The sequence below is a fragment of the Antennarius striatus genome, chromosome 6, assembly GCF_040054535.1.
Source record: "Antennarius striatus isolate MH-2024 chromosome 6, ASM4005453v1, whole genome shotgun sequence".
Taxonomy (NCBI): Eukaryota; Metazoa; Chordata; class Actinopteri; order Lophiiformes; family Antennariidae; genus Antennarius; species Antennarius striatus.
Window position 1 is genome coordinate 16683548 of NC_090781.1, and position 144179 is coordinate 16827726.

The following is a 144179-nucleotide window of genomic DNA, read 5'->3' on the forward strand; positions in this document are numbered from 1 at the left end:
TTTGTTATTCCATTATTTCATTTAATTTTAATTTTATTAACTCTATTAATCCCCGAAGGGAAATTAAGACTCCACTCTACACACAGGTTAGTAGTTACATGCATCTGTATAGTGTGTACAGGCCTGTAACACACACACAAGGGGCTTGTAGGCATGCAGGTGAGGGGGAGGTAGAGTGGCGGGCAGCTCTGTCGTGGTGCGCCTCGAATGAGCAACTTGTAAAGGGGACGTCGCCTTGTTCAAGGGCGCCTCCGCAGTCCTCCAGAGTGTTTTTTGGACGGGAGCGGGAATCGAACCGCAGATCTCAGAACATTGGATGACCCGCTCTACCGCCTGCTTTACCACTGAGCCAGTGCCGCCCATCTGTTATCTCCACCAACCTGCCTTCTTTGATCGAAGTTAAAACTGAACATTATTCTGAAGCAGTCACCTTGTATCTCTTTGTACTGAAATGAGACCAAAACAGAGATGCATGCATGTATGTGTTATCTATAGAAAGAAAAAATACAAAAGCATTCATTATCTTGTCACTGTGTAGTCTAATCACTGTCATCATATCTGTCAGTGAATTTGCCAAATCTGGTATCATTTTGTTTCATGCCACTGTGGGGAAATGATGTAATGAAGTCATACATATTTTAAGTGGGCATATTTTGTTTTTGCACTGGAATTAAGGATTCACCAACTTTCCAAATCCTGCCTTGGCCCCTAGTAATAGCATCTATCGCTGTCTTGCTGGATTTTTGATATGCATTTGCCAAATATGAATGAAAACAAAGACACATATTTCCTTTTAAATCCTGTCAAGAGCCTCTTAACTTTCATAGAAATGTGAAGGTGCTCACATGATTTTGTTCAACCTAATGGTTGAACAAAATCATGTGAGCTCTTTCACGCTCTCTTTTTTTTTTCTATACTAAATGTCTGAAAAACTTGTGGACAATGTGTGTATTTTTTTCAAACATACTCAACATTACATTTTGTACAAATTTTGTCTATTTTTGTGTTAAATTCAGGAAATAACTATCATGGTTCATGATTAATAATAATTACTGATTTATGAATGTAAGAATCTTAGCAATTTACTTAGAAGGTGTTCATAGGGTCCCTAGTGAGGGAATAAAGCTGTAACTATAGAGGAAAATTTGCCAAGCACACTCGTATTCAGAAAGATATGGGATAAAAAGTGAAGACAAGAGAATGAATGTGGAATATTTCAGACATTATTAAAAAGCAATGAAACGGCATTTTAAGTATTATACTATAGGCAATGCACAGCATTACACAATATCTCAAATTAAAATCGTATATAATTTCACTTTAAAAACCACAGAAACACTCAAGCAGTGATTATAATAAAAAGAACATTCATACTACGCTCATTAAATGTGACCTATTATATACCAATTAAAGTTCACTTGTACTGAGGACAAAAGTATGCTGACAAAATAAAATCTGAATGTCAAATCCAGTAAATCCTATGTCCCATGCAGGAATCAGCATTTCTGAGACTAAAACTTTTGAAAAGTGGTTTTGATTATGTTCAAGTATTTACACATGCATGAGTAATTTGTTTTCACAAAAATACTAACACTATCCATCTAATGATTATTGTAGCTGACAAAGCTCAATGCTGTCAAGCTCGTTTTTTAAAGATTTAAACAGATACTGTGCTCTTCTTCAATACTCTCAGTAGAGTGTTCCGCACTTCACTTGTATACAGACCATATACAAGTGGATTCATAAGAGGGGGTATAAGAAATATCAGCATACCCATTATCTTTTGCAATTCAGCTGACACATTTTCAAACCTGTGAGATAAAATTGTGAAAGTTCCCACAAACTCAAATATGATTAGTATAACCAGCTGTGCAACACAAGTGTTGACAGCCTTCATCTTTGTTTCAGACCTCCTTGAAATCACACATGTGATCAATATCTTCACATAGGAAAATGCCTGAACAGACACACTTACAAGTTGCATGACAGTTGTATTAAATAATCCTATGATGTTATTGATAGCAGTGCTTCCGCATGTAAGCTTCAAGAGAGATGGGTTATCACAGAACACATTCATAATGACAGATTTGCAAATGGGAAGCTTTATCTGCAAAGAGAACAATGATACAATTAAGACAAAATCGAGACCCCAAGCTAGAGAGATGATACAGATGACAACCCTGGGCGTCATGATAGCGCTGTAGCGTAATGGCATGCATATTGCAGCATAGCGATCGAAGGACATTGCTGCAAGAATAAACAAAACTCCACCCCCGTACATGTGGAGGAAGAATGCTTGTAAAACACAGAGAGGATAGTAAACCACATGTGTTTCTGTCACTATGTCTGATAGTACTTTTGGCAACATTGCAGTTATGCCTATCAAGTCATTGAGGGGGAGACTAAACAGGATAAAATACATGGGTTTGTGAAGGTTCCTCTTCAGAATGATCAAAGTCAACAAAGTCAGATTAAAAAAAATGCCACAAAAATAAATGACTATACCAAGAAAAAATATGGGATACTTTCCTCCTGGTGGAATAATAAATGGATCCAGAGTTAACTTAGAGCTGAACCCAAAAGATATATTTTCCATAGTTTTACAGACTTTAAGAAGAATACAGGCTGAAATGAAAACATACACGTTTTTTACATGACACTTACATACAATATGTATACCACCATGAAGTGGTGAGAGGTGTTGGACCACATTGGATTATTTATTGCTGCCACGACTGTAAACATGTCTCAATTAGAATACGTCACCTTCTGCCCCTGGAATTATCAAGAGCTTTGAAAATATGATCAGGGATACTATTACTGCAAAGACCACAGATTAGTGTTAAAGAAAAATAAACACTCCATATACATACATATTTTTTTCCAGATAAATAAATCCAATGGCCATTTATAACAACAGTGTGTCCTCATGTTACTTAATCAAATAGGTTAAGCAGAATGAACAAAAACTAAGGTGTAATCAGTGTTTCTTTTTAATATTTATTGCAGAATTAAATTGCTAATTTTTTAAAAAATGTAAAAAAAAAAATCTAACCTCAGGAAGGGGTTAAACAGTTGTGATTCTAAATTGTGGGGGAACAGGCCTTAACTGTTTTATCTTCAAGAGGATGGATAATTATAGCATTGGAGATTATGTTAAATGAGATGAATTTACATACACTATGCAATACATGCAGTAGCTGTCATTAACACATTGGCAGGCAGAGTGTATAATGCAAAATCTGGGGTGCACTGGCGTCACGTCAGGAGTGTACGCCGCCTCTCGCCCCAAGTCCGCTAGGAAAGGCTCCAGCGGAAGAAGCGGGTAGTGAAGATGTATGGATGTATGGAGTAGTTTGTCAGTGAAAATTTGATCTCAAATTTAGACTCATCAAATTAGCCACCTTTTGCAGATATCACACCCAACGTGTTGGTACCATTCTTTCACCAACGGAAATTAAATATTCTTCAGACAGTTCTTCCCCACACTGTTTCAAGTTCTCCATAAATGCAGGCGGCGTTGCTCTCACCCTTCTGTCCAAGTTGTCCCAATCAGCTCAAAAAGGTTTAAGTCAGGAGACTGCGCTGGCCTTCCCATGATTTGAAGCTTGCTATTTTGTTCCTTTCGTCTAAGGTAGGCTAGAGGTATATTTTTGGTTATTATTCACCCAACACACTAAATGTATACTAGAGGGTACTGCATGGTGTTGTAAAATACCACGGAAGCTATTTTTCTTGAGGGTTCTTTTCACTTTATCTTAGGTAACGACTCTGGATCTGATGTTTCAGTCTCAAACCCTCACATTTCCTCCACGAATATCACATACTGAAGGACCTTCCTTTCCCTTATCTGATGGTATAAAATATATACTGCATGATGAACCGAAGACTTCATATTTTGATTCAGCGGACCACAAGACTTTCTTTCACTCTTTAGTAGCAACCTGCACATCGAAGTCTCTTCTACACAGTTGAAACTGGGACTTTCTTACTTTGACCAGTATTAAGCTGTGCTTGAAGTTGCTGCCATGTTGCTGTTGGCTGTCAGAAAAGTATCTTTTGATACTCTTGTGGCTTTGGCTCTATAAGGCTTCTTTCTATCAGTTTCCTCCAGTTTTCAAGTGTTTTGACAGGGCAAAAAACTGTACTCACTACTCATTTACTTGTGACTTTCTTTGAAGGAAGTTTGAAGAAAAAGTAATTTATGAAGAGGAAAGACCTATGGTTTTAAGAATTAAAATGGTCTGCTTCTCTTCCTTTCTTAACTAACTTTTCCACATTTCCACTGTAATGATAGCAACACACAACTTCCTGCAGTACAATACTGTCCAAATAATTTTAGATGGTTACCAAGTGTGTTCCAAAAGTGCTTTTATGGCAGACAGAGCTTGTTAGAAATCAACATTTGTGACACCTATAGTAAATGTTAGATCAATGACGAAGGTTGATATAATAATTGCGGTAAAACCGCTGTGACTTGTGAACCCAGTTCTTCTTCCATGTAAAAAGCTTTTTTTGTAGTTTAAATGTACATTATGTTTTTAGTTTTTGTGACTGAAGCACATCTGGCAGCTAATCACTTACCTCACACATAGTAATATATACATTATTTTATTATTATTTACCTTATCTGGTGCTATTGCATTGATACAATATACGTAGATACACTACAAACCGATCAAGTTACGTCAGCTGGATCCATCTTGCTTTGTCAAAACACGACTTCTAACGAGTCCCTTTGAGAGATAATTAAATGATATGTTTACTGTGTCATATTGTAATTAATCCCTGGACAATTAAGTCTCTAGTTGATAATGAGACTCCTTGTTATGTTCTCATGAAGAACATTGTTTAATAGCGCCCAAGGGGGGTGTAAATGTGACATTGCAAATTGTCGTCTAAACACTTTATTCTTTATCTTTAGTCATTGTTTATTTCATCATGTTTCACATTTTTAAAGATCAATTTCACAGTTGGTACTAGTCTTAAACAGTTTTTACTTTGTCTAATTTAGTTTTATTTTCTATAATAACCTTAACCTGTAATGTCTTTTAAAACATTTAGCATTAATGACTTTCTCACATAGTTTCATCTATCAAAAGCTACATTAGAATAGTATTTCTTTTTTATTGAATTTTTTTTTAAAACAGTGAAGAAAATACTAATTGAAATAGAGCACAAATCAGTGGTCACATCAGGCCTATGGAGACCAGACCTTGTTTGTGTCCCCAAAAGAGCAGTTAGGACATCAGGAAAGAGGAATCATCTCCCTCAGCAGAAACGAACATGATTGACCCTTGAGTGGCTTTCATAATTGATTGAACCTTCTAATTGCTTTTTGTGGTCTTTCTCTTTTACAACTATTAAAGTATGATCATGCATAACATCTTTAAAAAGCTTTCTGGCTGAAGTTAAAACTTGATTTGTTTCGAATGTCCTCAACATCAGTGAAAGCAAAAGTGAGTGTTTATTCAGTTCCTCTCCTCATCCACCATATTTCCAGAAAATATTGCAGAGGACCTCATGTCAAGAACAGATAAGTTCAGTTGTAAGACAACTTTTTAGAGTTTTAGCTGAAGACAGAACCTTGCCTTTTATAGTGAAGGTCACTCATATTTTACCTTAATGCAGCTGCTAAAATTCTGTCTGTCAAAAATGATATGAGCAAATTGTCCATCCTAGTATCCTTACATTTGCCACTTGGTCATTCATTAATTTTTTTAAAAACAGTTTTATTCATTTCAAATGTTTGAATCAACTTGGCCCAGATTTATTGTATACTTTTGCTCATGCTGTTTTCTCAGGTCAGGTGACCAGAGTTTTTACTAGTACCATCAATTAGACTGGCAATTGGGACCAACTGCGTCCTCTCAGTTGCGGCCCTTAAACTATGGAATACTCTTCCTATCCAGATCAGTTCAACGATGCCACTGCCACTGTTCACATCTCAATTAAACAGACCAACATACAGGATCGCATGAAAGACCCGAATGTAAAAACATACATAGGAACTGTCTTCTGATTTGGAACACAAAAAGTTTTGAACACAAATGCTTTATTTAATATTAAGTAGATTCACATTCAAAGTTCCTTCTGTATGGACCAGTGGTGTAATGGATAATGTGTTTAACTACAGATGAGGACATTCTATGTTCAAATCCTGGTTGGCTCCTCATAGTTTTCTCTCTACAGTTCACTGACAACACATCCACGATATATCTCGCCCGTAGCCAGCTGGGATAGGCTCTAGCAGACCAGCATTTTCAAAGAACAGTGTTCTTACAAAATGTGAAGAAAAAACATTGTCACAACTGTTTTTTCTGCAAGTACGTACTGTACCTGTGTGGGATGTAATTACATCCCGCGAAGGGGTTATGTAATTGTCGGTGTTTGTTTGTGTGATCGTCCGCCCGTTGTCCACCAAATATTTTCACAACCGTTGCAGATAGAAAGATGAAACACAACGGATCTTAACATTCTTGTATGAAAATGACCTCTTACCCCTCCTCATACTGTCATGTTTAATCACCTATTTGTTACACAACAAAATGAATGGCATAAAATAGAGCCACTATGTACGATACTGTACCTCTATATAGCAATAGAAGCCTTTCATTGTTTCATTAGAAAGACACCAGTATGGTAAGTAAAATGACGAATCGGTTTCTAGGCTGTGTACCCTCATGTATATTTGTAAAAGATCAAAAACATAATATTACATTTGTCACTTCTTTCTTTTGCAAACCATTTGATTTTTTATTATGAAAAAATTGGAAATACTGTGCAGAAGCTGTTATATTAAATGAAAATTCAGAAATACAGTATATTGATTTATCAACAGAGGAACGTTTCTTGTCTAAAGTTTTCACAGCATGAGAAGAAAGATGAGGGAATGTACTGTATATTGTGAAAGACAAAGCCTAAAAATGAAAATGTTTATGAAAAAAAAAGAATTCTACTCATGTCTCAAGACAGAACATGGACTATTTCTAAGGAGGTGGGAATTTGGAAAACGTGAATGTCCATTAAATGATCTGATAAAATGTAGTTTTTAATTAATCCTCTATAAACAACTATAAAATGAACAGTAGTAATCTCTCTTTTATGTTATGTTGTGTTAATACTTATTACATCCCACTTCAAAGCGGTGATGTATTGTAATTGTCAGTGTTTTTATGTTTGTGCGTTCGTTTGTCAACCAAATATCTTCGCAACCGTTGCAGAAAGAAAGATGAAACAAACAACCCATTACTCAGGCGGCAAAGGGAATGAAAGTGAGATGATGACTTTGACCTTGAGAAAACTAGGTCTTGGTCAAATTTACACTCAGAACCAGATAAGACAGAAAGACGAGGAAGGGCCAGTGTAAGACCCTAGATCAAAACTAGCGCTTTGAACAAAGCTAGCGCTTTGATCTACCTATGCACTTGCTTTGATCTATGGTCTTACTCACAAAGGCCTTCTCCATATGCACTAGTCAGGTAATACTTTCAGGGTACCCTGACCTTCCCTGAAAGTAGGTCAGGGTAAGTTGCAGGATTTTGAAATCTCCGACCACCTTGTCGAGAAATGAACATTTATCCTGCATTTATACGGCTTTTCCCATGATGAGGAGGTTCATGAAAAACACCATAATGAAAAATATCCACATGAAGAAGCGGTCTAAAACCTTGGCTACTTTTTTCCATTCCCCGGTCCTTTTCTGTGTGGCCCTCTGGTCTCTGTAATAGTTGGCTATGAACTCGATGTTACACAGCAGCTGCCTCTCATTGCACTGGGCGCTGCAGGACACCTCACTGTTTTTCCTCTCTACATCACTCACTCCACCCCTACTGATCCTCTTAGGATCCACCACATCTTCACAGTCTATGCTCGTGAACAAGCCAGCATTAGAAGTGTTATAATGGTTGATAGTGTTCTTTTCTATTTTTTCACTCTGTTGTGCACTTGTGGTGTCTCTTGTCTCTTGTCTTTTCTCAATTTTAAAGTCATAGTCTTCTATCCATTGTTCTGTCTGACCATTCATGGTGTATTTGTTGGTCTTGACAGATGGAGGTTCCTGTTTCTCCAACTGTGGTGACATACAATTCTCCCCAACTTCATAAACAAAACACACTCTGGCCATGTACTGCAAAATGACCTTCTTGGCCCACTTAGGAACAGGCTTAGCATCAGGACCACAGTGGTGAATGTTCATGACAAAGATGGTTAGGGCGGTGGAGGCAGTGATCATTGTCATCGTTGCTATATAATATTTACCTGTGGAAGAAAAAATGAAAAAAAAAAAAATGTCAGCATGGAGTTGTAACACAGTTACTACACATTACACTTGACCCCATTGTATTGCCATTACCAATGAGAGGCACATTCTCAGATGGTGGCATGATTTCTGCAACCAACAACTGAAACACAGTTAGTGCCAGCATCACGGTGACACCCAAAGACACCTTCTCTCCAGAGTCAGCAGGCAGATAGAAGCCAAGCGGAGCCAGAAAAGAGATCATTACACATGGAATGAGTAAGTTGAAAACATAAAAGGATGCTCTTCTCTTCAGTTTCAGTGTGTAGGTCACATCGGGGTAAGGGTCAGAGCAGCAGCCATACAAAATGACATTCTTATTAGCTGGCATGCCAAGCACTTCCCACTCAACATTCTCCACCAGGTCAGCCAGGTCAGCGCTCTCCATGGTGTTCAGGATGTCCAGCTGGTTACCGTTGTAGGTCCAAGAGCCATAGGTGAACCTGCACTCCTGAACATCAAAGGGGAAAAAAGACACGTCCACTTTACAGGAACTCTTGGTGATAGCAGGGGAATCCCACATTATCTGGCCGTCATGCTGAATCACCACATTGGTATCCATAGGGCCAGTGAAATGGTCATCGGCACTGAAAGAGAAAAAGGTTAGAACCATGGTGATCATGCTCAAGATTGAACTGATGTTTCAGATAACTAAGAAAATATATCGAAGAGAGAATAAAAGGAGTCACAGAGGGAACATGATCAGAATGCAAAAGCACAAGTACGCCTACTGAGAGTAGAGTCAGCACAGTCAGATGAGTTGTTCTCTTTGCTCAGTATAAAGTCTTGCATTTCATACATCAATCCAGCATGTGTTTGTGTTTAAAGGTGTTTGAATATGATAAGTATGAGCTTGGGCGGCACAGTGGCTCAGTGGGTAGCGCTGTCGCCGCACAACAAGGCTGGTCTGGGTTCGAGTCTTGCTCTGTGCGGAATTTGCATGTTCTCCCCGTGTCTGCGTGGGTTCTCTCCGGGTTCTCTGGCTTCCTCCCACGTCCAGAAACATGTGGTTCAGGCTAACTGGCCATTCCAAATTGCCTGTAGGAGTGAGTGTGTGTCCATTGTTGTATGTGTCTGTGTAGCTCCGCTTTGGCGCCCGAAGTTTGCCCCACCTCACGCCCTATGACAGCCGGGATAAGCTCCAGCTGCCCGTGACCAGCGCAAGCGGATGAGGCAGTCAGAAAATGAATGAATGAAAAGTATGAGCTGTTATCTGGTCGTCATTACTCTCTAATGCATTCACTAATGCATTCACTGCCGAGGCGCCCTTGAGCAAGGCGCCGTCCCCCCTACAAGCTGCTCAATTTGGGGCACGTTCCAGAAGCCGCTGCCCGTCACTCTGCCTCCTAATGTATGTAGTTTCATGTGTACCTGTATGTACTAACTGCATGCTTACAGGCCCCCTTGTGTGCTGTGTTCAGGGGGCCTGTATACTATACTAATCTGAGTGACTATGTAATTTCCCTTGCGGACAAATAAAGTATACTTCTTCTTCTAATATCTGTTGGAATTCTTACTCCCTCAGGCCATGTTTTCCTCCTTCCTCCTCCTGTCTGACCAGAAAGTGATTCTACTGACTGTGCTGCTGTGGAAAATGAATACGATGTGTGATACTAATATAACTATGTTACAGATATTCTTTACTGTAAAACTTAGTCCATCCAAGGTTTGCATAAACTCTCAATTCCAGCAGTGTATTTTCAACATGTGTTATTCTGTCATACATGACCGGTGTATGAAATGCAGACAGGGGCCCGAACACTCCGATAAATAATGGCCTAAAGGAATGTTCAGCTTGTACCATTCATGCTGACCAACATGACACATGATATCTAACTCAATACCAATCCGACCTACCTGTTATATAGGACTATGTCAGGTCTCCATACATAACTACTAGGTATGCGGATGGTATCAAGTCCATCGTAATCATCTTTTTCCCACTTGAGGTATGCATCAACCCACACTCGCCGTATCCATAGATATGCTGTCAAAATTTGGTTTCGCTCATCCTGTAAAACATTGAAGAGTATAAAATATAACTGAAAAACAACAGGGAACAGGCAAGGGAAATTAATTCTGGTGATCTGTTTTCAAAGCATTGAGTATCATTATTTGTCCCTGTTGAATGATGAATGAATTTAATGAATTCAGAAAATGTAAGAGCGTTTAAAGATCATCCGTATAGATATAGATAGATAGATAGACAGACGGGCGGATGGACGGACAGACAGACAGATAGACAGATAGATAGACAGATAGATAGATTCAAGTCATGCAACACTCTTCCTTTTTCAGCTTCCACCATTTCGTCCTCTGCTCTGCCTTTCTCTTCATCTTCCTCACCACCAGAGCCATCCTACACACCACCATCCTATGCCACTACTTTACAGTCACTGATCTCTTTCAGATTACACCATCTACACAAGATGTAGTCCCCCTGTGTGCTCCTACCTCCACTCTTATACTGTAGGTCACCCTGTGTTCCTGCCTCCTCTGGAAGAAAGTATTTACTAAAGCTGTTTCTATCCCTTTTGCAGTCAACAACCATCTGTCCTTATGCGTTCCTCTCCGAAAGGAAAACAAGAAGGAGTCTAAGATAATCTGCCATTATTGTCGGTTGCTGATTCTAATTAAAAATGCATTAAATGACAATGATGTTACATGAAAGAGGGAAGTTATACTAAAAAAGAGTTATTGAACAGATCACCAGTTTCGTAATGTTTCCTCACTTGTCCCTATAAGCTTCTGAATACTAATGTATGATCAAACATAATGATGTCATAAGATCTAATCATTGTGTGGGTTTTCGCACAGACCCGTTTCACACTCATCTGGTGACTTAAACACACTGTGTTGTTTTACCATGTCAATTATTTGTGATAGCGTAACCTGCAGTGTCACATTCATTATGTTCTTGGTATCCTCCACAGGCCTCAGTGCACTAGTGTAGTTGGTGAACAAATCATTCAAGAGCTTCTGTGCGTATTTCCCATGAGCACACCAGCAGGCTACAACAGGAAGAGAAAAGATTTTGAGTAAAGTCACATATGGTCACATATTTTCATCATAATATGCAATAAATGTACATGCAGAGATGGACAAACTGATTATTTGGATCAAATATTTTTTTTCATACATGTATAGATCAAATGCCTCAGTGTGGATTTGAGCTAGGCAGGAAGAGAGATCATGAGAGAAATGTAAGAGTATGACAGATGGTGGAAGGGGACAGAGGGAACATCGGCATAGATTACCCTACGATAAAGCTCTTGATTGAATCCAGACAAATCTGTCATTATGTACCAGCCATGATTCTCTCTTCCAAGACTGCATGTGTATTTCAACATGTGTCCATTTAATGCTTAATCTTCTGACATAAAACATGTGAGTATTAACATAAGCACAGAACAGGCTGATAACACATTTCCACACTTTTGCGGGGGGCTTTTGCTTCAAAGAGAACATTTGTAGATGTAATTTTTGTGTATTTTTTGTGCATTATAAGGAAATTATTCGTGCTACATCTAATATCACCTCAAAAATTATGTATGAGTAGTTTTAAAGCACCGTTTTTTTCTTTTATTATTTTTCTTTTTTTTTTTTTTAAAAAAGAGATGGTCTATGAAATTATGTTGATAACAAATCCCTCAACAACAAGCTCAAAATGCCTGCATTCTAGAAAACAGCTTACACAATACCGAGAATCTGAGACGAGATGATCCACTAAAAATAAAGCAATGACGTGATTACAACAAAACACAACAAATAAAACTATACTTTTTGCCAATATACTTTAAAATGATCTTTTCGGAAAAGCACGTGTCACGTCACCACTAAAGATTAAAATAATAATAATTAAAAAAAAAACCCATTTACACTTACTTGACCAACCACTGACAAACAGAAGCATGAAGAATGAAGTTTGGACTCTCCGACCATTCATCTTTCTGAAAAAGATTATTTCTGTCCGAATGCCTCTGTAGTTACTCTGTCACTGACAAACGGTCCAACTGCTTTGACGACCCGAACGAGCAAACAAACGAACAAACAAACCCCGAACGAAGGAGCAAACAAACAAATAAACAAACAAACAAACAGAAACATAAATCGGACACCAAACGCTGCTGACTCTGAGGCTTACATTCCCCTCAGGCGGAGCGGTAACTCAGATGAAGGACAGAAAGGCGGAGCGAAACCACTTTATTTTTTATAGTTAAAAACTAATACTGACATTAAAAACACGCGTTGTTGTTGTTTTTTTTTTTTTTTTTTTTTTTGTGGAGCCCCACTGACAGCTCCGGGTATCACCCTCCATACCAAATCTTATTTTGCCCAGTGTTTTTTTTTTTTTTCTTTCCTTTTTTCTTCCGTCTAACTGAAGCTGTTGTAGCCGACCGTGCGGTCCCTGCCCGTCGGACGGGCTGCTGTCCGCGGCCGCAGCAACCTCTCCTCCGCTTTCTCTTCCGGGTGCTGATGCTATTCATACCGTCACACAAGGAAGATGTCGTTCACAAACTACCGTTGTCATCGTGTGGAAAGGAATGCAGACATGTCGCAGCGATCTGAACTGGCTTTGTGATCCCAGGAGCGTTACACGCTTTTTTTTTTTTACTTTTGAAGGCTGATATGATGAATATTATCGTAATAGCCTTGTTATTAAAAGTGGCAAACCTAGTGTGTATGTGGGGTACACAGCATATCTAGTGGAGGTAGGTTTGCTTTATTTCTCAAACTTTAAATGCTGTATAAATGAACAGATGTGTCAGAATGCATGTGTGTTTATATTAGGACGTAGCTATGCATCTTGGTTTTGCAGGAAATCTCTCATAACACATGCATTAGCCTACATTGCAGTCCATTATTTTTAGATCAGACTCCTTCGCTGTTTCAGACCAAGATGCTTCATGGCTCAAACATCCTGGGGCATGAGAGGCCCCTGGTCATTAGGATGTCATTCACCTCCTGTGTGCAGGGTACTGTGTGTCTGCCTCTGTTCGGACTGATAACTTGTGTCTTCATATCCTCCGTTTTTCATTTTGATGACTCCACTGGTACACATTGCCAGGTAACATCTTTTTGTTTTGATTATTTGAATGTCACATACATTTATATGCTGAATTCTAGATCATTACCTTGTGCTTCCAGGTCCCCAATTACCTGCCATCTATCAGTGCCTCCATAAGTTTAAGTCCTGAGTGCTACATCTGGCGATTCTGCATCGGATTGCACTCAGCGCCGAGATTCCTGGTGGCCTTTACGTACTTCAGATTTTACAAGATGCGCTTTGCCTCGAAATTCCCAGAGAGTCTGCTCAGCTGCTTAAACCTGGCTTTTTCTATTGCTGAGAACCTCGGCCTCCTGCTGCTCACATATGTATCATCCACTGAAACATATTGTGAGTAATTCATAGTTTAGTAAACCTCTATTGTGCCAAGTGGAAATGTTGCGGATTTTCTAAAATCATTTATCAAAAAATGCAAATAAAGCATATTTTCTTTTCTTTTTTTTAAATGTTGATCTACTCTATAACATAACAAAAGTATGTGATCACTGAACAGTCATGATATTTATATTTTTGTTACATAGTTAATCAACTTTAGATGCAGTTATATTTTAAAGTGTGGCTTTCAGCTGAAAACTAATTGTCCTTTACACCCTAAATTCCCCTCCTCTTTGCTTTTGATCTTCAGTTGTGCATAAGGAAGGATTTGTCCTCTTCATTATTAGTTCCCTCATCTACATGATGATAACCTGCCGTTTATGGAAGGCTATTAAGAAGTATTCTTTAAATCCTGATGTAAGAAATGCCAAAACACACACAGACTGAAATCCCTTGGGATATCTACAACCATTCTTTATAATTCATTAATGCTGGTTTTTCTCCTTTATACTTCAGGATGCCAAATCCCACCACTGGAAAGTTCGCCTCTTACTTCTCAACTTATCTTTCTGTGCTTTTGCCGGATTCTTTTACTGGAAACACAACATGTACTGTGAATCAGGAAGTAAGTAAATCAGCTTCATCTTATTTTGTTGAACCTCTAGATGGTGATAATTGTGCTTGACCAGCATAACATTTCCTAATTTCTTATTTTCTCAGGTTATACATTTTTTGCCCTGTTTGAATATCTAGTTGTCTTCTCCAACATGGCATTCCATCTCACAGCAGTGTGGGACTTCAAGAGCCAGGAAGTCATGGTCATTTCCTCCTCTGAAGACAAAGACTTCTGACTAGAAACTCAAGGACTAAATGCAGAATGCATAAACACTACTGAACCTAACAGCCTTCATCTTGTTCAAGAGAAAGTGTGGGGTGAAGACCTTTTTCATATATGCCGGTGATAATAACTTTAGAGTAGGTAGAGCCGACGTCAGACATGTGAAAAAAATACACACTGTATGTGCTACTGTATGATCCGTTCATTTCTTTATGTTCATTATTTGTCTCATGCATGGACACCTTCACGTAAATATAATCCTAATTTCCAAAGAGTTTTGTTAATGGATAAAATATAAATGAAGTCAGTGTTTGGTAAAGTTTTGAAAGTGAATTTTTGAACAATTCTGGCTCAAAATACGTCTTCAGTTGACCAGTAGTCTGGGGTCTCAGATGTGGAATCTGTGATTCGCATGAGCCACTCAGTTTCAAAGGGAGATTGTACCGGGCAGACCAAGTGTTTTTATTTGTGTGGTTATTAGTTCTCATCATTGTGCCATCATCAAGTAAAACTGTATTGCTTGCAAAATCACTGTGTTTACAAAATTTATGAAGTTCTTAACAGTAAACTTTTAAATGTAGTCTTTGTGCTTTTTTCAGTTGAGTATACTTTATATTTAAAATGACTGACAAATGATTTTAAAAAAAATTTTTTTTACACAGTACAATAACTGTTGGACTCAATTACATTATGTAGGAAATACAATTAGTAGGAATACTGTACACATATTATTGTAATTTTGCTTTCATTTTGACACAGAGGGTGGTAACAAACTATTCTTTAAGGTGTGAAATTATACTTTTAAAGCTTTGGTCATGTCCACAAACAGAAATGACACCTCTCAAGATTGCAGTAGTGGTATTTGACATAATTTAGATTCTGTCCAAAATTACAACAATTCTAGGTGACTGTTGTGAAAATCCTTAATCATTTGATTGATTTTTTTTTGTGTCTGGCCTCAAGTATTTTCTACAAACCTTATGTTTTAAATGTGAAATATCACTACCGTATTTGACAGTAAGGGTCCTCTGTTGATTAATTAAAAATGCAGTGCCCCAAACGGATTTGTTGTCCTGAATTTCAGATGTTTTCAGCGTGTTTGGGCACCGTTTCACGGGTTTGCGGGCTGTATAGTCAATGCCATCAGGGGGAACTGGAGCCTATCACAGCTGACTGAGGCCGCGAGGCGGGGGGAACTCTGGGCGCGATGCCAGTGCGTTGCGGAGCCAGACAAGCACATACACACACAGGAGCAATTTTAATGGCCAATTAAACTGAAGCACATGTTTTTGGAGGTGGGAGGAGGGAGCCCACACAGACATGGGGTGAACATGCAAACTCCAAACAGATCGGGATGCGAACCTGTAACCGCCTTGCTGTGCCGTGACAGCGTAACCCAGCACCACCGTTAAGAGTTAATTAAGTGACCCCACGCGACCTGACCTTAACGCGGATTTTTAAGTAGGTAGTCACGTGATACCGTACGCGCATTCTATTGGCTGACGGCATCTGGAGGTGCGCGTACGTTGAGTCTCGGAACGTAGCGTACTACCGTGAGTCACAAAAGTGCTTTAAACAGTCGATAAGAGTCTGGGAAAAGGGTAAAATAGATAGAAGTTGGTTTAATATAAGTATGGGGAGGGTTAATAAAATTTAAATGAACGTAAAGAATAAGATAAATAGTTCGTCGCTATATTTGTTATTCACTTGTGGTTCCTGGAACGCATTAACTGCGAGGGCGCACTGTAGTCCTCCAACCCTCTCTGTGGAGGCTTTAACAATCCAGAAGATGGCAAACTTGCAAGCAATTTCTTGAAGTTTCTTTAACGCGCTATCACTCCTAACTCTAGGGGGAGACACTTGCTTGACGATAAAAAAGAACCGTAGAGGAAGACAAGAACACTGTCCACATTCTGCGGTTTTTGTTCAGTCGGTCGGGGGAGACCTTTAACGGGAGGTGGAACTCGTCGAGCCTCAACTCCGGGTGGTTTGGCAGCTGCTGCAATGTTAACACAAGGCCGAAACTAACTATCTCCTGCCTCAGATACATGACGGGTAACTTCATTTGTTATTTAACATTGGTGTTCCTGTAACATTACGATGTAGCCTAGCTAAAACTACAGTTAACGCCCCCTGTGTTACTTGCGGTGTCTTGCGGTTAGCTAACGTAATGGTATGAATGTTCATCTGCGTAAAATTCTGTCAGTCGACCTAAATGTAGATTTAAAAATGATGAATAGTTGTTAATGAGAAGGGCATAAAACGATACACCTCCTTTGTTGGATATCTCACTCCATTTCCTTGTTAGCGGAGCTGTTTTGCTAGCTAATCTCGGTTTGTCTGACTTCACTAGACGTACGCTGACCAGACTGCTCTTACTTTTCGTAATCTTATTATTTTTGTCCTTTTTAAGTGGGCTGTGCTTACTAATATGTCACAAAGAAACCCAAAGCACAGCTAAGCTGAAAGAAGAAGGATTTGAGGGATTTCTTAGCTATTGTCTAGTAATTGAAAGCTAGCGTGTGTGGAACCGTACGTTCATTCATTCAGCGAGAGGAGACCCTGAAGTATTGATAGCAAGTGTCTGCAGTTGATGTATTTATGCAGCCACCTGTATTTCCAGATGTTCTCTAAGTTTATTAGCTCATGCCTTTTATTCACCTTGTTAATTTGTCATATTCTTTAAGAGATTGAAGAAAATACATCGTTATAAAAATGAAAGATTTTTCTTACTTTACTTCAGGCAAGAATACACTACTTTAAAATCATGCAACTATTAAAATACAATCTTCTAAAATTCTTCTTTCAGTATACATCCATCATGGAGTTCAATAAATTTGTGACCCTGTGGATATTTTGCTCATGTCTACTTGGAGAAAGTTGGACAGAAAAAACAAGTCCACTGACACCAGAGAATCAAATAGTTGAAAATGGGTTATCAGGTGAGTGATTTATCATTGTCTTGTTTCTCTAGCATTGCTGTTGCTTAAGACATATGCGTGTGAAGCTATTTCCTGGATATGTTTGGAGTTTTCTTGATCCCAGGTTTTTTTTGTTTTGTTTGGGCAGACTGTAGGTGTAGCTATGCTGAGAATAGTCCATCTGGCATTCTTTATTTTAGCCTGATATCCAAACACTAGATCCAGCTATCCATTTAAGCATGAGGTGCTTGATTACAGTAAGGGGGTAATGATGCAAATGAGGAGGGGTTTAAATAGTCTAGGAATCAATTTAAACAGTCAAAATGCCTAAGATGCTTTCCAGTGAACCCCACGCACCTTTGTGACCCCTTTTCTTAACACTTAAATTGCTCAGAAAGGTAAAAATGCAGGGCTTCCAGTGATTCATCTGATATGTAGAATCACACTCGAAAGACGGCACAGGCCTTCTGTAACCTACTGCACTAAGTTACACAATGCACATTGTATATGGATAGAGTCCTTTATCTCTGTAATAGTCTTCTGTTCATGAAGTCATGTCACATTGATATTGACAGGGATTGCATTTTTAGACATATTCTGTGACATCAAGATAGTTTGGAAAGCAATATTTAAACATTATTGAAAGCAAATGAACTGTGCTGCTGTTGTCAGTGCCCCTGAGCCCTTGTAGGAGTATCCTTTATGTAATCACGTGTTGCAAAAAGTTGTGAACCACTGAGCCCTTGCAAGGATTCCCTACTCATCTAATCTTGGCATTATCACATGTTACCCATTAACCTATTTACCTGTGGAGTCTTCCAAGTATATATTGACTATTTTGAATCTGTAACCACAGGTTTTAAATGTAGACTTTCATGAAAACATGTCATCAATTTATGAAGAAGTGAGAAGAATCTCATACTTCATTGGGCTTTTTTGAAAAATTGAGGGCAATCCTAATATTGTACCAGTTTTAAAATGGAACATCTAGAGATTGCTTGAAGGGAAAGTGGCCTCCTTAAGCAGTCTCTTTTTGCTCTCTCTTTTTTTTTTTAACCAACTGAGGATCTGTCCTTCAGGGCACATTTTTGTTGTTGGCTGATGTTGCTCATTTAGCCCCTTTCTTTTGTGGGGAGGAGTAAAGATGATTGATACCTGTCTTTGCTTTTCTCATTTCTCCTCTGTGTGTGTGGCAACTTGCATCAGATGGGCAGTCAAGAAGCACTGGAAATTCTATCTTTTTTAAGAAAACCAATACAGTAATAAGCAGATGTTGATGGAATGATAGTTGTTAAATTTTATGCCTTAGACGGTGAAACCGGTAACCTCTAGAATCCAATGTTCTCACCCGAGAAATACATTTGCACCACAGTATCAATAACTAAATGGCAAACAACAGCTTTTGCACTTCCACGTTATTTATTTCCCCACAGACTTCCGAATAGGCTAATAGACACTTGTCAGGTTTAACTGATTTGTACAGGTCACATTATATTTATGATGAACACACACATTATTTGCTTTTTCCTGATTTTTCTACTGACAAAAGTTTATAGGGAAGATTACGTGCTTGCTATTGATTAAGGCTAAGTTATTTTTTTGCGAGATGTTTTAAGAAATTTTAATAATTAATAATCTATATTTTTAAACTTCATTAACCTTACTTTTAGCACCTACTTATCAAACAGCTAACACATGAAACTGGCTTTATTTTGTACAATTTAACAGTCTGGTTGAACAGGAACTGTTATGACATTGTTAATTGGTTACGCTTTGCGTTTGACGTACATTTTTATTTTTATGTGAAACGTGTCCCAACAGTACCCAGCTATTACTGCAAAAAAAAAAAAAGAATTTATCTTCAACAGTGATTGTCGAAGCTTCACTTGCTTTCTGAATGGCTGGAGTCCATACTAACTGATGCAGTTCTGAAATGGCATGCAGTAGTTATGGAGTGTGCACAGTGACTTGCATAACATGAGCTTTTAAAAAGACTGGCTGACTGGTATGTAAATATCTTGTGCAGTGGTTTGGAAGTCAAATGAGAATGAGGGCCAGGTTGTGTATGTGAAAGTGTTGCAAGTTTGAAGGCTCTCACTTGGGTAACTGTCATCCTGTGCTTAAAATGCTAGAGGTGAATAAGTGTCTGTAAGTTGTTGCTTCTATGGTATGTGGTTTTGCAGGTTGTGCACTCCTACAACCTATTGTTGTGTGGATGACAAAGTGAGTTTTGAAATTCATTTAATGTGTATGTAAAACTAAAATAACTCTAAGCCAAAAAGGACAATGAAATACTTCATTAAATAAATACTCGTATGTGAAAACCATACAAGGAAGTGCAGGCATTTTTCTTTGTGGATGAGCAAGCTGGCCTCTCACTCACTGTCTCCTTCCTCTTTTGTGGTTAAATGCAATGAAATAAAGCAAGCTGGGTTTGACACACTGTTCTTACATAGCTTATTTCAGCCAGAAGCATGTTATCAAGGCTGAAAATTACACATTTACACATTTATAGCTAAGATAGTGGCAGCACATGTAACTTGGATGTTTATGAAGACTAACCTAAAATAAATTGAACAATTGTCCAAACATTTCAATGGCAGCATTATTTTAAATTCATCTCAACCATCCTGCTTTGTGTGAAAAATCCACCGTTTTAGTAGAATATTGTAGTTTGCATGGCGTACCCTGCCTGCATTTCTGCCGTACATGCCAAGCAAGGCTTCCTCTTGTAGGAGTGGTAGTATTATCTGTGATCTGTGGCAGAAGCTTTCTAATCCCTCAGGAAGGAGAGGGTTACCAGAGGGCAGGCAGGCGTCACTAGATAACTTCAGGAATACTGAATTACTGTACATAATCATTTATTAGGAAAAATGGACTTCTGATTGACTATTAGCAATTAATTGTTTAGTTCCTTGTACCATATTATTGTTTATTATTGAGGCCATTTTTGGAGGTGAACGTCATTGAAATGAAAAAGATAATATTTTCTGACATTACAGCAGAAGTGTCCAATTGAAAGAAAGATTTTTATAAATGTGTAATCCTTTGTTTTTAACGGATTACACAATTTGTGACATGAGCTGTTTTCAATTTGTGACATGAGCTGTTTTCAATTTGTGACATGAGCTGTTTTTGGTCAACTCAGGAGGTTTGACATTCAAGATTGTGGCTTCTTGGTAACTACTATGTAAACAAGACTTTTTTCTCAAATGTGCACTGTAAAACCCCTTACCTGAATACAAGGCAAATTAAAATCCCTAGTAAGCCAGTGTTTGTTTTATGCAAGAAACACAAACTGTTACATGAACACATTGTCACATTTATGACATCACGATTAGACGGAATCAAGAGAGCTATTTAAACTAAAATGAACCCAGCATTAGTCAATGAGTAACCACATTTCTGATATTAACCTTAACTTTGTGGTGACTCATGAGTTTGACTCTTTCCATTTCTTGACTTTACTCTGTTTTGCCTCCAGATTTTTGTCGCATTGATGAGAGACTATGCAAGGACGAGAATGGCATTCTCAGCTATGAGGCTATCCGGAATATCCACAAGCAGATGGATGATGACGCAAACGGCAATGTGGACGTGGTAGAGACAGACGGTGTAAGTACTAGCCTAAAAAAAGTCATCAACCACAGGAGTTTTTGCAGTGTTGGAAGTGCGTTCTGCTTCGTACTGTCACAAATGTGGTCTTCAGTCGGTCACATGGAGCTGTTTGATGTTACTTTTGTTAACCTCTCCACTGACAGTCCCTCAGGTGGTATACTAAGATCTAGTAATCGTTGATCTAGATGCAGCTCAGGTCAGGTTACAGCTGTAACATACAAATCAAAAGTTGGGTTTGTTGCTTATCAGACACTGTACTCTTTACACTTCCTTTAACACATCTAGCGTTCATCCTTACCATACCAAAACTACATGCTATGGCCTTGAGAAGGCCTCCTGAAGTCTCATTTTAGTTTGATTTAGTGTAGGTCACCACAAAGCAAGGACATTTTCATCACTGCTGCTGTGATGTTAGATTAGGTACTTAGCATGCAAATATCTCCTAAGGCAAAGACGCAGGTGAATATGGTGGGTACTGATATCTGTAAGGGCATTGGTCTGGCCTACAAAGCACAAAAAGTTAAAGAGCACTTGGAGGCAGTAGTGAGGCTTTCAGTTATCATGCACTGATTAAATAATACCGGTAGCTGTTTTTTAAATGCTCTTATAAAAACATTAGGCTTTCAAGCATTTATGCCAGAGTCTTGGTCATGTTTCATTGATTCTCCTAATTTTCAAATGGATGCATTTTTAAAAGTCTCCTTCACCTGAAGCACAGACTGTCTCAGTTGTGAAATCCACCTCCACAAATTTGTCAAGAAGAGATGAATCGTCACTTATTACTGTGCTCTAACCAAGCATGATTTGGGGTTTAGGAAGGGAAGGTTTTTTTTCAAAACCTGTTGACTAAAATAGGCCTCATTGTTCTGCTGTGCTTAACTTCAGTGAAGCATGACTTGTGGTATTTTGTGGCATTTACTGTGTGATATGGTATGTCTACACAGGGTACCTGCTTTTTTTTAATAGATATTTCACTGGTACCAACTAGCACCTGTAAAACTAAACAATGTGTTACTTTTTTATTTATTTATTTTAGTAAGTTTGCACTTACTTAATAACAAATTAAGAAAGTTGCAGTTTCAGGGGGCGTTAGGTGGTTGCATTTCTCTCATTGCTGCCTTGACCAAGCGGGTAAAAATGTGTTTAAAAAGTCAGTTTCCTTTTAAAAGACAATTTGTTTGAGGTCTTTGTGAGTAAACAAACATGAAAGACGGATTCTATATAACAATGGAAATATGTAACCTGACAGTTCCTGAGAGAAGATCTGAACTACCATGACCCAAAGGCCAAGCACAACAGCTTCCACGGTGACGACCAGTTCATTAGTGTGGAAGACTTGTGGAATGCATGGAAGGGCTCTGAAGGTACTACATCATTCTTTTCCTTGACGGTGCCTTATAAAACATCTTTTTTTCTGATATATTTGTGTATTTATAAGAAGTTCAGTGTGAATGTTATTCTCTACACTCTGGTCCAAACTGTTGTCCGGTGTTCACACTGACTCTTTACTTTTGGGTGCTGGTGTTGTGGGTATTGCTTTCGCCTCACACCAAGAAGGTCCTGGGTTTGAGTCTTTACTGTGCGGAGTTTGTGTATTCTCCAAGTACGGGTTTTCTGACTTCCACTCAACTCCAAAAACTTGCAATTTAGGTGGATTGATCAGTTCTGAATTGTCCTTAGGTGTGAGTGTGTACATGAGTGTTTGTTTATCTGTCTTTTGGCTTTGCGATGCACCTGCGACGAGGCCAAAGCAAACAACAACTCTCACCCGTAGTCAGCTGGAATAGGCTGCAGTGCACCCGTGACCCCTAAAGCAGAAAAAGCTGTTGTAGATGAGTGGATTATGGTCACTTCGTTGATAAGAAAAAAGATGGTATTGTTTTTATAGCAAGCCATACATTTGGACTTTTCCTCTATGGACAGTAGTTTCTAAATAACAGATATATAAAGATGATGTGATTTCCATGTGACTGTGAACCCCACATCACACATGCTTGACCTAGTCAGTTGTCCAGTAAAGAGGAAGGCAGTTGATTAGATTACTCAAGCAAAGTGCAGCCCAGTTATCAGCTCCTGCCAGTTGCAGAGCGGACATCATTGAACCTGTCAGCACAAAGTTAACATCCATTCTCTCACCTCATTCTGTTGGACTGGGCTATCATGTATTCTAAGAGAACTACTCAGGAAATGCATCTGGCTCTCACGTCTTCTTACACCCAGTCATCGAGCTACCTTTTTCATTTACATAAAATAATTTACATTGCGGATCCTTAACGGTGCTTTGGAGGTTCTGAGCCAGGAAACTTGAAGCATCAAAGGAAACAGACACCCTACGAAGTTGATGGTCAGCCAGCAACTTGAGAGAAAATCTTCCTTTCTGTTACTATCATGGACAAGCTGGTGTAATTTTTGTGATAAGATATCTCACAGATCACAGATTAATGTTGCACATGGTTATGTGGATAGTACAGTTAATAGTAGTGACAGTAACGCTACTTGTGTTTTGGCTTTGTGCATGAGACGTTTACAGTCAAACTTCCAGCTCCCTTTTAGGTTAGTTCTCTTTTATGTTCATTTTAGGTTAAACCTGTTGGTAGTGAATTTTGTTTAAGGAGCACACAAGTCAGCCTTTACCCCAGTCATTTTTTAATTTAATAAATTCTATGTAATCTATGACTCATAGATGTCAGCAGACTGTTGGACTCTTCCCTGGTGATATTCTGCTTAACTGTCACTGCAACCATGTGCAGCTCTTATTGTTTTTGTGTGTTTTTTGCACAGGCTATTCTTTTTCTCGTGAAACTTATGATCAGTTGCCCTGAGGTCAGCTGACTGAATTCTTGGGCCCCACTAACTACTTCTTACCTTGCATTCCTACTGCCTTTAATGTTATGTAGGTTGTCTGTGCTCCTATCGCGTCCATAAAAGTACAGATTTCTTTGGATATTCTTTCCTCAACAAAGATAAGCACACAATTATTGTTTAATTTCAAATAAAACATTGAAAGTACATGAAACCATGGCAGACATTAGTTATACTCTGACCTTACCCGCCAGTGATGCATTGTTATCCCTACTGAATTCTGCAGGCCTTCGATGATTGAGAATTGATGAGTTTAATGGTATGTTTTCTCCTTTCCTTACAGTGTATAACTGGACTGTGGATGAGGTGGTTGAATGGCTCATCACTTATGTGGAATTGCCGCAGTATGTGGATGCATTTCGCAAAATGTCTTTTAATGGAAGTGCCATGCCAAGGTAAAAGATTTCATGAACTTTAATAAATGATTTTTAAAAGCCTGTGTCTCTTGAATTTGAGCAAAACATCGGTTGAGATTTATGTAAGGATAGTAATACTCTCAGGAATAAAGTTGAAAGTTTCAATGAAAGAAGTAAAATGTGAGTTAAATCATTATTTGTAAAAATAACAGTGCATCAACTGACCATTGCTGTTGTAAATGTACAGTAATTAATGGATTGTGTAGATTGCTATGGAGTCACGTTATATGGCTCAGAATGGATTACACCTATTCCTCTTCCTTCCTTGTTCTTGCAAAATGAATGTCTGTTCTTTTTCAGGCTTGCCGTAAAGAACACCACTCTGACACTCTCTATACTGAAGATTCTGGATCGCAGCCATGCGCAAAAGTTGCAGCTCAAATCTTTGGACACTGTTCTGTTTGGAGCACCACTGAGTATGTGACGTTCTTTCATGAAACACCCTGATGAGAGATGAGAAAAAAAATTCTGTTTCATTACCCTTCAGTGAAGTTTTAGATTTGAGTCCCAGTTTTATTCCATGTAACAAAAAAGAGATTTCAGAACTGATCCATCACTAATAGTTTAGTGATGGGCCAAGGATTTTTGAAAGAGTTTCTGATTAATGTTAACCGACTGGAAAAAAATAAGGAAATAGAATTGGATGATTCAAATCTATTTCATAATTTAGTTTCCTGTTACTAGTATTTCATGTAAATGCTGAACTAGCTGCAAGGTTTTAAAAGCAGATTTGGAGATAGTTGTTCTTTCAAGGGAAAAGTTTTTTTCTTTCTCTGTATATCATTTACTCTGGACTTTTTGTCTAACCAGTTTAAACTGGACATCCCAACCAAGAGAGGAATTAAAAGTCTAAATGACAAAAACTCTCAGAAACATTATTTGAAATAGTTATACAACACGTTATTCTGGTGAAATGTTGTCAGGTGTCATTTGCATAATTTATAGCTAAACTTGATCATGTATTTGCTGCTTTTTTCACTTGTGTATGTCTGTCTTTTGTATGTTATGAAGCCCTGTGTCAGTATCACACTGTGCTCTGTTCCAGACACACCACTTTAACACACAAAATGTCAGTTATCTCCTTCTCATCTTTTCTCCTTTTCTTGGATTGTATAACGTCACAATTGATAGGGTGTGTCTCAGTTGCTTTATTATTATATTCTGGGCGTGTTTGTCCTTTAAAGCTTAGTTGGGGACATCCGTACACAGTTTAGACTAATTGTTGGTCATAGGTTGTATACTTTGAAAAGGGCTGCTTTTCATAGCATATTTATCTGATCATTAATGAATGAAGAACAGATAATGTGATGCGCCATTTGCAGCAGATGTGTGTGCATTGAACACAAGTGTCTGTGTCTGGCATGTTTCATTGTGGATGTGTTTTGTTTGAGTCACACCTGAAGGAAGCCATGAGTGAGCTTTGGCAGTTGGCATTGACAGCCTCTCAAAGGGGGAGGCCCATTAGTGGTCACACAGCAGCAGCATTTTCAGACACATCTCACAGTGGGTGGCTGCTAAGACAGTCTTGTAATAATTAACCCAAACACATTTTGGTCCAGTGTTTTTGGTTAATATGCCATTTTATGCTGTGTTGTTGGTATTTCTGAAAGACAATGAATGTGCTGTTTAAACAAGTTTGTTACATACAACCTGCACATTGTAATGACAGAAGGCAGCCAGGATTTCCTGTTTAAGACAGGTGGTGCTGCAAAGCAATAAATGGAAACGGCAGCGCATCGGCATTACGTAATAATTTTGTCAAAGATAAAGCACTGGATTTGATTCGAAGCATATTTGCCCAGACACAGTGGAGACCCAAGACCAGTTTAGTACTCATGAATCTTAATTGACAATTGTGGCCTAATGTTGAGTTCTGTTCATGGTGGTTAAGGGGTACTGATCTGAGTTTATCAGAACTGTCTAATGTATTTCAAGTGTTATGTATTCCTACATCCATTATGACTGAGAGAGTCTGGCAAGTCATCTCCTCCTTGGTTCTGGTACGCTTTGACACGAAAGCAGGCACAGATAATCCAGGATTCCAGATGCTTATCAACCTGTATATCCTCTGGACTTTATAAGCCAGTGTACTTGAATGTACACAACCTCCTGAAATATCATGTAACACAAGCTAGACTGTTTACCATTGTGTGAAATGAAGTGTGCCTTGGGGTGAAATTGTTTGGATTCATGGTGGTATTTGCCTTGGCTGTGTTTCAATAGCAGTCAGTGGCACAGGAATGTGCTTGCAGAGAACAATGATCTAGGTGTACTGTACTTGATTATATCTCAACAGAGACAGCTTGTATTTTCTTTCCTTCTAATTTCACATCCTTTTTGTCTCATTCCAAAAAGTAGAAGTCAAGGATTTGACATCTCTTTTCCCACACCCCTTTTCAGGTTTTGCAAGAAAAACTTGACTTATTGTGCATCATGCAAGGCTGATTTACAGGCCGTTTGTCAATTGCTGCATGCAATGCTCGTATGGCTCGTTAAATGACACATTTTTTTTATCATACCTAACTTTAGTCCTGCATTTGAAGGTAAGATGGTGTTTTTTGAGTCAAAGTGAAGCCCAGGGGCTTTAGACAAATGAAAAGCTGTCTTGTAGCTGTGACTCCATGTGCGCTTGGGTTACTATCATCTGATATATAGCTCCCTATGTCCACCAACTTGTTATATTTGTCATTGTTTGGTTTATCGGTGCATCTTTATCAGCTTTGGTTACCAGACTGAAATAGGCTGTATTAAGCTGGCTTTATTACAGTCTTTTGTGCTAGGCCCCTTTAACCCCAATCTGAGCTTGTGCTGCTGACTTCTATTTGTGTCAAACCACAACACTTGCAACAGAACAAGTCTACTGTACATTCAAGCACAGGCTTTGTATTGCGAGCTCATCGTAACACTTCCCCATGTCATGATCTTGGTATTTATCCTCTAGTAAAAGTACTTAAATGTTTGTCGGCTTGCAAAAAATGTAACCTGTTGTCATTGTTTTTCTGTCTCCATCAGTGAATAGACATAACCACTTGAAGGACTTCATGCTGGTAGTTTCAATAGTCATAGGCATGGGTGGCTGCTGGTTTGCCTACATCCAGAACCGCTACTCTAAGGACCACATGAAGAAGATGATGAAGGACCTGGAGGGACTGCAGAGAGCTGAACAGAGTCTGCATGATCTTCAACAGAAGTGAGGGTTTCTCTCATGCTCTTGCTCTTTCTTTGCAAGTGCTGCATTATTCACATTGCTTTTTTCCTGATACCTCTTCAAACATTTCATATTACAATTTTTGGATATCAAATAAAAAAAATTAGTGTTCATTGTTCAGTTTGACAATGTGGACTCTAAAGATGTAATCAGTTCAACTCATTTGATTTTAAGATGGGTGATTACATTTAAATGAGTTGAATAATGATTTATCTTTTCTCAAATAATTCAGCATAGGAATGTGTTTAAAAGCAGAACACATTAATGTCGCCTAAATTGATAAGCAATAAAAGCTAGCCTTCTTTGCATTGAAATTGCACAAGAGCACAACAACAAAACCCCTGCTTGACAATGCCCTTGTTAGTTTACACTGTACAACAGAAGTGTAGAACAAGGTCACACAATGTAGCACCTGGTTCTAATGTGTTGTCTAACATGTGTCGAGCAGTGTTTTGTAAATTATGATTTTACAGGGTGAAGAAATTCCCTGCCACAAGATGTTAGATCTTGTCCTCTGATGAGCTCACAGTGCACCTTCTCCTAACGATGACATTTGTGGCTCATTTTCTTCTGAGTTGGCTGCTGTCTGCTGTGGGCTGCTTATCAAGATTCATGGTGCAGGCCACAGGTGTAAGACTTCAAAACATCCCAGCAGCCTTTTGTCCATAATGGAGTTGAAATAAGTTGACACCTTATTATTCCTTAATTGAATTCACACACAATATCTGTATAAAGGTGCACATGTCACACTTTAAAATGTGTAAATGGGGTTCGTGAGCTATATAACTCTCACTGTCCACAGTATAACCAGGGAATGACATCTGTCATGGAAGTAAAGGGGTCTCAATTAATGTCTTTTATTGTTCTCATCAAGTGCTGATCCGGGAGTTACTGCTCGCTGTGTTTTGAGAGATGGCAGTAGAGTTTTAGCTGTTGATCATTATGCATCATCAGCCAATGAAGATTTATTAGTGTTCGGACATAGGGCTGCGTTGTTGATGGTATTTGCATCTGTTTATACTAAGCAATATCCGCCAGGAAAAAAATGTTAGAAATGACCACTTGGTTGAGTTTGTTAATGAGATTCTGACCAGATCCTAAGTATTTTGTAGTAGTTTGTAGTCAGCACTTGCCTGTGCGATGGCATGCATTATCACAGCAATGGGGAGAAGAAGGGATGAAAGGGTTAAGCAGTTGGTATAGGCTACAAGTGACCAAGTGCTGTGATCAGCTCTGTTCAGCACAGGTCAGCTCTGACATCATCTATATGTGTACCCACACATCAATCCTCCACTTGTCAAAACACCACTACTACTCAAACAAACTTTTATCAGCTTGAAAAATGTGATCACAGAAAGGCATTTAATTTTTCCTCTTGTGGTCCTTCTTGATCTTTAAATTATTGTGTGTGCTGTATCACATTCTGTCCTCAGATGGGACTCTTCATGCTGATATCTACTATGTTCTGGTCTAAAGACATCATGTAATTGCTCCTTTTATGATTTCATGTTCAGACATTACATTTTTATTAGTAAATGACCCATAAATCTGGTGAAATCACTGTAAGCTATTTGCAGTATCACAAGAAATAATAAGTTATAAATAAAATCTCACTCTTTTTGTCCTGTTAATACTTAAAAGAATGCACAGAATGTGCTTTGAAGAAAATCTTTTCTCATCTTATTCCTTTAAAGGATACTAAAACACATTAATCTCAGGTTTGTTTAAAAACACATTGAACAGGATAATGTGCTCTAGTGCACAGATGGTACAATAAAATTGTCTTGTGTCAGATGACTTTTGATATTTATGACCTCTAATTTTGAAGTGCTGCTGATTAAACCATGTAATTTAGTCTGGACTAGAAAAAGTGTTGTCTAAAAGTTGACTGTATAAATAGTAGTTACTTTAGTCAAGGTCACACACATAGAAATCCCAGTAACTTTTAAATTAAATATCTGATCATGAAGCCGTGTGGCAGTAACAGAATGAAGATTAGTTAATGTGAACAGTTATGTTCAGTTTTTGAAGTTACGGTCAGAGCTGTCTTTGACCGGAGGTTGTTGGTGAAAGAAAGCTAATGGAGTGACTAAAGTGGAAAGTGCTTAGCCTCTGGGGAGGCAGTGTTTTGTTGGACTTAAAACAGAGAATAACTCGGCCTCATTCAAAGACCAGAGTTCGGAGACAGTGGCAGTCAATGACGTATGACTGCGTAACATTCCTGTCTTATGCTCTGGGACATTAACCAAGGGAGATGAGTTGTTTGTTAAAATCTTAGCACTATTCTTCTTGCCCACACAAGATGCTTTTGTATCTGCTGGCTGTTTAGGAAACACAGTTTGAAACATGAGACAGTTGTCTCCCATTAACATCAGACAGATGGAAAAAGAGCAGACTAAGGGGGTGACTTGGAGTTTCTGTCATCGTAATTCATTTTAGTATCCCTGTTGGGGCTGTTGGGTATTTGTAATTAATATAATATGTATGAGGTGCAGTTGTTCAGTGGACAAGTTCAATCAGGGAATGGAAGGTATTCTTCCAGGATTTGCCTGTTGAATACCAAACAAAAGAGCCTTTGACTGCTCCTACAGGGACAAACCAATGAGGTCAAACTCTGGTGATGGACAACAACGCCATTGTGCATACTTGTTTTGATTGTTGCGATGCACATCTCCCGCTCCCAAATGTGGATTTACTGCCGATTTGTATTTTTTATTTGCTGACCGCAATCCTGTTTTAAAGGCTTCTTTTGGTCGGTTGGGTGCTGCTGTGACTTGACTAGACCAGACAATGCCTCACTTCTCGTGATCCTCCATGGATTATAGTACTTTAACACAATACTAAAATTGATGTGCTCCAAATAGTGTTGTTCATCCATACCTCGGTGTAATCTGAAATCATATTGGTTGCCATGAAAGAGAATGACAGTATGCTTCATAAATCACGATCATGTCATAAGAGTATTTGCTGTCCTGTGTATGTTGAGGTTGTACAGTATATGCATAATCAAACAATGTCAAGTAGAAATCAGGCCAAGAGCCGAATGCCAAAAGCAGATTTGGATTTGCACTCTGAACTGTTCCATATTAGATTCCTTTAAACGTGTTGACACTAAGAACTGTGGCCGTGGGAATGCAGATCAAATTATATTATATTGTCTGAGACAGGCACATGTTTTTGAAGCAGTTAGAAAGAGTATGTCCTCTATCTGAAGCCTTGCCTTTTCCTCCTGATGCCTGTTGCCAGCTGTTCTCTGTCCGTACCTTCAAGCAGATCCCATGATGGTATCAAGTAGCCTGGTATGGCCACGACTTCCCTGTTGGGAGACAGTGGGAGGAGACTTTGCCTGTAGCTGGATTTCCTGGTTGCCTTTTAACAGCACTTGACTCAGCCTCTGCTTCATTGTTGGGATATGGTGTCAAGCATGGCTGCTTAACATGTCAGCTCTAGTGCTAATTCGCCCACATTTGGATTGGGGTGTGGTGTCTGAACAGTGATCCTGGAAAGCTATGGGCAACAGGCACAATAAAATTGTTGGAACATAATGTTATTTCTAAGACACTTTCCTCACAAAAACATTGGTATTTAAGACAGTAACATCATGGTTATTACATATGAATCATTCATTTTTGTCTAGTATTATATACCTTTTCCCTGAATGCAGAGACAGTGTGTCTGCGACCTGTGTTCTCATCAATGCATGTCAGTCAAAGCAGCATTGGGTGTCATATCTCTGGGCACTGCAGTGCATTAGCTGCTCAGCTAGACAACAGTAGAGGTCAGGGTCGAAAGCATTAGCAGGACAGCCCACCACCCACATTTTCCATAGCTGGCTCCCAGGATCACCTTACATTTCTATGCTCATTCTGCTGCCCAGATTAGCCTAGTTGAAGGGCAGTGCTTCCCCCTACTGTTTGAACTCTGGTACTGCTTAATGCAGCTGAATTTCCTGAGTCCAAAAGCTAATTTTTTTAAATTTATTTATATATTTTTCTGGTTGTTTGTTTGTTTTACAAGCATCAGTAATTGGATATTTTAATCAAGTTTACAGCATATTATGTAATGTAAAATGGTGTGTGTCAAAGCATAAATAATCGTATCAGTTGGGATCAAAACCTGTTGAACAGATGTAGTTCGTTTAAGAGGCTGGTATAAAAATAACTGGTACAATCAAATGTGTTCTGGTTGCAACAGGAGCGCTGAGTACCACTCTACTGCTCTGAAGTTTCTCACTGGCAGCTGTTGTTCCCTGTGATGTCAGCTCATTGTAAGCTTCTGAGCAGCTGACCACGTTTCTCTACTGTTTGTGTCTTAGTCATAGCTTCCGGTTATGCTTGGCCATTAGAAGTCTTACATTCCACACACGCATGGTGCTCACATGCTTGCACGTCATTCCTGCCCTCTGAAAATCAGGGAATGGCCAACCATGGATGTCTTTGTTTTTAAGAAACAGTAACTGGTTTAAAAAAAAGAAGGAAAAAATTAACATAATTATTTCTGTGTTCATTGTTCCCAGGCTTCAGATTGCACAGGAGGAGCACCGTACAGTGGAAGTGGAGAAGGTGACCCTTGAGCAGAAGCTGAGGGATGAGATCAACACAGCCAAACAGGAGGCCCAGCGTCTGAGGGAACTCCGTGAAGGCACAGAGAACGAACTGAGTCGCCAGAAGTATGCTGAAGAAGAGCTTGAGCAGGTACCTGCAAAGTCATACACATGACATAGATGAATAGTGTCATCAAGGTGGCAACAGCACAGTATGTTTTTAGATTGATTAGATTCACACAGTATAAATACTGTATAACCACTGCAGTCATTGTCCTTTAGGAATTTGGTAGGAAAAGCACAGCGCAGCCCACACAAGTTAGCAAAAGAACATGATTATCACAGTCAGCTCATTTAAACACTTTCATCCCATTTGTTTTCTTCAAGAAACAATTTCAGGTTTAGTGTAGCAATAAGGTTTGAGTTCCATGCCTTTTGTATTCTGTATTGATTCATTAATGTTTTTGATTTCTACTTTAGTGGTGGAGTGTTTGGAATTGAGACAAAGTTCAAAGCAGTTAATGATATTAATGTGTTTTTTATGGATGTTTTTGTTTGTTGTGTTTTTAAGTGAATATACATCACAGAAAATTAGCAAGGAATCACATTGTTTAATGAATTATTTACCATGTATGTGGATTTTTTGTATTTTTTTTGTTCTGTTCATATAATAAAGGTTATTTATTTATTTTATATATTTATTTACTTATTACATTTATCTACTGTATGTTTGTCTAGGTTCGCATGGCATTGAAGAAAGCGGAAAAGGAGTTGGAGTCCCGGAGCAGCTGGTCCCCCCCGGAGTCTCTCCAGAAGTGGCTGCAGCTCACCCACGAGGTGGAAGTGCAATACTACAACATCAAAAAGCAAAACGCTGAACGGCAACTCCAGCTGGCCAAAGAAGGGGTATGTGCGTCAGAACACGAAAGGAAAAGACATGAATGATGTTTCAGTTTTTAACAAACTGTGTTTAAAGTAACTCACAAAAACATGAGACCTAAGGTTTATGTAAAATATGGAAATCTTCAAAAATATGTGTTTATTTCACTTCAATGAAAAGGTATGTAAATTAAAAATGAAGGGAGTGTCATTAAGCAACAGTTTGTTGAGATAAATGTCCTTTTCCTCACAGGCAGAGAAGATAAAGAAAAAGCGGAACACTCTTTTTGGGACTTTCCATGTGGCTCACAGCTCTTCGCTGGATGATGTTGACCACAAAATACTGGCAGCAAAGTATGTCTGAGATTATATTTTTATGATAGCATGTAATGTAAAAATGAAAAAAGATATACACTCAGTAATTACATTTAAATCATTTAATAATAGAGGGTTGTTCTCCAGAGGATGGAATTAAAATCACTGTCTAGCCCAAACTTAAAAACCATCCAGTGCTCCAAAGAGTAAAAATCTAGTCCTGTGAGGAGTTCGCACTTCAGATGTGGATTTCATTTGTTGTTTATTAGAAATTCCTCATTTTGACGTTTCCCTCTCTCCTCTCCTTTTTCATAGACAAGCACTGGGTGAGGTGACAGCCGCTTTGCGGGAGAGGCTTAATCGCTGGCAGCAAATAGAGGTCCTCACAGGTTTTACCATCGTCAATAACCCAGGCCTCCCTTCTCTGGCCTCATCCCTCAACCTTGATCCCACCTTCATGGGCGGCAGAGCGACACCTCAGCACTTCATCATGACTGATGATATGGACGACTTGGACGAGGATATCGTCCCCGGGACTCTGCAATGTAAGAGTTCGACTGAATCCATCGGCCATTCTGTTGGAATTAGCAAACGAACCCCTAAACACTCCAAGACCCAGCATGGGAAATCCAAAAATCAGTCCTCTTGAGAATTTGGACCTTTCACACTACATTTACCTGAATTTGCCCTTGCGGCCTCCCTGGTGATGTAGATAGTGAGGGGCAAACATGTTTGTATTGAATGTTTGTATTGTATTTGTACAATCTGCACTCTGTAAATTCACATTATTGTGTCTTGTTTTTTGACATACGACTACAGTTGAATGCCTCCATGTTGGTTTTGGTATCAAGTGCTTACTTGACTCTCAGTCGATTATAAAGGCTGAACACTCCTTTGTCTCATCTGGAAAATGAATTGTTAAAAAAAATATACATATTAATAAGAACACATTTTTTGTGGTTGTGTCCTCATGTGTGCTACAGACTATTCTGAATCAGTTTTGGGTCAATCTGCTGTAGACAAAGGAAACTATTGATGCTGGCAGATTCCAGTCTGAATTATCCTGTATTTTCAATGTGAGACACTAAAACACATAAAAACTGGTTATATTTTCTATGAGAATCTTTGTATAATAATCATAATTGTTTTCATTATAGAAAGCTTGGTTAACCTGTCTAAATACAACTCTCACCAGAAGTCTTTGCAGCCATGTTGTTACTTGTGGCCATAGCTTCTTTATTGACTTCCTTTGGTGAAAAATTGACCTGATAGGTTCTGGTTTGATTAAATTCTGCAGAATTGTTTTTCCAGCTGCAATAGTGAGTAAGTCTTTCAATCAACATTAATTGCACTCCCTGTCTCACTCCCCTCTCCCCGTGACCACCGCCTTTTTTGGCATTTGGCTTCCACCGCTGTTTCATTGGCTACCACAGATGGCAAATGGCTGTTGGGACGGCGAGCCAGTGTCCTGAGGTCCGTCGGTTCAAACTGTCAGCCCATGTGGAAATATCCTGGTTGGCTATTTATTCATGCCCCGGTTCAGTCCTCAGTTTGACACGCCTGTCTCCATTTGACTCAAAGCTACACCGCGCTGTAATACTTTTTAATGGGACTGTACGCTGCAGATGGTCATAGCTGAAGGGGAAACTACTTCTTGCTTCATTTAAAAACACCCCCAACATCACATTAGTTGCTTGCTTGCAGCATTTGCTCCCTCCTCTAAATCTTGTCACTACCTGATGCACCACTGCTTTGTGAGTTGTTAGTTTCTTCTCCATTGTCTGCTAAATATTTAAAAATGCAGTAGCTTGTAACACAATAAGTTGTTTTTTTTTTTTTGGTGTTTGATTAGTTATATTTCCTTAAAGGAGAGATGAAACAGGAAAGTTGGGACTTTCTCCTAATGTCATTAAAGCTGAATTGGAATGTATTCTAAATTGATAAACCAAAGAGAACTGTATCCCAGCACCTGAGAGTCTTTCTACTAAACTCCTGCTTGGTCCCTTGATGTCCGTCACACTATTGCATAAGTGGTTCTTGACTATGTTGTCGTTTTGTGCCCGCAGCTCCCAGTATGATGTCCTTACGCCAACGCCACATCGACCCCCATCTGGCCATGGGCTCTCAGAGGTTGGTAGAAGGCTGCCTGTCAGCCGGGCAGCAGGGAACGGGAACCCCACACCCAATCAGGTCTAAGGCTGCCCTCAGGCCGTCACGCAGCCACTCATTTGGGCAGCTCGACTCTCTTCCTCTGCCTCATCTTTCCTCAGCTGTATCCCACCCGTCCATCGTCTGTAGCTCCAACTTGAATCCCAAGTCCCCTTCCTCCTTTTCCTCTTCTTCCTCCTGCTTGTCCAGCTCTGTGGATGGTGCTGTAGCCCCTCATTCCTCCCACATACATCAAACCTCGTTCCAGCCCATGGATCCCATTCCTGATTTTTCCTTCTCAGATGCCTCCAAAGCGAACTCCCCATGCAGCGATAGCTTTGGGTACCTGTCTTTTTCCAATTCTCCACACATATCGCATGTACGGGTGTGTTGTTTTTTCCACCAGCTTCATTTTTTTAGATGTGTCATGTTGTAGTTAGCTCCTTTTTTCCATCATTTTCCTACGTCATGCTGTCATCATGCTTTCTGTAGTGGTTGCAGCAGATGAGACATCCCAGAATTGCGCATTTCTTTTTCTGTTTCTCCTCCCAGGTCTCTGACCACAAATGTACAGATAAAAGCAAAGCTCCTAATTTTCCTCAGATGTTTAATCTCAGATACAAACATTGTTTCAGGGTCACTGAAACACTGATGTACATATGTGTCAGAATAAATCTTAAACTAGCTGAACATTTTTATACTTTTTTTGTATCATTTTATTTACTCATTCCGTCACAGAATTAGCTTCTCTAATTTTATTATTTTTTATAAATTTAGGGGGAATTTTTTTGTGAGATAAGTCTGTATATGAATGGGCAAGGCCTCAGTGTTCTTGACATTCTTTGCCTGCTCAACTAACAAGTGTGGAGTTCCAGTATCCAGACTGCACCCAGCATGTACAGGCATAGTATAGATAACCCCCACCATGCTTTACCTTTAAAACTGTTAGTCTGTCCCTCTAACTTGTTTTTTCTCCTCCTCTCCCCTGTAGGGACCTGAATCGCTCTGATTCCGACTCCTCTCTGTCCCTCTCCCAAGTCGGTGATCGACTTGCCGCCTACAGCTCCAAGGGTCACCTAATCAAGCCCACCTCTCTCATGCATGGCCTCTCTGGTCGTGCAGAGGACTCCGTCTCCCTGCATGCGCACACCCCCAACGGTGGGAACCGAATTCATGAAGTGAGTCCCGGAGAGTCCATTCCCGACAGTCCTATTCTAATGAAGAACGTGAACAGAATGGACAAGTCGCCGGGCGCAGGAGAGATCAACAGCCTGTCGGAATCTTCCCGCTCCCTGAGCCCCAATTCCACCGAACCAGACACGCCATCACCTACAGGAGGAGTGCAGCCGGGAGCCATGGGGGCAAAGACCAGCACTCGTATCCCCCAACTGTCCACCAAGAAAAGCCCTTTGGAAGAGGACAGTGGCTCCACAGGGGAAGACACAGATTCCACTGCCAGCCGTAAGAAACACACCTTTAAGATCTTCAAGAAGCAGAAGAAATAAGGGCTACATGGACTTCAGGCTGTCAGCGCTGTTTGACTGTATTCCTCTGGTCTGTTTTAGAAAAAAAAAAAGTTAAAGGTATAATTATGGCACAAGGTTTTGCCATTGCATCTTTTCATAGGTACAGCACCTATTCTGGAAAACTGGACTGGAGGCAATTTTATCTGCTTGTTTGGTGAATGTTGAATAAGTGGGGAATGGGTAGGTTTGTATATTAGAATGTAAAGTATTATTTATTCTGCAGGAGATTGTGTTGGTCTGAAAAGGAAACTTGTCTCCCTGTTTTCTTCCTTTTTCTACAATCTATAACATTTTGCATGTCTTCACTTTTATTTGGTTAATACTCGAATGCTCTTAGTGTTTGCTTGATTCTTGTCCTGAACCTGTTTAGACAACAGTTGATATTTATTTTATGACCACCTACCCTACAAAAGTGAATGCACACTCCTTTTATTTCCATGCCGTCTTTTCAGAACCGTAGAATGTTCCGAGTGCTTTATTAGTGACTTTCACTCATGTAGGTGAAAAAGGACAGAATTTGCAACCCGAATGACATGTTGTACAAAAGGCAAACCTCCCCACAAAAAGGAGTGATCAGATTGCATCATTGGACCTTTTGCTTTGTCTTTACATTTGTATTCAGGGTTCAGCGCATGTGGCCTTCAGTGAAGTGTCCAGATTTTAAAAATGGATTTATTTAAAGATCTTAACATATGTTGGTAGAATTTTATTATGGATCATAAGTGTTACCAAATGCATCAATACCACACTGATGTGGCGTCTGGCTTTTATTTGTACCGATTTACAAGATGAGGATATACTTTTATGCTGGCTCTTTACCACAGAACAACATATTTATTCTGCTTTGTTGCCTTTCTTTTTGAAAAAAAAAAAAAAATTTCAGCATCAGATAAATAACCCCAACATTTTCTCCCGATCATGAGCCCCAGGTTGAGTGTGTATTGTGGCTGCTGCTCTACTTAAACGTTTTTCTGTTTTAAATAAAATTTAGATGGACATTCAAACATTTTTCAACTGTTTGTCAGTGAGGGATTAGTGCTGGTAAGGGCTATAGAAAACCAATAGATTTCCAACTTGTAACAACTTTATAAATCCACCTTTTCACAGATCTAGATTTAGCTCAAGTTACTGGAAGCAAAAAAACTGTCAAAATGCCAATTTACTGTTTCTGTCAGAGGCCTTTATATTCGTAGTGGGTTTGGCCTTTTTGAGCTCCTTTCACCCAAAACCACGGGATTGTTGCATACAGCATGTAAAATAAATCCTCTAACATTATCCTAAGTGTGTTCCCAGGTAATTCTTACATTTACCACGAGAACATCGCACCCTTTTTAATTTTGGCAGCTTTGTTTGAACAAAGAACTATGCATCAGTAATTGTGGGCAAAAACTGAAGTTGGAAGGATGCTTATGCAGTTCCTGACCACTGAACAACCAAAAAGTGCTGCAAAAGACACAGTGGGCCTCCCCTAGCCTCATGATGTAACAGGTGGTTTGTGTACATAGGTTCATGTGTAAATGTTTTACTTTCCAAACCAATTCAAGTATGTATCACTTTCCTACTGGTACTTTTTTAATGTGTAATTTGTATCTCTTTTGCACGAGCGAGCTGTAAATGGATTATGCCATCAGAGTGAGAGAGTTTGTGTGTGTGTGGCGTTTGCTGCCAGTATAATGCACTGTATTGTTGATGCATGTCAACTGTTACAAACAAAACCTATATTGGGTTAAAAGTGTGATTCAGCTTCTGCTCTTCAAATAAAGAGAGAAAATTCTTTTTTTTTTTGGGGGGGGGGGGATCCTATGAAAACATACAATATATTTGTACAGAGAAAAAATACTTTTGCATCTTCTGTGATGGTCTATACTTTTATGGCACTCCTGCATGATAGCAATAAACTATTTTGAATGAAACTTGAGTTACTTGTGTTTTACATGACGTGCTGCACATTTCACGCCTGGTTTATGATGTTCCATGTATTCCATTCGATCTGTTGGAAGTGTATCATCTCAACAACACGTGAACTATCTGCATTTATTTTTGGTTCTGTTGTGTGTTTGTGTTTAAGCCAGTTCTTAAAGCTCCACCTCACCTGCACTGAGCACACAGTAACTAGGTGGGTCTTTGTTCAGTTAAATATTTACCTATGAGTGAACGTAAAGGTGGAACAGGATGATGCCCGGATCTTGAATCTTATTTCTTGACATTCTAAAGATTTCCAATGGATACATTAACAGGATCACTGTGTGAACTATGGATTTGCAGAAACTACAGTTACATGTGTGTGTTGTTTTTAAGCATGCAGGTAAGAGAATGTTCCACTGTTCTCTAACACTTGAGTTTTTACTGAGATTACCAATAGTGTGTATGTTCTCTGGCTCGTGCAGACAGTCCAGGGTCTGGATCAGGTGACACTCCTGAATCCTCCAGAGGAGCCTCTGTCAGAGCATCATTTGAAAATACTTTACTCCTGTGACGAGCTTTCCACAGTACAGCTGGAATGTGTTATCTATTTCGACACTGGCATCATTTCCACCCTCCAGCTAAAACAGTGGAGCTGTGCCCCCGGCAACCCTAAAATAAGGACTGTGGAGCTGAAGCTGCCAGATTGGTTGGTGTATCAAAGCGATGGGATTCTTCCTGACTCCCAGTGGGTGCTGAGTTGTATGCTGCTGGTGTCAATCAGACACCGTGGATTTGATGACAGCAAGAGATCTGTCGCAGTGCAGGATGTGGCGACGTTGCAGCTTAAGCCTTTTTTTAGCAGACCGGTGAAACAGCATCAGCTGTGCATAGCCTGGAGCTGGAGGATGCTGCAATTAACTCCATGCTTTGCAAAGAAGCAGTGTCCTTTTGAACAAGGTAGGGTTAGAGAACTTAGTATGCGGTGATGCAAACGTTGAAGAAGGTATTTAAGACTTCAAAAATCATACATCCTGTAAGAAACTCAAGCTCATTTCAAACAACTGTTTGCATCATGCAGAAACGGTGCACTTCCTGGCTTCCATATTTGCTTCAAGTGGAAAATCTTATGGTATCACAAAGTCTCTGGACCCTTATGGCAGCGAAGCCCTGGAGTTTGCACGGACGAAAACCATCTCCTTCGCTTGGTAGGACAGGAGCAGCAGAATTCAGCTAAATTACATCCCGCGAACGGGGATGTATTGTAATTGTCAGTGATGAAAATGAGACAATGACCTTGACCTTGAGAAAACTAGGTCAAGTTCAAATTTCAACTTTTCTACTCATTGTGGATTTTTGGAAGGTAGACACGTGATACCGTACGCGCATTCTATTGGCTGACGGCGTCCGAAAGTGCGCTACGTTCTGTGACTCTCGGACTTCCATGACACAAAAGTGCTTTAAACAGTCGATAAGAGTGTGGGAAAAAGTACTAAATATAGAAGGTGGTTTAATGTCAGTATGGGGAGGGTTCATTAAAGGGACAGTAAAGTTACTTTAAGTGACATATATGTTATTCATCATTCTGAAAATAGAAGAAGGAACAGATTTTATATGTAACATGTTTTATATGTATCATGGTATCATGGTTACCTGCACGGTGAACGATTGTGCCAAAAGAACAGCAAAAAGACGCGACTTTCAAATAAATTCACACAGTCCAATAGTAATAAATGGTAACATAATATGGACAATCCCATTGACGGGCTAGCGCGTTAGCATTTTTAGCGCAATACCTTCCCAGAAGGTATTCTAAAGAACGACAGGTCCTTGTCTTCGCGTCTTTTTGCTGTTGACACAACCGTTCACCGCGCAGGTAAACATGATACTTTTGGTGTTAAGATTGCATTGTTTCTTATGGCTGCTAAGCTACGTTTGGCCCCAGTGACGTATGACGCCCACGTGACCACTGAATGTGGAAGCTGCTGCGGCGCAGATTTTAAGCTTTTTTGACCAAACGGATGATGCTACACTCATAAAATTTATTTTTTCATAATGATGAATAACATATGTGTCACTTAAAATGAACTTTACTGTCCCTTTAATGTTTAAATTACCGTAAATAATAAGGTAAATAGTTCGTCTCTCTATCGCGGAATTCGTTAATCGCGTGTGGTTCCTGGAACGCATTAACCGCGTTCCAGGAAAGCGCACTGTATACTTTTTTAGGTACACATCTGATGAGATATAATCACAAAACAAAAAGCAACATTTTCAGGAAGCCAGAGGCACAAAAATGAGTAGGTCAGGGTAAAATGTTGAATTTGGGGGTGTCGCAGGATGTTGCAGTCCCTGACTGCCTTGTTACATTTGTTAATGGCTGCGTGACGAATGCACTCTGTGGCCCTGACAGGTGTATGTTCTCCATCTGGATATTTGTGAGCCGATCCTGCCAGAAAAAGTTGTGTGGAGTGTTTCATCACATAAACTCCAAAAATAACTTTGTCACGCCGTCAGTGTTCCTCAGAAATTCGGGTAAAAAGCAGATTTTCATCACCTCTTCACATTTTCTTCACCACACGGTGACTTTGAGTGGATTTGCTTCTGTCTCTCACAGGCGAGCTTCACATCCAGGTGGACTTAAACTCTAAAGAATCCTCTGCATTCATCTCCTCATTCAAGGTGCCATTGAAGGAGTGGTGCCAAATCAGTCTGATGTTGGAAGGCCCAACTGTGAGTAGCTTGTTCTCAACTTTACTGCGTTTAAACAAGAGCAAAGAAAATGAATGGCGTCGTTCTTACTGCACCCAGGTGACGGTTTCCCTCATCTGCTTTCATAAGGATTTAAGAACAGTTCATACTGTGGACCATCAGTAAGTCTGTCTCTGACAAGGCTTTGATTGAGTTCTGTTAACATCGAAGATAAAGACCCACCCGGGTGTTCTATGTCCTACAGGCTGGAGCGTAACGCGGAGCTGGATGACACAGAGGGGACTTTTGTGATTGGTGGACGGAATTACATCCAAAGTGTTGAAGGTTATTTTGGACCAATGGTTTATTACCGTAACAGAATACCGCATTACAGCACGGTAAGGGCATTCTTTAGAGTAAAATAAGAGATGAGGATTTTTAGTGTACTGCACATTAAGCAAGCTGAAAACGCTCCAGGTGGTAAAAATGTTTTCATCGCTTTTTCCTCTCCTCCAGTCGGAAGTTGTTCTTCCAGACCTTCTCAGTACCGTCAATCTGACAGGATGGCTGCAGGCTTGTCGAACATTCCGCCTAGAGGTGACTGTGAAAGTCAGCGGCTACATCCTAAAAGCCAAAGAGGGGACAGAGTTAGGTAGTGGGCCCTTACGTCCAGCAGATGGCGTTAAAAGGATCTAAAAATGTGGCTGAGGTGTCCTCAGCAGCAGAGGGGCTGAAGGTAAAGTCAAACTGTCTACATTTTCTTTCAGGGACCTGTTTTGATGCTTTCCATGAGTGGACAGGAAAGGAACGACAGCCATCACAGAATCAGTGTCTGCTGTGGGAGGCCACAGTCCCAAAAAGAAGACAAGCTGCAAAACTTGCCAAGTTTTTGGCTTTCAAACATGGTAAACAAAATTAACCGGCATGATAAAAATAGAGTATGGAGTAGTGTTGTAATTACTAAATTGTACCTTTACAGATTAAGCGTCTTCTATTCAATAGACAAGATGTATGCAACATCTATAGCATTTGCTGATTACCAGAGGTTGTACCGGGGATTTAACATGTAGGCAGGAACTATATTTAACAATTAAATGCAGACTATTTCAATTATTTAGTATCACTAGTAGTAAATACAAGTATTACTATTTTATCAATATTTGATTACTCAAAACAAGATTTAAATGAGGGACCTTAGATTCCACAGACAGTGCTTTACGTTTTGATTTCTCAACAATTTAATTATCTCCGTTATTTGTCTATTATGTAGCTTTGATATTGAAAAAAAAAATCCAAATTAAATATAAATAATAGTTTATTATAATAGGTTCATTATTCTATGGTACTTAATATTCTATGTTCTACTTATGGCAACTTTGGAATAACTGCTAAAAATAAAAATAACATTTGTTGGTTTGAACAAAGTTTACTTGCACAGAAATAACTTGTAATGACTTTCCTACTCCTTGTTATTATTCGTGTTCTGCATCTGTGTTTTATTTGTATATAAGCACTGAAATGAGTTCATTCCTTGACTTGCAGGAGAAAGAGGAGTCAGCCTTCTCGCTGTGGGCAGAGCATTGTACTCCTTATCGCTTCATAAGCTGGACAGAGCGAGGCACACTGGAACGGTCAGCAGAATATTACCACTGCTGCTCCAAGCCGGCTGTTTAGCTGATAATCGAGCCCTGCACATGTCATCTGTGCTCTACAGCACCGGTCTGGGAATCAAGAAACAGCCTGAGAAGGTGTGTGCTGCATTGAGCTGCGATGAACCTGTCTGATTTTTTTTTCTTCTCACATGTCCTTATTTGGCTGGCACAGGTGTGGCTCCTGGCCCTGCTGGCTGCACAGAAGGATGATCGATTAGCTCTTCTACATCTGGGGCACCTACATCACCAGGGTCTCCTCGGACTCCCTGCAGACCCAGACTTGTCCTATGCTTATTATGCAAATATTGCTGAACAGACAGTTGAAGACCGTCAGAGCCCTACATCAGAGCAGGTGATTTATTTCGTACTCTGCATTTTCTTGTGTCACATTTTGCATAACTTGAATCGAAAAATGATACTTGGCATTATCATTCATTCATCTTCCGTACCGCTTCCCCTACTTTTGTGAGTCTTGGGGAGTGCTGGTGCCTATCCCAGCTGGCTACGGGCCTGAGGCAGGGAAATGCTTCGGACACATTGACATGCACATCGCAAAACCACACAAATGACAAGCAACTACTCAGGCACACATTTACACCTACGGAAAATTTGAAACCAACCAATTTATCTGAAATGTGCGTTTTTGGCGATGGGAGGAAACTGGAGAACCCAGAGGAAACACACACAGACAAGGGGCAAACATACAAATGTCACACAGAACTGGGCTCGGACCCAAATCCATGTTGCTTTGAAGCGACTACTGATTACTGATTACTATTTATTTTTGAAATTCCCATTGCTAAATCTACTTACCGCAATCCTGAAAAAAACTTTGGGGCCTTAAACACATGATTAACAAGAACAAATGGACGAACGAACGGACGAACACATAAACACTGACAATCAAATTACATCACCGCTTCAAATACAGTGTGTGATAAAAATATAACATAGAGAATCAGACAAGAGTATTTGATGTAATATAATATGAAAACATGCATTAATTTTAATGCAGATGCTACTAAGAGCTTCATGTCACTTTGGATCTATTCCCTGTGTGCTGATATTTAATATGATATTATATTAGATGCTTTGCTTGCTATTTTTTTACAAACAATATCATATTTTTTAATATCACAGTATTAAACAGTGATTTACATATTATTTTGTGGACATGAAATATCTGTACAATATGCGTTTGGAAATAAAAGAAAAGAAGCAATAATTTGTTTTCTTCTTTTCTCCTTTCTTTTTCAGACTTTTGTTGAGGCTGTTCATTTGAATCATGATCATGAGTTAAGTCTCCAGACTAATAAAGACCATCATATCTTCGAATGGCTAAAATTACAGGCACGCAGAGGAGCTGCTGAAGCTGAGGTACTCGGGATATAAAAGCTAAGAGTCTCAGATGACATGAATATGATCAAAATAAAACACACAACTGTAAAATCCAGATTTGAGTTTTGTCTCTTAAAGTACACATTTCAGGCAAAGAAAAGAAACAAAAACTCATACTGTTTTACAATGTGTTTTAATGAATGATAATTCTAACTGTCTTGCAGCAAACAGTTGCTCGCATGCTGTTTTGGGGTCAGCAGGGCGTGACTCCAAACATCCAGGAGGCTGTGAAACACTATGAAAGGGGAGCTGTTCAGTGGGAGGACCCTACGTCAATGTTTGACTATGGTATCGTCCTCCTGCAGGTCAGAGTCACACCAGACGTACAGAGAAGAACCTTCAAAAAGAGTCAATATGTGAACACATTTAATTTTAATTGTCTGTAGGGTCTTGGGGTCAAAAAAGATGTTCCAAAAGCCATCAGTTTTCTGAGGAAAGCAATGGACAAGGTTTGTGAGCTTGATTAGTAATAACACTTCATTACGCTTTTATTATCTAAACTTATTTATATTTTTGTTGCAGTTTTAACTCTTTGCCTGCTGTGACCCTTGTCCCACAGGGTTTTGTCCCTGCCATGAATGCTCTGGGCTGGTACTTTGAGCACTTTGAACGAGACTACCGGCGGGCAGTGCAGCTGTGGGAGCAGGCTGACCTTCTCAAGAGTCCAGATGCTGCTCTGAACCTTGGTGTCATACACTCACAGGGTCTGTATCCGGGAAAACCTGCTGATAAGGTTAGCCCAAGCTTGACTACCCTCTCTGATGACCTTCCGGTAGACTTTCAGACAGGTCAGTAATGTTTCTCTCTGGCAGTTTATGGCCTATCAGTACTACCTGAAGTCTGCACAGAGAGGCCACATTAGGGGGGCGGTTCTCCTCGCTAATATCTGGAACACTGGAATTCCTGGCCGCGTGAAGAGACGCCCATCAGAAGCTGTTTTGTGAGCTTTTAATGTTTTATTTAAGTCACTTGGTTTTCTTTATGTCACGACTGAACTGACTTCATAATTTGACTTTAGGAGGGCAAAGCAGGCGGCTGAGCAAAACGGGTATCTTGGCACCATCTTGAGGAAAGCCTTGAATTCATATCTCAAGAATGACATGTAAACTTTTTCCCTGTTCACATCTGACATGATCCCGATCAGTCAACCTGTTTCATGATTTTTAACACTGTCACCATTCAACAGGTTGAACTCACTGTTATATTACATGATGGCTGCAGAGTCTGGGTATGCTGCAGCACAATTCAACGCAGCCTATCTGTGTGAAAATAATGCGGTGGGTTATTGTCTGCTAGCTGCAATGGTCCTGTTTTATTTGTGCATGTCATTTTTATATGTATTCTATGCATCCATAGTTTGGTTATCTGGATCCTGATTTTGCGGCGAGCTGTATGTGGAGATATTATAACCTGACAATACAAAGTCAAAATCCCAACACTTATGGTAAATATTATATCTAGGACTTCAGCATATGGAGACTTGAGTGTAAACATTTACTCTGCACCCGTTTTATTTCCATTGCATCTACAGCCTTGGTCAGGATGGGTGACCTGCTGTATCAAGGGCAGGGCCACAAGAAGAAAGACTTGTTTTCTGCAGCAGAGAAGTACACCCAAGCAGCACTAAGAAACGAACCACAGGTCTGCTTCTTTTGAACACATGTTTAAGCTTGTGTTTATTTATAATAGTACTTGAGTATCCATGTGTGTAAGCCGTACTATTCTTCCACAGGGATGGTACAACCTTGGCCTCCTTGCAGAGGAGGGATTCAGGCTGCCACTGTCTGTAATAGTTGAACTCGGCCTGTCAGAGCTCTACATGTCAGATAACAGTACGCTTCTTAGTGCTTTGTACAGAAGGTACGTTTGTGTGTGTGTGTGTGTGTGTGTGTGTGTGTGTTGTGCGTGCGTGCGTGCGTGTGTGTGTGTGTGTGTGTGTAGCAAGTATGCACTTGCAGAATACTGTTTTTTACATGAGTTTCCAATAAAAAGTGTTCCTTATTTTCATCCTATAGATGCAGAGACTCAGAAGACTCCGACTCATACTTGCCTTGCAGCCTTGCCCTTGTCAATGTGTATCTTCGATCTTTCACAAAGGACCACGGTGCTGTTATTAAGGTCAAGGAGATAATCTCAATGTTCTTGTGCAGTGAGGTTTGATAATTGGGTGTTTAGCTGTTTGCATGTTCATTTCAATATAAAAAAGAAGTTAAGAGGAAGCCTGTTGGTTAATAAATAATTCATGACTTGCAAACTCCCACTTAACTCTTACATAACTTTATCTGCTCAACATTTAGCTGAACACATTCACTGTCATGTTTATTTTATCAGTCTAACCCAAAGAAATTATAATTACAATAATAATAATTATTATTATTATTGTTATTATTACTACTAATAATAATAACAATAATAATAATAAGAATTACTGGAGAAGGAAAGCTAACTAATCCTGAGATTGGGAAAGAAGCTAACGTTAAAGGAAAAGAAATTTTAGAGAAGTGATAGCTCAGTTAGCTGACTACATGAACAGAACTGTATGTAGTTACTTAAAGAGCGTTTTTGTCAGATGCCCAAGGAGCATTTTGGATACTACATTAATTGTCCCATTCCAAACGGAAACCATAGCTGGACAGACTGTTCGTGCTAGCCAGCTACTTTCACTCAGAAATCGTTGCCGTTTTCTGTGTAATTCCTGCTGTTTGAACTCTCTGCTCAAAAACATGAAAATTATTGGAACAGTTATGACACTAAAATTATGTTAACTGGAAAGTCCATTTATAGTTATTTCGTCTCATATAGCAGATGCCTTACGCCATATTGTTCATAGGATTCCTTCTGGTAGATGCACCGTGATTGGTTGGGTGATTGATTGACAGGTAGTGGGTGGAGTTGGTGACAGCCTTAGACTTTTCAAGTGAGCTTATTCAAATATATAAGTGGGGATTATTATTATTATTCATTATTATTTACTTATTTATTATTATTATTATTAGTATTATTATTTTGTATAATATTATCAATTTATTATTAATGCATTAGAGATATTATCTTACAGAGAGGTATAAAGCAGCAACAAGTAGAAATACACAAGGCCAATCCCTTTATTATTGACAGCAATAAGTGAATCATTACAGAGATTTTGCTCCTCCGACCAAAATACAGAAACTTGTCAGCAGCCTATCAATCTTACAGCACTTTGTTGTGATGTGACATCTTTTTGACATTTCTATGTTGTTTCCCCACAGTTCTCCACTGCTGTTGCCATGGTGATTGCTCCAACAATATTCTTAATCATCTTCAATGGACACAGGAGACCTGTCCCTGTCTTGTCCTTCAACTAGTCAATACAGTGCAATAAAGTGAGGGAATAAACAACATGTTCTTATTTGTTGTTGAGTTTCATTTTCACTATTCGATGATTGAAAAAAAATGTCCTGAAGTTTTTTTTTGTTTGTGGTGTTTTTAAGTTTCTTACAATTTCTGAATTCAGTTACAGTCTTGAAGAATTCGGTAGAAAGCCTCAAACAATGCAGTTTAATGGATTATGTTGTCGGTCTGTAATCTTGGTTTTTGTATTCTTTCCTTCATCTTTGGCTCAGTCACAGTATTTCTTTGAAGCCCAGGTATAGTGTCACGTTCATGACCACCACTTTATGTTTCTACAGTCTCTCCAAACAAGCATCAAACAGGTTGTCCAGGCTTTTAAAATAGGACACATAGAGTTCATCTAAATGTGAAAACAGATACAGGATCTTGAATCCTACTCAAAAGTGTTCGCTGACATTGTTTTAATTATTTTCATGCAGTCAGGTCTCCCACCGTTATAAAGCTCTTTAAGAGGAAAATGAAAGTGTTTTTGATCATAACATCACAACCAGAGGCAATGTGCAAGCCTCGCATGCAAGACAAAAGTGAGAAGGTCATTTGTAAAAATTGCAGATTGTGACTCCGACACATGGCAGCAATGATTTTGTTCCAGCCTGCTGGGAAACAGGATTTTATGTCAAGGAAGATAGGGCCTGAGCCTGGTTTATTTGATACAACAATGATGACTATGTTCAAACAGATTCAATAGAGATCTTGCCTCCTTAGAAATCATTACACATTTACGGTGGTATTCAGAATAATCTGAGTTTACAATAAAAGTGTTTACTCCTTAACAGACCTTACATGACTACTGAAAGCTGGATATCTTAAGTTGTACAATAAATGAAATTACCTGAGTAGAATGATTTCATTTTAAATAAGTGATTTAGTGGGTGTGGGTGTGGGTGTGTGTGCAAATGCATGTTTCTGTGTTTGCTGTGTATTTGTTTTGCATTAAAATGTATCAAAAATGTTGCCAAAATGTTTTTTTACTGTTTCTATTTGGTTCTTAACACACTTCTCCTTAGAAATTGTGGTAAATATGATGTCAGATAATTTCATAAATCATTTATCATTAAACAAAATCAGGCAAGCAATTACAAAACACTTCTCATGAGACCCAAGCCCTTCAACACTCGACATCTCATTAACCCCAGAAGATGAGTTTAATTGCTTTGTGTCTGTTTGAGGGAGTGATTCAGAATTTGAGGCTTATGGTGTTAAGGATAAGATTTCAAAAAGGCTCCTCAATGTGTCCTTTATATCAAGTTTATTATCCAACACTGCTGTTGACTCTGAACATTATCAAGGTTTGTTGCGGAAATGTGACTGGAATACACCAAACAGATTCAACTGGTCTTTAAAATGTGTGTGTTCACACTTAACTCATTTGTGTTACTTGTTTTTGCAAAGCAGGAATAAGATGGAACAGAACCAACACATTACACAAGAGGGGAATGCAAACCACCAGGAACATTCCTGCCATAAGTTGACTTTTATTTTTCTCCTTAATTTTATTATAAGAGGACGTTGCCTCCCTGCGTCATGATGTGAGACCCTGAGGCTATGTCTTTGTCAAGGTTCGCTTAGTAAGATGGAAACTCCGGACCCCAGTTTAGCAAAATATTGCATTTTATTCCATGTCGTTCAGTTACCGTGGAAAAGCTAAACATTCTCCTGAAGAGCTCCTCACGGAGACATCTTCTTGATACATCCTCTCTGCTCTCGAGCTCTCCCACACCTGAGCCACACCTGCCCCTTATCGTTTTCCCACAGGTGCTGTAATCCACTCCCCACACCCAGACAGAAACTAATAAACCCACTTAAATATACTACAGCTTAAACTCTATGGAAAGGGATGTAATGATATAGAAACGTTATCAACAGAATAAGAATGAACATTATGCATAAATTGATTGGCCAATCAAAGATCAAAATAAGCTACCGTAGTCCTTTAAATACACAAATTAATTTCCCAACTTATAAATCTAAATAACATAAATACATCAACCCTAGAAAGTCTCCATTATGCAACATGATATCAATATAATACAAAATATACATACATACAAAGTATGTTTGTGTGTCCTTGTGTACGTGTGTGGATGAGTGCTTGTGTGGATGCGTGTATGAGAGTTATACTGACATGGCGACAGGCCCATGGTAAACTCCCATTACATTTCCCACCCCGTCAACTAACTCGGAGCCTGGGTTCCGAGACAAATAATCAGCCACCACATTGGCTGATCCTGATCTGTGTCTGACCTCGAACCGGTAAGGCTGAAGGGTCAGGTACCATCTGGTGACACGATCATTGGCGTCTTTCATTTGCAGCAGCCACCTTAGAGCCCTATGATCAGTCTCCACAATAAACTGACGCCCGAGAAGGTAATATCTGAGGCTCTCTAAAGCCCACTTAAGAGCCAGGCACTCCTTCTCTATTACTGAATACCGCATTTCATGCGGCTTTAACTTGCGGCTGATGAAAAGAACTGGCTTCTCTTGTCCTGACTCTCCCTGTGCTAATACAGCCCCAAGACCCACCTGAGAAGCATCAGTCTGTACAACAAAGTCTTTTGAAAAGTCCGGACTTGCCAACACCGGGTGGCTACATATCACTTCTTTAAGCCTGTGGAATGCCACCTCACACTCCTTGGTCCAACGGAAGGGTCTTTTGTCTTTTGTTTTCGTCAGTTCAGTCAATGGATAGGCAATGTCTGCAAAATCCTGCACAAATCGACGGTACCAGCCAATGAGGCCCAGAAAAGACCTCACTGCCTTCCGTGTTTGAGGAACTGGACAGTTCTGAACTGCTGCCACCTTATCCACCTGTGGTCGCAATCCATCAGGACCAATGCTGTAGCCTAGATATTGGACCTCCTTTCGTGCAATGGCACACTTCGAACCATTAACTGTTAGCCCAGCTTGCTGAATTCGCTCTAGGACAGTGTCGAGGTGATGCAGGTGCCGCTTCCATGATCGACTGTAAACAATCACATCATCCAAGTATGCTGCTGCAAACTCCTCACAGCCCCGCAACACCTTGTCCATCATCCGCTGGAATGTTGCTGGCGCCCCCTGAAGACCAAATGGCATGGTAGTAAATTCAAAGAGCCCAAAGGGTGTCCTAAAGGCAGTGAGTGGTCTTGCTTCTTTGGCTAGCGGTACCTGCCAATAACCTTTACTAAGGTCCAAAGTAGACAAGAATCGGGCAGGACCTAGCCGGTCCAATAGGTCATCAATACGAGGAAGGGGATAACAATCAAAACGGGAAACGCTGTTTACTTTCCTGAAGTCCACACACGGGCGCATGTCTCCACTTTTCTTTGGTACGAGCACCATGGGACTGCTCCAAGCACTTTCTGAGGGCACTATCACCCCCAACCGCAGCATAGCATCCACTTCCTCTTTTAAGGTGCCTAACAAGCGTTCTGGAATACGATACATGTGTTGCCGGATTGGTGTGGGGTCCTGCAGATGGATGTTATGCTCCACCACTGAAGTCAGCCCTGGTTTCTTGGTGAACATTCCAGGTCTATTTAACACCTGCTCGACCTCTGCCCTTCTCTCCTCCAACAGATGACAAACGTTTGGCCTGGACTCTTCCTCTTTATCAGAGGGAAAACACCCCTCTGTGATTTCTTCATCCTCCACTTTACATATCATCCCAACAGTCTGCTTTCTCTCTCTCCATGCCTGGAGGAGGTTCACGTGGAATATTTGATTAGCCCTCCCTTTTTTCTCCATGTTAACTTCCTAAGTAACAGGCCCCACTTTACGTACCACTTCGAATGGGCCCTGCCACTTTGCGAGCAGCTTGTGTTCTGAGGAGGGCAGTAGCAATAACACCTTCTGGCCAGGTGCATACTCCCTGTCTCTGCTGTGGCGGTCATACCACCCTTTTTGGACTTTTTGGGCTTCAGCCATGTTCTCTTTCACCATCACTGCATATTGGGCCAATTTTTCTCTCATTTGGAGGACATAAGAGATCACATTTTTGGGGCTGGCAGTCGATGGCTCCTCCCATGTCTCTTTCAATACATCCAAGGGCCCTCTGACCACTTTTCCATATAACAGTTCAAATGGAGAAAACCCAGTAGAAGCTTGTGGCACTTCCCTGTATGCAAAAAGGAGGTATGGAAGCCAGGCATCCCAGTCCTTTCCAGTTTCATCAACGAATCTTCTAAGCATTCGTTTGAGGGTCTGGTTGAACCGCTCCACTAACCCATCGGTTTGAGGATGATATGGAGTACTGCGTATTGCCGTAATGCCCAAAAACTTGTAAGTGTGTTTTAACAATGTGGACATGAAATTTGTTCCCTGGTCAGTGATTATCTCCCTAGGAATGCCTACCCGTGTAATGAGCTGTCCTAATGCTTTAGCTACCTGTTTGGCTTTTATTGATCGAAGGGGAAACGCCTCAGGGTAGCGAGTTGCGTAGTCACAAATGACCAAAATAAACCGGTTTCCTGAACTGCTAGGTAGCAATGGGCCAACTATATCCATAGCGATCCGGGAGAATGGCTCATCTATTACTGGAAGTGGACATAAAGGTGCTCTGTCTGATATTCTAATGCCAGCAGTGACCTGGCACTCTGGACAGGAGCTACAAAACTCTGCAACATCCTGTGTAATGCCTGGCCAGAAAAACCTTTGCTGAATGCGTGCCAAGGTCTTTTCTCGTCCTAAATGCCCTGCCATAGGAACACTGTGGCCCAGCTCCATTACTTTCAATCTAAACTGTTTGGGAACCACCAGTTGTTTACCCTCTTCACCTATTTTATACAGTCGCTGATCTATCATTGCAAACTCCTTCTTCGCCCCCGCTTCCAAACTCTTCTCAGCTCTCTCAAACAGTACTGCCAAACTGCAATCCTCCCTCTGAAGCTGCACAAAATCCTTTCCTAGAGACTGGTAGGATGGCAGTAAAGTTTCTAACTTCCTTGCTGTCCCCATCTGCTTAGCCTCCCTGCGCTGACGCTTTGACTTTTTACCTCTGCTTGGAATATCCTCCCCCTCAATACCGACATCCCAATAAGGCAGCTCCTGCAACCATTGATCAGTACTAGTCTGCACCACACCCTTGGCCTGGCTGCGTGTTTCTACCATACTCTGCTGCTGTGCTGCCCTCAATGGCTCTGCCACCAGGGGAATATCAGTTCCCAACACATCATATGGAAGCCCTCCAACCACGCCAACCTGAAGCCTTATCTTCTCACCCTGCACCGTCAACGTAATTTCAGTTGTTGCATATGGTCTCACATCCCCATGCACACACTCAATTTGCACAACTGAACCACACTCAGGCATACCAACGACCCCCCCTTTAATCAGTGTTTGTGTGCTGCCAGTATCAATCAAAGCCCTACATGCTTTACCATTAACCTCAACATTACACAACCGCTCTTTCTGACGAGGTAAGGGGACTTTAGGTAAGCTGCAAAAATGTGCCTTACTTTTGCGTAACATGCAGTGAGCTGCTTTATGACCCGACTTCCCGCATGGATAACAGCGGAACTCTTTTTTTATCACCATGAAACGCGAATAAATTATTTTTGTTTGTATGGTCTCTGCTATCCTTACGCAGTACTTCAGTACGCATCCCAAACTTACCGGGTCTAACAGAAGCACCATCAGCTGCGTTATGGAGGGTCCCTGGATCCTGACGCGCCGACATGTAGATTTCAACCAGCCTGGCGACGTCACTCGCGGATTCGGGATCTCTTTCCCGTACCCACACTCTTATCTCCGGTGCAAGCATGTGCAGGAACTGCTCCATAACCACCACATCAATCACAGTCTCTACGGTATGTTCCTCCGGAGGAATCCACCTTCTGGGCCATCTCTCGAAGACGCACGTACAGTTCATGTGGAGATTCGCCGGTTTTCGCCTTCACATCTCTGAAACGGCGGCGGTAAGTGTCTCTATTTATTTCATACTTGGCCAGAATTGCTTGTTTTACCTGGACATAATCGTGAACTGAGGCAATGTCCATGGCCACATAAGCTTCTCTGGCCTTTCCGGTGAGTAGACTGACCAGCCGAATAGCCCACTCGGTTCTCGGCCAACCACAGGTTACAGCCATTCTTTCAAAAGTTGCCAAATAAACTTCGATCTCATCGGCTTCCGTTAGTTTTGGTAGTGAGAGTTCAGGTCGGAACGTCACCGGTACTCCACCTTGAGGTACCTGATTGGTCGGCAGAGCCGAGCCCTCTTCATTCACCTGCAGCATGAATGACGTAGGAGTCGAGCCTCCGCCGACAGCCCCTCCCACAGCATCACCACGATCCTCCCCCGACACAGCTGTGTTGTGTTGGCGTTCCATCAGTGTCTCTTCCAAAACTTTCAAACGAGCTTCCCGTTTCTCCTCCCGTTGCTCACTGTGTCTGATTGTCCGTTTTAACAGATCCGCCAACTCTAACATCATGTGCTGCGGGTCCTGCTGCTCCGGCCTGTTCCTCCGCGGCGTCTCCAGTCCACTCCACAGCAGCTCCTGTGTCGGTTCACCTTGCTCCACCGCCGCTCTCACTGCCTTGCGCGTTTTTGCTCCTGGATCTGCCAATGATAGCGTATTCCCATCCTTGTGCTCCATCGTCTCGATCATGTGCGTTTGTCTGTTGCGCACCGTCGTTCCCAAAACCGCTGCCACCACTTGTCAAGGTTCGCTTAGTAAGATGGAAACTCCGGACCCCAGTTTAGCAAAATATTGCATTTTATTCCATGTCGTTCAGTTACCGTGGAAAAGCTAAACATTCTCCTGAAGAGCTCCTCACGGAGACATCTTCTTGACACATCCTCTCTGCTCTCCAGCTCTCCCACACCTGAGCCACACCTGCCCCTTATCGTTTTCCCACAGGTGCTGTAATCCACTCCCCACACCCAGACAGAAACTAATAAACCCACTTAAATATACTACAGCTTAAACTCTATGGAAAGGGATGTAATGATACAGAAACGTTATCAACAGAATAAGAATGAACATTATGCATAAATTGATTGGCCAATCAAAGATCAAAATAAGCTACCGTAGTCCTTTAAATACACAAACTAATTTCCCAACTTATAAATCTAAATAACATAAATACATCAACCCTACAAAGTCTCCATTATGCAACATGATATCAACATAATACAAAATATACATACATACAAAGTATGTTTGTGTGTCCTTGTGTACGTGTGTGGATGAGTGCTTGTGTGGATGCGTGTATGAGAGTTATACTGACATGGCGACAGGCCCATGGTAAACTCCCATTACAGTCTTGTTTCTGTACATTTGGTTTATACTATTAATTTTTATTATTTTATTTTTTTTGTGATGCATATACATACATTTAAACCAAAGTAGATTGGAGAGGGGAGTGATTAAGTTAATAATACGTAGTCATAACTGGGTGCGATTTGTTGGAGGGGGATTTGTGGGGGCAATTACCTCCCCCACCCCCGTTCTGGTTTTCACATCTCTACCTCTGCTGAATAAATTTTGTACTAGGGGGATGTAGAGGCTATGCCAAGCTTTAAACCACGGAGGTATTCCACCACACTGATATGAATGATGTGCTGATGCGCTTCCTTGTAATCAAAAGTCCGACACCCCACTTTAGTACTGATGATTATGTTTATGAATGTCCCCATGCACATTAATACATGATGTGTTCATTCCCTGCTCAGAAGTTCAGAGATTTAGATAAAAGAAAAACAAAACACTGTTCACTTAGTTTTTTATTTGCTGAATTAAGTTGACATGACATTTTGTAGACAGTTTGCATTAGGCTTCATCCCCCTGCCATGTTCTTGTGATCGGGCCTGATCCATGGTCTTGAAGCCTAATGAGGCCATCCTCCACATGTGTGATTTATTGTTTACATTGAAAGAGTACATTTCCGTTTTTTGTATATTGTTAATTCTCTCCAGTTTTGCCTTGAAGTGCATCCAGTTGTCTTTATACACTAGTATATTATACTTATACAGTGTTAGCCTGTTAGCAGAACAGAAGCGATATTGTGTTTTGTTCATGATTATTTCTTGATTTACCTGGTTACATGATTCTATAAATACTTTAATAGTGATGTTATGATTAAAAACAATTCAGTCATTAGGGATGTGATACGAAAACAGAATGGAGTAATTCTATGCAGTAAGCAACATGATTGGTAAAAATCAAATATTATAACAGTATATGGATGCTGAGAAATGAAAACATGGGAATATGGACATGTATGCAAAGAAGAATGTATTGAATTGATGATGAAACTATGGAGAAAATATGTGTCATTGATATTTTGTGAACATGATTTCTGATTGAAATGATTGAACCTCTTTAAAACAAAGAGAGAACAGTAAAGTGATTTAAGATACATGATTGTTAATAAATTGAGATGACCAAGGAAGAGAGAATAACGAACACCGAAACTGACTCTGTCTCGTGTTTTTCCCTGTTTATTCAGGTCTACCTAGCAGAGCAGTTTAAAATATAATCTGTTTTACTAGCCACACCCCTGGGGTGTGTAACACACACATCCACGACCTGATCCGACCTCACATTTGCAGCATAACAAAATGCAGTCATACTTTCACATCCCAGCAGGTATTGTGTGTTTCCTACGTTTAGTTTTTACCTTATCAGTTTTTAAAGGTTTTTTTTACACAATGTGGGACATGCTCAGCGTGCCTCGTCTTGAAACGGCTTTTACCCGGGTTTGTCAACTTCGCTATAGATAAACCAGACAGAGCAATCGAGGAGGAGTTCCACAGAATTGCAGGTGAATGATGTAGAGATCTGTTAAATTAATTTGAAAATATGTATGCTGCAACTACAACCTTGGATTAGTAAATTTATCAGCAGCAAACAAAGCCCAGACATCAAGTTGATCTCCTAAACAAAACCCTGGTTAAAACCTGTGACAGTCCTCTGTTATAAGCCAAAAGTAGGTCAAAATTGCAAAAACAATGAAGATCAATTGAACTGCACAATCCAACCTTCATCAGTTTATTAGTGAAGTGTTATTAATGATTGGTTGAGGATTCTCCACTCACTTTCAATATGGATGTCTTTTCAAACAACCACCAATTTATCTTTGACATTTATGTGGTGCCATATCTTACAGCACAAAAGCTGACAGGAGCATGTCTGTTTATACTCCTTTTCTTCCTTTTGTTAAAACCTTTATTATACGGTTTAGTTTTTATCGATTGAAGGCAGCCTTTCGCGGCATCCTCTCAGCTCTCCATCTTTAACAACAAGAACCACTTTTTTTAACAGTTGTTTTGCTTTTGTGTTTTATTGTGCATTGTAAGGTCATAGGTCATGCTTTCTACTGCTTCTAGAAGATCCCCACAGATTACAATTTCAGTGGACGGCAACCAGGCTCGTGTTTTGATGCTCTAAAGGTGAATCATGAACAAATGAATAGAAAGAAAACACGAGGGAATGTGAAATCAAATTAGGTTAAGTCTGAGACTTGTTACTCCACCTGGATCCTGACAAGCTATGTTACCAAAGCAATCTCTGGTCTTTTTCTTCTTATGCCCATCCATTGATTTTACTCTCTACTCCACTTTATTTTAGCAAACCTCCACATCTGTCATTGCACATGGGCTGTTTGCCAAAGAAAGGGAAGAGAGCTGTGGTAGCTATGAGGCTACTGTGGAGGCAAAGAAAAAGCAAACACATAAGTAGGATTTAAAGCAGCGACACAGGTTCAGGTATGTGTGTGTTTCATGAATTCTCCATGATTTGTTTCACTGAAATGTTTTCATTTCATTGATGTTTTAACAAAAATTTTATAAGGCACATGATATGTTTATCACAATAGAATTTGTGGGAAATTTCTAAGGAATGCACCTGAATTAAGTTTATTCAGAACGTGAAAAACATAATTATGTTTAAACATGGTTTGTGACCAATATTTCATTGTTCTGAAAAGTCATTTTGCTCACAGAATGGTTGAATATTTTTTTTTGCTGTTGACTGTGCCACCTAAAATAGGGAGTCTCTTGATTAAATCTTGACCAGGTACATGATTACAAAAAACGTAATGTCATTAAGATCACATCATACCAATAATTGCATGCTCTTGATAATAAATATTTTGGTCGTTTAAAATTAAGCGTCATGTAATCACAAGCCATAGTGTCCAACAATTCTCTGGAAGCAATTGCAACATTCACCTATTACAATCTACTGTAGTTTTTCAGCTGTGAGTTACACCATGACAATGTTTTTCACCCATTAAAGAAACAATTTGTGTTGTTATTTTAAGCACTGTATTTTTTCTTGCAACTGCAAAAAAGATTTATTTTTGCTCTGTTGCAGGGAGGTATCATCCCCTTTTAAGTTTTAAACGAGGTATACAGCTCACAGTGAGCAACAATTTGACGTTATTTGGAAAGAAGCCCTAAGACGTGGGTCCCCATTCTGCTGCTTTCAGCTCCTCTGTTCCTTGGTTTCTCTCAAAGTTGTTCACGCTGAGAAAGTACAGTACCATTGTAATAGCAGCATCCAGGCACATCATATTTCACACAGGATGTGACATTGAGAATGGTGTCTTAGTTATTAATTTCAAGTTAAAATACAAGAATATATCCATAGGTCAATACTATACAGTATTTTTTTGGAATCGAGGAAACTGTTTCATGTAGTTGATGTTTACCTTGGATGTTCTGTAAATATAAATTAGTGCACAAACTGCAGGTTTATTGATTTCATCCTTCCTTTGCAGGCTTATTGTGAGATCTCAGGTTGAAGAACAGCCCTGAGAAAACTTTGTCATGCAGTATGCATCAGTTGTTTGAACTTGTCTGATATTGGATAAATTTTCAATGATTCTGAATCCAGCTTGGATTCTACTCTTATAAAAGTCCTGTTGTGTGAAGAATATATGATTTATAATATATAAGTCCTTCATATATTCATGCTATGTCATGGGATCACTGCTGGTTGGAGAGGGGCTTTGAAATAATATGCAAAAGAATAAACTTGCCTATTGCAAAACTGAAATAGCTGGTAACTAAAATAAAACCATGCAAATAAAAATGTCTGTTTCCTGTTTGACTCAGCTGGTTGGTGTGTACCTTTTATTTTTGTGTGCTTCATCTGTCTCTGTTAATAATGTGGGTCACCAGACATTTGGAGCTGCATTACCTATTTCACTATTTCTTGTGCTGTTTGATTCACAACATGATTCATTAATTCATCTCTGCATCGTTAGACAGACACAAACTGGTGGTACTGAGAATTGCTTCTTTTACTAATATCTCATTTAGTTTGACCACTTATGTTGACAAATTTAAAAAAAAAACATCTTCTTGAATGCATGTTTATAGGTTGGATGACTCAAAACTTTTTTTTTTTTTCTTTTTCAAAAAGTTTTTTTGTACTTTCATATTTTGAAACTGTCCAATAAGTTATTATTTGCCGAATGGAATATCTCTTCTCCTTTTCTTTCAGAAAAAAAGTTTACAATGATATTAAATAGTCAAAATAAGAAAAAAAAAGAAAAAAGAATACTGAGTGAATATTTTATCAACTTGTTTCTCATACATAATTTTCCCACAGTATACAATGGTGCCATGGTGACAAGGGATATGAGTGAAGTAGGGTGCAGAGCTGGCAGAGTGGGTGTAATTTCCAGCCTCCAGCTCTTGTTAATGTTCTGTGGTCACTTCCTGGATGCTGGGGGTCAAGGCAAGAACTAAGCTATGTGTACTTCTTTTTCTTTCCCCATATACAGTACATATCTGAGAACATGGATCAGATCAAAGTTGTCCCCTTTGTTTTCCTGTATGTATTGTGATGCTGGAAAGGTGCTTATGGTTTTAAGATTCTGAGGCTGCATAGCAAGTAGGTGGTCTGTGGTGAAGCATTGCCACATCCTTGCTTGGGAACGGCAGCTTGTTAAGGATGCCACTTCAACTTGCTTCATGATAACTCTGACCTGTTACCAGTTATCTTGCTCATCAGAGTTGACTATCAAACTAGTGAGCAAGGTTGCTTTTTTTCCCCCTCTGGCCCAGCTTGTTTGTATATTTAAAAAGATTACTTTAATGTGGACCTTTGAAGATCCCATTTGGGATTAGATACTGTTAGAATGATTTATATAAGTTATCTCATATTTACTTTTTTATATTCCTTTTTTCTTTTTACCACATAGCATGACCATTTAATTGTTTATATCTGTGTTTAAGTGTCTTGCTATGTATTGAGTTATTTTTCCAGGGAGACAAAAGCAGCAATGGGATCACCAGAGTGATAGCAGAAGGTCCCCTGAGCAGGGCGTGACCTCTGAACTGCTAATAAGGAATGTGACTGGTTGTTGTTTTTAAAGGAGACAATGCTGTAAACAGAAAGACTTTATTACTCTTATGGCATCATGCCACAGGTGTTTTTTTTACTGTTGTTTGCTGCCCCCCATCCCTTAGAAAAATAATGTAAACAGGAAACGCCCCAAGAGAATAAGAGGTTCGGGCAGAGACATGTTGAGAACTTGGGGAGATCTGTAACTGATCACATCTCTGTCTGTTCTCCTCGCGAGTAAAAAATATAACTTATCTTCTCCTTTTTGTGTCTGTGTTTTAAATGTTCTAGGTTGTTTGAACCTGACAGATACCTCCACCACGCAGGTAATATGATTGTTTTTTTCCGTTTGTCTACTTTTTGGCAGGAAGTGAATGGATGGGTCACAAAAGATGGACTTTATAATATCCTTGGGGTAATTACATTTGGTGATGATTATTATCAACCTCAACCGTAAAACCTTCCAGATGTTATGACCTTAGTAGAAGTTTGTGCTCTCCGAGCACTTTGGGGTCCTGCTTCCTTTCTTCCTCGTGCCACAATACAGTCATCCATTCAGCTTTAATTGTGCTCTCAACTTAGCAACTACATGATGGAGAACATGTATTGAAGACAACAACCCAGGACTCGGTGAACGCAGCCTGACTTTCTCGTCCCCACCTCAGAGCCTACATCAAATCGCCTGACCTTAGCCATAAAGAGACTGACTCTATCTGGCCTATCTGCCAAAAGAGTCTGGGTCTGCCCGGAATTTCTTCCTCACTGTCGCTTATGCTTGCTCTGGAGGTTCAGTTGGGTTTTTCTGTCTATTAAAGCGCTTTGAAATGTGCCATGATTAAGCGCTTTATAAATGAAAGTTTATTAATTGATTGATGTGTTATTCTGAATTTACAATCTTAAAAAAATCAAATAGACAAACATATTGTTTGAAGACTGGACTTTGTGATGCTTTACATTTCACTTTGAACTGACTGACAGTTTTCCTTACATGATGAAGATTTACCCACTAGTTCCTGTGATCTTTATTGCTCACACAAACATCTCAAATATAATTTAAACAGATCCAGTAATAGGATAAAAACTAAACTGCTGGATTGTAGTTTGTGAAACAAAAAAAAAAAAGAAAAAAAAAGCAACATCATGATTCCAGCAGACCAGGAAACACTCAAATAATCTGGACATACAGTATTTTTTCAGTTATCTCTAATGTGCAGAGATAAAATATGGTAAGCTATCATGTTGTACATCAGATATAAATCTCATATCTTTTGGAGTCAAGGCCACTCTGCCCTCTGCTGTCAAAACACTCCCCTGGATTCTGTCCCTTCCTGTGACTGGCTTTATTTTTAGCATAGCAACCATTGCCATACTAATAAGTGACAAGGGATCACAATACACACACACACACACACACACACACACACACACACACACACACACACACACACACACACACACACATACACACACACACACACACAAAAAAACAGTGTTAAGGGGTAGTAACAAGGTTAATATGAATGAACTGGGAGTAGTGTGTGTGGCCCTTATTAACCAGGCTTTGATTAATGGGTGAAGTAAGTTTTGTTTTTTTAACAGCAAAGTACAACATAATTTTAGATGTTCTTAAAAGCAAATTTTTTATATGACATTTACAATAATGAATTTATAATTGCTTTACCTAATTTAAAAAATATTGCTCTGCTGATCATTCTATTGTTCTGTTGACAAAAAGAATACTTACAGAAAGCAAAGCTTAAAAGCCTTCTTTTTTCAACCATACAGTTGGGTGATGTTGTAGGTGGGGTCATTGGACTTACAAGTATCATCTGAAGAGGGAAAATGTTACATTTCTTCCAGTCTTAATTTCTCAGATGAGTTGCAGTCCCAGGGTCATGAATTGTAAGAATGTGTCTTTACATCTCCACACATAACTTGTCATGCATGTGTCCATGTGAGTTTTTATCTTCGGTTGCCTCATTTGTCTTCACAAATATCTACCAATAATGCACAAGCGACCATCTAAAAGCAGGTGAATTGCTGTGTACATCCACTTTGGGCGCTCATGTAGCTGCAGGTTTAGATATCAGGGTGGATTTGGAAGAAACAGATCCGTCTCGATATTTACATGTAAATCCAGGAAAAGGATTTCAGTGATCCTACAAACACATGAAGACAAACACAGCTTAACAAGAGGTCAGTTTATTCTGTGGCACCACCTCTAAACAGTGAATCACTGACTGAATATAGTGTTTACAAGTGGGATCAGATGTATTTGCTCTCAGATTTACAGGTTATGTCTACAGTATCATTTCCTGTTGAATGGCAGTTCCCCTGAAATGTAGCCAAGGATGATGTTTTTCTTAGGATGGAGCAACTCTGTGCTGACTTTGTTAAAATTCCGTAGGCTGTGCTGTGTTGATGTGAGGTGTAATATCTGGAGGGAGCTGCTCCTTTGTGTCAAAAGGAACCTCTTGAGGTGGATCAGGCATCTGATTAGGAGGCCTGCAGGGTGCCTCCCTTCAGAGGTTTTCCAGGCGCATCCAACTGGGAGGAGACTCCGGGATCAACCCAGAGCTTTCTAGCAGGATTGCAAATCTCATCGCACCGGGGAATGCCGCGGGATCCTCCGGGATGAAATGGAAAGTGTTGCTGGGGAGGGGGATGTCTGGGATACTTTGCTTAACCTGACCCCAGATAAGTGGAAGAAAATGGGTGAATAGATGGGTAGCTGTAATATTACCAGTGACCCCTGGATAAACCATCATAGAGTATAATGAAAACTATTATACTTAGAGGCCCTTGTTAGAGTAATATGAGCTCATTTTATTACTGCTGTCATTCGTAATTCTTCTGGTCAAGATCAGCATTGTGTCAATTCCAGAAAGATGTTAATGGTGTTGATGCTTTTGTTATGGCATCACATTAAACTGTCACACAACTCCCATACGCTTGTGCAAGATTCGTCTGCCAAGACACCTTCTTTGAGTAAGCAATCGATGTGATGACATGAAAGTAATTTCTCAGATACACTACATAACCCTGCTTACAGCACTGGGGGCCCTTCAGTCGCTTGTAATGTGCCAACAGACAACTCTGCTTTATCAGCGACGGTGGACGCCTGCCAACCACCTTGCAGATTGATTTTTTCATTACCAAGAATAAATGGGTATTGAATCTTTGAGTAACAGAATGACCTGGCAGTGGAAATGCTAATGTATGTAAGTCCGGTGTGAGAAAGTACAGTTTGACAGATAAGCTGATTCTATTAGGTGTAGTGGATTACATTTACACTAGAGATGTACTCAGACCTGCAAGTAAGAACATTGAGAGACTCATTACAAGGTCAGCGTTCTTATTTTTCAGCACCATCTGTGCATATGCTTAAATCTACCATACTGCTTTTCTGTATAAAACAACTGGTAAACTGTTTTTATTCATTTTTTTACAACTGTATTTAGACTCAGAAAACTTCTGCTACGAACCTTCACCGTGTATTATGATGCTACCTACAAATTAGAAGATAAACACCTCTTCACAGCTATTGAAACCATCTCCATGAAAGGACTTGTAAATATTATGATCCTTTCTATAAATGTGATACTTGGAGAGTGAGGCGATGGGTTGCCAGAACAAATTCCTGACAGCTCACTGTCTGCTTAAAGTAAACATGCTGATATGGAGCAAACACACTGGAGGGCTTAGACGGAGGCACGATACGATTATGACTATCATGCCATTTGTCACTGCAGGCGTTTAGTTGACTCCTGGGCCAGCAATCAAAACCTTGAGAGCATGGCAGACATTCAAAGAGTAAGGCTTGATGGTGCAGGGGAAACAGTCTGTGATAAATGAGTGGGAGCCTGATCCGAAGGAGCCACACTGGTTTCGATCTGGTGACAAAGTACAACTAGTTTGAATGTTGATGAGAGCTTGTATATCCGACTTCATGTGCGTTTCAATGATTGAAACATTTTCATGAAAATATGTTCATTTCTTATATTTTGACATTATCTCATCAGTTGATACACCAATCCAACTTTTCTTCGTCTGAGACTGGTTTCATTCACCTTCAGCTAATCTGCTTATCGAGTTCAGCATCATTGCCTTTGCACTGCGATCAAATGTATTAAAATGCCTATGATGTATTGTTATTTGATTAGATAGATAGATTACAGGTGTTCGCTCCAACCCACTTTTTGTTACTGTTTTGAAAATTTGTATTTTGTTTTATCGTTAAGTTTACATTTACATTTTTTAAGATTGCCTCTTTTGGAACAATGCAAAGGCAGTGAAGGCAGATTTAATCACACTAGATGGCAGTGTTGCTTTGCTTGAACCCTACTTTTGAGGGTGGGAACAAAAGTAAAAAGAAATAAAACAAATAATTTAAAAATCACTATGAAGTGACCACAAATTTTGTGTTCTAAATATTTCCAGGAGTTTCGTGTTTGCCCAATTTTTAATTGTTTCTGTTTAATGGATTGGTTTTGTAGAATTTACCTTAAAACACATTTTTTTCTATTTTATTTATAGAATCTTCCAACAAAACATTTCCATTAAGTAGAAACAAAGCTATTAGTTGTAGCAGGGTGGGTTTTGCAACCTCCAGACCTGTGAGGCTGCACAGTCTCCTTTATTAATGAAGGTCGGGAGTCTAAGTCATCTAAGATTCATTAGCCAAAACATGGTTGTTGTAGTCAATTGGAAATCGCCCCCAACACAGCAGGGTACAACCTTATTACAACACAAATGGCTTCTGAAAGCACTTCTTCTGTAAAGCACCATTTAGGGAGTTCATTTAGGACGCCTGGTTGCACTTCCTTATTTTGATAACCTTACTGAGCCAAAAGACATCATGAGTTTCCCTGGCAGCGTTCATTTATACAGAATGCTTCTGCTGTGCTTTTCATCTACTTCACTCAGATTTACCAATGTATAGGATCATGAAATATTACAGGCAGCTTTAAAAGGCATGGCAGATCTACAATCCAGCACAAAACAAGGGGAATGAAGTCCCATTGGACTTTGCCTCTGTCACAGCCTGTGACTCCACATACACACCAAGGCCCATTAAGTCTAACTATCCGGCTTTACGCTTCCCACTAGCAGCACCTCTTCTGCAACTAATATCACTCAAAGAATAACATTAAACTTTAAAGGAGAACGTTTTTACTGGATTGTGACCTTTAAATTGTCCTACTGGAGAACTGCAGTGTAAAAGAGACATTGTGTCACGTCTGGCGGAATATGGACCCAAATGCAGGACACCAAAAGCGAATCTTCCATCCGTGATTTATTCAAAACTGAAAGAATTCCCCAGACAGGCAAGAAACATGAGACTTCCAGGAACCAAACAAGAGAAAGGAACCAACAACAGGCTGTGACAAAAACCTGGCATAAAAAGCCTCATCATTATTACCCCAATGAAGTTCAGGTGTCAACGATCAGAATGGGGTGTGGATGAGTCTCAGGTGTGGAGCCGTGGCTCCACGCACCAACCTGGCCTCTCCCTGCCACACACCAGAACTGCCACGCCGAACCGTGACACATTGCATAATTTTCATGTTAGTCTTTTTGCTGATACTCGGATTGAGAACAACTTGAACTTGGTGCAAGAGTCAAGATGAGATCATCAGACTCTCAGGCAAGCAGAGAGGCTCAGGGGATGAGAGAGGCTTTTGTTGTAAAAATATATAAAGGACTTTTGGAATCATTACAGTGCCCGCTGATAAAATGATGTTATTTATTAAAGCAGACTCATGACATTACTTTTGTGGATATTTAGATGGTTTTAACTCAATGAAATGATCTTCCTAGTTGTCGAGGAATGGCCAGTTTTGTGATGAATCACTCACTGAAAAGATTTTGATATTTTTCTCAGTGGGTCTTGAAAAATCCTCTTAACGAATGAGAAAATAACCTGCTGATAGATGGTATTGATTCGTTTCAACTTGGAGGCTACAACATTTTGACAAGGAGCCTTAATTACAAAGTACAGCAACGAGTTTGAAGGGTGTGGCATTTATCAGACAGGCAGTGTCTGACAAGTTCTATTGTGTTATTTGAAAACAAGAATTTGGTGTTTTAAAACTTGAAAATTCATGTAGAATCAGATAAAATAAGTTAGGGCAACTGTTTTTATCTGTATTGCAAGTTTTCTGACTTCATAGGTAACCAATTGATAGCTAATAATTCCTTGATTCGTCCTCAGCAGATACAGCTTGTTTCTTAATTCTGTTAAATAATTTAAAATTTTAAATAGATATATTTTCTATAAAGTCATATCAATGGGAATGGTTTGTCCATTCTCATTGATATCCACTGTTACAATAGCTAAATCGCGCAAGCGACTCATCCCCAATCAAAAAGAGCAGATGAAACGTTTGAAGATGAGATTTCATTAGATTAACGCAAACCAGCAGAAATATAGGAAAAATTGAAGCAGCAGCAGAGGAACAAGTTCAGGGGGATTTATAATACCACACAATGACCTTGCATTGTGTAGGATAGTGTAATCCTCTATTCCCTCGAAAGGAGCCCAAATGGCATTCTCTTCTTCTACCCTGTGGTTATAGCAGCTATGAATAAAGGTGTCTCAGACAAATATGACGAAGCTCTGTTTTTGTTGTTCAAATGAGACCCAGTGCTTGTGATTCCACCAGGTGAAGCCAACAAGATGTGTCATTTTTTATTCACCATGAACTTAGCCATGTTGTTGGAGTGGAATGAATTTAGATGTCCTTGGAGCATTGGAATGCTTGTCCTCTGAGTGGATGGTGTCATGGTAAGGGGTGTGGCCGCATGACTGGGCTCCTGCTTTGGCAGAAGCTGTGACACTGTTCTTCAAAATGACATCTGAGGGAGGGACCTTTCACCAAATGCATCACAGTCTCATCAAGTGTTGCAGTCTGCCCAGATTAATGGGGCTGAGAGCTGATTATGCAGGACTGTACATCATGTCTGTCTAACTGCCTGCTGCTCTCCCCGCCTGTCAATAATCCGCCCTCCTCTCGCCTATCCTTCCATGGAAAACAGACAAAACCGACACTGTCACATTTAGCAAGAGGAACTCCTGTTGTTTACTCCCTGACTTAAGCAGTATGATGTGGTTTAGCAGTTTGTCATTTATCTAAGCTTAGTGGGGCTATTTCACCAAACAGGTACTTAATCTACAGTAGTATGCTCACTTGTTAAGTCATCCATCTTTTTATACATACCCACCCCTGTGGAATGCTTGTTTTCTCCAAAGTCAATAGAAGGGCAGCACTATATTTTAGCTATGCAAATAGTCTGACGGATAAAAATACTTAATTTAGGCTAATGAACAAATCAGAAATGATGTCTCGCTTTTACAACAAATGAGGAAAACTGTGCCAAAACGCTGCATTTTGCTTTTACTGCTACACAGTTTTTCTTCTTTAAAGTCTTATGTCAAACCTTTCTGTTCTTTTTTCCTCTGGATTTGAAGATTTTTAGTATTTGTGTTATAGTTGGCTGACAGACGAGGTTAGACATGAATCTCCATGGAGTATGATGTTTGCATGTGACATTGTGGTCTATAGTGAGAGCAGGGAACAGGTGGAGGAGAATCTAGAGTGATGGAGGTTTTGTCCTGGAAAGGAGAGGAATGAAGGTTAGCCGCAGTAAGACAGAGTACATGTCTGTGAATGAGAGGGAACCAAGTGGAATAGTGAGGTCACAGGGAGAAGAGATCAAGAAGGTGGAGGATTTTCAGTACTTGGGGTCACAGTCCAAAGCAATGGAGGTGTGGAAAAGAGGTGAAGAAGCGTGTACAGGCAGGATGGAACGGGTGGAGAAAAGTGTCAGGTGTGATGTGTGATAGAAGAGTTTCAGCTAAAATGAAAGCAACGGTGTACAAAACTATGGTGAGACCAGCGATGTTTGGTCTAGAGACAGTGTCACTGAGGAAAAGACAGGAGACAGAGCTGGAGGTAGCAGAGATGAAGATGCTGAGGTTCTCTTTGGAAGTGACCAGGAAGGATAGGATCAGGAATGAGTACATCAGCGGGACAGCACATGTTAGAGGTTTTGGAGATAAAGTCAGAGCGGCCAGACTGAGATGGTTTGGACATGTCCAGAGGAGATATAGTGAATATATTGGTAGAAGGATTCTGAGTTTTGAACTGCCAGGCAGGAGGCCAGGACGAAGACCAAAGAGGAGGTTTACGGGTGTAGTGAAAGAGGACATGACGGTAGTTGGTGTGAGAGAAGAGGATGCAGAAGGCAGGGTTAGATGGAGGCAACTGATTCGCTGTGGAGACCCCTGAAGGGAAAAGCCGAAAGGTGAAGAAGAAGTTGAACAGCCAGAGAGGTGGAAACGGTATATATGTCTCCCCATTGGCCTTTTGTTCTAACAGATTTATGAACTGTGCTGTGAAACTGTGTAGAGGGAAAGTATCTGAGGAGCCATTAACAGAAGGTCCTAGAATAAACAAAACTTGTGCAAAAGCCCACAATCTATGGTCTGTGTGGCACTGTTGCTATTTGAGTTCACGGCAGTTTCAGGCTGTAAAATGTTTTTGTAACTGCTAATATACAGGTATTTTTCTACTCCTGAGGCCTGAGCTGCTGAGTGGAGTTACCTGTATGTGTAGATTACCTCCGTCACTGCACCTTGTGAGTCCAACCCCATGTGGGGAATAGATTAATCTTCCCAGCACATTATTGAATATGTTGCCTTGCTTGGGAGCAGCAGATAAATTGTACATGTCACAATGGGCCTGCACCTGCTCTCTATAGCCTTGGAATTTTGATGAAGGTGTCATATTTTTGAACATAGCACTTGAGCGCAAAAAGTATTTTCAACATGGATAGGAAATGTTTGAGTTTGAAGTTAGGATTTGAACTAGCAAGAAGGAGATGGAGAAATACAGAAAATTTTGGCATCTCAGGTGTCACTTTACACCGTTAAAGTTATGTTATGCAAGCATTTGCTCTTCAAAGAGCGATTTTTATATTGAGGATCACTGTTAAATACAAGCAATGATGAAAATAAAAAATAAGTAAAGTAAGGTCTTGTAATGACCTACTACACATCATATTATTGTGAAATACAATACTAAAGAGGTTAGATAATCTGTTTATTGTTCTTTATTGTGGTACTTCAATGTGTTTTAATTGGAGCACCACAGTAGGTACAGAATCTACTGTACTCTGGTATATGCTCTTCCAAATTCAATCTGAAAATGTAAACCATTGGTTATTAACAGCTGTCAATAGGCCACTGAGGTGAATTAGGCAGACAGGTCAAAGTGATCTCAGTCTTAATGGCACAGTCATTATCATTGTGTCACATTTCAAAACACAACACAAATGGATCAGTAAATCCATTTACATCACACTGATTCATTTTTCAGGCTGTTGCCCTGCAGTACATTCCATGCATTTATTGTCATGTTGTCACTATTCTATAAACTCAATTAAATTCACTGCATGCAGTTAGATCATGAAAACCTTGAAAATGCCCCCTTTCTTGGATTGTTTTAGTTATTATTTCATTGATCCTTGGCTCACAGACATTCTTCATGTAAAAGACACGATACCAACATACTCTTTGATTATTAATTGGATGTTTGTAAATCAAATGTTTGTATGTATCTTTTTGTGATTCGGTCTGAGGTGTGGGGAATAAAAAAGCTTTTTTTTACTTCCAATAGGAGGCACTTGCACCCTGGTCAATATCTATGTATGCAAGCTCTTTTTAGTCTTTGGTCTTTAATCTTTATTTGCATCTCAGCTTGTGGCTCTTTTTACTGCCTTTGTTTTACTCTCCACCTTAAAAGGTCAAATACTCTATCATTTCGTTGTCATTGTTTATTTACTCACAATAGTTGTCAATGGTTTATGGGGCTCAGACAGTAGTGATTTATTGAGTCATTGTATAGACACTAATATTATAGCTTTACAGTGATGTGCGGTGAGGTTCATGGCTGGTGAGGCACTGACTTCATCATAATCAGATGGAGAAGTTTACAAACATATGAACCTATGGTGTAGCTTATTCACCATTTAATAAGCAACGTGAAGTAGGTTATTTTTAAAGTCTCATAGCAGAATTATTTACACATACAAACTGTAACACCGTGGTGCAGTGGGTAGCGCTGTCGCCGCACAGCAAAGTGGTTCCGAGTTTGAGTCCCACTCTATGCAGAGTTTGTATGTTCTTCCCGTGTCAGCGTGGGTCCTCTCCGGGTTCTCTGGCTTCCTCCCGCCTCCAAAAACCTGTGCTTCAGGTTAATTGGCCAGACCCAAATTGACCATAGGAATGAGTGTGTGTGTGTGTGTGTGTGTGTGTCTGTGTCTGTGTGTGTGCGTGTGTGTGTGTGTGTGTGTGTGTGGCTCCCCACCTCACGCCCTAAGACAAGCTGGGATAGGCTCCAGCTCCCCACGACCTGCAAAAGCAGATGAAGTGAGTTGAGAAGTGAATAAAAAAACTTGTTGTTACCTACACATTTTTTATATGTTATGTTTACTTAGAAATGAAGTCAATGTGCAGCTCCTTCTGAACAAAAGCATCGAAAATTTTTTGAGTTGAGATATGTAATCCTCCATTTTTATAGTAAGGCAAGGCGAGTGGAAAACAAATGAATGGCTGCATTTGACTCGCTGACTAGAGATTGTAGTGTACTGTCACTTGTTCTGCAGCGGAGGAAGACGAATCCTCGGCCGAATCCCAGGGATCACCAGCGCCCCCTACCATGAGGCACGAGAACTTCGTGCCTCATTTTGTGCCTTTCCCCATCGGTTTCAGGACCGCTCAACTCAAGAAAGACGTTAAACACATGCAGCTGAAAAAAAAAAAAGTACATTGTATTCATTATCTAAATTTTGGAAATTTAGTTCATAGAGCAAATGTGTTTGAACATTTTAATAGCGACATATAGAGAGATAGCATTACGGTCTCACTGTATAGCATGCCAGCACAGCTAGTCGAGCCATTGCGCAATCCATGGTGAGACTCGGCTGGCTGGTGCCTCACCGCAGGTCTCTTCTCAGTATTTCAACAGTAAATGTGAAAATTCAGAGATTTTGAGTAAAAATGATTTAATTGGTGACATTAAATGGAAAATAACTATATAATACACATCACTGGATAAATATAATCATTTGATTTATTTCTTCCATTTTCCTCTATTTTATATGCCAGGTGAGGTCGTGCCTCACCTGCCTCCTCTGACTGCACTTCACTGTAGCTTTACCAGAATAAAATTAGATAAATTAATTTTGCAACCTTTACTCCATTATCACTCGCATTCCACTTTCTTTGTTTTCACTCACTTACTTCTCACTTTGTCTTTGCTTCCTCCAACAACCACCAGCCACCCCCACTCCCCACCCTGGTTACGCTCATGCAGTTTCATCCCCAGAGGTGAAGAGCAGACTCCTATAATTACCCAAGTGTCTGTGAAATGAATCATTGGGCGGCTGATTGAGCTGCTTGATGGGAAACATCCATCCTGAGTAGTACAACTGAGTATTCTCAGCCTTACATCCCATCTCTCTGCTGGTGCCCAGGGCTGGTATGTGTGCATGCTCAATGCCACTGCTCAGCAAGGCAAGGTGTGGCCTGCATGCATCCACTGCAAACTGATGAAAAAACCACATATAGCTGATAAGAAATGAAGTAATCATTAAGACTGATCACCTTTTTACAGTGAAGTCACAGAAGTGAATGGTGATGACACACCTATGCAGCTGTTGCAGCACATCTGAAGCACTGCATGCATTGCAGTGCAAAATGATGAAGCCTCATTGACAGAATACATCACTATAAAATAGCCAATATACAAAGAATGTGAAGCACACATGAAACACTTTGATCATGGTATAATGTGGTTCCTTTGTTTCACCGGTTGAAGAAAAATACACTCTGTTGATTGCCTAGGAGGGAAACATGATGGAGAGACTGCCACTTCTTTCTTTCCGGCGGTAGCTCAGAGTTTCACGATTAGGATAAATTAGCTTTCCAAGAAATAAAGACACCAGTGAAAGCCTTAAAACCATTAAAATGTGTAAGTTACATGTATTTAAGTTTACTTTCATTGACAGTGCCTTAATGCTAGTGTGATACTGTATTTGACCTGTTGTCTGTACTCTGGTACTATTGCTTTGTTTGGATTGGTGCATGGACAGTGTAATCAAATTCAGCTTTGTAGATAGACTACTACTTACTCTGTCAAAGTAAGTAATAGTGTACCAGGTTTAAATGTCCTGAACATAAGATAGTCAGCTTTGCAGGATCGCTTCACTTTGTTCAGAGCTTACACCCTTTGAATGTTCACAGTGCAAATTCAAACTGATTGGTTGCAGACACCTACAGAATCTTGAGAATTTTTTATAATAAGAATGTATATTACTTAACCCAATTTATGTAGAAACTCACAGCAACCATCCACTCAGCCTATTCAGAAAAGAACACAAACATTTGGGACTGGTGTGCAGGAGTTTGCAGACATGTTTATCCAACATATTATAATCAGTCCAACAATTGTTACTTACAGCTTGATGCTGCAGTGACAACAGATGCGTTATTGGCCATATGAACATTAAAATTAGTAATCACAGGTAAAGTTGGAGAAAACAGAAGGTTATTGCTTTTAGCTCCAGGTGGAAGCAAACTCAGTGTTTACAATGGGGTGTGTTCATCAGTGTTTCATTTTGGTATGATGTGATGAGTAGAACCGTCAGCAGAATAGATACCTTATAAGTAGTTCAACATAAGGATTAATTAACATGTTTCAACATTTTTTTAGTGTTTAAATGTATTAGAAGTGTTCAGCTGGTTCTTAGACTTTATTAATACCATCTTGTCATGCTCACTTCTCTTCCATGAACAGTGATGTTATTGTTAACTGTGACTAATAATGTTGATATCACCTTGTCACATCTGTCCATTAGCACAATTTTTAAAAAGTCTTTTTATCAGTTTCCAGGCTACATGTGCCGCCCCTCTTTGACTCCCTTATAAAATAAATTTTGTGCTAGCCTGAACTTAAAGTCAAGATGTTTTAGTAATGTCACTTATTCTATTCAGAGAGATTCCCAGAATCAACACAAAATGCCAGTTCTACACAACTAAAACGCTGTTAATGGACTTAATAAGGACAGCTAATTTACAAATAGAATTGTTTTCTCTGGAATCTTTCCAGTCCATATACAGTGTTGATTGACACTGTCTCCAGTGATCCCATTTGTTAACTACTGCTACTTAAGACATTAACCTTCAAGTCCCTGAAAAAGTAAAGAAGCATTTATATGAGGTTGTTGACTTCTCAGTGATTCCTTTTTACAACTTGATGACAAGTTCATCCTCTGCAGGAACTGCTGTCACTGCTTTATAAAGATGTTTTCTAGTGAGCAGTAAATATCAACACTACTTACGTGATTGACTAGCTAAAGTTCCTCCACAGGACAGCCTGAGGACAAGAACCTAATAGAGATCAAAATATGACAAAATAGCAGTAGCTCTTTGATGCTTTTCATTTTCACCTTTTTTACTTTCCATATTTAAAGAGCAGCTCAACTCTCCGCCTCAGTCCCCTCCAGAGTAATGACTTTCCAGGTGTGTGGAGAGTAAATGTAGACAATGTTTTATTTTGTGCCATTATCATGTCATTCATTGTTGACACAAATACACCTGTAACTTAAGAATATACAAATGAGAACAACATTTAGAGAGCCTACAGTTAAGACTGTCTCCTGTTATTTCTGCTGTTTTTCACCATATATTTAGGTGGGTTAGTTTGAATATCCATAAATAGTTTTGATTGAAAGTATGTATGCATGAGTTTGTCTACACATGCCTTTTGTAGCTTTGACACTTGCTTTTGACATAAAATTGTATTTAGTTCAGGTAAGAGACCAAAAAACAGTCGGAAAAATGACAGGTCCAAATTGACATGCCAAGAACGTTTATGTTTTCTTTTCCTGCACATAAGTTCTTATGCATCCTTGCACTGTGTCTTCCCTGAGTGCTGCATCAAATGATTAATATTGCTTCCATTACATCAAGAGAAAGTCATTTAATGACACTTTCATAGATACCACAGCACAACTTCAGTGGTATGTGTGCTCAGTAGTGCTCAGCTGGACACTCAGAGCTTTGGTTTGCTCTCTCAGAGCTCAGTGCACTCACTGCTTTGATGTTGACTGTGTGCTTGCAGAAAGGAAGAGAGATAGCAGGACAAACTGTTTGACAACAGCATTTCTCTGCTGATGGCATTAGAGATGGGAGTTTATACTGAGGAGAGGATGAGCACTGTGACAAAGTCAGTCGAACAGAGGGGAATGGGACTGCATGGGTTTGATTGTTTAATTAGACTTTACTTCATGGCATGCCAAGCCAAACAAAAAAAGGAAAAAGGGTTTGGGGAAAAAAAACAAAAAAACAACAGACATGCTTTGCCAAACTTATTGTCCCAGACTGTGATGAGCTCATGAAATTCTGGTGAGTTGCTGATAGGGTTGTCATTGTCACTGAGTTTGCACTTCTGTTCAAAGCTAAGACTTTGCACACAATAGAAGTTTTTATTTTTAATTTTATTATATATTTGGATTAAACCTGTTAATACAGTCATGCAGAAAGACATTCAGCCTGACGAGATATGATAGGTCTTAAAAGTCTGCTATATCTGCACCCAAGTTTGCAAAAATACCTTTCTCATGATCAAAATCCCAACCTACAACTAATCCAATACAAAATTATACATAGGACTCATCTGATATGGCACAAATTATTTTGCATTTGTTTTACCACAGACATCTTTCCCCAATGCTCTCAAAACTGCCCAGACACCAATATCCATGCACTCTGGCACTGCATACCCATTAAACAATTTTGGGAGGGGGGGTCACAGGACTACGTTCTACTTTGCTTGGTTGCTGCATCCAAACCTCTCCATATCTGTTTGTTGGAAATACCACTACAACCAGGTTGAAACAATTGAACAATACAACACTGTTGGTTGCAATAGCTGTCACCAGGAAAACTATCCTTATGAACAGGAAATCAAAGAAAAAAAAAATCATATATCCATCTGAAAAACCTGTTACTGTACCACATATCATTAGAAGCCTCAAATAACCCATCTGTTAATAACTCAACATGGTCATCACTTTCTAATTTTCTAGAGGCATAGCTGCCCCGCTGGCCCTCTCTGCCCGGAACTTCAAAAACCCTTTAAAAATATCACAATGTCACTGCCCAGTATTCCTACTGCTGCCTAGGCAACATCAGCCAGTTGGACTGGGATAAGTCCAACTCCCTCATCCCCCCTTTTTGTTTTTATTATTATTGTTTAATTGTATTTGTATGTATCTTTTTAAACTGTATTTTATTTATTCATTCATCCATTCATTTTCATGTACCGCCGCTGTATCCGCCATAGCGGGTCACGGGGAACTGGAGCCTATCCCAGCCGGCATAGGGCGTAAGGCGGGGGACACTCCGGGCACGACGCCAGTGCACCGCAGAGTATTTCATTTATCATTTTATTTGTTCATTTATTTGACATTTTCTTAAATTTTTATACTTGAATGAAAAAAATAACAAAAAAAACTTTTTTTTTCCGTCCTACCCTCCCAGCTGGTGGAGGGGAGGGCAGGGCAGGTTGAAAACTTCAACACAATCTTCAGCAACCTAGACAATATCATGGTCAAACTACCAACCTACACACACACACACACACACACACACACACACACACACACACACACACACACACACACACAAATATTTGTTGTATTTGTGTAAATACTTTGTGCAATAAAAAAAAATCTTAAAAGTTCACTGTTGCCATTTGGGCTACAAGGGCCTAGCTTATCCATGACATTGTAAGTTTTTCTCATGTTTGCTGTTGCTCAGTGCTGCCCTATTGTGCATATAACTGACACTCTGTTTCATGTGTCAATTTCATGTGAATTAAGTTAATAAATTAATAAATCAGTTAATAAGTGTCCGCTCATCTGAAGCCCAAACGTTTGTTGCGGTTATCTGAACAGCTGGAAATATCTTAGGCAAGGAATGAAAAACAAATGATGCACCTTGATTACTGTCTGTGCACTAAACGGGAAAGACAATGTCTCCTGTGAAATGTTCCCTGTCCTTGCTGATCATCGGATTAATCTCTCCTTGCCTATGTCGTCTGGATCCATCATCATTTAATAGCTCATTTTCCTAATGGTTGCTGACAGGAAGGTAAAGCGTTCTCCCTGACAGATCCCCAGATGCAACATATCTGCATGTCACTTAGTGCATGCATGTGTGGCCATAACTACTGTGCTTGTAGGTATGTGTTATTGGCCATTAGACTGTCCTGCATAGGAATTAAACTGGCTGCAGATATTACATTTTGAAATTGAAGCAGGCTAGAAGGTTTTTAATGTGTCAAGTTGTTTTTGATATTAGCATGACTTTTCTCTCCATTAATTGTTGCTCTATGGATATGTCCTCCAGGATTGTCGTGATGTGCTGTAATTCACTACCACACCTTATTTGCAGTGGGATTTCCACCTGTCTGGAGGAACTGACAGCGCTGTTCTCTCTAACATCTGTTTGCTGTTGCTTGGTACTCTGGGTAATCCAGCACATATGGAGAAGTATCCTGACAACTGTATTGGCTCTCCTGCATCCAGGGAGGATTACGACTGTGCAGTTGATATACCTGACCCTGGCACCTCCGCCCACACACTTCAGCATAAAGTCAGCCAGCCAGCACATCAGACTGAAGAATGATTAAACTCTCAAAATATTAAGAGTCCTTCTTGTGATCTCAGATTTTCCAGACTTTATCATTGATAGTATTTCCCTCATTTCCCACTTTCTAAGACTACATTCAGTGAACATCTGCTTCTCTCCAAAGAAGAAATATGATGGGAAATCTCGTCATCAGTTCCCATTTGAATTAATTTGTGCTTTTGTGGACATTATTTACTATATATCCCCAGGAAGGACCATATATTACTTTTTTCATATGGATCCTGCTCTGAAGCAAACAAAAGATATTGCTTCTTGGTGTGTCCCCCAAAGTTTAATGCATTATTTCATGAGTGTAAGTGCTTATGAAGCCCAATAGGGTCTGTATATTGTAAGACCAAGTGCAATATCAGTTTTGTATCCACCATGTAACTAGCCAGCGTCTAATTCTATGACATACCTGCAAAGATGGGCTGAAAAATACATTTGACAGCCTGAGAGCATCAGTCCAGATTTATTGAAATTTTAATAGCAAAATGGAGAAAAATTTTCAAACTAATAAAACCCTATGGGCTATTTTACCACAGTCTTATGACTTTTGTGGAAATGCACAGTCAATACGAGGTGAGTGGCAAAGATTTGAGGATTTGTCTGGAGGCTATGTTGTAATTATGAACTCCCATCACTCTGCTGAAATGGGTCTGACAGAGTGCCAGTCACACTACATACAAAAATCACTTTAGTGCCGTCTTTATTCTGATACCATCACACCCAGTCTTTTCTTCTTTAGTCTCCAATGCAAAAACAAAGAAACAATAACAAGAAAAGAAAAAACTGATTTTGACTACTATGACTTATTCAGAACCGCAAAAATCCAAAACATGACATTGTTGGAAAATATTTCTTGCCTTGCTGCAAACAAACTGCATTACATACTTTTTAATAGATAAACCTCACCTTATCTTTCGTAAGACAGAATTCACACAGGCCACTGAATCCGATCAGTGAACCAAAGTTTGATTGAAACCTACCATTTTAAGAATGAATGCAGTTTAAAGTTTGTGACGATGACTGCAAATGTTCCTTCTAATAACTATTATACGGTTTTATATAAAATAATGTGAATTGACACAAGATGGCATCATATTGGAGGCACCTAGTATTTTAATAACGAAGCCCCTTCATGTGACACATTTGCTATTTTTAATAATGACAGCTGTAATCATGAGAAATTGACCATTAAAATGCCAAGTCTGGAGTTTCATTAAAATGCTCACATCATTATGTTCTCCTGTGGAATCCATTAAATTATTGGTATTGGCATATACATCTTTTTCTGGAGGGTAAAATGAAAAACTACCCATATTTTTGTTAAGCATGATATGAATGCATCAATTCTCAGCAGCACAGCTGACAGAACAGGCCTTCTAGGGGCGAGTAAATACAAAAGATTACATTTCCACTCATAATCAATATTGGTCAATGACAGTGGTCCCGTGTTTTTCATCCTGCTACTTGTCTAGAGAGAATGATATCTGGCTCTTTCCCAATAAAAGGCCCTTTCAGTGACTTGGAGATGGAAATGGTATTTTTAACAAGTGGCCTGGCAAGCTATTGATTATAGTGTCATTTCTGAGGCTGCAGTTTTCATGCCCTGAGAGCATCTCCATGTATCCAAAGCTGTTGTGAAAGCAGAAATATTGAAATTGTGTCTGCTGTTGTCTGATTTGTTTGGTGCATTTATTATATTCGTCATGATACCACTTTGTCAGGTTGTACTCATGTTTGCGATGTTAGTACCCAATCAAATACGAGGACATGGTTCCCTAAAAACAAAGAGATAATTATTATTCAACAATTTCTATTATTAATTTCATTCTGACTGTATTTATTCATGTTTTGACTTTACAAATGAACACAAGTACCTTTTAACTGTTGAATATCAGTTTATAGGTACATATTGAAAATATGTTGTCACACACCTGTAACTATTTTTTTTACCAAGCTGGTGAAATTGGAAACTCCATTGTCTTTTTGAATTATTTCTGCATTTTAGCATTTGTGACTTTAGACATTATAATATATTTTTTAAAACATAGCAGCTGTCAGATAAAATTGTTACTTATTATGGAGGGGCAGACATTTGGACAAGTCAGCACCTTCTGGGGTAGCCTCTGAGCACAGACAGGAGAGTAGAAATATAATTCCTATCATATGCAATTTCCTCCGGGATTAATAAAGTATCTATCCATCTATCTATCTAAAATGAAAGAAATCTAGTACACCTGGACCTTGGTAAGATCAATTTTACAGGTTCTGAGATCATCAGTTATTCAAAAGAATAACACTTGTAGTTTGGACGTGTTTTTTCTGACAGAAAATAGTTAAAATTGTTATTGATGGGTGCCAAAAATCAGTTGCCATCCACTGCAGTGAAAATTTTACTGTTAGAATGATGATGTTATGGGAAATAATACAAGATTTGGTCTTCTCATAATGTGTATGAAGAAAACTCCTTAGTTCCCCTTTGTAAGCTGACTACAGGCATTGCTCATTTTTAATGTTATTTCCCTGATGTCTGCCTCTCCTGATTGCTCCCAAGACCATAATACAGTGTAATCATGCAGCATTGACAGCAGCAGTCCATGACAAGATGGAAGATACTTTACTCCATTTTCAATTTTAGATGCACAAAGGAACTTAGTTTGACGACAAACATCCCTAAAGAATAAATCCAAATCAAAGTAACAGCAATATGATAAGATAAAGATAAAAAAAGAAACAAGCTTGAAGACTGGTTACAGCCCTAGCACACAATTTCACTGAGGCATTGACCCTCTGGTTTTCCGTCACATTCCGAATGTTTAGCAGACATTGCTGCCAAGCAAACCTTCGAACCGCTGAAAGTGGATGATATTACTAGAGGGTGTTTGGTCTGGGTGATGGAGCTGATTATAGTCTCAATTGGTCCATGGGCAGCATGGGCAATGGTGTGTTCATCAATCCCCTCAAACCCAGGGAGGATGCACATTTAATTTAGGTCTTGTCTGAAAATAAATGTATTTTTCAACTCCCTGGAGCCAGGGGAATAGCAGGAGAGGCTGTTTGGTCAGGGGAAACTTCCACAGGGTTGCTGTGACAAGTTACTGAAGTGTTCACACACATCATGCCTATCCATGCCATGAGGCTGAGGGAGTGAAACCTCACCCATATCCTTGGTGGCTGACAACATGGAAAACTGGCACTCTATCTGGAGGGGGCAATTGAAAACTACATTTTAAGGTTTATTAGGCCTTTATTCAAGTCATTTCAAACTGCTTTGAATTATAGTTTGGTTTTTGGTCGCAGGCAAATGTGTTGATGATTTAATAGAGGAGAGAATTGTCTTTATATACTTATACATTGATAATAAACAATGCACTTAACTAATGGCAAATGCCATTAATAGGCTAAAGTACCTGTAAACTAGCACCACAACCACAATAATACTATGCTCATGAACAACGAATTGCAATGCGGTTTACCATAAATAAAGTGAAAACTAATAGCGCCAAAGAAAATGTTCTGTAGTTAACTCAAACATAGTCTACTGCTACACTTTTAGCCTCAGAAAAAAAATTAAATACTGCAGGATTCAGGCGTTTTGTCAGGGAAGGTCAAGTTTTTCACCTCATTCTTTTTTTCAAGCTGTCCAGAATTTGAAAAGTAAAGTTTTAAAGTATTTATTCACAAGTGAAGGGTGTTTAATGGTTCAAAAGCCAGGAAGTTAAATCATTCCAATCAACAACCACACTGGCAAAACACTCATTTCAGTGCAAACATATGAAACAATGCAGATACAGGGAAATTTTAGAGCAGGGCACATTAACACCGATTATTTGAATAGACATTCCAGTTAACATTTTCTTTGCCATGAAACACCCACGATGAGGGAAAATAGTGTTATGGTTAGGGTTTATGGGTGTGAATTTCAGACATGCTTTTTAAGGGCCAGGAAAGTCTTCATTTCATACCTTTGCAATTTGACAATTAGTCCTTATTTAATCTTAAGTAGTATTGTCGTTTTTCTCACATTCCCCTCTGAGAAGGGGAATGGTCCATCCACATCTGTACAAATCAAGTTTCCCCAGTTATGGGGACATCTGTGTCCTTGGACACAAATTTTGTATTCATTTGTTGCATTGTTACAACCCTGCCGAATATAACTATGGTATTTGAATAAATGGCAGTAACATAAACCAAAAACCCGGATGTTAAGCAAACAGGAACTCGAGCAGCTGAAAGTGGAAATAAAGTGGAGCAAACACAAAAGACTTTGCAGTTGTAACGGATGTTTTTATATAATTCAACACAAGACTGGAACACAAAACCGGAGAGACTGCCAAACTAAAAATGTCACATGGTCCAGGGTAATGGATGTTGTCAAAATTAACAAAAATAATCTAGAACAGAAACACAAACTAAACAATGCAGGTAACCAAACAAGAAAATAATAACCCTGCCTACCTATACTACCGAGACAGTCAGAAACTGACCAAAAATACAATAGAAAGACAACATCCTCCTATCTAGTGTTTCTAGACAGAGGAATACTAAGTGTGGTAATGTATAGAGGCCTCTGTCTAGCTACCCCTAGGCCATGGACTAACAACATACAAATAACTAACAAAGGATAACTAAACTAAAATGGCAGTACTCACCACACAGAACATGAAACCAAGATAGACAGAAGGAGAGCTGAGATGAGATATGAGATAGATAAAACCTGAGAGATGAGATAGATTCAAGATGTTGCTCTTAGAGATGACAGATTCAAGATGTAGCTCCTACTGAATGGCAAACAAAGAACTTGTATATCGGGTGTGTTTGGGGCGGGACATGCAATTTCAGGTAGTTGTGGTAACTGGCTGCAGGTGGAGTGATCAGTAGGTAAATTGGAAGCTCCTTGTTGGACAGCTCCAGGCAGGCACTGGAGCTGGATTGGGTGCTCTGGGCCTAGAGAAAACAAAACACAGGACACAGACACACCACACCCATCTGTCCCACATACACCCACCTGCACATTCACACCTACACACAGTACTCACAAAATACACACATAGGAGTACGTAACATGCATTTCCATAGCAACTACTTACAGCATACATTTTCCAAACAAAAAGTGAGGTTTATTTTTGAATTTTTAAACACTCTTTGAAAACTCTATTCTTTCTGTTTTACATGTGAATCAGCCACCAATCAGGTTAGTAATTAAAATTAAATAAGTCTTTTTTAAAAAATGTATATATTTTGTTCAATGTGGCCACTAAGGTTTAAGGTGATGTTTGTTTCCAGACCATGTCAGTTTACTGAATTTTAGAAACATGAAGATCCCTTCATCACAGTTACGATATTTGATTCAGACTGATCTTAGAGGTTGAGCTCATGCAGACACACCTGACTTCACCAGGACTTGGGGTATTTACATCTCCTTATGGCTCATGTAATTGTAACCGATCACTGAATGCACAGCAGATGTTAAAAAGTTAGCATGAACCACCTGTCACACATTTATATGCCATATGATGAATGGCATACACAGATTTGCTGAGACTGATTGTGTTATCCTGGTGTGAGGGCCACTGAGACACAGCTGGCAGCAAGGGAAAATGTCGATTTGATCTGTGGCATGGGGCTTAAGCTGCAATAAAGGGAGTGGGGTTTGTCATCATTATTGACATGTATGTGTGTTATATCTATAGAGCAATTATAGTATATCTTCAATGTCTAACATTTTAGTAAAGTGATATTTCTCTAAAGTAAGGTAATTAAATACATCCTGTCTCTAAACAGAAGCAGCGTGTTACTAGAGCAGATACACTGCTTGGGCTCAGTTGACAGCAGATGCGTTGAGGTACTGAATTAAGTGTGAGGCCACCTGGCAGTGCTTTGGGCTCAATACACACTCAGTGTCGTCCTGAAATAGAATCATATCTGTTCTGTAAGACACAGGAGAGACTGAAAAACACATCTCAAATGAATTCTGTGTGGACAGGGCTAAAGATGTTTGCTCCACAAATACTTCATCCATCACACTTGTCACTTTTAAAATGATTGTCTGCAGTGAAAGGTCAGACAAAGCATGTATTGTTATACAGTATATATTGTTATCATAAGTGGAGAGAGGGATTAGGATAGTCTTGGGTTATGTGTCTGAAATTTTCAATGCATGATGGCTTTGTGTGCTTCAAGGGTTGGTTTTTAGTCACTAGGCACATGAAAAGAAATTTGACACAAAAATTGGCTTCAACACTGGTGAGTGCTGTGTGATTTTTTATCCTGTAAGATTTTTGACGTATTCATCATCCAGTGAGAGCAAAGACAGCCATTTCAAGTCAAACTATGAAGATTCAAAGCTATAATTACATGCCTGTGACTATTTTAGATTTTTTTTTTAAATTTTGGTCAATTACTGTATAAAATATAAAACATGCCTTAATAATGTACATTTTGATAGGGTGAAGATGATAGAGGAGTCACACAATTAAAAGATATTATGAAACAATATGAAATGGTTACATTTATGCTTTTCTTTCGACATCATTGTTCATCCTTTCCTCTCATTTGTTGTTTTGTTATTCTTTTTCATATTGATAAGCATTTCTGCTCTCTGTCTCCTTGGTTGTTAAATTACAGGTCTGTTTCTTTTTGCTTATTCTCCTAGTTATGTTTTGCAAAGTCAAATTAAATCTGGGTATGCTCGCAGAGCAATAATACCAAACCAAGGATGCAGTTTTTATAGATTACAGTATCCGTGTAAAACATTTTGCAAAAATTTATATCTGAAGTTTTATTTTAAATCTAAGCACAGTATATGGTTTATAAAAATATTAAAACCAATTATTATTATTAATAATAATTATTATCATTATTATTATTGTTATTATTAAGCTTATACTATATCATTTCATACAAACATAGGACTTGTCTGATATATTCACATGGGATCGCCATTCTTTTGTCATTACTGTATATAATTACTGCATTGCTGCAATTTTAAAAGTGTGTGTCTATAAATAGCCTATTCAGAAATATCTGGGGGGGGGGGTGGTATTTTTGTTTTTTTAGCAACCTGAACTGCTTAACTTGCTTGCTTAACTTTTGTGAGCAGAGCTAAAGTGGTTTCCAGTAAAATCCTTTCAGTAATACAGCCCCAAACATGACTTACTTGATTTATGTGCATGTCCAGCTCAGTGTGTATTGTGTTTGTCTGTGTATCACACAGATGAAGTCAGGATAACATTGGACAAGTTGTTGACCACTTGTTTCACTGGTTAAATGTAAGCAAACCTGTCTAATAGGAGCAGATAAGTCTTTTGTGGGCTCCAGCCAATGATCGCTCTTCTCTCCAGATGTGTCATTCCCAACCTGTGCACCAGATGTCCCTTGAGTCTCCTTCTGGTCTAACTCCTCTCACCTGTTCGTAGCTATGCAGTTACTGAGCCTCCTCATCCCATCTCCTCTGTTCCTGTCTGTTCTTTCTTCGAGTTTCGGGCTGAAAGTTAGTTCTTTGACAATGTTTGGCCATGTGGGACTCATCGATGTCACTGATAGTTAGTAATTGCTCATGACACTGACACTCATGCAATAACTGTGCTGTGTATTAATAGCTCCATGGTGCTGTCCTTGGTGCTGAAGGAACAGACAAAATGCTGGATTAATAGAATTATATTTTCAGTTTCAATTGAATGTCAATTTGCTATTGTTTTTTAGTAGCCACTAGCAGTGGCTTTAACCCTCCACCAAATAGAGCATTTTCACTCAAAAGAGCACTTGTTGCACCCATTACATTCCAGTTCAGATACAGACAAAGGAGATAGTCATGTTATTTTGTACACTGCAAAAAATAGAAATACAACACTCTTGTTTTGTCTCTCATTTTTGTGGATTAAAATAAAAGGCTACTCTTTGTACACAAAACGCTTATTACTCCCAAGATATGTTCACAAACTTTTACAAATACATCATAGTGAACATTTGCCCTTGATCAAGGTGATCAATCCACAAGACAAGTGTGGCATATCAAGATGCTCATTGAATAATTATTATCATTGCACAGTTCTGTGTTGAGATGAGCAGTTTTACTACACAACACAATTACACTGATGTTTCCAGGGGGTGTGCAAATGTCAAAATGCTGCAGTAATGAGAGATGTAATAGTGAAGCCAATGTTCATCTCTACCATTAGCTGTCTTAAATGTCATTTACAAAAATTAGGCTGTGCTCATATCCGTAGGTCATGCGGTAACCCCCCCACCTCATCCCAGGACTGCCAGCTTGTCCACCTGTGAGATTGTCTGACTGGGAATCCTCACCATGAGAGCTGAGGCAACAGTTGGCTTGCAAAACAGAAGAGTCTGAGCACAAAACGTCAGAAACCATCTGAGGGAAGCTCCCCTGCATGCCCGTTGTCTCACCAGGGCTGGACTGGACTGTGGTTTGTTATCGTGACTGAGTTCATTGGGCTCATGCTCATCTTCAATGGAGTCTGGCACATTGGAGAAGAGCTGTTTTCACAGATGAATCCTGTTTACACAAGAGCAGGCAGATGGTAGACAGTGTGTATGACTTTCTGTGGGCAATTTGTTTGCTGGTGCCAATTCAGTGGCTAGACTAGTCCATGGTGGCAGTGGAGTTAAAGGATGGCCATCTTCTGCATTGTGTTCATGCTTTTGTTGAGGGTTATTTTCATCTATATTTATATAAAGTTTTTGAAGTGATTGTAACAACAGTTAAGGAGGATTGGCAGTGGTGATGCAAGATAAATAGTCCTTCAAGACTCATCTGTCTCGTAGGAGGACTGTCTGTGCTGAGTAATGTTCTGGGCTGTTTTATCACCATCTTATTAGAAGGTACAAAAATATATATTTTGTTTGTCAAACTTCGTTAAATGATTTTCATTGACTTTAGGACACCTTAATATTGTTTAAATGCTTTCAGAGGCAACACTTTTCATTGTTCATTAATTACCTAATTACGTACCAACTGTCTGTGCCTCAAATGATGGCTTATGACCAAGAGGGCAATTCTCCCAGCTGGTGTCTGAAACCAACCCATTAATTTTTTTTTGGTTACAGCTGTACTGTGAGCTTGCCAATATTAGCGATTCATTCAGCTCTTATCACAGATTCAGCTTTGTTTTCCACTTTGTTTACATATAGTTAAAGCTAAAATTGAATAACCTGGATGATAATTGATGCTTGTACCATACGTGAGAAAAACATGAATGAGAAACCTTTTGGACCTTTGGAATATTCATCATCTGCACTGAGGTGCAGCAACAAAGTGTTATTAGTAATTATTGCAAAGAATCCACTCAGTTGTTACCCTACCAAAGACCAAGAAAGGATGTGGTTGTGATTGCTAGTGGACAGAATAAATACTGAGCTCAAAACAGACAAGTCATCGATGGACACTGCCCACAATAAACTAAATTACAACACATGGAGATACTCATGAATAGATAAAGCCAGAATCACATTATGTCAAAATGTGTTTTTTTAAAATCTTTTTTGTATGGGAAAACATCCCCTGTCATAATGTATAAATGATAGATTTCATCACATACCCTCTAAATGCTTAATTTCCAGTCAAATTCCAGGTTCAATTAATTCAAACTAGTTTTTCTGATTCTCTTGCACACACATTCTAAAAATGATTCACAATAGGAGCTCAGGAACAACTTGATCACCACCATGTGTGAGATGATAATTATTGTTGTGTCCTCTGCTGCTACGTGTTGCTCATTAAAGCTGCTTAGTGTGGGGCTGGGCCACAGCTGTACATGGGCGGCCATATGCAGGGAACCTCCTGTCCTCTCTACTCGTTGACACATAAGCTCTGCTGGTGCCAGATGAGCTCTCACTGTCAGCTGGATGTAGGCCGCTCAATCCTCATGGGTTCACCTGTCAGCCTATGTTTCTGTTTTCCTTCTAAAGCACCACTGACATGTCCTGTGTCCCTCTCCACTCTGCTGTCACTCTTTCTTCTGTCCTGCACCCCCTCGCTGATTTCTATGACCACTATAGGGTTAACCACATACAGTAGCTGCCTGCATAGTATCTATGTCATCTGTGTCTGTATCTCTATCTGCCTTATCTTTATTTCCATCACAATTTTCTGATCTCACTTCACTTCTAAAGTTTCCTGCCCCATGTTTGATGGTAAGTTATTTTTTTTAGCACAGGATGGTTAAATGCTTTTTTATCCCTCCTGTAATTTCTGACAAAAATGAAAGGAGGGACTGATAGACTGATTCCTGATAAATTGTTACCATTATTAAGCAATTTTTTTGTAGTTATAGTACTTGCCAACCACTTCTCCTTGTCCCATTTGAAAGCTGCTGTTACATCAATTTTGGGCAGACTTGATGATACAAGTAGAATTATGGATGTGAAATCCATAATTCTGAATATACTTAAAACCATACACCTGCCTGAGAAAATACATTTACCAGACAAGAAATCAGCTTTGAACACTTTTAATAAATGTAAGCATAAGCAATATAGTGACAGACTATTATTGATAGTAATTTAAACATTTATGAACCCTACCCATACTGATATTAAACCACTTTCTATCTCTATTTCCTTTTCCCGCACTCTTATCGACTGTTTAAAGCACTTTTGTGTCTCACAGAAGTCCGAGACTCATGGAACGTAGTGCACTTCCAGATGCAGTCAGCCAATAGAATGCGCGTATGGTATTACTGCTCACAACAAATCCGCGATGAGGTTAGTAGTGAGTTTTGATGCGTTAATGCCCAAGGGTGCACTGTATAATTGCATAGAGGTATTTAATCTGTCCAATCTGTAAAGATTTATAAAATAGCATAACGACAGATATTACAAGAAATAGGAAATAGATATAGACTGATGCAACAGAATATAATGAATGAAAAATATATTGATTAATCTCTTTTGGTAATGGCAGTAAAATGTGCTTGTCAAATACAGACTCATCTACCTCTCCTATCTCTGAATCTCAAACTCATCTTCGATTTCCGGCTTGTAGCTCGGTGTTAATGCTAATGGTGTGCTGTATCAATGGAGACACTAAAGGTGATGGCTAGCCTTAGTGGACTTCTGTCCTGTATAAAACCCTATATACAGATGGGCCATTGAAGATTTAGTGATTAGTGAAGGGGCCTTTTAAATGAATGAGTGCCTAAAATGTGGAGACACATAATCCACAGACAGCCATTTGGACTGAAGTGTCAGAGAGGTGAGCACTGATGTCCTGTCCATTTGGAAGCCTGACAGCACAATCAGAAGTGTCTTAATCACATCTGGTTGTCTCGTTCATCAACGAAAGTACTATTGTTAAATGCTATGCCTTTATTCATCTATGCACCGATACATTTCTGTTAATAATTTGGCTAACCTTCAAGGAAACCTCTTTCAAAGCCCGAGTGGTTTGAAGAGTTCACAGTTTATCTGCCCTTTATATATTTAGTTTTCAAATATTATCAGACATGAGTGACCATGACCAAACAAAGATACCAGGAAATTTGTTTGATATGACATTGAAGAGTTAATATTTTTGTTCTTACAACACTGTTCTCTATATATTGTTTGCTTCTACAAAAGTTTGTACATAACATCCACAGAAATGTGACATACTTCAAACATTTACATGTCATCAGTGTTTTGGTCAGCTAAGAATATAAACTTTTTGAAAATAGCTCTCAGAGTGCAATCTTTTGAAACAACTACTATTGCCACATCAACCAGCACTGTGTGTTTCCTATGAAAACAAAGATAATGAATGCACTTGACTCCATTGCCTCCTGTTATTACTAACTGATTGCAGTTCTCGATGACGATCTTACCTGAATCTAGTTAAGCCATCGGATTTTGTTTTCCTCCCTATGAAGTGTTACTAGAGCCTAAGCCATTGACACCGTACCGCAATATGCCATTAATAATGTTAGAGCTATTAGTTGCTGTTCTTATTTGAGACAAACTTAACTGTCACTGACTTCCTAGCATTTCCTTTTAGGTGTTTAAAAAAAAAGTGCATGTAGTTTTAATATTTTTCCTAGATGCAACATGTGCTTCCCTGAAGACTAAGTGAATTTCCACACAAATGATGTCGCCTGCAGTTGTATTATTCTCTTTTTTTACAAAGAGTTTTCTGAATTTCCGTCCATGTTACTGATGACAGCCAGTGATCAAATACAATGAAAATGGGAGCAGAAATGTCTTTTGTGTTGCCAACATGCAAATGTGTGTATAGTCATGTCTTCATGCACTATTACAAGACGAGACAAATGTCTTTTCTATTCTATTTACTTGCTATACCTGCAATTGTAAGATGAACCTTTTTGTTTAAAGTGAGAAAGCGTAACTGTCATTATTTATGAGTTATTGATTTTAATTCCTTCATTCATTAATTTTGTCCTCCACATTAATTCATGGAATTGTAGCAGTTACTGGGTCTCATCACAGTATTACTGAATGTTGTGGAGTGGAATTTTCTGCCTTGGCTCAGTGTATTGTACCAGGAAACTAACCCAACCCTGATACGTTACTTCTAATTTTCTGGATATTTTCTCTTTCATTCTAATGATTTTTCCACTCTGTTGGATTTCAGTAATCTTCATAACTGCTGTGATTTGTCAACTCTGGACAAGACTGGGGTCCTGAAAACTTTTATTTCCTTTGTAGGATTTAATAGAGAGATGTCTGTGCCTGTGGGTCTTGATCACATGTGAAGATAAATTCTTAATTCAGAATCGACTCCTAGAATCCATCGTCACCAATCAATACATTGCTGTGTGACACCAGCTCTTGGATTGCATTTTATCCAACTTCCCTATCCATATCTTCCATTTTCCCATCCCTTGTAATGCAATGCATTGTTATTATATTGTAATATAAAACAAACAGTAGAGGAAACATGACGATACCTCTATACAGCATGTGTTTTATGTAAGGATATAGACGGATAATGAGCATTGGCTTAAAGCCAGCTATATCAAGGTGACAAGCAAAGTATTTCCAAAGCATTCATATTCAGCCTTGACTCATTAGTGCAGTCGCTGTGATAAATGTACTGTCCTCTACTTTGTGTCTGGCAGTTTCTTACTTTCAATGGGATTTATAGACTACAACAATGGATGTTGTTTAGAATTAGATTTTGTATACTGCTTTAATAAATTGTACAAAAAAAGTCAACAAAAACCCTGTATAAATTTCTGCAAACTTTAAGTTAAACTCATGGATGTGAGCTGACTGTCAACTCTGTCAACGCCATGAGAGGTGGACAAGTCATTGTATATTGAGAAAAAAATTAAAATCCGTTGTGGGCCCCTCCAGCTGAGTGGCTGCCACTTTTTCTCAGTGCCGGGCCGATTTAATGCGCAATCCTAATCCAGAGAGCAAAGGCCTCACCTCAGCACATCAAAGGGTTTTTTTCTCTGTATCGCTCTCCATTGCACACTCTTTCTATGTCTCTGTGATGGGATCCGGGTTGGGTATTATCATGCCTCTCTTGTGAACTTTGGATTCCCTCCAGAACTTTTCTATAGGTCAGTTGTTTGACCTCTGTGCTTCTTGTTGAAGGGAATGAATAGGGATTATGCTGTATATTAGGACTTTGTTTGACATTGCAATACCTCACAGGCCTAAAATTCCCTAACCTATCCCTAGAAAGTCAGCAGATTTTCTGTTTGAAACTGACATGTTCTAAAATGACAAACACACACACACACACACACACACACACACACACACACACACACACACACACACACACACACACACACACACACACACACACACACACACACAGTCAGTAAACTGAAGCTATGTCCTAAGATGAGCTAAGTTAAAACTAGCTATTATTATTGAATGTTCAATTGAAAATTTTAAATTAAAAAAAAAAAAGAAAAAAGAAACAATGTATGCACCGGTTTATTTAATCCTGGCCCCTCCTCCCACCTCATTGTTAATATTTGTCTAAGAATCAGCTTCCCCATATGTTCATATGTTCATTGATGATATTTATTTAGACATTTACTATGCATTAGACCTTTTGAAAAACACTCCAGAAAAAAAGGATCACATAAGAAATATGAAGGCATATCTGTGAACTGGCATGGGAAAACAGGCAACAGACAAAACACAATGGGAAGGGATAATGAGACACGTGATATCGACCAGGGCAGGGCAGCTAATCACCATGGAAGCAGAACACACACAGGCGCAGGAAGTCTGAAATGGGAGGAAGAAATACAGCAGAAACAGTAACAAAATGACATGCTCTGTCAGTTTTCAGCTTCACTTTCGAAATAATGACATTCGTCAGGATTAAAATATAATATCCAATTGAAGATTGCCCCACATGTAAGCAGAAACTAGCTTTACAAATCTCACAATCTCTGCATGTAGTGTTAGACAACTGAGCTACTGTACGTAAGTGAAAACACACACAAACACACACACACACGGTGAGGTCACTGTAGGCCTTACACTTTCAGAACTGACAATCGTACACTGCAAATCAGTCTGTCCAGCACTGCAAGAAATAACCTGACAGACCCCAACAACGTCCAACACAACAATGAACTAAACAAGTGACTCAGTTTCTTTTAGATGAACTATGGTGAACAAAAGCGAGCTTTAAAAAACACCAGAGATGGGGTGAAAACACTGGTTTCAGCCCTTCATTCTCTCTGGAGCAGCATTCAGATTGTCTCTAACACAGAGCAGCTTAAATTGGAATTAACACATAGTCTACTCCAATAAATTCCATGATTCAGCTTTGTCCACCCATTTTTATTTTACCAGCTAAAATGTGCAACACACATGATGAGTAAATAATGATTTCCAGGGATCAGATTTCATGTACTTTTGTAAAAGCTCTTCAAGAAAAAAAACAACAACAATACTCGAATGAACTCCATCATCCCAATTGTTCTAAAATTTTGACTTAAGTGTCTAAAACTCCTTAAGCATACCCGGTGGATCCCCAGCACTCAAAAGAGATTGGAATGAAGGAAGTAACAATCTGACTGTTTTATGAAGGAAATCAATAATTGTAGCTCAACTCCATGTTTTGTACTTTGCTACGGACAGAAATGCTTTACCTCTTCTGTGCTGTTGTGTATACTGTGGAAAAAGATTGAGTTCTGTGTTCTGAGTTCTAATGCTAATCCAGCTAACAAGTTATGACATCGCTGGCCTTCTACTGTTGATTTAAATAAATAGCACAGATGTCAGTCGTCACAGGAATAACCTGAAAGTAAATAAATATTTTGTAACAGCAAAATTTGAATGACGACTAGCATGTTTCTGGTGTTTATCAGTTAGATGTAAAGGTTTTCTTTTGCGCCAGTTTCTGAAAAGCAGACACATTTTCGATATACCCCCTGTATGTGCGAATAATAAAGAGTTGTGGGCTGCGTTCTCTTCCCCAGATGAAAAGTGATCCTATTTTCTGGTAGAGAACAAAAGAGTGCAGAGGAAGAGGAATATCATTATGGAAACACCTGACTTCAGCCTGAGTGCATTTCTATCGTGCTGTTTCTTCTGCGTAGTCATATTTTGAACTGGATATGGGGGATGGATTTCATATTGCTTGGTTCATTGTGCTCATTCAATTTGCAGTGATCAACTGTGTTACTGAAATGGAGGGGTGAACCGTAGGCTTGGGTAACTGTAAGAATGCAGGCTGGCAGCTTCCATAAAGCCTGAGGGGGCTCCAGTCTACCTGGAAGTGTCTGAGAGATGATGTGATTGTTGCTGATGATACAGGATAATGGATGTGTATAATTTTCAATCTGCTTGCTGGCTCTGCCTGTAACTTGGAATCTCACCTCAAAAACGTATTTGGGGGAGTCACAACGCCATTAATTACACTAAACAGTACTCCAAAAACCTTTTGCATGTGTGTTTGATGAGAGCTTCTGCTGACCCCAGGTCACCTTTTGGTATTCGTACCATAGTTATTTTGTGTCTGATGATAAATAACTGTTGAAGTTGCTTTATATTCTCAGAGAAAATAAGCCTGTTTGCACACAATGATTGATTGGTCAACAGTAGTTAACGGATGTTTGGGATTGAAATGAATCGGACTCACAACAGCCTGAAGGTACATTGGGATAATGATTTATGTCTAGCAGAACATCGACCATAGATAAGCACAGCCCATTCTTAACCTTTCCATAATATTTCCTATTGTATTTCTACCTGGTTGACCAGCTAATGTTAGGTAGATAGTAACATGTTGTGCACAATTATGCAATAACATGATGAAATTCACAACTTGACTACTATAAATTTAAATAACAAAATATAAGTGATTTAATAACCTTTTTTTAAAAAAATTGAGCAAATAATTGCAAATTTATTATTCTCAAATGAAAACAACCTTCAGAAAAAGTAATGATACCAAGTCTGAGTCAAGGTGAGTTACATAGTGCCAGTAGGAGCCTGGCTTTGGATCTGGGTCATACTTGGAACATGGGAAACTGATTTATAATGAATACATCTTATCTAATTAAAAATATAGCCGTAAAAGGGCACAAACCAGTGTGTAATTGTGCCGGTCCCAAACCCGGATTAATACAGAGGGTTGTGTCAGGAAGGGCATTCTATGTAAAACTTTAGCCAAATCAAACATGCGAATCAAATCTATGACTTCCATACTGGATCGGTCGAGGCCCGGGTTAACAATGACCGCCATCGGTGCTGTTCACCTACAGGGTGCCAGTGGAAATTGGACTACTGTTGGTTGAAGAAGGCGAGGAGGAAAGTGTGTCCGTAGGAAGAGAAAGAAGAGGAACACCAGGAGTATAGGACTGATGTTAGGGACGTTAAATGTTGGAACAAAGACAGGAAAAGGTAGAGAGTTGGTTGACATGATGCAAAGGAGGAAGGTAGACATAGTGTGTGTCCAGGAGACCAGGTGGAAAGGTATCAAGGTTAGGGGTTTAGGAGCAGGGTTCAAGTTGTTATATCATGGTGTAGATAGGATGAAGAAGTCGGAGTTATCTTGAAGAATGACTTTGTTAGGAATGTCCTGGAGGTAAAAAGAGTGTCAGATGGAGTGATGAGTCTGAAGCTAGAAATCGAAAGTGTGATGTTCAGTGTTGTTAGTGGGTATGCTTCACAGGTAGGATGTGAGCTGGAGGACAAGGAGAAATTCTGGTTGGACTTTGATGAAGTGATGCAGAGCATACCTAGAACAGTCCATTTAACTGTGCAGTATTTGCTTTGAGGATGTTAATAGAGAAGTACAGAGAATGCCAGAGGGAGCTGCATTGTGTTCTTTTAGATCTGAAATAGCTGATGACAGGGTGCCCAGAGAGGAACTGTGGTATTGTATGAGGAAGTCTGGAGCGGCAGAGAAGTATGTGAGAGCGGTGCAGGACATGTATAAGGACTGTAAGACAGTGGTGAGGTGTGCTGTAGGTGTTACAGAGGAGTTCAAGGTGCAGGTGGGACTGCATCAGAGATCAGCTCCGAGCCCCTTCTTGTTCGCTATGGTGATGGACAGGCTGACAGACGAGGTTAGACTGAAATCTCCATGGACTATATTGTTTGCAGATGGCATTGTGATCTGTAGTGTGGGCAGGGAACAGGTGGAGGAGAAGCTAGAGAGGTGGAGGTTTGTCCTAGAAAGGAGAGGAATGAAGGTTAGCCGCAGTAAGACAGAGTACATGTATGTGAATGAGAGGGACCCAAGTGGAAGAGTGAGGTTAGAGGGAGAACAAATCAAGAAGGTGGAGGATTTGAAGTACTTAAGGTCAACAGTCCAGAGCAATGGAGAGTGTGGAAAAGAGGTGAAGAAGCGTGTACAGGCAGGATGGAACAGGTGGAGAAAAGTGTCAGGTGTGATATAAGAGTTTCACCTAAAATGAAAGGAAAGGTGTACAAAACTGTGGTGAGACCAGCGATGTTGTTTGGTCTAGAGACAGTGTCACTGAGGAAAAGACAGGAGACAGAGGTGGAGGTAGCAGAGATGAAGATGCTGAGGTCTTCTTTGGGAGTGACCAGGATAGATAGGATCAGGAATGAGTACATCAGAGGGACAGCACATGTTAGAGGTTTTGGAGATAAAGTCAGAGAGGCCAGACTGAGATGGTTTGGACATGTCCAAAGGAGAGATAGTGAATATATTGGTAGAAGGATGCTGAGTTTTGAACTGCCAGGTTGGAGGCCTGGAGGAAGGCCAAAGAGGTTTATGGGTGTAGTGAAAGAGGACATGAAGGTAGTTGGTGTGAGAGAAGAGGATGCAGAAGGCAGGGTTAGATGGAGGCAATTGATTCGCTTTGGTGACCCCTAAAGGGAAAAGCTGAAATGAGAAGATTTTTTTTTTTTGATTTTTGCATTAACACTTTAATCACATTCAAACATTTTACAATTTTACATTAGATGAAAGCACCGAAGTGCTTCAGAAGATTTATTTTTTATTTTTCCAAAAACACTTTAATCACATTCAAACATTTTAAAATTTTACATTAGATGAAGCACTGAAGTGCTTCAGACGAAGATTTTTTTTGCAAAAAAAAACTTCAATGACATTTAGAACATTTAGAACATTTTACAATTTTTCATTAGATGAAACTTCAAAAACACTAAACACTCAAAAACACTAAACACCAATAAACAAAAGGAAATACAATATAAAAAATAGTACATTATAACAGGAAGTTTGCAAAAGTGAGGTAGTCATCAACTAAAGTGCATAGGACATTTTTGTAACACCAGATGTTCCTAAAGTTATTCAGGTCTTTTGTCAATTTATAGAAACCAAATTCTAGTTTTAAGTGACATCTGATTTTACAGCAAAAAACAGTAGCTGCTTCTTGAACAGTATTGTTTTCAATTCTCCTCTTCCTGGTCACATAAATTGCAACTTTTGCCTCTCCAGACATAAAATTCAAAAGCTGCCACTTTCTCTGATTCGATCTATTGTACCCAGCACCTTAGATGAATTTCCTGATACTAAATTTTCACTGAACAAATTAAAAACATTCGTTAGAAGAGTGAAGAGCACTGCAAGTCTCCCACACTCACTGAAAGCACTGTTTCACGAAGGGGACAGAAGGGACACTGGCTGGACACCGCAGGGGTAAAAACAGAGATAAAAGCATTGGAACCGATGGCACCATGTAAAATCCTCCACTGGAGGTCGGCTGTTTTTTTCTTGAGGGGAGGTTTGTACAGAAGTCTCCACTGTGAGTCAGGTCCATTTCCCGTCATCCTGTTGGCCCAGGCAGTGGGTGCTCTGTTACACAGGTTTTTCTTGTTGATTACTTTTACACTTTGTTTGTACAGTATTTTTTTGTTGGCCGTGTGCAGGCTGATTTGTCGTTCATCTCCGAGGAGAGGACCCTCCAGTTCTCCAAACAGGAAACTGATGTGGACCTCAGGGAAAGGATCTTTGCTGTCTGGCACAGTCCCTGTACTATAGTCCAGGACGAGGCTTCTCTCCTTCCCGGAGAGTCTTTGCCTCAACAGTTGTAGCACCCTCTGAGCCACCCTGGTGGACTGGATGTTCAGCAGGGAGCTAACAGCCTGGGCATCCGCCAACGCAGGCCCGGGGTTGTCCACTAGCTGCTGGAGAGTCATGGTCCTGGGTCTGCAAAGCACTGCAGACAGCCCAGGTGTGGCTCCACTGCAGACATCCAGCCTGGCTCCATGTACTAGTGGTTCCTTCAGCAACCAGAACAGAGAGTCAGAGCTTTTTCCTGGGATGCTTTTAAATAGGGCCCATGACTTAAAAACACCATGATAAAACGGAGGCAAACCGTTTAATTTTAGAAACTTGGAGTCCATTAAAAACAGTGTAGCATCCAGGTCCAAGTTACTCACACGTTGAATATGCAGCTGGCCACCTCTCTTCATGTCAGATCCGCTGGTCCGGTCAGAAACCGCTGGATGAACTGTAATCTGAACGTGGCTGTTCTGCTAGCCAGGTGAATGACGCCCCGTCCCCCCTCCTCTCTTGATAAAAACAACACTCCTTGAGGCACCCAATGCAGCCCATCCCAGAAAAAGTTAACAAGTTTGGTCTGGATTTGGGCTAGAAACCCTGATGGAGGGTCCATAAAGGCCAAGCGGTGCCAGAGCTGTGAGGCCACCAGGTTGTTTATCACTAAAACTCGACCTCTGTGAGACATTCTGGGGAGCAACCATTTCCATTTCTTAAGTTTCCCTTCTGTTTTTTCAATGACGCCCTCCCAGTTCTTCCTGGTTGTTGTCTCATTTCCCAGGTATACACCGAGCTATTTGAGACCATCAGTCTTCCAACACAAGATTTGAGGAAGAACCGCGAGGTTGCCGTGCCACTCACCAACAGCAAGGGCTTCACTTTTGTTCCAGTTTACTTTTGCAGCAGTTAAAACATTGAATGAGTTTGTCAAACCCACCAAAACATCAACATCCCTTTGGTTTTTGATAAGAACAACAACATCATCAGCATAGGCAGATGAAAGAATGCTCTCTCTAACACCAGGTAAAATCAAACAGTCGATGCTTTTGCGGATTTTACAGAGGAGGGGTTCCAGAGAGAGTGCAAAGAGCATCCCAGACAGGGCACAGCCCTGCCGGATGCCCCGATGCACCCTGAAGGGGGCACACAAACTGCCGTTAAACTTCAGTATACTCTCAACGTCACTGTACAACACCTTGATCTTGGCAATAAACTTGGTGCTGAACCCAAACCTCTACATAGTTTTCCAGAGGAAGCTGTGCTCAACACGGTCAAATGCCTTTTCCTGATCTAATGAAATGAGACTAGCGTTTATACCCAATGATCTGGAAACCTCCAAAACATCTCGAATTAGGTAGACATTGTCTGCCATGGACCTGCTGGGCACACAGTAGGTTTGATCCCGGTGGATGGCCAGCTCCATAGCTTCCCTCAGCCTGGTAGCCAAAGCCTTGGACAGAATCTTGTAATCGGTGCAGAGCAGTGACACAGGGTGCCAGTTCTTGATGTCCTGCAGATTGCCTTTTTTAGGCAGGAGGGCAACGACCGCCCTCCGGCAGGACAGTGGCAAAGAGCCTGAGGCCAGACTTTCGGTATACACTTCCAGCATATCACGTGCTAGAATGTCCCAGAAGGCTTTATAAAATTCGACTGTCAGACCATCAATGCCTGGAGCTCGTCGTCCCTGCATGTTCTGCAGGGCAGTGTGGAGCTCCTCTAACTCCAGTGGCCGGTCGAGCTGTGAGTTGATCTCTGTAGAGACCCGAGATAGTGCTGCAAAGAACGACTCCAACAGTGGTTGGTTTTCTCGGTATTCACTGTCATTGAAAAGATGAACAAAAACTCACAGCTCACCTTCTGATCTGTCCGGGCTCTGTCAGCTCCTGCCCTGTGTCAGACAGCAGGGAGTGGATCATGTTGGTCTGTCCATGCTTCCTCTCCAGGCCGAAGAAGAAGCTAGAGGGAGCATCCATCTCTGTGATGTTTTGCACCCTGGATCGGACCAGTTCACCCTGTACTTTAGTATTCAACAGTTTGGCTAAAGCCATTCTTTTGGACTTGAGGATTTCAATACACCTCTGATTTCCTGTGGAAGCACTTGTCTCTAACTCCACGATCTCAGACTGTCGGTCTATGAAAGACCTCTCAGGTCTTTCATAGACCGACAGGTGTCATGCATGATGTTCAAAGTATACTGCTGGCACAGGAGTTTTATCTCCGTTTTGCCATAGTCTCACCACTGCCTAAGAGAAGTAAAATCAGCTTTTCTAAGTTTAAAAGTGCTCCAAAAATAACTTAAAACCTCTCTAAAGCCTCTGTCCAATGCCAAAACTGAATTAAAATGCCAGTTTGCACTCCTAGGTAAAATATTTCTTATCACAATGCAACATAAAACCAAAGAATGATCAGTAAAAAACTCTGGCATTATATTACAGTCCCTAAAAACATTGAAATGGTGATTAAAACAGTAAAAATGATCCAGCCTGGCTAAAGACACCCTATTTCTGTCGGGTGGGACCAAGTGTACTGTCGGCAGTCTGGATGCATCCTCTTCCACACACATTCACCAGACCATGAGAAGAGACCAGCTGTTCCAGAGTGTGTTGGGATGCTGGGTGAGGCTCAGCATGATTACGGTCTAAAACCCCGTCCTCTGTACAGTTAAAATCTCCACCCAAGAATAAAAAATCCTCCAAGCCACAGCAATCCAGTATAGCTTGTATTTTTTCTAGAAAGCTCTTTGTACCATTTGTTGGGGCATAAATATTCATAAAAACCAGGGTGCGGTGCTCAAAATGTGCGTTTGCTAAAAGACACCTCCCCTTTACGACATGCTCAACCTCAAGAGATGTTGGGTTAAAAGTTCTAGAGAACAGGAAGCCCACTCCACCACGCAGCGTGGTGTTATGGCTCAGGACCACCTGTCTTTCCCACTCTTTCATCCAGTCCACCTCATTACTGTTATCGCTGTGTGTTTCTTGTAAAAACAGAACATCAGTAGTTTTCCTCCTTGCTGTGTCAAAAACCAGTGCCCTTTTCCTTTCTTCTTTGGCTCCATTTACATTTAAGGTCCCCACTCTAAAAGAATCCATGATGAGGGAGAAGTTAAAAGTAAGAACCTTAAAATAAATAAATAGGAAATATAAAAGTCAGCCTCATCAAAACTCAATTGTTTACGGATTTTATTCATTTGCTTTTTGAGTCGGTATATATCTTGGTCACTGAGTTCTGATGCGGCTCTGTTTTTAATAAGTTGTTTTGCCGAATTATAAAAAAAATTATTTATCAGGAAAAAACTGTTCCAGATTCAGACCTTTCATGCCTTTAGTTTGTTGTAAAAACAATTTAAACATTTTTTCTGTGTAAAAAACATGCTGTTGACTGGCAGTGACTGGAGTGTGAGATAGTTCACTGCAATCCGACATACAATTCTCACTATCACTACTGTCTTGAACACTCGGTCCGACCTCAAGCCGACCAGCTTTACATCCGGCAGAAACAGTTAAGACATTCTTGCGCTTACCGCGCTTAGTAGGAGCAGGAATCCATTCAGACGCATGGTCGTCTGTGACAGCTTCAGCTTCAGCGCCTGTCTGGTTTCCTGTCTCAACATTCGCATTTTTATCACCAGTCTCCCTCCTAACCTCACCCACTGCACCTTTCACCACCCTAGTCTCACCCAGTGTACCCTTCTCACCCAGCTTCACCTACCACCTCCATAATCTCACCCCGGTCACTCACTACCTCTCCAATCTCACCCTGTTCACCTGTCCAGCTCACCATTGTCACCCACCACAACCGTCACCTCACCCAACTCACTGGACACCACCCCAGTCTCACCCATAACTCCACCTGCTCTCTCAGCTATCCTGCCACCATCCTCACTTGTCCCATCTTCACTCTCCCCCCTCACCTCGATGTTACCACTGGTTATCACTGCTCCTACCTGCGTCTGACTCTCAGGCTCGCTCCTCGGAGCGTCTCCCCGCTTCGCGTCCCCGATGCTTCGGCGCCGTGGATCCGGAACGGGATCCGCCCGGTGAGACGGCGGTTCCCACCGCCCAACAATGTGTCCTTCCTCCCTACAGCCAAAACATTTCAGCCGAGAGGAGGTGGCGTACATCGTGTAATCATAGTTGTCTACTTTAACAACAAAGCGGTAGTTAAATTCTTTCGCCTTGATGTTCAGGATCATAGAAACCTGTCAGCAGTGACACACGAGATGTTTCAGTTGCGGGGACTTGCAACCCAACAGAACTTTAGTTATTGGCAACACAACTTTTCCGTGTCGAGAGAGTTTTCTAATCAGGAATTCATCACTGATGAAACAGGGGATGTTCGACAGTGTGATCTTAGACGCAAGTTGTGACAGCGGCATGACTGGTACAAACAGTCCGTTAACATTTATCCCCTTTTCAACCAGCAACTTTACCTGTTCCACCTTCTCCAGGAACATGACAATTGCCCTGTTCATCCGGCCGGCAGACTTCAGTGCTATACACCCAATAACATCACCCACCGCTAGTGCTACCTCCTCCACGCTGCAGGAGACACCACCCTAATCCTATGACTCCTTGTCAGCGACGTGAAACCACCATACGCCATGACGGCGTCTGAGTGGCTGCCAACCAGCCCACGCCTGGCCGGCAAAAACCACACAAAAACTGACAATAGACGACACTAAACACTCAAGACAAACCCAATTAACAATATACAAAGAATACAAACGCAAACACAAAACGTATATATAGAAAAAAGCGCTGAAAAACACTCAGCAGTTTTCCACTCTCTTCATTCACTCCTCACAGAAGAAGAAGAAGAAGAGGAAGATTTTTGATTTTTAAAAGTACATTTATTCATAAAAGCCAAATTACAAGATAAATCACGTTGAGAAGAAGAGACCTTAACTAATCAAACATGTGGTAGGTGAGATGATTCCAATTCGGACTGGTCTAATCAAATAGCAGTGATTTGAGAAAGAGGTGGAAGCTACTGAAACTGGATAACTGGACTGAAATAATGCTGGAATATTTGCAGAGATCTGTATTGAATAAAAAGCAGAAGTATTTGTGTCATGTTATTGAAAGTACAGTATAGCCAAGCTAAGTCTGCTTTACATCAAGTCGTTCTTACATATCAACCAGATCGGCTCCCAGGTGCAGACTGGTAAAGTGTACCAAACCTATGCAGCTGCATGAATGACAGTTTTTATTGTGTTTTTTAGAAGTGAGAGAGACGCAGAAGAGGTTAATGTTTAGAGCTGTTGAATCTGCTTTTCAATTGAGTATGTGATAATTACTGTAAAGTACAGTTGGTCTGAAGCACCGGTGACCTTCATCTGTCAAAATGCTATATGTATTTCATCATGTAGGCAAGTATTACATGTTAATGAACCCAGTTGTTTGCTAAAAAATCAGATAACCAATGTAATACATGTGCTGATTTTTGATGTGTTGTGTTTTCATGTTCATTTTCTTTGTAATGAACACAGGCATAGAAATATAAAGATAACAATCAATATATCTCTCTTATTTTCAATTCATTTTTCACAAGTTAAAACAAAGAGTATCAAAAATGGGGATTAACTCCCAAAAGGTAGCACATCTAAAAAAATAATCAAAGAAGGACAAAGTACTCACTTTTCCACTTTTATTTTATTTTGGGACACACAAAAAATGAACGCTTACGCGTTTCGGCTATGAGCCTTCATCAGAGCAATAACCTGTTACAGATAATAACCTGTTACACTTTTATTCACATCATACACTAGAGTGTCTTGATGCAGTTCAAAAGCAATGACATCATCAAATTGCTTGGATGGATGGATGGAAGGATGGATGGATGGATGGATGGATGGATGGATGGATGGATGGATGGATGGATGGATGGATGGATGGATGGATGGATGGATGGATGGATGGATGGATGGATGGATGGATGGATGGATGGATAGATAGATAGATAGATACTTTATTAATTGCACATATCCACTGCTCAGGCATTACATAAGACATACACTACAGTAACAGACAAGTGCAGCATTAACAGAACATATACTAAACTAACTAAAATATAAACAATGTAAAATAAAATAAAATAACATTAGTAAAAATAAAAAAGTGCAAGTGAAAATTAGCAGGAGGCCCACATGGTGGGTAAGGTACACCCTTCTTACAATGTCTATCTAATATCACAACATCTAATATCTAATATCTATCTAATATATATCTAATATCACAATGGTCAAAAATATAAGATGTCACTAATATCACAAAATCTCAGAGGAAACTGCAGCCTGCTCGCGGATGCACACTATGCTATCTTACCATCAAAAAACATCAAAAAACTGAATGGTGCCATCAAAGATGAGCATTAAACCATCACTTGATTGTTATATCTTTGTCAGTTGAGCAACTTGTCTAGACTTGTACCAACTTGCAATGTGTGTCCACACATATGTCATGCAATATTTTTGTAATATTAGGTCCATAATTCAACGTTAAGATCCCATGAATAAAATTAGGTAATTTCAGGTTCCAGCTCTTTGAAAAGCTGTTTGATCTGAAGTTGGACAAGAGACTGATCAGTAAGGAGACAAAAGAAAAGCTCAAGATACGATTAGGGTGGGTCTGAGACATGAAGGAAGGCCTCAGGGTAGAGCCATGCTGCCACCAGAATACCATATAAGTATAACACTGTTGCTTTTTAGCACCTGCTTTCCAGTTTGCAATGCTCTATTAGACAAAATGTCCATCTGCCTATATATTCAGATTGCACTATAGAGGTTATTAAAATGCCCTTGGCAAAAAGGGCTTAGCTCTGTGGGGCAAGCATCTCCATAAATCCCATCAGAGGCATTTTTATTACATGTTGTAAATAGAAGCTCCTGCCATATTTTATGACAGCCATCACTAACTCATTCTGATTCTTATTACCTCTCTGCTCTCTGACTTGCAGGCTATGCACACATTCTGTGCACAAGTTTACATGATATAAAGTGTTGATTATGAAGGAATTTATCCCTGACGTAATTTCATTTTACAATCATCTTCCAACATACTTTTGGCACACGGTTACTGTTTTCATGTGCATTACAATAAACCCATCCTGTTTCTGAATGGTAACATATCAAATTACATATGGACGCCTATACCAACAGTTTGATTGAAGAGCTGTTTAGTACAGCATGTTCTGGAGGCACAGAACACAATACATCTTTGATTAGGCTCCAGAGTTACATCATCCATTGTATTTCAAGGTCTCATATACACTCGCCTTTCAGACATACAGTAAATTTTCAAATAGGGAATTATTAACAATTTAATTGTCCAAGGTATGTAAAGCAATGGTGTAAATAGGATTTGGTGAGACCTGTAATCACAATTATACCGGTATTTTTCTAAAATGACATTGTGTTTCATGTGATCATCATTTGTAGTTCTCACAGTAATCCATCACTTCACAGTGCAGACAGTCAGTTGTACATTCCAGTTATATTTACCATTTTTTCTGCAAGCATGGCTCTTTTTCCAGCCTGGCTTGTTCCAAATTGGCTGACAGAGCACTAATGTGCTTATCATCTTTAACATTTGGTTGCTAGGAGCCATGGGCAGTAATGTTCTTCTTAAATATATCACTCTGTTGACGATTAAACATGATTGGTTTTTTTGTGTGAAGATTAAAATCTAAAGCTTTACTGACATATCTGTCCTGGCTTTCATATGTTTGCTGCGGCCACATTTGTGCCAAAAATTTGGGAAAAGGCATTACCCAACTCCTAATAAAAGAAATATCCCATGGATTATTTGGTTGAATGTTGCAGGGCTCTGATTGTGGTTAATTATAATTAGAATGCTAATCATTACCCAGAGATTAGCACGGCAGGAGAAATAATCATTTCGCAGCCACACGACAGTCATTTCAAGAGAGACAAACAACCAAATCTATTCCATGATAGACTTTCAAACTACACCCCAGTTCTGTACTGGGACACACATGGGTGGAGTGAATGGGTTTGGATGGTTGGATTAGGAATGCTGGGAGCAAGTAGATTATCCAGTATCTGGGCAGACAGATGCGCAGAGGAGAAAACGACTACACAAAGAGCCAGATCTCCATCAGGGGATCAATTCATGGTGCTCACTCTGTCACTTCCTGTGAAAAAGCAAATTTCATGGTGTGTTTTCAAGAGGTTGGCATCTGAAAAACATCAAGAAGATTTGTTTTTCTCTCTGTCTCCCTTCTCCACTCACCACTTTTTTCTGATCTACAGTTGAGCTATTTCCACCATGCTTGCAGATGTAAGACATCACAGAAAAAGTGGTCTGTCTTCACTTGAACACATGCAGCGTTACAGTCTGCAAACATAAGCATTCTGTAACCTAAATTTGTTCAGTATAGTGAATGCGTATGTGTGAATTTTTTAAGAGGTTTAACCAGTAAGAGCTGGAATGAGTGCTGCTGTTGGCTGAGTTTCTCAGCCCAGGGCCCCCTTGCCTCACTCCCCCATTTTGCCCAGTAGTGCTTCATTCTTATCGCTGTCCTGCACCCCATCACTGTTGAAGCTGGGCTCCTCTCCTGCTTGACCACATTTGTCCAAGGGGCTCTTGTCTGGGGGTGATAAGCTGTCAGACTTACTAGTGTGGATGCAGGGTTTCCCACGTCATCTCCACTTTACTCTAGTCTACTCCACTTTACTCCCTCTGCAATAATATTGACTGTTTTGGTGACATTCAAGAATATTGTGACTTACCTATAATACCCTGCAAAGGTTTGGTTTTTCTTCCTCTAATTCCTTCTCTTTTTTTTCCCTCTCTTTTTTTTTATTTGTCTGCTGAGGAGGCAGAATGTGTTCTGAAGGAAAAAGAGCTTTGAATGGTTAGTGTAATGGTCTCAGAGGGACCTTAGACAAAGACACTGAATGCTAATTCCAGCTACACTTCACCAAATTCATGTCTGTGTGAACTAATTTTACACAAGAGGCAGTAGACATCAAAGTCTGTCCCTTTCATCTGCTGATGACATGTGTACAGAGTTTGTTTTAGGAACATCTGTGTTGTTTTTCTTTTTCTGAACTTTTTTATACACTGTTAATATATGTGCCACAGATACATGTATTGGTGTGTCACCGGGCTGCGTAATAAATGGCCACAAGTACACCATCTTTTATATTATCCTTGGATTGGTAAATGTAAAAGAGCTTTGACTACTTTAATGTCAAACTGATGAATTTAGTACTCATAGCTGGGATAAGAGTTGTGTCTTATTAAGGTATTAAAGAACACTGTGCACCAGTCCCATCAAGACCATTAAAGCTATGATTGTTGTTTTCAAGGATGTTGCACCACATCTGCAGCTTATGATGGAACACAGTCAGGCAACATAGACTGGAACAAAATGTCACTGCAGTCCTCTTTATTTAGCACAAGCTGCACCACAAGCTCCATGTAATTTAAGGTGTCTTTTCACCAACTGCTTGCATCAGAGATAGTTGATGCTTAGCCAAGCATAAATAAAATTTCAGCCCAAGGTATCATCAGGCTTTGAATGGAAAAAGAATAATCTCTTAGTATGACTATTTAACACAAAAACTCAGGGCTTCTGATGGAAAAAATCCCTGGAGGTGTAGATATGCAGCATTGTTGCATTAGGGTTCATACTCTTCTGTTTTGTAGTTAAAAGTAAATAAAATCACCAGGTAAGCACCATTCTTAAGAACTATGTGCTTATGCAATACTAGCCCAGAGAAAGTAAACATTGCATTTGTATGACAGATGCTCCTGCAAATGTTTGATCAAAAGCCCACATATCTTCCCTCACATGTAAAAAAACAAACTTGATCATAGTTTGTAGTGACACTGCAGGTTGTTAACGAGGCAAACTGAGATATTGTGAAGGAATCTGAAAGGTATGTGTTTTCTGTGTGTGTGTGTGTGGGGGGGGTTGAATATTGTGTGGATTTAATATTAATTTGCACTGTGCATAAAAATTATGGACTTGATCATGGGTTTCTTCAGAAGCAGTAATTAGGACATTAAACCCATGTTGTGTATAAGAGGCAGCCTGTGCATAGTCCCTGCTAGTGAAGCACTGGTTTTATGAACTTGTGAACATAATGACCTTGGTACTTTGTCTGACAATGTGACTCGTATCTGGAAAAAGGATGGGCACTGCATCCAAAAATCAAGCTCTTTGAAAATGATGTTGATCAAGTTAGTATCTAGCCAAATCACCCTGAGTGGCTTCAGTTGGTCCGTCCATCCTCCTGTAATTATACTAGATTTATCAGAATTGAGACATACACAGAAATGCAGACAAACATGCACTCACACACTCACGCACTATATATATATATATATATATATATATATATATATATATATATATATATATATATATATATATATATATATATATATATATATATATATATAGCGTCACTATATATATATAGTGACGCTACATCGATTAGGCTACCTGTGCTGTGTGCAGGGGGATTTTGCGCACTCAGTACTCGATTTATGCCTGTCATGATGGTACGCTATCTGATTGCTTTCTTAATATTTTAAATCATAGTAACTATGTTGAGCAAAAAAAGAAAATGGTCGAACAAATATGTGAAACGTGAATTTACATGTACTGTATAACGGAACGTGATGGGAGTCAGTGTTCTGCATGATTTGAATGTCAAGTTGAGCAACTCTAGTCTGGCACTGGCAAAAATAAAGGAACACTTCCTTAAGCTGCCTGAAAAACAAAAGAAACAGACTTTGGTATGAAAATGTCATAAGAGTAGCACTTGCCAAGGTGAAGCCACGCATATCTGAACTGGTCTCTCAATAACAACACCAGAAGTCACACTGATTTGCAGGTAGGGCATTTCATGTGAGTTCCTGCACTGTCTTGGTTTTGTTCTTTGAAAAAGGTGACATTACTGCTTCTTCTTCTTTTCCTTTCGGCTCTACCCTTCAGGAGTCGCCACAGCGAATCAATTGCCTCCATCTAGCCCTGTCCTTTGCATCCTCTTCTCTCACACAAACTACCTTTATGTCCTCCCACATTATATCCATAAATCTCCTCTTTGGTCTTCCTCTAGGCCTCCCGCCTGGCAGTTCAAAACTCAGAATCCTTCTACCAATATATTCACTATATCTCCTCTGGACATGCCCAAACCATCTCAGTCTGGCCTCTCTGACTTTATCTCCAAAACCTCTAACATGTGCTGTCCCTCTGATGTGCTCATTCCTGATCCTATCCTCTCTGGTCACTCCCAAAGAGAACCTCAGCATCTTCATCTCTGCTACCTCCAGCTCTGCCTCTTGTCTTTTCCTCAGTGACACTGCCTCTAGACCAAACAACATTACTGGTCTCACCACAGTTTTGTACACCTTTCATTTTAGCTGAAACTCTTCTATCACACATCACACCTGACACTTTCCTCCACCCGTTCCATCCTGCCTGTACACACTTCTTCACCTCTTGTCCACACTCTCCATTGCTCTGGACCGTTGACCTTAAGTACTTAAAATCCTCCACCTTCTTGATCTCTTCTCCCTCTAACCTCACTCTTCCACTTGGGTCGCTCTCATTCACACACATGTACTCTGTCTTACTGCGGCAAACCTTCATTCCTCTCCTTTCCAGGACAAACCTCCACCTCTCTAGCTTCTCCACCACCTGTTCCCTGCTCTCTCTGCAGATCACAATGTCATCTGCAAACATTATAGTCCATGGAGTTTCTTGTTTAACCTCGTCTGTTAGCCTGTCCATCACCATAGCGAACAAGAAGGGGCTCAGAGCTGATCCCTGATGCAGTCCCACCTCCACCTTGAACTCCTCTGTCACACCTACAGCACACTCACCACTGTCTTACAGTCCTCATACATATCCTGCACCGCACTAACGTACTTCTCTGCCACTCCAGACTTCTTCATACAATACCACAGTTCCTCTCTGGGCACCCTGTCATAAGCTTTCTCCAGATCTACAAAAACACAATGCAGCTCCCTCTGGCCTTCTCTGTACTTCTCTATCAACATCCTCAAAGCAAATGCTGCATCTGTATTACTCTTTTGGCATGAAACCATACTGCTGCTCACAAATGTTCACTTCTGCTCTTAGTCTAGCTTCCACTACTCTTTCCCATAACTTCATTGTATGGCTCATCAGCTTTATTCCTCTGTAGTTGCCACAACTCTGCAAATCTCCCTTGTTCTTAAAAATGGGCACCAGCACACTTTTCCTCCATTTCTCAGGCATCTTCTCACTATCTAAGATCCTGTTGAACAACCCAGTCAGAAGCTCTACTGCCACCTCTCCTAGACACTTCCATACCTCTACAGGTATATCATCAGGACCGACTGCCTTTCCACTTTTCATCCTCTTCAGTGCCCTCCTCACTTTATCCTGACTAATCTTTGCTACATCCTGGTCCACAACCGTCACCGCTTCTAGTCTTTGTTCTCTCTCATTTTCCACATTCATCAACTCTTCAAAGTACTCTTTCCATCTTCCCAGCACACTACTAGCACCTGTCAATAAGACTTCCATCCCTATCCTTAATCACCCTAACCTGCTGCACGTCCTTCCCATCTCTGTCTCTCTGTCTTGCCAACCTGTATAGATCAGTCTCTCCCTCCTTACTGTCCAACCTAAGTCATCATAAGCCCCTTGTTTGGCCTTTGCTACCTCTACCTTCACCTTACACTGCATCTCCCTGTACTCCTGTCTACTCTCCTCAGTCCTCTCAGTGTCCCACTTCCTCTTAGCAAACCTCTTTCTCTATATACACTCCTGTACCTCCTCATTCAAACACCAAGCCTCCTTATCTACTTTCCTTCCAGATGACACACCAAGTACTCTCCTACCTGTCTCCCTGATCACATTAGCTGTAGTTGTCCAGTCATCTGGAAGCACCTCCTCGCCACCCAGAGCCTGTCTTAACTCCTTCCTGAAAGTCATGCAACACTCTTCCTTATTTAGCTTCCACCATTTCGTCTTCTGCTCTGCCTTTGCCCTCTTCATCGTGGTGAGGACCCTGGTGGTGAGGACCCTTCATCATCCTCACCACCAGAGTCATCCTACACACCACCATCCTATGCTGTTTGGCTACACTCTCACCTACCACTATTTTGCAGTCACTGATCTCCTTCAGGTTACACCATCTACATTGTCCATTGAAGTCTGCACCAAGTCTGCACCATTAAATACACCAGTAAAACATGTACTTATGTCTTAAATTTTATTTTTTTATTTTTTTTTATTTTTTATTTTTTTTACTAAAGAAGGGTTCTGTGAGTGTGCATATGAAACCAGCAGGGTTTGGTACCTCCAACAAGGTTAAGAACCACTGGCCTGTTGGCATCTTGCTATTGATGTTGCCTTATTTAGAGGCATGTTATACTATTCATTTTGAATCCAAAAGCTGTTTAAGTCAATCCACTGGACGTTAAGAAAGTTGTTGAAGACGTTTCGTCTCTCATCCAAGAGACTTCTTCAGTTGAATTGCTGTATTGAGTCAGCTTTAGTATTCATTTTGATTGAGAGTCTGCTTATGTGCCTGTTTGAGACTCAGCCTTATTTTATTTCTGAATTTTATTTATTTTATTTAACTGTATTTGTATTACATTCTTGAGAAATGCACCTGGCCTAACTGGTTTGCCGATGTGCTTGGCCTTTTTTCTTTTGAATTTCATTTATAAAGCACACTTAACCAATAAAAATGTGGATTTCCAATCTTCTCTTCTTGGTTTATTCTATTGATTAGTCATGCACTACAATTTTGTAATGTCCTAGAATTTCAAATTCTTTATTTGGGGGCCTTTAGCAGGTATGAGATTAAAATGTGATTAATTAGATTAATTAATTACAAATCCTTAGATTAATTTTTGTAATCGCCTGACAGCATTAATACATACACACACACCCACACACACACACACACACACACACACACACACACACACACACACACACACACACACACACACACACACACACACACACACACACACACACACACACACATTTATGGGTCACCAAATTCTTCCTGATCTTCTGCTCTTTTTTTTTCCTGCCCCCTGTCTTTCTTCTTTCATTGAATACATGGTTCGGGTGAATCCTGGAACCTTACTGTGGCAATAGTGATGAAATCCCTGTGCATGGCTTGATGATGGAAGGCATCTACAAACGTAAACCTTATCTTTACTCTACAGTCTTTGTTTTCACCAGCCACCTGCTATTGTTCCTCTTGGTCACCTGACAACTCCCAGAACACCTCTTTTCCTCCAAAATTGTCTGATGATGAGCAGAAGAATGAATTTCCTGTGAAAACCCAGAGCGTGGAGGGCAGGGGATAATTCAGCATCAGCATCAACAGCGGTGGCAGCAGTGAGCGCGAGAGAGATGGAGAGAGAGGTGTGTGAGTGTGTTTGAGTCTGTGTGTGTGTGTGTATGTGCTTAAGTGAGACCGAGTTCCTATGCACTGTGCTGAGCGTAGCTGAGCCGTGCCATCGCTTGGCAAGCTGTATGTTCACATTTGCTTCCCGCGTGCTCTGGTGAGGCAGAGCTTGCAGACGGGAGAGATGCGACTTCACTCAGAGCTCCAGCATCAGTGAAAGACTATCACCCAGCCGGGGCATCACACAGCAGCATGCTAGGACTACAGATCCACTGCTGACACCAGTGTGACTGGTGATGACAGCCCACGCGTGGGTTACCATGCGCCACAGCCGCGCTGCTCTTGGAGGATACAGAGCCATGTGAAAGTGACTCGCCGACCAGCAACTCTTGGACATGTTTTCCAGGGCAAAGTCTGGATTTCTTTCTGTGTTTGAACTTGTTTTTTTTCTCTTGGTGCTTTCTGGTTATCCTGAGCTCACCTATCTAGCAAGGACTAAAGGCAGATGGAACAAGGGGGGTAAGTGATGATAGAGAACCATGACTGATGTATGGACTAGTAGAAGTGGGCTTGACATGTTGATCTGGGCTGTATCTGTGTGATTTTACCGAATGAAACAAATCTGATGGATATTTTAGGTTGATCTTGGGTGAAATGGTGTTAACATTTTGATGACAAAGACTGACCTTGCCGTGAAACACTTTTTGATTCAGTGTTTCTCGTTAGACACATGTCCAAGTGGGAAATTACTGTGTGGCTCATTCTCTGTCTTTAAAATTATGACTCATTGCATTTGGAAGCTGGAAGTTGATCTGGCTAACTTTTCAGCAGTCGCCAATGTGTCTAATTATGATAAATTTAGTTCATGCATATTCATAGCTTCTCAAGTTCCATCACAATTTTACGATTCCACTGTTACGTTGTAGAATCTTAAGGGTCAGTTTAAAGCCACTCCACTTTCCACACACAAGTCGCACACTCACGCTCTGAGAGGTGAAGTGTATAGCAAGATCATTTACCCTCACCCTCTGGAATGTTTGGTTGGCATGACATGCCATCAGTGTCTCAGAACTGTGATCTCTGGTTTATAAGATTTAGATCACCGGCCTTGAGGAGAGGTGTTAATAATTCATGTCAGCCTTTTCTGTGGGAGCAGTCCTTTTGCCTCTCTTGTAGAATTTAATCCCCTTTGTCGGATTAAAGGAACCTCTAATCTTAGTGCTGGTGCACAGAAGGCTGAGAGATGCTCTCTGTTGTCGATCGGCATTGTTTAGCACTCGAGTTTCACACTCAGTGGGATGTTTGTGTCTTCAAAGAAGCTGTGACGCTAAAATAATCTGTTGAATGATTCCTTGCCAGTTGTCTTTTTGCTCCTGTTCTGCCTCACCCATTTCCTACTTTACATTTCTTCTAAGGAATCTCTGACACCCTTCATTTATCATGCCTACACTTGTCTCACAAGCACGCATCATTAGCATGAGATCTACCTTGATGTCCTAGACCTCACGCTTGAATAAATGATTAAACATTCCCAATTATTGGATACTCAAATAGTTTCCCTTTCATGTCAAATTCTTCTCACACTTATTTCATATGTCTAGAAAGTGATATAGTTTACGTAACAAATAGAAGACAGATTAACTTTTGTTTTTGTAGTCAATGTGACAAAGAGAAGGGAAATCACAGGCAGAAGCTTGATTCTGCCAGAGTTTTAATAACAGCTTCGATTTTGAATCCAATTCAACGTATCATTCAAATGAGTTCACATTTGGAATTTTCTGTATTTGGTGTACATATGAATCAGATATCTTTAAACAAATCTTGGAAGTAGAAGCAGCAAAAGACCTTTCGTGAATCAGAGAATAATTACCTCCCTAAGTAAAGTCAGGCCATAGACTTTATCGTCTGCACATATTTGAACTAACCATTTCACATTTATGCTCAGAACCCTATCTTTGATTCTTTAATTATAGTTTGTGACACGTTTTAAGAAGAATTTAATTTTACATAGTTAAGATAAGATCTGTGCAGGGCTGACTAATCTTTGTGGGTCTCCAGTCATTACCTTTACATATTAGGTTGGAAAAGCTATTTAAAATTTCATTTATCTGCCAGAAAAATCAATGAATTTGTTTCATTCACAGTGAAATTTAATTGTCTTTAAATTGTCATTAATGGCTATGTTTACCTTTTTTTATTTTCATGCTTGTGCACAGCTTGAGCAAAATTATTGGTTTTATCATCTTCTGTTTATTATATACCTGAGAACACACTGGAATTAAACAGACAATACATTCACAATCTCATTTACTTTGTAGAAAGTACATTACTGAGTCATGTTGTTACAATACAGAATTTATTTGTGTGTGATAAATTGTAGGGTTTTAAGATCCAAATATTAATTGTTGCCATATAATTACCATCCTCCAGATTCTGAAGGTTTGAAATGTTTAAGTTCTAATACCTGTTGGGTATATTTTAGCTGAATATACCTCAATGGTGGATGTCAAAATGGAAGTAATATAGAGCAAGAGGCTGCACTTTCACTTGATATTGGATGTTCAACATAAATGTTGACATGGGAAAATCATTTGTGAAGTGGCATTTTGTTTTTATTAAGACAGAGGAACATTTTGAACTGCAAAATCCCAAGATTGCCCAGAAGATGATTATTAGGTTCATTATACAGTATATGACAGAAGAGTTTAGCAACAACGTTTGTGTTGGTATGTTTGACCTTAAAAATACAACTCAGCTGTATGATGGCCATGTATTCCAGTTGAAAATATGAAAGCATTTGATCTGATTTTGTAGAGGCTTGCATCAGATATGTCCCACACAATGCTGACATGCAAACACAGACATACCACTGGATCATACGTATATCACTGACACATCAAAACTAAAGTAAGATTACCGAAATAATGTCCTTGTGTTACTTTGAGCTGCCCACTCACAGCCTGATGTCCAGTACCTTTATATTCCTAATTCACCCAGCAGAGAGCATCTCCACATCAAACAGGTGCCGGGATCAGCAGCAACAGAGAGTGAAGTTAGTGCTAACAGGGATTCTCAACCATCTCACCAAACTATCATAAATTGCGATGTAATGGCACTACCAGATGGAAGCCTGGCTGTGTTGGCACCGATTTGTGAAGACAAATGTTACGTGAACAAGCACAGATGTACAGACAGAATAATTTTTCTTAAAGACCTCAACAACTGATTTCCTAAACAGACTCCTGCTCATAGTCACTGAGAGTGTAATGGTAAAGAGATGTGACCGTCACCGATTGTAGAAACATCTCTCAGAGTCCCCTCTTTCCCACAGCTGTCTATCCAACTATGGAGTGAGAAGGTGTCAGATTTATTGATAGAGGAGAGCTGGAATTAATATAAGTATTCCCTACTCACACAGGCATTGTGCTGTGTGCTACAGATCAACAGCACAAACTATCACTATTGCTTTACATAATCCATCACTCTGCAATGACGATCTCTTCTACTTTCTTAAAAAATTTTTAGCAGCGTGATGAATAGTACTCAATGACATATTTGTCAGCTTTGATGGGTTCTGGTGCCTGCCCAGACACTGAGACAGAACAAAAACACAACCTTCTTCAGTCAAAATATTCAACAACATTAACTGTGCATTTACTGTGATTTCCTAAATAGCAGCAGAGTCAAAGTCCCTAATACAAAATATTGAAAAAAAAAATCAAACTTAAATGATGAGTTCATGATAAATTAATAGACACTATTAAAGGATAATTCCTTCAATGGCAAATTATTTGTATTTGAGTCATCACTTAAAGTTAAACCTAGACACAATTGTCAAATGGGTTTTAGACAAGCCTGACTCTTTGAATTAATTGTTATTATTATCACCCAAACTAAAGACACTGATGTGGACTTCGATTTTGGTGTTGCCATCTAAGAGTGACTTATTATATATAAAAAGAAAAATCTTTCAGTCCCTTTGCATTATTCGTCTTAGAACTTTGTACCATACATGTTTTGCATATTTTTTTAGGATTATTGTTTTTAGTTTCAAAAAGCAGCTTTGCTTTGATGTAGAATTACAAGAGATGGCCATCATCCTCAACCCCTGAATGAATGAGAACACATGAGAACACATTTGCTAACCTTATAAGAGAGGCAGAGTGTGCTTTGGGGATGGAAATATTATAAAAACTAATGGGGGTAAATTGAGGGAACAGCCTGACAGAAAGAAAAAAAAATCACTTTCATTACATTTAATTAATTTGTTTTGACTCATATCTTGGGGCAGGGAACACAGTGCTGGCTGTCATAGAACAGGGGACTAATCACTAATTATCTGCTTTTGTGATGTTTTGCTGACACATTGTGACTCAGTTTGGTGAGAAGAAATTTGCAGCATTTCATGTTTTCAAATGCAAAAATCTAGGGCAAGTTGTCAGTTATGACAAACAATTGATGTCATAAACAAAATGTTTACAAGGCACCCAGCAAGTACGTAAATAAGCAGACTTTGCTCCATCATAATTACTCAATCATGTTGAAAAATGCAAGCAAGGCAGAAAACACGCCTGCTGTTCCTTCTTGTTAGATGATTAAACTTTGTGCCACTGCAAGTTGAGAACAATCACTTTCTCAAATGTAATTGCCCTAATTTAGTATCTGTCTGCCTTGTTAGAAGTTCATGTAACGAGCTGAATAGTGTGTGGGATTATACATTCAGTGGTAACAGGGTTTATATTAGATAAATGTTCTAGCTATGCTGTTCAGAGCAAGGCTTGTTGTTTGAATGAAATTACTGTTTGACTGTGTTATGCTGTTATTTTGATGTGTTTAAGGTGCAATACAAAAAAAAACAAAAAAGAAATGTGCCAATGACATTGGGGGATAAGAAATTAATCTTGATGTCACTGATTTACCTACTGGTTGATCTTTGGGCAATGTTACTGTATGTCGATATGTTTTGTTTGGCGTCACTCTTCTGTTTGAATGACTGAGGCAAATAATCATCTCTATTGAACTCTGAATGGCACTGATCTCAGATTTCTTTTCATTTTTATCATTCAAATTTAGTTTGGCAGAATAAAATGGCCTATTTGGACAACTATGTTCATTGGGAATACAGATTCTTCTGTCTGATTGTAAACCTTTTTTTTACCATTACTGTAGGAGGTATACATATAAGAGACTTTAGATCACACTTATTAAAGATACTGTAGATATAGAATATCTCTAGTGTCCATTTATAAATTCAGGTAATAAAATAACTGATTCAGTAAATTGATAATCATCGGTTACTGCACATCTCATCCTCACCACCCTAATCCTCGACCCACTCGCCCTTCAGTGCAGCATAATTGTCACATTCCAGTCACATATTCTCTAATGAAGCCAATTTCTTTGCAGTGGAAATTACACCTCACAATAACAATGTTTTATGGTTGAATTTTAAACTATATGTTTGACAACTTGGAGTGATGAATATAAATGGGTGCCTTTTACTGTCTAAGACCCTTTCACCGTGATGACATCCCTTGACTTGCCTTCAACCAAACTGCAAAGCAACGACTTGATCACATGTGAAGATGGTCCAGTGCAATTGTGTATGCATGGGTGCTTAATTGCACTCTAAATCCTCCACATCAACCCCCCCCCACCCTCCTTCACTTATTTACCTTTCCATTCAAGGCATCTGTTTTTAATTCTCAACTATTTTCCTAGAAGTGTCAGAAGCTAAGAATAGAGTAATATCAGAGTCTCTGTCCAATATAATTTTACGACAGTCGCCAGGAAGATGACGCTGCCATGGTCAGAAACAGAAATCCTTCACAAAGCATGTCAGTAGGCAGAACTATATCTAAGTCTGTTTTTTTTTTTGTTTTTTTTTTACTTTATCTGTGACTATCTGTCTTACACAAACTCACTCCTCCCATATACCTCTTTACCTCTCTTTGCTCTCTGCAATAAAACTTTAAAGAGATAAGAAGCTTTTTTCTATTTCAGGGTCACCATTAGCCTGAATAATGCATTGACAAGAGAAGAGCAGTTTCAGTTCTGTGGAGGATAGAAGCACAACCTTCAATTAAATTATACATCATTATCGCAGCTGGCAAGCCTGGTGCATTGGTACCCTCTCCATCCTTCTCTAAATGTTCCATGTTACTGTCTTGTCCAATATAGTGTGTTGAGAAACAGCTTTTTCCTGCCCCAGCACAGATGCAGATCGGTCTGTGCTAGAGGCGCACATACAAAAGAAAAAACAAAATAGGGACTGTCCAGGCAGAGACTGGTCTTAAATCAACACACTAGTGTCATTCTAACTTCCTGACATTAAGAGTCTCCTCATGTTTGATGGATGCTCAAATGATACAATCAATAAACATTCCAACACTATCCTCAAATCAAGTAGTACCACATTTCCGATTCAAATGTTGTGTATGAAGATCTGCTGACAATGTTCAGTAAATGTTCAGTTTTGACCAGTGGATTAGCACAACAGAACAAATGTCTATCTTGGGTTGACCTTGAAAATAGCAATGCTATGTTAGCATATTATTTCTAAGCTGAGGAGTTAACTTTCTCATGAAAACATGTTTTTCTGAGGTACTGTACTTCTTGATAACTGCTTTTCTTCAAGGCTTTTAATTTATTTCAAAAGAAGAAATATACAGTGATGATTTTATTGCTGTTCCCATTTAAGGGCCCAGCAGGGATGACCAATGAGTCAACTCTGAACTTTTGCCTTTTGCACCTGGAGTTAAAATATGCAAAATCAGATACTGAGGGTAATTTTCGATCCCAAGATATACAGCAAGGAGCTCAAGCTTCCTGAGATGTAATATATGTACAATATTAAACTAAACGCCTTAATCTGGTGGTGGGTAAGACCTTATTCTTTTTAATTATGTTACAATCAACCTAAACTCTCTTCTTTTTCTTAAAACAATGTTAGCAAAATGATGAATAGTGCTCAATCATATATTTGTCAACTTTGATGGGTTCCAGTGCCATTCATATAGTGAAGTTACAAATTGTTTGATTAAAAAATATATAATGTACCCATTTATGAATAATCATAAATGGTTGTTTTTTTTTAGAATCTGTATAAATGGAGGATCTGTAAGCCAGTCACCAGATTTTGTAACAAACTGTTTGCAGTCTGATTTGTATTGACAAATCACAAATCAAACAAAATCACCTTTGCTGCATCCACGCTGGGAACAAAATGCAGTTTTGTCAAAATCAAACCATGGAAACTACTGTATCAGTTATGTAGGTTTTTTCTTTTCTTTTTTTTTCAAACTGATGCATTAATCCAATAATTTTCCAATCGGACACAGAAGAAAACTTCAAGAAGAAATCCATTACCAATTATTCAGAGACCCAGTGGCTATACACCCAAAGCCAAAATCTTTGATTACTGCTAACAGATCCTAAATCTTTATCAGATACTAGTCAATAGGTTCTGAGATTTAAGTTACAATAAATATGAAGGGAGTTATAGAAAAATAATTAAATATCTAACAAATAAATCATCCAATCCAATCCAATCTTTATTTGTTGAGCACTTTACCACAACCGCAGTCGACCAAAGTGTTGTACAGGCGAATAAATAAAAAAAGAACAAACATTATAGATAAAAGACAAAATGGCTCAAATATTATAAGTAAAATTAATCAATTAAAAACATAAAATATGGATAAAAACAAAAGCATATTATCAGAGCAATAAAAAGTAAGATAAAATAAGATAAGACAAAATAAAATCCAGTGTCTATCTAGATGTTAAAAGCCAAGGAGAAGAGGTAGGTCTTCACACGAGATTTAAAAACAGACAGAGAAGAGGCCTGTGTGAGTTGCTGAGGCAGATTATTCGACAATTTAGGTGCCACAACAGCAAAGGCACGGTCCCCTCTTAGCTTCTGTTTGATTTTAGGCACATTCAGGAGCAGCTGATCAGCTGACCTGAGAGAGTGAGCAGGTACATAGGGGTGTAGAAGCTCAGAGAGGTAAGGCGGGGCAAGGGCATTCAGGGATTTAAAAGTAAATAAAAGAATTTTAAAATGGATTCTAAAATGTATGGGCAGCCAGTGGAGTGAGGCTAAAATGGGGGTAATGTGCTCATGCTTACGGGTGCCGGTCAACAGACGTGCAGCAGCGTTTTGGACCATCTGGAGATGGGAGATGGAAGAAGCACTGACCCCCACATAAAGAGAATTGCAATAGTCCAGCCTGGTGGTGACAAAGGCGTGGAGGACTGTTTCAAAGTGTTGCCTCGAAAAATTGGTTTTATTTTGGCCAGCTGCCTCAAATGATAAAAGCTTGACTTCACTACTGCCCTGATCTGGCTGTCAAGCTTGAGACCTGAGTCCATTTTTACCCCAAGATTAGTGATGCTTGGCTTGATATGCTGGGCCAAAGATCCCAGATCTGGAAGGGGTGTACCAGTGGTGCCACTGAAAAAAACATCACTTCGGTTTTCTTTTCTTTGAAACTCAAAAAGTTCAGAGCCATCCAGGCCTTAATGTCATCAAGACATTTAACTAATGCAGTGATAGAGTACACATTGTTCTTTTTGAGTGGAACATAAATTTGGCTGTCATCTGCATAACAGTGGTAGTGAATCCCATGCTTCCTAAGTATGGAGCCGAGCGGGAGCAGATAAAGAGAGAAGAGAAGAGGGCCCAGAACTGAGCCCTGTGGGACCCCACACAAGAGAGGAGCAGGGGAGGACACCGAGTCGCCAAGGCTGACACAGAACGTTCTATCTGCCAAGTACCACCTGCACCACTCCAGTGCTATGCCCCTGATGCCCACCCACTGTTCCAAGCGGGAGATCAGGATTTCATGGTCTACTGTATCAAATGCAGCAGTTAAGTCTAAAAGTACTAAAATAACACACTCACCAGAGTCTGGTGCTAAAAAGATATCATTAAAACTCTTAAAAGAGCTGATTCTGTGCTGTGCAGGGTTTTAAAACCAGATTGGAAAACCTCAAGAATATTGTTATCTTTCAGACAGTCTATTAATTGACTGTAGACTATATCTTCTCAAGGATTTTTGAGAGAAAAGGTAGTTTGGAGATCGGCCTGAAATTAGCAAGAGCTGTGGGATCTAGCCCAGGTTTTTTAATCACAGGTTGCACTACTGCATGTTTAAAATACACAGGGACGACACCTGAGGAGAGACTGCTATTAATAATTGTGAGAACAGAAGTTCCAACAGTGGGGAAAACCTCTTTAAGCAGTCGAGGAGGGACAGCATCACTTGGAGAGCCTGAGGGCCTCAACTGACCAACAATCTCCTGTAAAAAGGACAGTGTCACGGGCTCCAACTACTCAAAAACAGCAGAGCAGGTGACAGAGATTGAGGGGTCGTAAGCAGGAGGTGAGATGAGAGCCCTTGTAGAAGAGACCTTGTCAATAAAAAAGTGAAGAAAATTTTCACAGATAACAGGAGAAGTCTCTATACCAACTGTCTGCTTGGCATTAATAGCTGAATCAATTGTTTTAAACAAAACACGAGGTTTGTGACAGTTAGAGAGGATAATGTTAGTGTTCTCTTTTAGCATTTTTCACAGTTTTTTGATAATGACGCCAGCAGTCCCTCAACATTTGAAGAGTCACCTGCAGTTTGTCCTTTTTCCATTTGCGCACAGCTTTACGGCACTCACGTCTGGCAGCACGAGTCGTGTCATTTAACCAGGGCTCAGATTTAGTTTTAGGCTGCCAGGTTTTTAATGGAGCCACAGTGTCTAAAACAGTCTGGCAGGTGGAGTGAAACCATGAGCTGAGCTCCTCTGTACTGCAGACAGACTCAGGAATGATGGAGTTATGATTGAAAGCGGCCAAAAACTGAACAGCAGTGGAAGGGTTTATGACGCGACAGCGCCGAGAAGCAGCGGCAGATTTAACTGTATTAGCGACAAGAGTAACCTCAAATAGCACAGGCATATGATCTGAAAACACTGCGTCACAAATCTCTAGGTTAAAAACAGGCAAACTATACGATAAAACAAGATCAAGTGTGTGTCATGTTCTTGTGTGGGTCCAGACACAGACTGCACAAAACTAAAAGAGTCAATGAGGTTCAAAAAGTCAGTTGCCATTGGCTTTTCAGGACAACACACGTGAACATTAAAATCGCCAACAATAAGGACACGGTCCTATTTAGGCATAATTTCAGCCAGGAAGTCATAAAATTCGTACAAAAAGTCCTTATTGTATTTAGGAGGCCGATAGACCCGGGCACACAGCACAGTGTGAGAGCGACCCAGTTCAAATAGGCTCCAGATGAGCAAGGCGGACACAATTTCATACTGGTAAAACAAAGTGAAATTTTAGCAGCTGGGCTTCACAGCAACAATTTAAACAGTTGGAACACTCTATTGCCTTTCTTTTTTTGACTTTAAATGTGTCATCAGTAAAGTAATTATGACTAATTGTCCTCTCATTTCAGAATAAAAAATATTTTTATACCCATACATTAGTGATTAACTTGATCAGTCCATGATGTTTAGAAATGTGCTTTGGGTGAATAAGTGCATTAAGTCATTCATTTTACTTCAAAAAAATTAAAATAAACAGTTCTTCTCCTTATTTTAGGATGGATAAGGTTTTAGGTAAAAGGGTTTTCCATCATAGCAACACACACTCATATGACAATCAACGCAAGCTCCTGTCTGCTACTCTGAAGAAGACACTTTAGAAACACAAAAGTGTCATAATTTGTGTGGTAAAGTCTGCTTGGAGAAAAACTGAAAGAGAACATTCTCTAGAGTGTTATTACCTGCACATATTAGTGCTGCATTATTAACACTGTCCTTAGTACGCCAGTTAATTAACCCCAAAGACCTTAATTTTCTGACGAATAATGCATAACGATGGATTAACTTCCTGTTCTCATTACTAAGATTGATTGATGAAAACCGCTGCTATGTTATTGGTCATATTTCAAAATGACCATATTATTAGCTAGTTGCCATTATTGAGTTACCACCAGCACTTAGTTCCAGCAGCACAGGGTTCAGTTTTCTGAAGTTTCACAAAGTTTAATGTCTTGTTGCAAGCAGATTGTTTAAAATATGTCAACATAATTGTGGCACTTACAGTTAAAGTAGAACTCAAAAAATGTGGCAGCTCATTTGTCTAGATGTCAAAATTTATGACAATGACAATTTTGTTTTAAATATCCATTTTACCTGGTTTGATACAGGTAATCCTTTTTACATGATCTCGATGCATACTTTTAAATAAGGCAGACTTATAAGAATAATAAACATTTTGAGAGACGACACCAGCAGGAAGTACATTACTACAGGAAGTGGTCCTATAAATTAGGCACTACCACCATGAAGGAACCTGTTGCTAGTGCTGAGGCTGAAGGATGAACTCCCAAGTTCATGAGGAGTAAACATAATCATAGGGTTTGTTACAAATGGCCATGCTGCCAGGATTGAGGTGGTAATGAAGGCGTGGATAGATTGAAAAAGCTCCTGGGTGAGGAAATAATGTCTGATTGACAGCACTTGACAACATAAAAATGGTTGGTTAAAGGTGAGTGAATATGGTTCAAGAGTGAGCAGGTGAAGCCAAGTTCTGGAACCTTGTGACACTTCATGAAGTTGTACTGATCTGAGAGAAATACCAAAGATGCTTGTGTTATCGGAGTGTAAGGAGATTAAATATGTATGTCTTACACTTGTACAAAAGAGCTGTAATTTTTAAATGTCCATGTATATAAATAATTTTGCCTGCATTATCCCATCTGGGTCACATTTAGTGGCGGCAGTGGCTCAGTGGTAAAGCGGGCGGCAGAGCGGGTTGTCCAATGTTCTGTGATCGGCGGTTCGATTCCCGCTCCCACCCAAAAATGCCACCCAGTGGTGGGAGGTGTCAGCTCACCTCCGGAGCACTGCCGAGGCGCCCTTGAGCAAGGCGCCCTCCCCTCTCACAAGCTGCTCATTCGGGTGCTCCACAAAAGGGGCTGCCCGCCACTCTACCTCCCTTGCATGCCTCAAGGCCCCCTTGTGTGTGGTTGTGTGAATTACAGGGGCCTGTACACACTAATATGCATGTGATTGATAAGACTAACAAAAAACTAGAGTGTGCATTCTTAATTTCCCTTCGGGGATTATAACAGTATATAACATTTGTTTTAAAAAATTATAGGTGTAGGGCCTCTTTAGCATGTTCTTGAGAGAGATGGCAAACCTGTGTCCTTTAACACCTGGTGAGGGATTCAGTGGTCAAATTATTGATAATACTATTCTCGTTTTAAAGCTTAAACAAAATAATTGTTTTCCTCATCTTAAAATGTTAACATATTAAATAAGCAAACTCAAAAAAGCAAACTCAACATGGCGTTACATAGAAAAAAAATGAAAACACACAGGTTGAAGAAAACAAAAAAAGTTGGCATTACCTTTGCCTATTGCACTTCAAAATACCAATTTCAAAGGATGCAGGCCTGAATGCAGCTTGTGTGCATTGTAGACCCAAACAAAATCACTGCTTCATCACACACACAAAACAAAACACAGTACTGAGCACTTCACTCAAACTGGCAAAACTACAGTACTACCATTAAAGTTTTCTTTTAGAGTCCTGGATGAACACTTTAACCAGGAATGGTGTAAACATGAGGTAAAATCTTTGTACATTCCTCAACAAATGACACCTGACTCACCTCTTTCTCAGTCGTCTTCTCCCTCTTACTACCTCACCTATCCCCTCCCTTGTGCTTTGACCAGGAGGTGATGGGCCTATTCCCAAAATCTCAAGAAATGAAATGAATCAACAAAACATTACATTTTCAAGACATCCCCACGTATTATTTAACATACCAACTGCAATCAGCAATACATTAATAGAAGATAAGATTGTCCCACATTGGGGAAATTTGTGAAATCACAATATACATTTCCCTTCACAGAAAAAGATTGCCGGTCATTGACTCTTATTACTATACTGTAACCTTAAATTATATTCATTAAACTATGAATTTATTTATTCGGACAAACACATTTCAACAGGGTTACAAAAGCATGTCCAGGTTGCTGCTTTAACTACAACTGAAATCAGGCTGTGGGTTCATGTGGGCATTCAGAGTTGTTATTTTGAATTGAAAACACCGCATGTGTTCTGGAAATCTTTCACTTTTGTGAGAAATATAATTATGTTTATTACAGCGGCAAACCCAACTGTTTTCCTGTACACTCAGTTGTTGCCATATACATTTCCATTAAAAAAGCAAACAAGTGATTGTATGATAAACTCCTCTCCGTGTGACCATGATGTTCCTGGTGAATGCTGTGACTGGCTGCGTTGCTGGGTGGGTTATCATTGTAAAGTCAGATTTAGTGCAGCGTTATGCCTCCATGCACATTTGTGTTGCTGGATTAGAGCACTTATTGTTCAATTTATCTTGTTCAGTTTCTGGTCATGAAAAATATCTCTCTAACTGAATACATAATGGCTCTGCTTTCCAAATGCAGAAGGAGGAATATTAGAAAATCATCTCTGTAATCTCCCATCTGATGCCCAGCAAAGTTTTCAGAGCACGATTTCCTGCTGAGTCCAAAATAAAGTGATGCAATGAGTAATTCTCAGGGTATTTCTGCTCTTTCCTATGATTTATTCTTGAGTCTTTCAAATGTATGAAATATAGAAATGTTGAGTCAATGAACTTTTAATCTATGGTTTCTCACCTTTACTTTTGGACATACTGGGTGGCTCTGATGTGATGGCCACATGAAGTGATATAAGACACTTGAAAAATAGATGTCCGTGCACTGAGGCTGGATTAAGAGTTTAATGACTGGTAAAATTGTGGTATTTCATCCAAGGTGACCTTTGTGGAAAGATGATCATGTCAATGCCTGATGAAAAGTGAATGTAATCCTTTCTTCCTCATTTCTAGATAGCTGTCACCAGCACAGGCTTTGTCACCAAGGCCTAAGGCATGTAATTACACTTTTATTGGCTTTAGGGAGACTGCATCATTCCTTTTAAGAATAATCTCACTTGTGAGCACAAGCCACAGAAATGATAGATCATACCTGCGTGACAGCCTTGTTCTGACTCACTGGGGTGATATAGGCTTTTCTGAGTCCAAGTTTGATGCATTGTTAATAGTGAAGAGTGTGTTAATATCCGAGTTTGATAGAGAAGTCATCACTCTGTCCTCTTTAGTTAGGTGTTTTGTGAGTTTAAGAGCAAAAGGCCATGTGCGTGTGACAGAAGCAGAATGCGAGTGTCTGGGTCTACTGCCAACCAGCCTTGACACCATTAGCTGTGGTGACACATTAAGGTTCTGTTTGCCTTGTAATTTGTTTTGTCTGTCATTTTGATGGATGTCTTGTTTGCGGCACTTCCTCTCACATTGGAAAATGGTCGCTCGAGGACATTGTTAAACGAACTTCAAAAAGGGGAGCAGAAGGCATTTGTTTTCTCCAAACAGGTTTGGTGTTAATGTGTGTGTGTAACATTCTCTTGACTGAGAAAAACCGCGTCAGACACTGGATAATTAAAGGTGAAAATCAAAAAGAAAGGGTTGGTTCGGAGGCTGGAATAAGATACGAATAATGATCGCAGCAAGAATATTTCTTATCTTATATCATTGCGGAGTTCTTTGCTTTGCAGGTACATGGTCCTCAATGTCTGCAGAAAAACATTTGAAGTGCTAAGACTGTAAAATCACCATAATATAAATTTATTTCCTCTTCTGCCTGAAAACCATTGCTGGTACCCAAGTACAGTCATTATTTTCAATGTGGACTCCACTCATTCCATCACATATTCTTAGCTTACACTATTGACCTCACCTCTGTCACTGGATAGCTCTGTAGTACCAATATCGCTGCCGTTTAGCACAAATGAGGAACTTTAGAGATGCTGCAGAGAACAGCTTAACCTGTTTCTGCTCTGGTGACAGACAACTGATCGGCAGTCACCTTCAGCCGTGTAGTGTGCCATCAGAGACCTCGACCCGGACCATTTGGCTGAGGAAACACTGCAGCTACACCACTGACTCAGCTTAATGAACCACCCCACCATTACCTGAATGCAATGCCCTAAAAAATGTGAGAATGAAAAGCACATTCCCATACATTGTACTCAAAGATAAGCCTTCATTTGACATCAACTATGCAACATTAATGGTTGCATGTCTTAAACTAATAATCTTTATTAACACATGAAAGGCTTTCAGATACATGCTTTAACAGCCTCATATGAATATGACAAGAGACATGTTAGCATATAAGAGTCAACATCTCTTTTTCAGAACAACTATAGAAGAAACAAACACTTCCTTCAAAGGTCAAATTACTTATTTTCTTTAGGCTGAGTTAAGAATGTGCTATCACGTCTCTCAGTGAATTAATTAATTAAAATTATATGAAAATAATTTAGCACACATGATATACAGTATATACATATATATAATACACACACACACACACACACACACACACACACACACACACACACACACACACACACACACACACACACACACACACACACACACACACACACACACACACACACACACACACACACACACACACACTGTGTTTCTAGTGGGAGCTTTAGTCTATTGCCATGCCTTTATTGGATTAAAGAAGCAGAAAACCTTAACTACCACTATGAGGTGGGGCTTGGAAATGCTGTGTGGTAGGACATCAGACGCCACTATACTTTTTTATTCTGTCAGCTTCAGTTTACAGTGTGAGACAGCTACGTAAACAGGAGCAAGCGTCCTCATTTTCCAAACTTGACAGAAGTGAGACAGTCACATGTGTCATTGCTCTCGACTCTTTTCCCCCGGTGGTTTCATTTGTTACAACAGACCTCGAAATTCAAGACATCGTGTGAGGAGCAGTGTAAGGCTGTGACAAACATCAGTCTCAAAGCCATGGTTTCCTTTCCACATTTTTTCAGAAAATATGTTGTAGCCGAACCATTTCACTGCTCAAATCCATGGAGCAGGGGGTGAAATCTTATTTAGGGATCAGCACCAGTGCATCACTGCCATGATATCAACAACATGCAACTCTGCAAGCTCTTCTTAAGAGCATTAATACCTTGGTAGGAGTCAGTCAGCAGAAATACCTCTAGGCTCTTTTTTTTTTTTCAATTAGAACAGAAACAGCTGCAGTCCTCAAGTAAATGGCTACAATGGTTCTCTTAATCTTTTCATTCATCCATATCAACCATACCAGCCTTTAAATATTTCCATACATTCAAGACCCACCCAGAGCAAAACATGTTTGAGACAGAGAGCCTTGGATTATTCAAATACAAAAGCTTGGTGAATAAGCTCTGTCTCTGTATGTTTGTTTCTTTTTACGTCCTTTTGATTCTGAATCCAAGCTTGTCTCAGAAGGATATGCAAATTCAATACAATAGCAGTCTGACTTCCGAGAAGCCAGATCTTTTACTGTAGCGTCTGTGCTCAATGGAGCTACACGATTTTAATGTGCTACAAGGTGTTGTTTAGACAACTCTTATATTTTTGTAATGGGAAAAGTGTTTGCTTGTTTTTTGAAAAACATAACTAGACCCTTTGGTAAGGATTAACATCTGTTTGTTTGGTTTTTTTGGTGTGTGTGTTCTTGATTGCCTAAATAACGTCTATATATAGTCCTTTGTTATTAGATACTCTCTCAACACTCTTATTATTGCCATTCTTAATTCCTGCCTATCCAGGCTTATGCTACCTACAGTATTCTACCAACACACAATACTGAAACCTTCAGCTTAACCAAGGTTAGTTCTAACTCAGATTTTCAATTATCATATGGAATACTCACATTTTTATGGCACAATTTTGTTTTGTTTCTAATTTTCATAATAATTACATGATGTTACAGTAAGCTACTCTGCCCAAAGACTGAAACAAGAAAAAAAGTAAATGGAAAAAGGAAGGAAGAAAAGAAGAAGTTGAAGATGAAAAGCAGGGGCAAATGTGTAGCAGAGGAGAAGAGACATTTCAATAATAATATGGTTCAATGAAGAAATCAAATCAACTGAAAAAAAAAGACTGCAACAACAAAGAGAAACATTCCAAAGGTCAGCAGAGTTACAGTATGTCATGATAGGTTGTTCAGTACGCTTTGTAACATGTCACCAGTGTAAGCATCAAAGGTGTACAATATAACAACCACCAGTTTGAACTCTCACAATTACGTTGAATAGCTCCTGCTAATACAAACGAAGGACATTTCACTTTATATCCGAAATAAGAAGGCTGACCTTGCTGATTTGCAACACTTGCATAGCAAACAAGAGTCTCCAAGGAGCCATGAAAAGGTGGTGTCACTCCTTATAAACTGGAACTCAGCAGAGGTGTTCCACTACAAAGAACAGAGGACTAAAACTGCAGAACTGCAATCTGACGAACAAGTTCGATTGCCGTGTTACTCAAGTAGCTGCTGACTGTATTTGTTCACTAGGCAGTGTTCACAAGAAGCTCCAGTAGTCTCATTTTTGTATCCAAGTTTTCAACATTAATAGGACAGACAAACGCAGTTGTTTATTTTGTCAATGTGCAGCAAATCCTTTTGCAGTCAACATGCGTTAGTAATTAAGAAGATTCCATTAGCATACTGGAGCACGGTTCATATTAGTGAAGATAATTTTGTCCAAGCCCACACATGCCCCAAATCTGTGGTTGGTGACAGCCTACAGTAGCAGTTGAGAGAACAGACTCTGACACTAACAGATGAATGAGCAGATGTGAGCTGACAGTTTGTGACCACAGGTGAATGGAATTATGAGGGTAATGTGGACAAACAGCCTTCTTATGTCCTGCAATAATAAGGGCTTCATTTCAATTACTCTAATGTTATTTTGCCATATATTGTATAATCACTTTACAATATACTGTATTGAAATACCATTTTTCTGTAGTTTCTATTTTCATGTGTTGTGAGAATCTACTCTATGGATTATGTTCTTAAATGGACCATTTGTGGTAAGCTTTCATGAAGTTATTGCTTATAAAAGTAATTAATCAATATCTTTGTTAATTTTTTTTTTTAATTCCTGCAAGACAAAGAAGCAGTCACATTAGCATAATGCACATTCATCATATTAGTATTGTAGCCATGCATGTACTGTGGCTGAAAGAACCCACAGATTGTAAACCAGATGGCAACAGAGTGGTTTATTGTGAAAGATGAAGTCCACATGTTCTCTATCTACTTAGCTGTGCTGTACTGTGGCTTGAATAAAGAAGGTGTGCTACCGTAAATAGGCCATCATGATCACATATGAATATTTTATTGTATGTGCTGTAATGGTTTACTTTGTTGAGCCTTGAGGGAACAGTATTTTTTGAACTGGACATGCTACACAACAACCACATTGAATACAGATGCTTGTGAATAATCCAATAAAGATAAATATTTTATATTGACAATTATCTAAACCCCATCGCCATTATTGAACTGTGGGTAATGGATAATACACATTAGAATGCTGTTGTGTCGTTAATAGATAAGTATTTCTTTCCAGTGTTGCTTTTTTAGTTTGGTGTTTTCTTACCCTTTTTTTGCCGTAGTCCAAACTATGTCTCTGTCAACACATCAAAAATGAGATTACATAGAGCAAGGTCATATGAGCGTGTGGGTGACTGCATTTTTAATTTACTTCAAGCACCATTTCAGTTGTTTTGAAACAAAAAATGATTTGGACATTTTTCAATGGCTCGATCCAACAGCCTATCACACACCAGAAATTAATCCGTTGATGGTCTGTCAGTTTGCAGCCTCTTTGCCTAATGGCAGGCAGTAGTGGGTTTTAACCTCATGAACAGACAGTCAGTGGACAGCAGGACAGAACAGCATAAACAGCAGGGATATTGAAAAAGATGTTTGGATCATTTTACTGGAGTCAATGACAACAATGCTTATTGTCACTAAGAAGGTGGCTGTCCGCTAGACAGAAGGTCAGAGGAATGGTTTCCAGCCCTACGGTCTGTATGTAAAAGCATCCATGTGCGTGATACTGCACCACAGTGCTCTTCCAAGCTATCGATGCCTGCCCCGAGACTGAAACAACTGAAATGTGACATTTTCTGTCACTGTTACATAGACTCATTCCTCATGCTTAATTGGTCAAAGACAACTCATGTTGTCTCCAACTAAAATTGAAAAACATGAAAAAAAAATACAGCAAACACAAAATTAGTAAAACAGTGTTATATGGAAGTTGCATATAACACTGTCTTCCATCAGTTGACGCTATGACAGGGAAACAGCAGATACAGCCTAGAAAAGGTGCCATTCCAATGGCATGCTATTTTGAATTTTACTGTACATGCAAATGACAATTATTCTTTTATGATAAAATATATCTTAGCCAAGACATATTTAAAAATTAAAATGCTTGTATACAGGTTTTTGTTGTTATTTTAAACTGTACTGTAAACTGTAAATATAATTAATTAACCTTCTGGCTTCTTTAGGTCATTTTTAGGATAAGACAACAAATTATATGTCAATATTGATAATTATGTAAAAAACTGTGATCACATTTTTTGTCACATCAGCCAGCCCTGATTTACTACTGTATAATAGCACATGCAGTATTCCACAGTGATGTACACAAGTATATTTGTTAGCTGTTGAACACAATGGACAAATGCATATAACATTCATACTTGTTATTTCCTGCTGCCAAATAACTCTGTGTGCAATGATGGGTGTAGTAGGTTGGTACTCTTGCAACCAAAGTAGTCGACTACACCCGTGTGCCGTGGCCTGATTCTGTGGTTGCTGCTGCATCTGGTTTTAAGAGATTAGAGGCATATGCCATTATCACTGCATATACCTCTCCTGAGCACAAGCACATAAGTCATCAGGTGGCACAAAGCATTACAAACAGCATATGTCAGCAATTTTACTTCTACATCTTTCTCAAGGAAATGGTTTAATATCTGTTTCAGAGTGGAAAAAGATTCAGCCAGACTTTATACATCATGTCACTCTGCTACACGCATCTCTGCTCAAGTCTTGAATTTCCACCATCACAGACTGAGCCTTTAAGTTGAGTTTTTCGGCTCTTCTCATCAACCAGTCATGTCTATAGCTCGGGGACAAACCTTCGTTGTCAGTCTTCTTCCTGCTGCTTTCTAAAATGTGACTCTCAATTCCTTTAGTTAATTCATCAGATTGAGCAGGGCCATCAGTCACCACCACAAATATCTGGACTATATCCTGCCTCTACTCACTACAGATGAAGTGTCTAAAACTCCCTGACAGATTAATTATCCCACATCCAAAAACAAATATTTATTTCATCAATTACCGTCTGGTTGAAGTACTTTTATCTTCAGCTCCTGATTCTTTAAAACCAGACGAGCAGCAGAAAAGACAGATTTATCCTCAACTTTCTCCGACTGGGATGATGGGCCGTCTTTGTTATCTTACACCCAATATCAAACTCCTGATCCCAATCATGGCCAGCTTTTTTTTTTTTTTAATCTTTCCATGCTATATGAGAAAAGTAGTCCCTCCACATAACCCCAACTGCTCTCGTGCTGCTTTTCAGATTAGAGAGCTCACAAACTCTAAGCTTTATCTAACACTGTTCCCAACTAAACAGAATTGGCTCCAGAGAGGAGTGGGAAGGAGAATCACAGTGATGTGAGACAGACCTTTTTTATCTTAATCAGCAGCAGACATTAAAAGTAGCACAGAATTAGTTTTTCCTCACTCCTATCTGACTGGAGTCATTAGGGTTAACACTGTTAAGAAAGGATGGGATGGTGGACAGATTTTTCTCAACGTGTTTTGACTTGAAGAACAAGGCTTCAAGGACAGTTATGAATTGAAATCACCAGGTAAAGCATGTCCCAGTGAGCATGACATGAAGCAATACAATGCTTATTGAGTTTGATGTCAAGGAGTGATATACAGTAATCAATTTTGTTTTATTATTAAATTTCTACTTCATAGATTTGTTTATGTTACACATTAAGTCTCTGCAGAGTATGTGGGTGAACTTGTCTTTTTCCTCAGGTGTGTGAACATCCATTAGCATCTCTTCATTCTTGTGCAGTCCTCAGAAACATTCTTTTTTTATTTTCCTGGCTAATCTTACTAACTAATTTTGTGATCAACACACTGTGCATCACCCTCATTGATGACAAAGATGCAGCATATAGAAGTGCTCATTAAGTGTATTGTAAAAGCAGCAGGACTAATTTGCTTTACCTGCATGCATTTTGTCACAGTTGTAATCTTACCAGATGGAATACAAAATGAAACATTTGACCACACTCTGATAAAAGGTCTGCCAGCTCTGCAAATCTCACAGAAAGCTACTGATATTAACCAATCATTATTCTCATTCTCAGGTTGTCAGGCTGGCTAAACCCATTTGAAATGCATGTTAAGAATTACTTATTAAAGACAGAATTACACGTTAATTCAAAGATTTGGATTTTTTGAAATCTGTTATGAATACTTGTTCTATTTTCAGTTCAGCGTTCATTCACACTCACAAAAACTAAAATGTCAGTACAGTAACTAGCTCTGCAGGCAGCATCCCAAATGATGGGCTTCAAACATGACAGTGAAGGGCAGGGGTTATAGACAATACAAAGTTCCTCATCAAAATTTTGATTGAAACCATAAGACAGTGACAGATTTGTGTAACCTTGACCCGAGCTGACATGAGCAGGATGAGCCAGTCAGGATATCTCACCCGTGACAAGCTGTCTTCTACCCCGAAGAGCTAACCTACCTGCCATGTTTCTCTTTCACACTCTATCATTAGCCGAGACACAGCCTCACTGCATCCTCTATAACTCAATTTTCTGTAACCCTCCACATCAAACCTCCCATTTGGCCTAATTTTCCCATGAGCTGCATGTATTAATCAAGCCCAAGGCCTGATTGACAGGTGTTATCACCAGTGGATCAGCTCAGCATTGCCTATCTGGGCCTGTCTGTCTGACTAGGAGACTATCAGAGGTTCTGCTATCTCTTGCGCCTGCAGCCAGCGTCTACCGTGAGGAAGGGATGCTACATTTGTGGCTCTCTCTTATCTGTTCCATTTTTAAACATCCCACAATCAAAGAGCCTCTAGCAATTCCTGACTAATTGCTCGAGGATAATAAATTGCAAAACCCCCAACAATCACATCGTCTCCCTTCACCTACTTCACTGGTGCTAACATTTTTTCATTAGCAGCAGGTAGCTAATAATCTGCTTCATTGCCACTGTTCTTATTCGCCGTATGGAAAGTGTATCCCACATTTAGTTATATGTTGAGTGACCCACTTAAATGGAAACTGCACCTGAATCTGTAAAACACATCAAACAACTTGAGAACTATCCTAAGCATCATTGGGCTACACTGGCACTCTGCCTACCAAGATGGAAATTTGGAGCACCATGGCTGAGCTGGAGTTTCATTTCAAGATATTGGTCTGTCTCATGGCCCCAATTTAAGGGATTTCTATCTTTTCATTATGAGCTGGTTATGTTAAACCAGATTAACTGTATTTAAACAGTTGGCATATGAGGGTGTCAATTTTGCACGACAGGATTAGGCTCATTTCGCCATTTGGGTGTCTTTCAAAAAGTGGTGGAATATTAAAATGGGAGCACATTAGGCAAGATGTTTTCGTGTAGTCTTGCTGAGTGTTATACTGGGGGCTTGATAATTACTGGGGATACACCCATGGCTCTAATAATGTGAGGCTTAATTATTCTTTGAAAAGGAAATGTTGCCTTTGGGTTACTCTGATCTCGACTCCCAACATCTCATCGAAGGCATATCTAGATTCCTGTAGTCTTTAATGGCTGTAATTCAGCATTTGTAAGCCTTCTGATATTAACAACATTGGCCCATTGAGGTTTATCTATGTCAGGATGTTCTCTCTGATTATCACCTCAACACAAGTGATCTTCATTTTGACACAAGTGTGACAGTTAATTACAGACACACTTGAACAGATAAAGCACTGTTACACACACACTACCCTGTCTCTTAATCAAATTGGGGAGGGGATATTTACGTGATTTGTTCAAATTTGAAGTTTAGAGTAGTGTAAAATATAAACTTTTTAGTTTATTCATGATAAGAATCAAGATGTGGACTGTTACGACCACCTGTCTTGTCTGACTCCTGATCAAAACATGAACAACCAATGAACATGAAGCAACCAATGAATAAATATAAACAAGCAAATAGCTTTGTTGTTCCTGTCAAGGAGTTCATGTTTTCATCTGTGTCTGTTTGTTTGTTCATTTGTTTGTCTGTTACCAGGATTACATGGAAATTACTTGGCAGTTTTTCATGAAACTTGTTAAAGGGGCTGGCCATGTGGCAGGAAGAACTCACTAAATTTGAGAAAATAACTTTTTCTCTATTTTTTTTAATGTCAAAAGATGTCCGTTTATTTCATCATTTCCATCTATTTTGTATAAATTACCTGACAAGTTTTGATGATTGTTGTAGAGAGGTTGGGCATGTTTCATTAAATAGGACAAGATCTAGAATAAGGAGCTGCATTGTGTTTTTGTAGATCTGGAGAAAGCTTATGACAGGGTGCCCAGAGAGGAACTGTTGTGTTGTATGAAGAAGTCTCGAGTGGCAGAGAAGTATATTAGAGCGGTGCATAACATTTATGAGGACTGTAAGACAGTGGTGAGGTGTGCTGTAGGTGTGACAGAGGAGTTCAAGGTGGAGGTGGGACTGCATCAGGGATCAGCTCTGAGCCCCTTCTTGTTCGCTATGGTGATGGACAGGCTGACAGACGAGGTTAGACAGGAATCTCCATGGACTATGATGTTTGCAGATGACATTGTGATCTGTAGTGAGAGCAGGGAACAGGTGGAGGAGAAGCTAGAGAGGTGGAGGTTTGTCCTGGAAAGGAGAGGAATGAAGGTTAGCCGCAGTAAGACAGAGTACATGTGTGTGAATGAGAGGGACCCAAGTGGAAGAGTGAGGTTACAGGGAGAAGAGATCAAGAAGGTGGAGGATTGTAAGTACTTAGGCTCAACAGTCCAGAGCAATGGAGAGTCTGGAAAAGAGGTGAAGAAGCGTGTACAGGCAGGATGGAACGGATGGAGGAAAGTGTCAGGTGTGATGTGTGATAGAAGAGTTTCAGCTAAAATGAAAGGAAAGGTGTACAAAACTGTGGTGAGACCAGCGATGTTGTTTGGTCTAGAGACAGTGTCACTGAGGAAAAGACAGGAGACAGAGCTGGAGGTAGCAGAGATGAAGATGCTGAGGTTCTCTTTGGGAGTGACCAGGAAGGATAGGATCAGGAATGAGTACATCAGAGGGACAGCACATGTTAGAGGTTTTGGAGATAAAGTCAGAGAGGCCAGAGTGAGATGGTTTGGACATGTCCAGAGGAGAGATAGTGAATATATTGGTAGAAGGATGCTGAGTTTTGAACTGCCAGGCAGGAGGCCTAGAGGAAGACCAAAGAGGAGGTTTATGGAGGTAATCAGGGAGGACATGAAGGTAGTTGGTGTGAGAGAAGAGGATGCAAAGGACAGGGCTAGATGGAGGCAATTGATTCGCTGTGGCGACCCCTGAAGGGAAAAGCCGAAAGGAAAAGAAGAAGAAGATGGAGGGCACAACTGAGTGGCCTTCCATTATTAGAAATTCTTAGTTGACTGCTCTCACATTGTCACAGTTCGGTGTGGCAGTGCTGCTGTGTGGCAGGGAGAGGCCAAGCTGGTGGTTGGAGCCACGGCTCCACACCTGAGACTCATCCACACCGTTCTGATCGTTCACACCTGATCATCGTTGGTGTTAGTGTGATGAGGCTTTTTAAACCAGGTTTTTGTCACAGCCTGGTGTTGGTTCGCTTTTCTCAAGTTTGATTCCTGTTAGTCTGTCCTACTTTTGTGATTTGTTCTGTTTGGAGGTTTTTTTTGTTTGTCATTCATTCATTCACTCTTGGTGTCCTGCACTTGGGTCCATATTCCGCCTCACGTGACACACATGACTCAATGTTGGAAGAACAAACCTTTATTAAACAAGAAAAAAAATTCTAATTTTTGTTTAATTGAACCATAATTATCTAATATGGTATAGTTGTCAGTTTCACTCTCACCTCTTGTAAAAATTTGTACAATTCCACAATTCATAAAATACTTTTTTTTTAACTTAAATTTTGGTTTCAGGGCTATGAGTTCAATACTTGATATAATGAAAGTATTGGGCATTGATGGAGTTTTGAGCCCTACTGAGAACACTTCTGTCTGCTATTATTATTATTATCCACCATGTTATTTGGCCGGTGTGTTAGACATCATGCTGATAGTCTCCAATCAAGACCAGCAGTATAATATTTTAGAACAAGAACTTCATCAGTGTTTCAGTGGTGCTGTAACTGTCATAAGGGGATAATTCCCCCCTAAGTCATGCTTTTCACCGTTCCACTTCCCCCTCACCTCCTCTGGGTGTTAATTTGTGAAGGAGGTAGAGAAGTAAACTCACAGCCACTTTAGCAGCATCCCTGTGTTGCCTCAGCTCCTCCCAGCACAGATGATGCTGCATTTGAAACTGCGTGAACACAGACAAACATACAGACGCCAATGTTCAGATCCTTCGGTTTTCTCGCTTACAGTCATAAGGTTTACAACGTATACAAAGTATACGCAAACCATATACAGGTGACATACTTGATACTTTAAGTTTTAGTTTCCACTAATTGGCCAAAATGAGTTTCTTTACAACAGGAGACATTACACGGGGCCTCAAAACCTATTGAGACCCAACATATAACTATTGAATAATTGTTGCAAAATCTTCATCTGACATTTCAACAGTACTTTCTGATGGAATAGCGTTTTTGTGTAAACTTGCATGTTTGAGAATAAATTGACACAGAGGACAGATGCTTTTTATTGTACAACAGTACTGTATATTTACTTTGCAGAGGCTTAAGTCTGGATTTCAGCCAAATTACGTGGTCACACTGACTTGATTTGTCTTGATTTTTCTCATCCTGATTTTTTCTTTTTCAGCTGTTGAATTCGTTACAACACATGTCTAGGGAAAACTTAACTCGACGAATCCACCTTAATTTGACTTTAGGAAGTATACTTCTTTAATTAAACATTTGTTTGTGGACAAGCCATATCCTGATAATGACCTGATAATGATGGGAAAGTCATGTTAGCAAATAATTAAGACAGGTACAGTCCTGCTATTTAATGAATCAGGCAACACACAACATGTTTATGATCAGCAATCTTCCTGACTCCCTGGCTTATGCTGATAACTCACATACAGTGCAATTACCTCAATGTGCAAACATATAACTGGGTAAGTAGGCATGCTAAATACTCATTTGACATTTGATTATTTGTAAATGAAATTGCAACATTCTGTCCCTTTTGTGTTGCATTTACCAATATAATGATTTTTTATAAATAAACTTCAAATATTTTATGTTCAAATATAATTTTGTACATGCAAACTACTATAGCCAGTAGGCAAGATCATTAATTCACTCTTAATTTGTGTGAACAATTTTTAGAGTGTGGCAGCTTCCATTATGGGTATATAAAATGTGAGCAATTACTTAAGAAAGAAGTTTACTGGTGTGTCTGTAGGAGCACAGTTCCATAATAGTTGTACTATGTTGTGTATAATAAATCCTCTTGGATCCTATTATTCAATACATAATGGTTTCCATTAATCATTTAAAGCATGAGTGAAATTAGCTGCTCGAAGCTGATATCTGACTGCATGGATTCCATGAAACAAATCAGTCAGTGTTCCGTAGTTAATTTCTAAGAAAAGACAAGTCTTAGTTAAGGGAGTGTCTTTTGTATCCTTCATTTGCATCTGATGATAGAATATCTCCACACAATATTATTGTGGACTTTTGAATAGGAAGTACTGACCGAACCTTACACACATTACTCATGAGGTAATCCTCAGATTTTCCTCTCACGAATGCTGTATTATTTAGATCATCACATGGCTCAGAAGAAATGTGTCTGTCTCCTCCCATTATATTCAACCCTTCCCCCAAAATGATAATTAAACAAGGAATGTGTCAGAAACCCAGAATTATAGTACTTAATTATGCATCCGTCACACATTAATCTTTCATGATTTTGGAATCAACATTCTAAATTATTCAAAACTGCAAAATGCATGAAAAGTCAAATGTGGGAAAGTAGCAACAGAGGAATGATGAAAAATAAAATGCGCTTCAAGGTGTTGACTGTCTAATTCTTCATACTGTTCAGCAAGATTTCCCTAAGTAATTTGCAGTCATCATTCAGTCAAAGATGTGCATCAGTGATGATAACTGTGTTTAATAAAATGTTAATGCAGTGCAAAGGACTTCAAATGTAATGGTCTTTTGACCTGGTACAACAGTCCTGCTGTGAACTTAGATAAGTGAAGAAACATAGAGGGAATCATTAAGCAATAATATTTGATCAAAGTAAAACTAAACATAGAATGGATAATAGAAGAGTTTAGAATATGTTAAATAGCCCTTGTGTGTATTTTCATTTAATCAATCCTGTGTTTTTATGCAAACTTAAGAATTATTTCTTTGTTGTCCGACATAACCACCAAGCAGCCTTTCATCCCATGTTAAGTGTTAATTAATCCATTTGAAATGCTAGCAAAAGATGAAAGGTCACATTATAATCCGTCTATATTTCAGCAAAGGCAACCCCTGTTATTTGGTCTTCAAGGTCATACTAATGCCATGGATACTCTTCCTGCTGATGTGTGTATACAATGAACTCCACTTTGTTGTGCATGTAAATAGATTTGGAATATATGTAGTCTGAAGCTTCAACTTAGGGCATAGGAAAACTGTAGCACTGAATTGCCTTTCCAAAATGTTCTGTAGTCTAACAGCGTCGCCATAAACCATAACCATTGGAAAGAGTTATTACTATGGCTGGAGGTCACCCAGGCAGGTCTGCTGGGATGACACAAGGGTCCCCAGCATGTTTTATGGCCACTGCTGCTTCTACTGCAGGCCAACATAACAAAGACCAAGGCCTGAGCCAGAGCTTGGCCTCTCTCTGTGGTCCTCGAAGGCATTCAAACACACTTGCACCCACCGTCGTGTGCATAGATACATAATTGTGCATGGGAGTTGACCAAGTTTCCCCATAAGGGTCTTGGCCTGTCATCTAACAAAGCCTAACAATGGCTAGCAGATGTCAGTGTTCCAGGGCCAAGCGGGTGGATGGGCCAAGTGGCTTTGGATAAAAATCACCCTTCTAACTCATAAAGGCAGCTTATGGTTCTGGCTGTCAGGGTGCAGTATTTTTAGATAAATTAACACAGTAGGAAGAAAACCAGTGGGCATTGAAACGGTCCGGGAACAGCTTGCAGGAAGGTAGGTACAAGAGAGAGGCCAGTTTAAGGTCCAGATTCCCACCGAGTATAATTCCTTACAAAAGCTTGAAAGGCCAGAAGGAAGGGCCAGTATCTCTGCATGAGGGACTGAAATATTAAAGCATTTATAAACCATCAGGCTGGTCTGACAGGCCACAAGATCTAGGGTGTCATAGGCAGTATGACAAGACAAGACACATCACAGAGCAGTGTACATGATTTAAAACAAGCATGGCCGCCTTTCCCTCTTATCTATCATTCATGTCATTGTAAATTTTGGCTTCGCTTCAAAAATACGGTCTTTTCTATTCTACTTTGTTTGTTATTTCAGCATTTGCTTTCTGATATGTTGCTTGTTTCACCATTTTCCAAAGTGTAATAACCACAAACTCCTGTGACACTCACTTAGAGACTACCAAAAGAGAATCCTTCAAAGAGCCTCAGTGAGATGCTGATGTTAGTCCGTCAGCCCTGTGGTGGACCTCTTGATTGTAGAGAGCTGAAACTTTAGGAAGAGAAGATGCTTGCTTTCTGACCTCTGGCTTCTCAGGCAAACCTCACAGAACACACAGTTCTAAAACTCTGGTAGTCAAACAAAGAGGGGTAGGTGGTGTGATGGCCCTGAATTATGTGGGAGGCTGTGCTTAGTTTGGGTAATTAAGGAGGAGGACATATGCATGTGATGATTGGGGGCAGAGGAGAGTCCCTGCAGGGCAGGAGTAATTAGCCTGAAGTGCTATCTTGAGTGCAGTGATGGAACTTAGCCACCAAAGCTTAAGGGGAGCCAGAAGACAGAACACACCTCATGATAACATCAAAAGAGGAGAAAATGCAAAGGGTCCTGTCTATAGACTTTGGGGATTCAGTACACAAAGGGCTCCAGTAAAGTCCATATGACACAGTTGAGCATGCTGACACCAGGTTGCACCGCTCAGTAAAAATGTCCCTGTGGTCAGCAATGTAGATTAAAGGTTTCCCAAAAGGATAAGGATACAGGAAGGTACACAATCAGCCAGCCAGTCGTGTAATGCTACACTGCAGAATCAGTCTCTAATCACACGCTGCCACAAGAATTAAAAAATAGCACAGGTCATGCTGAGTTTTGAACCGCCAGGCAGGGGGCCTGGAGGAAGACCGAAGAGGAGGTTTATGGATGTAGTGAAAGAGGACATGAATGTAGTTGGTGTGAGAGAAGAGGATGCAGAAGACAGGGTTAGATGGAGGCAACTGATTCACTGTGTCGACCCCTGAAGGGAAAAGCCAAAAGGAAAAGAAAAAGATCATACATCGAAGTAACTGGGTAGTAAATAAGCACTCTGAGGTCATTTTTGACAAAGCAGGCAAATATTGACTGTTTAAAAGTATACGGAGAGTAATTTGATGACACTATATTACAGAGCTATCAAACGACTGAATACACTATGCTTGTAAACACTGCCCCCCCAGGTCTAATTTATCTGGAGATAGTGCATAAATAGAAAACTACAAATAGCACTCAGTACTTCCATGCTGCCCATCCCACTTTGGACATTAAGTGTAATAAAAGCCACACGTCTTCTGTCTGGACAGGCTGGAAATGATGCAGCTCAAATGAACCTGCCTCTCAGTTAAATGTTTTCACACTTCACATTCCATTACCGTGGTGCTGATGTGAGCAGCTCTAGGTGAGCAGTGGGCATGAAGGCTGTCAGCGGAGGAGAGGGGCTGCAGTCCTTACAGTAGGAGTGGGAGAAAGAAACAGGAATGGCGCTATAGCTCATTGGGAACACCAGCCTGCTATGGGGAGGACAGCGAACATGTCTCATTAGGTATGGGCCTCAGCACTTTCTATACCGAGGTGCATGTTAATATGGGAAGTCATGGCTGAACTGGAACTCGAGTACTCATTGCTGAGAATGCCAGAGAACTGAATAATGTCATGGCTTTCATCATGTGAAGCATTTGGGAGGCGTAGCATCACATGACCTAACAAGCTGACAATGGTAGCATTAGCTTCACATAACCAGATACAACATACATGTCAACATTTTGACGTGCTTTATTGATTTATTGGAAACATTTACAGAAAAAGAGTTCATGATAGGACTGAAATGCTAATGAGGGGGAGGCTTGAATCATCTATTATGATCATTGAAGAGTAAGTGAGCCCTGATGGAAATTGGAGAGGGTGAAAACCTTTGTCATACTAATGAAGGATATTAACTATACTTTCTAGGCTTCAACGACATAGACAATTTTACACTTGACATTAATTGCCTTCCCCAAGTACTGAAAATCTTTTTTTTAAACCTCAAGAGTATAATTTCTTGATGCTCAGTTAAATATTGAGGGGGTTGATAATGAATGTGGACAGGAATCAGCCAAAAGTTTTTGGTTTGCAAGTTTGAGATTTCAATAAAAGTGATGGCATTTACCACCAACCAGCCACCACATGGTAATCTTCAATTCACTAACATATAGTGTATTTAAACAGTACACATCAAACATGTGCTTATTTGCTCTTAAAATTTTACTTCTTCTCTCAGTGAAGACTAATTAGATGCTTCAGCATACGTCTGATTAAAGCACAAGCCACTTTCACAATTAAATGTCATATACAATTATGATGAGCGGAATGACGAGTCCTCAGAACACCTCAGTCATGGTCACTTATTGTTCCATTGTCCCACTTTCTCTCCTTTTATAAGTTTTCATCTTAGCCTTAAAAGGTGTAAATAAAGCTGTCTTTATTTACACCTTAGACAGATTGGCAGTTTAAGACGTTACAACACATATCATTTACAACAATACAATACAAATGGCAATATGATCATCGGATAATTGTGTCATGGGGACTGAGGGAATTGCACGATTGACAACATTCTTTATCTTTTCCTCTTAGGTTTTTCTTTCCCAGTAATTTACAATTTCAGCAGGTTGTCTCTTGAAACGTAACCAAGACAAAATCAAACAGTTGTCATGGATGTGCTTGAAATAATACAAGTTTTTATGGACATTGGCCACTTGTGTAACAGAGTTATTATTTTTTAAATTGCATTCAAATGCACAGGAAGATACTGGGAAGAGACAGGGTTCCATTTCTAATGAATACTGTAAATGTGTTTACTGTTACCTGATCCAGCAATGTAAGCCTGTATCAGAGGCTTTTGTATCACAGCAACTCCTGTGCCCCTGCTTTATCCACTCTAACTGTGGGGATCTACAGCACAGCTAGATCTGCCTTTAGTTGCACACGCACTACTTTAGTTTGAGTTTGCAGAACATACTGATGATCCTATTTTTAAAAACAGAGGTGTTCCAGTTTTATGCAGATTTATGTGAGGTTTGCAGTCCCCATATGAAATATAATGAAATCCCTGTGGGCAAAACTCCACTCAAACACCAAAGTGAACAACAGCAACTAAAAGTGGGGTCCCTTTGCAAGTTGCCTCTAGCTTATCAAGCTTTCTGGTGCATTGTTGTTGTTTTCTTCGTTTCTCACCTGCAGTGATTTATGTGCATACCCAGACGGGTTTCTGTTACCATATCTTAACTTTATTCTTAGGCCATCTGAGTAAAAGTTTCCTCTTTCCTTAAGCTGGGAGATAGACTGAAGCCTCAAAGCAGCAAACACCTGTCCTCTACATCACTGCATAAACATAATGAATCATTTGGTCCCATTCGGTCGCCTCTGGAAAATGAAGATGCTGTTGAAGTGCTTTCATTCAACTCACGTGAGGTGACCATTTCCTTTTTTTCAGTGTAGCCTGGAACAGATAATCTCAGGAGGCCTTCTTTAAGTGAACCCCCATGCTGCTGCACTGCTGTGATCAGTCACCTGTTCTGTGTTTCACACAAAGCTTGCGTGGGCCACGTAGTGTTCATCCCCACTACTACCATGTCACTGGGAGGGGGTGTTTTCCCCAGAGTAATCCTGATTCTCTCCTCCACAGAGCCGGCACTCTGCTGCCTTGATCGGCTGTAGAGTGATAGCACGCCATACTCTTCCTCTCTTCCTTGCACATTACCCCACTCATCTTACATGCTGTTCATCAGTTTCCAGGGGTACGATATGGAATTGAGTGGGAGTGTGTCCAATGGCATTAAACCACAGTGGAGTTTCAATCGCAGATTAGAGTAGAGGCGGGACTGTGAAGACTGGGGCTGGGTGGGAGGTGATACAGTGGTGAGAAGGGCTTTGGCTGCATGGGGAGGGTGGACAGCTCTCATCAAGGCCAGCAGGGAAGTAGGAATAATACGGAGATGTGGGGCTTGAAATCCAGAAAGGGATAGGCTTAAATCTTCTGCTATTGAAATGGAGCTTTAGGGCTAATAAAGAACTCCCTTGAAGAATGAGTGAAAGCTTGGCAGCCTTCAGAGTTTGTCCCTTCTGCAAAAACTGACAAATTTATCCACTCTGTTTCCTCCGAAATGTGCTATATTCATGGAGGAAGGATAATCATCTTCATGTTAGTGTAGAGGCAACTTTTCCTTACCTGCCAGAAGTATTTGTATTTTTCTCTCCTCTCCTCTCCTCTCCTCTCCTCTCCTCTCCTCTCCTCTCCTCTCCTCTCCTCTCCTCTCCTCTCCTCTCCTCTCCTCTCCTCTCCTCTCCTCTCCCCTGACTCAATACATATTACAGTAAAGCTAGTCTTTCTTTTAGATCTATTTGAGGTGTTACATTGTTACTGTAATTAACTGATGTATCTGATGTGTCTTTGTGGACAGGGATCAATGTTCTGTTAACATTGTGTCTTTATTTGTTCTGATGTCAAAACTACCATTGCAATTTGTCTCAAAAACTGGTTGTACCTTCATAAACACAGTAAGGAAGAAAGAAACCTGTGTGTGTGTGTGTGTGTGTGTGTGTGTGTGTGTGTGTGTGTGTGTGTGTGTGTGTGTGTGTGTGTGTGTGTGTGTGTGTGTGTGTGTGTGTGTGTGTGTGTGTGTTGTGTCCATCAATCTGTCTTCCGCTCATATT

At 39.7% G+C, this 144179-nt stretch overlaps 5 protein-coding genes across 9 annotated transcripts; 3 read left to right on the forward strand and 2 right to left on the reverse strand.

Annotated features, from left to right (window-relative positions):
* Window positions 1-1657: 1657 nt before the first annotated feature.
* LOC137597045 (olfactory receptor 52E8-like) lies at window positions 1658-2596 on the reverse strand. The gene has a single exon (XM_068317962.1). The coding sequence runs from the start codon at window positions 2594-2596 to the stop codon at window positions 1658-1660; it is 939 nt and encodes a 312-aa protein (XP_068174063.1).
* Window positions 2597-6098: 3502 nt separating this feature from the next.
* chrna10a (cholinergic receptor, nicotinic, alpha 10a) lies at window positions 6099-12322 on the reverse strand. Of its 2 annotated transcripts, none has more exons than XM_068317222.1 (5): window positions 12185-12322; window positions 11165-11310; window positions 10157-10311; window positions 8714-8886; window positions 6099-8259 (listed from the first exon to the last, which is right to left on the reverse strand). In XM_068317222.1, exons 1-5 carry the CDS (start codon window positions 12243-12245, stop codon window positions 7589-7591), a joined length of 1206 nt encoding a protein of 401 aa, XP_068173323.1. In that variant the 5' UTR covers window positions 12246-12322; the 3' UTR covers window positions 6099-7588. The 2 variants fall into 2 exon arrangements, with proteins under 2 accessions (XP_068173323.1, XP_068173321.1); XM_068317220.1 differs by having other exon boundaries at window positions 8354-8886.
* A 550-nt stretch (window positions 12323-12872) lies between these two features.
* LOC137596570 (post-GPI attachment to proteins factor 2-like) lies at window positions 12873-15100 on the forward strand. Of its 2 annotated transcripts, none has more exons than XM_068317223.1 (6): window positions 12873-13011; window positions 13194-13367; window positions 13448-13697; window positions 13993-14099; window positions 14199-14307; window positions 14403-15100. In XM_068317223.1, exons 2-6 carry the CDS (start codon window positions 13200-13202, stop codon window positions 14531-14533), a joined length of 765 nt encoding a protein of 254 aa, XP_068173324.1. In that variant the 5' UTR covers window positions 12873-13011; window positions 13194-13199; the 3' UTR covers window positions 14534-15100. The 2 variants fall into 2 exon arrangements, with proteins under 2 accessions (XP_068173324.1, XP_068173325.1); XM_068317224.1 differs by having other exon boundaries at window positions 14436-15100.
* Window positions 15101-16420: 1320 nt separating this feature from the next.
* On the forward strand, window positions 16421-38840 carry stim1a (stromal interaction molecule 1a). 2 transcript variants are annotated; one of them, XM_068317712.1, is made up of 13 exons: window positions 16421-16575; window positions 17330-17462; window positions 20926-21056; window positions 22309-22423; window positions 24205-24316; window positions 24638-24753; window positions 27350-27527; window positions 32062-32239; window positions 32827-32994; window positions 33221-33321; window positions 33598-33827; window positions 35349-35772; window positions 36422-38840. In XM_068317712.1, exons 2-13 carry the CDS (start codon window positions 17342-17344, stop codon window positions 36933-36935), a joined length of 2388 nt encoding a protein of 795 aa, XP_068173813.1. In that variant the 5' UTR covers window positions 16421-16575; window positions 17330-17341; the 3' UTR covers window positions 36936-38840. The 2 variants fall into 2 exon arrangements, with proteins under 2 accessions (XP_068173813.1, XP_068173814.1); XM_068317713.1 differs by having other exon boundaries at window positions 35349-35412.
* Window positions 38841-39113: 273 nt separating this feature from the next.
* si:dkey-24p1.6 (protein sel-1 homolog 3) lies at window positions 39114-48862 on the forward strand. Of its 2 annotated transcripts, none has more exons than XM_068317764.1 (23): window positions 39114-39236; window positions 39344-39818; window positions 39940-40066; window positions 41272-41393; window positions 41476-41591; window positions 41670-41731; window positions 41815-41947; window positions 42066-42201; window positions 42317-42454; window positions 43092-43297; window positions 43374-43553; window positions 44459-44578; window positions 44764-44904; window positions 44986-45048; window positions 45159-45332; window positions 45412-45539; window positions 45618-45701; window positions 45786-45876; window positions 45956-46043; window positions 46131-46240; window positions 46332-46459; window positions 46615-46717; window positions 47848-48862. In XM_068317764.1, exons 1-23 carry the CDS (start codon window positions 39210-39212, stop codon window positions 47941-47943), a joined length of 3048 nt encoding a protein of 1015 aa, XP_068173865.1. In that variant the 5' UTR covers window positions 39114-39209; the 3' UTR covers window positions 47944-48862. The 2 variants fall into 2 exon arrangements, with proteins under 2 accessions (XP_068173865.1, XP_068173864.1); XM_068317763.1 differs by having other exon boundaries at window positions 39125-39261.
* Window positions 48863-144179: the final 95317 nt, after the last annotated feature.

Coding starts and splice junctions, on each gene's coding strand:
- LOC137597045 (XM_068317962.1), bottom strand. CDS start 2,596: ATGGAAAATATATCTTTTGGGTTCAGCTCTAAGTTAACTCTGGATCCA.
- chrna10a (XM_068317220.1), bottom strand. CDS start 12,245: ATGAATGGTCGGAGAGTCCAAACTTCATTCTTCATGCTTCTGTTTGTC. Junction 10,312..11,164: donor TATCACAAATAATTGACATG/GTAAAACAACAC, acceptor AATGTTTTACAG/GATGAGCGAAACCAAATTTT. Junction 8,887..10,156: donor GACATAGTCCTATATAACAG/GTAGGTCGGATT, acceptor TTTCTCTTTCAG/TGCCGATGACCATTTCACTG.
- LOC137596570 (XM_068317223.1), top strand. CDS start 13,200: ATGCTTCATGGCTCAAACATCCTGGGGCATGAGAGGCCCCTGGTCATT. Junction 14,100..14,198: donor AGTATTCTTTAAATCCTGAT/GTAAGAAATGCC, acceptor TTTATACTTCAG/GATGCCAAATCCCACCACTG. Junction 14,308..14,402: donor CATGTACTGTGAATCAGGAA/GTAAGTAAATCA, acceptor TTATTTTCTCAG/GTTATACATTTTTTGCCCTG.
- stim1a (XM_068317712.1), top strand. CDS start 17,342: ATGGAGTTCAATAAATTTGTGACCCTGTGGATATTTTGCTCATGTCTA. Junction 24,754..27,349: donor TCTGTTTGGAGCACCACTGA/GTATGTGACGTT, acceptor TGTCTCCATCAG/TGAATAGACATAACCACTTG. Junction 35,773..36,421: donor CCATGCAGCGATAGCTTTGG/GTACCTGTCTTT, acceptor TCTCCCCTGTAG/GGACCTGAATCGCTCTGATT.
- si:dkey-24p1.6 (XM_068317763.1), top strand. CDS start 39,178: ATGGATACATTAACAGGATCACTGTGTGAACTATGGATTTGCAGAAAC. Junction 40,067..41,271: donor AAAACCATCTCCTTCGCTTG/GTAGGACAGGAG, acceptor TGGCCCTGACAG/GTGTATGTTCTCCATCTGGA. Junction 42,202..42,316: donor CAAAGAGGGGACAGAGTTAG/GTAGTGGGCCCT, acceptor ATTTTCTTTCAG/GGACCTGTTTTGATGCTTTC.